Source organism: Cetorhinus maximus, chromosome 5, assembly GCF_964194155.1.
Source record: "Cetorhinus maximus chromosome 5, sCetMax3.hap1.1, whole genome shotgun sequence".
Lineage (NCBI taxonomy): Eukaryota > Metazoa > Chordata > Chondrichthyes > Lamniformes > Cetorhinidae > Cetorhinus > Cetorhinus maximus.
In genome coordinates this window covers 15,002,487-15,146,665 of record NC_135883.1, presented here as the reverse complement: position 1 = coordinate 15,146,665, position 144,179 = coordinate 15,002,487, and the positions used below count along the sequence as shown (strand labels likewise).

Genomic DNA, 144,179 nt, shown 5'->3' with positions numbered 1-144,179 from the left:
TAGCCGAGACAGGCAAAGCAACAGGAGCCGATGGGATTTGCCCAAAATTTCCGAAGAACATCAGGAAGAAAGTGGCTGGCAAAGCAGTTTTACCAGCATCCGCAGCATAGGCACCATTCCCAACACCATTCACCAATCCAAGATAGTGGTCATTGCCAAGCCAGGAAAACCACTTGAGGACAAACACAGCTACTGCCCCATCGCCCTGCACTCAATACGATATAAGGTCATGGAACACCTCCTGCTAAACAGATTGAGTCCTACCCTGGAAGCAGTGATACCACCCACAAACAGGCAGGTTTTTGTATAGGCTGCAACTGCTCTGAGCAGATCCTGATATTTTAAGGCCATTTTCCAGAAAGGCCTGAAGAAAGGAACCAGCTTTATTGGCTTATCCTGTGCCTGTGACAAAGTGTTGCAAAACTCCATGTTGTTGAAATTCTCCAAAATCATTTGCTATGTGAAAACCCTATAACTAATCAGCAACTGATAGCTCTGTGTGCACCTTGGAGATCAAATTAGCTGCCCAAACATTACCAACAACAGAGTCCCACAGGGATCAGCCCTCTACCAGCTCACTTCAACATTTATCCCAGAGGATGGAGACTTCAACCAAACACAGGCAATAATAATTTCAGCTTTCCACTTTGAACAACTCAAAAGCCGGGAAGAACTTCATGTCCTGTTCTGTGGTCAACCACTCACTCACAACCCAAGCCAAAATACCTTGGCATCACTCTTCACCGTACATTGACCTAATAGCAACACCTCCAGAATGCCTGAGCCAAGGTTAAGACAGGAGTGAATCTCATACAGGAACTGGAAGGTACCATCTTGGGCAGCAGAACCAACACACTATGCACTGCTTTGCTCACCCTGGTCTACCCAACAGCAGAATACTGCTGCTGAACCTGACTCAGGAACGCACACAAATGTAGTAGATATCTACCTCTGGGAAGTGAGGATTTTTTCTGGGACATTGAGACCAACACAGCCTCAGTGGATTCTGTGATGGCAGGTTATCAAACTTGCCGACAAGGGTGCTGCTGTTGTCTGGCGTGCTGACCTCTACCTCGCGGAGGCTGAGTGCCAACTCTCAGGCACTTCCTCCTACCATGACCGCACTACCAAACATCTAGCCATTGTTTCCAGGACTGTCACTGACCTCATGTCCTCTGGAGATCTTCCCTCCAAAGCTTCCAACCTCATAGTCTCCCAACCTCAGACGGCTTCTACCTCCTTCCCAAAATCCACAAACAGGACTGTTCCGGTAGGTCGATCATGTCAGCCTGTTCCTGCTGCATGGAACTCATCTCTTCCTATCTTGACTCCGTTCTCTCTCCCCTTGTCCAGTCTCTTCCCACGATTCCTCTGATGCTCTACTTCATATCAACAATTTCCACTTCCTTGGCCCTAACCACCTCCTCTTCATCATGGACGTCCAATCCCTCTACACCTCCATCCCCCACCAGGATGGTCTGAGGGCCCTTAGCTTCTTCCTTGCACAGAGGCCCAAACAATCCTCACCCACCGCCACTCTCCTCCGTCTGGCTGAACGTGTTCTCTCACTGAACAATTTCTCCTTAAACTTGTCTCATTTCCCCCAAATAAAAAGTGTGGCTATGGGCCCCAGTTATGCCTGTTCTTCATGGGGTATGTGGAACATTCCTTGTTCCAGTCCTACTCAGGCCCCCTCCCACAACTTTTTTTTAGTGTATCGATGACTGCTTCGGTGCTGCTTCATGCTCTCATCTGGACCTGGAAAAATTGATAAATTTTGTTTCCAATTTCCACCCCTCCATCACCTTCACATGGTCCATCCCGGACACATTCCCTTCCTTGACCTCTCTTTCTCAATTTCTGGTGATAGACTGTCCACCAATATTCATTTCGAGCCTGCTGACTCCCACAGCTACCTTGACTACAGCTCCTCACACCCCGCTTCCTGTAAGGACCCCATCCCATTCTCTCAGTTCCTTTGCCTCTGTCGCATCTGTTCCGATTATGCCATTTTCCAAAACAGCGCTACTGACATGTCTTCCTTCTTCCTTGACCGAGGTTTCCCACCCATGGTGGTTGACAGGGCCCTCTGTGTCCGACCCATCTCCCGCCCCTCTGTCCTCGCACCTTCCTCTCCCTCCCAGAACAATGGTAGGATCCCCCTTGTCCTCACTTTTCACCCCACCAGCCTCCACATTCAAAGGATCATCCTCCGCCATTTCTGCCAACTCCAGCATGATGCCACCACCAAACACATCTTCCCTTCACCCCCCCTGTCAGCATTCCACAGGGACTGTTCCCTCCCGGACACCCTGGTCCACTCCTCCATCAGCCCCAGCACCTCAACTCCCTCCCAGTGCACCTTCCCATGCAACTGCAGAAGGTGCAACACCTGCCCATTTACCTCCCTACCTTCACCGTCCAAGGGCCCAAACACTCCTTTCAAATGAAGCAGCATTTCACTTGCACTTCCCTCAATTTGGTTTACTGCATTCGTTGCTCCCAATGCAGTCTCCTCTACATTGGAGAGACCAAATGCAGACTGGGTGACCACTTTGCGGAACACCTTCGGTCTGTCTGCAAGCATGACCCAGACCTTCCTGTCGCTTGCCATTTCAACACACCACCCTGCTCTCATGCCCACATGTCCGCCCTTGGCCTGCTGCAATGTTCCAGTGAAGCTCAATGCAAACTCAAGGAACAGCACTTCATCTTCCGATTAGACGCTTTACAGCCTTCTGGACTTAACATTGAGTTCAACAACTTCAGACCATGAACTCTCTCCTCCATTCTCACCCCCTTTTTGATCCCCTTTTTCCAATATTCATTTTTATTTTTTTATTTTTATTTTTTTTCCACTTATTTTATTTTTTTTTAAATTCGTTTTCATTTTCATTCATTGTTTTATCCCCACCTTTTAGCCTATTTTCGATCTTTTTTCCCACCACTGTCCCCTCCTCCCACCCCACCCCCACTAGGGCCATCTGTCACTTGCTCATGTTGTTCTTTCCAGAGTGCTTACCCTTGTCCAGCTATTATCACATCCTGCTTTCTACCCTTGATGTCACCATTAGCACCTCCTTCAGCCAGTACCACCACCATCAAAACCCCTTTGACCTTTTGTTTATGACATCTTTGGCAATCTCTCCTGTGCCTCCGCCTATCACTGCCCTCTATTCAGCTTCACCTGCTCCACCCTCCTTAAACAGTATAAATTTCACCTCACTTTTACTTCTCTTAGCTGTGAAGAAGAGTCATACGGACTCGAAACGTTAACTCTGTCTTTCTCTCCACAGATGCTTTCAGACCTGCTGAGTTTTTCCAGCATTTTTTGTTCTGGCACGCATTAATCTCCTGATGTTCACAGGGAAAACATCCTCCTCAAAGAACATTGCCAGCTGACAGCAAACAAAGCATTCCCACTGACATAGGACTTAAAAAAAAACACCACACACTCATCTGAAATCCCCTACTGGAACACACTACACACTCTACAAGCTGATGACAGCTCCACATCTCAATGATGCACCTGCTGGTTGACTGCAAACATCACCAACCATAACCTGGTAACTGACCAGAGTGGTGAAGTCCCAGGTTTCAACCTTCCACATAAAATCTGGGCAACCCTCAACCACTTGGGGACGGGCCAGGGAAGATGTGGCCATTCACTCATAAGTGTAACATAAGGAACCACTTAAATTGTGACTATGGCCATCCAAGTCAGACCATCGCCCAATAACTGAACTTTTGCCCTGAGAGAACCATTCCTGCTGGCATCACAACCATTCACATTGTGTCAGCTGAAGCCATTGAATGGATTATAAAACTCGACATTAAACTATAACTGCTTTCCCAGCCATACAAATGAGCCCTGGTTCAATAAGGAGTGCTGGATAGCCAGGATTAGCACCCGGTATGCCTAAAAACAAGGTGCTGACCTGGTGAATCTACAACACGGAACGATATGCATGCTAAACAGCACAGCCAGAATGCAATAGACAGAGCTGAGAAATCTCACAACCAAAGGATCAGATCAAAACTCTGCAGACCTGCCACATCCTGTCATGAATTGTGGTGGGCAGTTAAACAACTAACCAGCAAATATTCCCATCCTCAATGATGGGAGGGCCAGCATGTCAATGCAAAAGTCAAGGCTAAAACATTTGTAACCATCTTCAGCCAGAAGCGCCGAATGGATGATCCGTCTCTGCATCCTCCTGAAGTACGCAACATAACATCACTAGAGGCTTACGCCAAAAATATAAGTTGGAAACCTTTTCCTTGTTTTATTTTAGAGCTGGGAGGAGCAGTCCTATTCCCTCCAGCTCCACATTAGATTTGTATGCTCTGCCAGCTACTGTTATTGCCCCACCCAATTGCTTCTTCCTCCATTCACCCTTAGACTCTACTCACAAGCTGTCTTGTTGCTTGCCTGGAAATGTCTCTCGATCTGCAACTGGAACCTACTACTCACTGGTAATAAATAAGGCTGGCAGACCAATTTCCTGTGACCCTGTCATGGGCCTCAATAGACACATGCAGGTTATGTTGCACCAGGCATGACCCAGTTTCTAGGTCACTACATCAACTGTTATCTAGTTCAATCTTTGTTAAAACTGACATAGAAACAAAGGAAGCTTACAAAATTAAGGAAACAGTAACCATGATGAAAGTCCAGTGAATTATAATGAAAAGTCCATGCGCACTTTTCATTCCTGAATTTATGTTCAATAACTATAATAATTCCGTCTATACTATTGTATAATTCATTGCACCATATATCTAATTCAAATAAAAATATGAAAGGTAATTGGGTACGATGAAACTCTATATATCCTCATTTAGTAAAAACCTGAAGCTATTTAGCTCAGTTATGCCAAAAAAACACATTTTTTTGGAAAATTTTTGGAAAACAAAATAGGGATTCAAAAAGATTGATTTTATTTAAAACAATGTAAAATAACGATTATTATTTTTATGCACAAATATGATATCAAATACTATTGCTGTATTAACCTGTACAAAACCACGATGATTTATTTTGATACAATTTACTTACCAGTGAACTGAATTAGAACTGACTTAAAGGAAAATTTGACCGCTAGTCTTCAATTCTTCAGATCATAATCAACAGTTGGCTACATCACACAGAGCAATGGAAATAAATTCTTCCAGCCATAAAGTAGTTAATCTACATCTGCACACTGAATGAGTCCTAGTCCTACATATTGATGGATCCTTTTTAAAAAAATAATAATTCATTTCAATATTCCTCTAGGTTACAGTCACTAGAACTGTGATTTTTTTTTGTATAACTGTGCAATCAGTTTCAGATCAGCCTCATGAGGAAGCAAAGAATGCAGCACCTTTGTTTGATTAGGGAAATTTTGAATCAATGGTTGAGCTAAATTTTAACCTTGGCACAATAACATAATTGTTTGCATCACCAAAGATATATTTTGGTCCCTAGTCTGAAGCATAAACAGAATGTTCACTGGGCACAACCAGCAAGGGCCTTAGACTTTTCCTGATTTTTCTCCTCTTGCTTTTGTTACAAATTTGTGTCTTCTGTCGGTAGCTTTTTGGATATCACTTGCTAAGTAGATCTCACACTACTTACGCACTAAACTAGACTCACAGTGGCCAATGTCTACTTACACAAATACGTAATGTAGGGGCTTAACAAGGGTACCGCCTTGTGATCATAGCATGATATCCATAAATTTTGATTCTGCTACCATTTGCCTCTTCAAAGGCAGACTCCAGCAAGTTTGTTAGACACGATTTTCCTTTAACAAATCCATGCTGACTCTTCCAAATCAATCCACTTTTTTCCATGTGACTATTAATTCTATCCTAAATAATTGTTTCTATAAATTTCCCCACCACCGAAGTTAAACTGACTGGCCTGTAATTGCAGGGCAGATTTTTACAACCTTTTTTGAACAAGGGTGTAATGTTTGCAATTCTCCAGTCCTCTGGCACCTCCCCCCAAATCCAGAGACCATTAAAAAATTATTGCCAGTGCCTCTGCAATTTCCACTCTCACTTCCTTCAACATTCTTGGATGCATCTCATCCGGTCCTGGTGCCTTATCAGCTTAAAGTACCAGCAGCTTATCCAACACCACCACCTCCTTATCAATTTTAAACCCTTCTAGTGCATGAGTTTCCTCCTCTGTCACCATGGCCTGGGCAGCACCTGCCTCTTAGGTAAAGACAGATGCAAAGTGTTCATTTAACACCTCAGCCATGCCGCTTGCCTCTAAATCCCCTTTTTGGTCCCTAACTGGCTCTACTCCACATGTTACCACCCTTTTACTATTGATGTGCTTATAGAATACATTGAGATTTCCTTTTATGTCAGCTGCCAGTATTTTTTCATAATCGCTCTTTGCTTCTCGTATTTGCTTTTTCACATCCCTTCTGAACCTTCTGTATTCAGCTTGTTTCTCAATTGTATTTGCTGCCTGTTACCTGTCGTAAGCACACTTTTTCTTCTTTAACTTAATTTCTATCTCCTTTGTCATCCAGGGAGCTCTGGATTTGTTTGTCCTACCCTTCCCTTTTGAGGGAACATACCCTGACTGTGCCCAAACCATCTCCTCTTTGAAGGTAGCCCATTGTTCAGCTACTGTTTTTCCAGCCAACCTTTGGTCCCAGTCTATCCGGCCCAGCTCTGTTCTTGCCCCATTGAAGTCAACTCTCTGCCAGTTGATTATTCTTACACGGATTGAGCAATGTCATTTTCCACTGTCATCCTAAACATTTTGATACAATGATCACTGTCTCCTAAATGTTCCCCCACTGTCACTTGATCTACTTGGCCCACCTCATTCCCAAGAACCAGGTCTAGCAGTGCCTCCTTTCCTGTTGGACTGGACACATACTGCTGTAGGAAATTCTCCTGGACACAATCTAGAAACGCTTGTCCCTCACTGCTCCTTACACTACTACTATCCCAGTCTATAAGGGTAATTAAAGTCCCCCATTATAATTACTCTATGATGTTTACACCTCTCTGTAATTTCCTTGCAGATTTGTTCATCTATATCCTTCCCACTAGCTGATGATCCATATATTACATCAAGCACCAAACTCCTAGCTATGGGCTCCACTGCCTTTTGGATACTTCAGGAGAGTTAAAACTAAGGGAATAAACCCTGACAAAAAACCTGGAGTGGAGCCCAAAGTGGATTGATGTCTAAGTATGCTATCTTTCTGGCAATTCTTGCAACCAAGCCATTGCCAAACACAATGCTTTGCATTTCTTTGGGGTCAACTGGTGAGGTAGGGACTCTGACATTTGGGGAGCACAAGTTCTCTATAAATTTTGACCAGGTTTTCACCCTGGAGAACACACTCCAGTTTTGCTGCAAAGAGTTAGCACAACACAGGAGACAGCAGTTATGAGTGATAAGCCCAACTCAATTGGAGTAGAGTGCTGTACAGGCTGTCACTGAAGCTGGGAGGGACCAACGTGCCCCACTGGTCAGTCACCCCCCACCCCCATCTCAATGCTGAAGATGCTGAACTGCCAAGATCTATCTGCTTCAATGGGTGTTTGGAGCTTAGAATCTTTGCTCAACAGTAGATGGAATCTATCGCAACAAGCAGACAAACAAACAAACAAAAAGAAAGAAGATGACAACTCTTCGATTGGCAAGCTGAATGTAAGGACCATGTGCCGGGCTTGACAGGCAACTTGCAGCTGGTCAATAACGCAGGCAAGACAGTTGTGATCAACATAGAGCTTGACAGGCTAACATTGACATAGCTCCCCAACAAGAATCCAGGCTTGCCGCGAGCAGATCACTGTAGGAGAAGCATTACACGTCCACCTGGCAGAGGAAGAGTTCAGAGGTAGCACATAAGCAAGGTGAAGGCTTCCATGTAAGGAACCCACTACTCTTGATGAGAGAGCACTCAATGAATGGTTCAGAACGTGTTCTCTCCAACTGCCTCTCAATTCAAATAGGGCCAGTTAACCTCATGAACATCTGTGCACCAACACTTTGCTCCTTTACAGAGGCAAAAGACCAGTTCTATGAGAAGCTTGACACTGTTATCAGCAGAACCCCAAAGTCAGAACATCTTTGCTTACTGGAGGATTTTAACTGAGGAGTGGGTGCACACCATGAGGCACGGTCCTCCTTCCTCAAGCACAATGGCCTTGGAGAGATAAACAAGAACAGAGACTACTTCAGCTTTGCTGCTAGCACAAGCTTTGTGTTACTGACACCTTCTTTCAAAACAAACCATGCTCAAGATGTCTTGGAGACATCCAAGATCAGGCATTGGCACCAGTTGGACTTGATCATCACCAGGCGTGACTCTCTGAACATCATTCTCAACACAAACAGCTACCACAGTTCTGACTGTGATACAGATCATTCCCTAGTGTGCACCAGGGTTAAGGTACAAACCTCAAAGCTTTTTCATTCAAAGCAGAAATGCCATCCTCCTATCAAGACCAGCCACACTGTCTACCCAGATAAAAACCAATAGTTCCTAAACTCAATTGAACAGGCACTTTCTGGCATTCCTGCACAGGGCACAGAAGTGAAATGGAGCCTTCTGCAAAACACCATCTACAAAACACAATCTCAACATATGGGAAGCAAGAGCGGAGAAATGCTAACTGGTTTGAGGCTAACATCACTGTGATGGAACCTGTTATTGAAGCCAAGTGGTCCGCTCTCATTAGTTGCAAGAGAGATCTGAATGAAAAGACTATGAAAGCTCTAAGAGCAGTTTGAAGTAAAGTCCAATAGACTGCTAGATGGTGCACCAATGTCTACTGGTTACAACTTTGCCAGAATATCTAGATGTCCTTTGACACATGGATTGCTACGGACATGTATAAAGGGATCGAAAGGCAACAGGTCCCTCAGCAAAGGAAACAGCTCCATTTAAACAAAGTCAGAGGAGGTCATCACCAATTGCAATAAACAGTTGGAAAGATGGGTGGAACACCAACTTGACTTGCACTCCAGGGAGAACACTGTCACCAAGGAAGGTGTTGACACCATAGAAATCCTGCCTGTCATGGCAGAACTGGATAGTGAACCCACAGTGGAGGAGCTTAGCAAAGTTATTGACTCACTTGCCCTGGGCAAAGCTCCAGGTGCTTTTGCTATACCACCAGAAGCAACATCTGTGTGAACTTCTCTGTCTCTGCTGGAGGGAGGGGACAGTGCCCCAAGATCTGAATGATGTACAGATTGTGACCCTGTACAAGAACAAGGGTGACTGCAGTAATTTCAATAATTATTGAGGCATCTAAGCATCATGGGAAAAGTAATTACCCATGTTGCCCTTGTCAGACTGCAGATCCTGACTGAACGCATCTACCCCGAATCCCATTATGGTTTCAGATCTGGAAGATTTACAATTGACATGATCTTTTCAGTCCGGCAGCTGCAGTAAAATGCGGAGTACAAAGGAGTCTACTACATTCATTGTTCTCACTAAGGCATTTGACCATGTGAGCAGCAGTGGTCTATTTAAGCCCCTGGCGGAAATTGGCTGTCCACCAAAGCTGCTCAAACTAACCTCTTCTTTCTATGACAATATGATGGGTAAGGTCAGCTATGATGGGGCAACATAGGAAGTCTTTGAAATAGCAGAGGGGTCAAACAGGGCTATGTTCTGGCACCTTCCTCTTTGGCATATTCTTCTTTTTGCTGTTCTCATATGCCTTCAGGTCATCTACAGAAGGTGTCTACTTACATATGAGAACTGATGGAATTGATGGAAAGACCATAAGGCCATAAGACGTAGGAGCAGAAGTAAGCCCATCAAGTCTGTTTGACCCATCAAGTCTGCTCCTCCATTTAATGAGATCATGGCTGATCTAATAATCCTCAACTCCACTTTCCTGCCTTTTCCCCATAAACCTTGATTCCCTTACTGATTAAAAATCTGTCTATCTCAGCCTTGAATATACTTAACAACCCAGCCTCTACAGCCCTCTGTGGTAAAGAATTTCACAGATTAACTACCCTCTGAGAGAAGAAATTCCTTCTCATCTCTGTTTTAAATAGGTGACCTCTTACTCTGAGATTATGCCCTCTGGTCCTAGACTCTCCCACAAGGGGAAACAATCTCTCAGCATCTATCCTGTTAAGCTCCAAAAGAATATTATATGTTTCAATAAGGTCGCCTCTCATTCTTCTAAACCCCAAGGAGTACAGGCCCAACCTCTCCTCATAAGAAAATTCCTCCATACCCGGCATCAACCTAGTGAACCTTCTCTGGGCTGCCTCCAATGCCAATATATCTTTCCTTAGATAAGGGGACCAAAACTGTTCACAGTGTTCTAGATGTGGTCTAGCTAGTGCCTTGTATAGTTTACAAAGACTTCCCTATTTTTATACTCCTTTCCCTTTGAAATAAAGGCCAACATTCCATTTGCCTTCTCTGTTACCTGCTTAACTTGTATGCTAGCTTTTTGGGATTCATGCACGTGGACCCCCAAATCCCTCAGTGCTACAGCTTTCTGCAGTCTTTCTCCATTTAAGTAATATTCAGCTCCTTTATTCTTCCTGCCAAAGTGCATAACCTCACATTTTCCCACATTATATTCCATCTGCCAAGTTTTTGCTCACTCATTTAATCGGTCTATATCCCTCTGTAGACTCTTTGTGTCATCCTCACCACTTGTCTTCCCACCCATTTTTGTGTCATCCGCAAACTTGGCGATAGTACATTTATTTCCCTCACCTAAGTCATTAATATGTATTATAAGTAATTATGGCCCCAGCACTGAACCCTGTGGCACTCCACTAGTTACAGGCTACTGTAACATCCTGAAAATGCCCCCCTTATACCAACTCTCTATTAGCTAGCCAACCCTCTCTCCATGCTAATAAACTACCCCCAACACCATGGGCTCTTATCTTATTAAGCTGTTTGCCTGACATCCAAGACAATGGTGTGCGAGGTCCCCATCAGAAGGCTACTCTACACTGAAGAGGCTGCCCTAACATTCCATACCAAGGAACACCTTCAGCTGCAAATGGACAGGCTCTCTCATGCCTGTGAAGAGCTGGGTTTGACCATCAGCATCAGGAAGACAAATGTCATCGTCCAGGAGGTTGCCATACCGCCATCCATCAGTATTGACAACATGACCCTAGAGGTTGTTGATAGCTTCACATATCTAGGCTCTACAATCACCAGTAATCTGTCACTTGATGCTAAAATCAACACACATCTTGCAAAAGCTGCACCTATTATGCCCAAACTGAGTAAGAGAGTGTGGAACAACAGAAACCTGACTGAAAACACTAAACTGCGAGTCTACCAAGCCTGCATCTTCAATGCACTCCTCTACAATGGTGAGACCTGCACAACATGTGCAGACAGGAGAAAAGGCTGAACAGTTTTCACTTTTGCTGTCTCAGATGTAGCCTTGGCATCTCTTGGAAGGACAAGTTCACAAACCCAGAGGCCCTGTGACATGCTAATTCCATCAGCATGCACTCATTGCTAAGCCAACAATGCCAGTGCTGACTTGGCCATGTTCATCGGAAGGATGCTGGCTGCATACCCGAAGACCTTCTGTGGTGAACTGGCCACAGAGTCACGATCTCTTGTGCATCCATCCCTCCGCTACAAGGACACCTGCAAGTGAGATATGAAGGTGGTGCACATTAATATTGAGGAGACAATTGCTGATGGGCGTAACCTCTGCAGGCTGATTGTCTGCAAGGGCACTAGAAGAAGCAGGCAGAAATGAAAAGCTCAGTGGACCAAGAAGAGAACCCAGAGAAAACAGAGGCCAGTGAATCGTGCACCTCCTCAGCCCACTGTCTTCCTCTGCTGTAAATGTGGCAGACGCTGCCGGACCAGAGTGAGGCTCCCGAGCCACACCAGGTGATGCTTAGTACAGAGTTGGCCACCACAGCGTAAAACAATGTTTTCATGGTCAACTTTAGACTAGCTTTTCAATTCTGGATTATTAATCGAATTTAAATTCCACCAAGGAAACCATTGTCGATTGTCGTAATAAACCTATCTGGTTCAGTAATGTCCTTTACGGAAGGAAATCTGCCATCCTTACCTGGTCTGGCCTAAATGTGACTCCAGGGCCACAACGTGGTTGACTCTTGACTGCCCGCTGAAATGGTGTGGCAAGCCACTCAGTTCAAGGGAAATTAGGGGTGGGCAACAAATGCTGGCCTTGCCAGCAACGCCGGCATTCCATGAAAGAATAGAGACTAATCCACAATGTACCTCCCTTTTAAGAGATGCCTTTAAGTAGCACTAGCCACTCATGAGTCAGATTTTCCGGTCCTGCCCACTGCAGGAACCGTCGCAGGTGGGAACGCAAAATTTAGAAAGGCTGCCAAAAGTCCGTTGACTTTCAGTGGAAGTGGAAAATCCTGGCCGTGGGTGGGACCAGACAATCCTGCCCATGGTTTTAGCCACCATGCTGATGAGTGCAGTCAAATAACAGCCTGGGTAGGCCAGGCAGCATGTAGCAAACATGTAAAACAGCTGGTATCACAAATTTAATGTTCCGCCTGCAACGCAATGAAGAGGTGCAGATTGCTGGTAGACCAGTGTGCTGGCTGATGCAATGTGCAGGGGTATATTGGTACCTGGGTTCACACAACATTGCCCAGTCACCTTCAATGCGGTGAAACATCCATTTCCATTGTACTCAGCTAACTCTTGAGTTTCTCTGAGAGAATCTTTCATGACTACCTATTGAGCCTTGATACATTGAAACGCTTCTGGACCTTCATGCCCCGGGTGTCTAGGGGTATAGATCTTGATGTTTAGTTTTGAAATGATAAGATGGCGGTCAGTCCAGTACGCCCATCCCACCTGTCCTTCTGCCCGATGATGACATGGTCGATTAGATGCCAATGCAATGAATGTGGGTGTGAAAAATGACCATTTGGCTTGAGCCACTTATGTGCAGGTTCATGGCTACAGCTCCCAATGAATCCACGCCTACTGCTACATCACTTTCCCATTGCAACAGGACTTGTGACAAATGAATGATGAATGACAGTTGATAGAAAGATGATGAACATGACTTGCGTGTGAATTGGATTATAGTGAGAGAGAGTTGCACAGCTTTACTCTCTCATCCTGGCTTATCTTAGCCCAGTGGCAAGGTGAGTCTAGATGGCTGGGGGTGGATCCAGAGGTAGTGGGTGACCAGAATGTCTTCTGTGTCCTGTCAAGATCTACACAATCCACAGCACATGCTGACCCACCTTAAAGACCATTGAATCTTAGATTGGACTTACTCACCCCATCAGCCAGACTCAGTCTTTGCATGCCAGGGTAGATAAATCTCTAAGTCACCAAGGGTAGGAGACCCAACGCTACACTCATCTGGTTTAGCCCACCCACTGAAGTGGTTTACCAGACTGTAGCTGTTGCCACATGCTAACAACCACTTGAAACCACAGGTGAGCGCTGGGTGAAGGTGAGGACCAATACAGGATAAGCCATTCCAAACATTGCAGCCCACCTATGAGAGGTGCTGTGGCTCCTTTACAGCCTTGGCACCATCACCTTCTCAGCAGCAATTAGGCATAAGTGACAAATGCTGCCCTTGCCAGCTCACATCACAGCAATGAATAAATTTTAGAAAATCTAGGGACCAAAAATAAAATTGGGTTGTCAGCATTAATTTCAAAAGGGAAGGCCATGTTTCCTCAACTTTACTGAATACGTTAAAGAAGTAACAGAGAAGACAAATGTAATACAATAGATGTAATATTTGCATTTTCAAATGACCTTTGATAAGGTACTTGTTATGAAAACTATACTTACCTTAACATTGAGAGAGAAGGTTGGGAACTTCAACTCCTGACGGACCTCGTAGCTTTTGCGTATGCTCAGACTGGGAGCGTGCTACACACGTGCAGTTCTATATTTTCACGTTCTTTGGGCCCAGCACGCCTGTACAGATAAGAAAAATGTTGTGAAAGTTCAAGTCAGGTGACTGGGAGCGGAGCGCCATCAGGAAGGCAAATGTCCCAGGCAAGGAACAGAGAGAGGGGACAGGGAAAGGTTCCAAAAGAAGAGCCCTGGGGAAGGGACAGGGGCAGGGAAAGGTTCCAGCTCAGTTAAAAAGAAAGGAGCAGACAAACAGGCTGTGATTAATTGAAGAGGGCTCAAGGAAAGCCCTGATAATCAAAGAGAGCTCAGAAGAAACCTGTAGGCCCAGAAAGGTGGCCAAAGGCTGGTGGCTCCGTGCTTTGGACCGTTGAGACAAAGGTACGCCTTTGGAGCAGTGATGTTCTGCTTGGCATAACTGAAGATCTGAAGTTATGCTTGTGAGTTGGTATTTGAGTGCACACTCAGGAAGGACCAGAGGAAAGGACTCTCAGGAGACAAGATTGAAACCCTTCAAGGTGGGCCGTCATTGAAGCCATCCGAGTTAGAACGACTTATGGAGAGAATTCCAAGGCGAGATCTTCAAAGGCGAAGATTGGAATCCCTCTTGAGAGAGACAGAGTTTGAGTGAGATTGGTTGACTCACAGTGTTTCCTGACACCTGGGTGAGTTGTTGAGAAATCCATGGACTCTGCCTTGGTTGCACCTACTATTTATTATGTAGTGTGGCATGTTTTACCACAGCTAGCTTGCGAATTCACATGTACATCATACTTACTCTGAAAGTTAAAGTGTAAAAAAAAATTGTAAATTATTTTATCTTTCTGATCTTGTATAAAAAAGTTTATTTTTGTTTGTTCAAAGCTTATGGAATCTTTCCTCACTGTGCAAGTATCTTAAATCTCAAACTTTGTCTACTTTAAACAAAACCTTATTAGTCTTAACCGAATTTTACCAAAAACTTGAGGGGTCTGGTCAAGGATCATAATGTACTGCATTGTTGACTCATGACTAAGGTCAGAGCATGTGAAATCAGGGGAAAGTAGAAGAATGCATTGTACATTGGCTTTTTTATATTCATTTACAGGGTGTGGGCTTCACTGGCTAGGCCAGCATTTAATTGCCCATCCCTAAATGCCCTTGAGAAGATGGTAGTCAGCTACCTTCTTGAACCACCACAGTCCCTGTGGTGTAGGTACACCCACAGTGCTGTTAGGGAGGGAGTTCCAGGGTTTTGACCCAATAACAGTGAAGGAAAGGTGATATATTTCTAAGTCAGGATGGTGAGTGGCTTGGAAGGGAACTTCCAGATGGTGGTGTTCCCATGTATCGACTGCCCTTGTCCTTCTAAATGGTTGTGGTCGTGGGTTTGGAAGGTGCTGCCTGAGGATCCTTTGTAGATGGTACACACTGCTGCCACTGTTCATCGGTGTTGTAGGGAGTGAATGTTTGGGGAAGGGGTGCCAATCAAGTGAGCTGCTTTGCCCTGGAATGTGTGAAGCTTCTTGAGTGCTGTTGGAGTTGTACTTATCCAGGCAAGTGAAGGGCATTCCATAACACTCCTGACTTGTGCCTTGTAGATGGTGGACAGGCTTTGGGGAGTCAGGAGGTGAGTTACTCACCTCAGGATTCCAAGTCTCTGACCTGCTCTTCTGGCCACATTATTTATATGACAAGTCCAGTTCATTTTATGGTCAATGGTAACTCCCAGGATGTTGATAGTGGGAGATTCAGTGATGGTAATGCCATTGATTGTCAATTGGTGATGGTTAGATTCTCTTTTGTTGGAGATGGTCATTGCCTGGCACTTGTGTGGCGTGAATGTTACTTGTCACTTGCCAGCCCAAGCCTGGATATTGTCCAGGTCTTGCTGCATTTGGACATGGAATGCTTCAGTATATGAGGAGTTGTGAATGCTGCTGAACATTGTACAATCATCAGTGAACATCCCCACTTCTGACCTTATGATGGAAGAAAGGTCATTGGTGAAGCAGCTGAAGACACTACCCTGAGGAATTCCTGCAGTGATGTCCTGAAACTGGGATGATTGACCTCCAATAACCACAACCATCTTCCTTTGTGCTAGGTATGGCTCCAACCAGTGGAGAGTTTCCCCCTGATTCCCATTGTCTCCATTTTTACTAGGGCTCCTTGAAGCCACATTCGGTCAAATGCGGCCTTGATGTCAAAAGCAGTCACTCTCACCTCACCTCGGGAGTTCAGCTCTTTTGTCCATGTTTGAACCAAGTATGTAATGAGGTCAGAAGCTGAGTGACCCTTGAGGAAACCAAACTGAGCGTCAGTGAGCAGGTTATTGCTAAACAAGTGCTGCTTGATAGTACTGTTGATGACTTCTTCCATCATTTTACTGATGATCAAGAGTAGACTGATAGGGTGGTAATTGGCTGGGTTGCATTTGTCCTGCTTTTTGTGTACAGGACACACCTGCACAATTTTCCACATTGCCAGTTAGATGCCTGTATTGTAGTGGTATTGGGAAAGCTTGGCTAGGGGCCCGGCTAGTTCTGCTGTCCAGGCCTTCAGTACTATTGCCAGAATATTGTCAGGGCCCATAGCATTTGCTGCATCCAGTGCCTTCAGCCATTTCTTGATATCACGTGGAGTGAATTGAATTGACTGATGACTGGCATATTTGATGCTGGGGGCCTCCAGAGGAGGCCGAGATAGATCATCCACTTGGCACTTCTGGATGAAGATAATTGCAAATGCTTCAGCCTTAACTTTTACACCGTGGTTCTGGGTTCCCACATCATTGAGGCTGGGGATATTTATGGACCCTCCTTCTCCTCCAGTGAGTTGTTTAATTGTCCACCACCATTCATGACTGGATGTGGCAAGACTGCAGAGGAACTGGAATTGCTTAGCTCTGTCTATCACTTGCTGTTTATGCTGTTTGGCATGCAAGTAGTCCTGTGTTGTAGCTTCACCAGGTTGACACCTCATTTTTAGGGGTACCTGGTGCTGCAGCAGGCATGTGATCCTGCTCTCTTCACTGAACCAAGGTTCATCTTCTGGCTTGGTGGTAATGGTAGAGTGGGGGATATGCCGGGCTATGAGGTTACAGATTGTTGTTGAGTACAATTCTGCTGCTGCTGAGGCCCACAGAACCTCATGGATGCCCAGTCTTGAGTTGCTATATCTGTTCGAAATCTATCCCATTTAGCGCCACACAACACGATGGATGGTATCCTCAATGTGAAGAAGGGACTTCACCTCCACAAGGACGACGTGGTGGTCAACCCTACCAATACTGATATTATTTGATGAACTGAATTTTAAATACTCATCTGCCATGGTGGGATTTTAACTCATTACCGCAGGCCTCTGGATTACCAACTAATTAACATAACCACTATGTTACCTTACCTGTGTCAATTAATGCTTTCATGAAAGGGAAACTTTATACCAGGGCAGTGGCATCATAGGACAAACACATATTTCCTTGCCAACAGCCCCTCTTATTCTCATGATTGAGGTCAGAGATTTTATATATGGAGGAGCAAACTGATGTCTCACTGTTCCAGAGCACAGCTCATTAAGGTTTCATTGAACTGCTCCACAGCACATGATAACCATGCAACCTTAAGTCGGCACTATCAACTTCTCATCTCACAGTTACGAAAACAAACCTGATAAATTGTGGCAGACTAACAGCAAGATTCAAAGGCCACATTTCAGGTCGTTGAATCACTGTGTTACCAAGGGAGGCCTACCTTTGTTTTAAATGTCAAAATACTGATTTGTTATTATCCAGGCAGAAAAACAATATCAACAAAGTCAAAAGAATCAGGCACAAAACCTATGTGTCATAGGTCAGAATTCTCTGGCTGATTTGTCTGCACTTTGCCCCAAGCCTTAAGTTAAAGGCAATTACTTGATAGCTCTGGCGTTTACTGGGACGCTGTGTAAAAGAGCCATAGAACTCTTGTGTGTACATTTCTTCAGAGCTGCAATGATTAAGGGTGGAATTGTTCCAGATTTGTACTAAATGCTGACCGCGATGGTGGGTTTTCACGCCATATCGTCCCAAACCCGCTGCATTGCTTCTGCATTCCTGGGAAACACACTGTTTCAATGACAGGCAGCCCCTCATTCTCCCACCATGCAACCACCTCGCCAATTCATCATGCTGGGCGCTATATTTAAAGTCCAGCCACGCACACACATCTCAGTGCTTCCAGCCCATGGCTACTGCAGAGAAGGCTTCCAAAAAGACAGCAGCCCCCAGCTTTAATGATGCGTCACTGAAATGCCATTTGTATGCCGTGGAGGCACACTGTGATGTCTTCTATCCCCGCTCTGGCTGCAGGACGGGCAGCAACATCACCAATCCAGCATGGCAGGCGGTGGCAGCAGTGGTCAGTGCCAATACTGCACAGAAGATGTTGGCCATCCAATGCAGATAGAGGATGAATGATCTCATCCATGCAGCCAGGGTAAGGCAACCATCTCATCACTCTAAACTCACACACTCAAGCCCATCACACAATCACTGGCATCTCACTCACTGCCAGCTCAAGGGACATCACCATCCATTCTCACACACACACCCTCACATCTCCATCTGGCCTCATCTCCTATGGAGACTGCCTCCTCAGCCCTCACCATCTTGAGGCCACTTGCACAGATCTACATGTCCCCCCACACACACCCTGGGACACCCTCCTTCCCCAGCACAGCCCTTGTCCCTTCCCTAAGGCCACTTTTCCCCCTTCCTTAATCAAGCCCTAGTCCTGCAGCCATTGAAAATCCACCCACGCCTTATGGCTGGTCTGGTAGGCAGAGACCTGCCCGTTAACCTCCTTAAAAAGTGATGCGGTGCTGTCTGTGAAGCTGGTGCTGATGACTGCGAGTGCTGCCCGAAGCAAGGTAGGCAAACAAACCATGAAGTCCCGAGTGAAGTGCAGCCTATCAGGTGCTGTTGTGAAACACGTTGGCATGTTTTCCCACTGACGTGTACAGATGATCCAGCGTGGGATAATGGCTCCGGCGGGCTGGCCTTATAATGATATGCAGATGTGTAACAATAAGGTTCCCAATGTTCAATGGTGGGAAACGTGGTCCGCCATTGATGGATGAGTGGAAGATCGCAAACTGGTTTCACAACGTCGTGAAACCGATTTTTGGCCTTCTCGCCATATTGTCTGCTCAAACCGCCGAACACACCCGATGCCAGCAGGCATGGAAAATTCCACCCTGAAACTCATGGGCTCATCGACATTTACAGCATAGAAGGAGGCCATTCGGCCCATCATGTCCGCACCGGTCAACAAAAATCTGACTACACTAATCCTATTTTCCAGCGCTTGGCCCATAGCCCTGGAGGCTATGGAAACACAAGTGAATATCTAAATACTTCTTAAGTGTTGTGAGAGTTTCTGACTCAGCCACTCTTTCAGGCAGTGAGTTCCCGTCTCCCACCACCCTCTGGGTGGAAACGTTTCTCCTCAATTCCCCTCTAAGCCTTCTACTTCTTAACTTAACTCTATGTCCCCTAGCTATTGGCCCCTCTACTATTGGAAAAAGTTCCTTCCTATCCACCCTATCTATGTCCCTCATAATCTTATACACATCTATCAGGTCCCCTCTCAACCTTCGCTACTCCAAGGAAAACAACCCCAGCCTATCCAATCTTTCCTCATAGCTCAGACTCTCCAGCCCAGGCAGGATTCTGGAAAATCTCCTCTGCACCCTCTCCAGTGCAATCACATCCTTCCTATAGTGTGGTGATCAGAACTACATCCAGTACTCCAGTTGTGACCTAACCAGCATTTTATACAGTTCCAGCATAACCTCCCTGCTCTTGTATTCTATCTGTTGGCTAATAAAGAAAGTTTCCCAAATGCCTTCTTAACCATCTGTAGATATGCACACCAAGGTCCTGCTGATCTTCAGTGCTTTCCAGGGTCCTACCATTCATAGTGTAATCCCTTGCCTTGTTAGCCCTCCCCAAGTGCATTACCGCACACTTTTCCGAGTTGAATTCCATTTGCCACTGCTCTGCCCACCTGACCAGTCCATTGATATCCTCCTGCAAGGGCCCCAGCACCGAGCCCTCTGGACCTCACTGGAAACAGACTTTCAGTCACAGAAACATCTCGCTACCATCACCCTCTGCTTCCTGCCTCTCAGCCAATTTTGGATCCAACATGCCACTTTGCCTTGGATCCCATGGGCTCTCACATTCTTGACCAGTATGCCATGAGGGATTTTATCAAAAGCTTTGCCAAAGTCCATGTAGACCACATTAAATACATTACCCTCATCAATATTCACAGAATCACAGAATCACACAGTGCAGAAGAGGCCCTTCGGCCCATCGAGTCTGCACCGACACGTGGGAAACACCTGACCTACCTACCTAACTCCATTTACCGGCACTTGGCCTATAGCCTTGAATGTTATGACGTGCCAAATGCTCATACAGGTACTTTTTAAAGGATGTGAGGCAACCCGCCTCCACCACCCTCCCAGGCAGCGCATTCCAGACCATCACCGTCCCCTGGGTAAAAAGGTTTTTCCTCACATCCCCCCTAAACTTCCTGCCCCTCACCTTGAACTTATGTCCCCTTGTGACTGACCCTTCAACTAAGGGGAACAGCTGCTCCCTATCCACCCTGTCCATGCCCCTCATAATCTTGTACACCTTGTATTCCTGGTTACCTCCTCAAAAAATTTGATCAAACTTGTCAAACACAACCTTCCCTTAACAAATCCATGCTGACTATCCCTGATTAATCCGTGTCTCTCCAAATGCAGATATATTCTGTCCCTCAGAATTCTTTCTAGTAACTTCCCCACCACCGAGGTTAAACTGACTGGCCTGTACTTTCCTGGTCTATTCCTTCCTCCCTTTTTTAATAATGGGACAACGTTAGGAGCCCTCCAGTCCTCATCTGTGGCCAGAGAGACTTTGATAATTACTGCCAGGGCCCTGATATCTTTTCCCTTGCCTCCCTCAACAGCCTGGGATATACCTCATCCAGTCCTGAGGATTTATCCTCTTTTAAGGCCACTAATCCCACTAGTACCTCTTCTTTCGCTATGTTAATTTCTTCTAATATTTTACAGTCCTCAACCCTGATATTTATGCCTGCGTTGTCCTTTTTCATTGAGAAGACTGACGCAAAGCACTCATTGAGGACTGAACCCGCTGTTGAGTCTGTATTGGGATTACATTGTTGAAAAATTGTCACCTGATAATAGGTGACATTTATCATTGCCTTCTGACCTTTGTTAAATTATCTATCATAGCTACAGTACAGCATGAATACATTATCTCCCTTTGATTGTTATGCACCCCTTCAGCTGCTTCTGTCACTTTGTGCAGGCAAGATACGAGGGCCTGATTTTAAGAAGACCTGTCTGGCCTAAATGGGGTGGTAGCTCAAAAATGGCATAGTATCACCTGCCAACATCCAGTTTACACTGATGTACCAACCATCACAAGTTAGAATGGGTCTTCTAATGGGTGGCCAGGATGCCCAGCAGTTTGCAGCAGTGGATCCAAATCAGGATCTTATGCCATAGATAGGGCCTTGGTTGCACTTTTGAGGCACATATCTTTTACTTTATTTTTGTAGGTTCCACAAAAATATTGTGGGCTACTAAAAACCCCATGGTTGCCTCCCTCTGCGATCGGTATCCCTCTCACCCCTTCCAGACCTCCCCCCTGCTTGTCAGCCAGAATGAAATTTTTACCAGACAGGATTTCTCCACTGTCCAAGTGGCCATCTGTAATGGGACATCCATTTTAGGGGTGCAGCAAGCCAGGACTATGCTAATGAGACTTGAGCCTCAAATTGGCTTAAATGTCCCTGTTGGCTCAACAGGCAGATGGCTGTAGTGGTCCAATACAGTTTTGTAATGATGGATAAATGACAGAGAATTTGCCTCCTTCCACCACTGCTGAGCTCGACTGTGGCCACCTCCACAGCTGTTACCGATGGTGCTTTGGACTGGCCTACAAGAGGCACATCGTCATGGGATAGTTCAGGCCATGTCTGTTCTGTTTCCCTGAGAAATGCTCTATCCTTGCATATTCTTCTAGCTTTCCCCTTTTGAAATTCATTTATATATCAATAAAAATATCAATATTCCCTTCTGTTATAGCAAAAAACACTTGAACCCTATATTTGAGATGTCATTAAAAAGCGAAGTTAAAAATGCTCTGTGCAAAGTGTAATATATGGATAGGACATGTGTAACCAGTGTTCCACTAAGGTTAAAATTCCATTAGGTTTCAACTGCTCTCCTGTCTTTGCCAGCAGCAGACAGCAGAGCTCTTATGGAATTTCAACCCCAATAGAATGTGAGGTCATTTAATTATGACATTTTTTTTTAACAACCTACTGTTTAGAGTTCATTATTATAAATAGTAAAATGCAGCTGTGCTTCATAATGATACACTGTTCTTCAAAAGATCAGCTCCTTCTTTACTCCATCAGAGGATGTTCTACTTAACTATAGCCCCTCCTGTTAGTCCAGGTAAATATCAAACATGCTTCCCAAGTTTGATTTTTCATGCCATAATTTGCATATCAGCACAAAATATTGAAAGCCAGCTGGATTCTCCAAGATAGCTCTCAGTTGATTATCCTGCTCTCATGCAAATGATGTAATTTCAATGCTTGTCGTGAACTATCACACACATTGAGAGATTGTGTGAAGGTACATGCAGGCCCTCTTGTTTAAGGGTTGTTTCAAAATGTCTTGGAGCCTCCATTTTTTATTTCAGGTGGATGGTGCTTTGCGGTTTGGTTGAAACCTTGTACTACTTTTCCTTTTAATTTCCACCTCTCCTGCCTGTTGTAATATGCCTTTAAGGGAGTGCAGCATGACATCACTAGAAGGGAAGTGTGTCACGTGAGCCGGTTTTTCGTTTCACTTTTGCATTTAGGCAGAGCAGAGCACACACGGCTTTGCTGATATCTCTTCAAGATTTCTGTTCTCATGTGCCTAGTCTTAATAAATGAACCCACAAAGTGTTTATCCAATCCCTTATGAGTGATTGATGCTTTTATATCGCTATAAAAATATTACAGGGGGCGGAATTTTCCCAGATTTGCATTAAGTGCAGTAGTGGGTGGGAAAAAGAATGTTTTTCCCACCAGCTGCAGTGGTGGGTTTTTGCGCTGTATTGTCCCAATCCTGCCTCAGTAATTATGCATTCCCGGGAAACACGCCATTTCAATGGCAGGTGGGCTCTGGTTCGCCTGCCACACTGTCACCTCACCGCTTCATCACACCAGGCACCATATTTAAAGTGTGGCCGCGTGCACACCTCTCAGTGCTACCAGCCCAGGACTGTTGCACAGAAGACATGGCCCTGAAAGGCCAAGAAGACTACAACCCCTTGATTCAGTGACACATCCCTGAAATGCCTTTTGGATGCCACGGAGGTCCTCTACCCCTGCTCTGGCTGCAAGAGGGGTTGCATGGGAGGCGGTGGCAGTGGTGGTCAGTCCCAACGCCCTGCAAAAGACAACAACCATGAATGGTCTCATCCGTTCCGCCAGGGTAACTCACTCTTCTCATCACTCTCAACTCACACACTCACAAACCCATCACACATCCACAGGGACCTCACACCTCAAGGGACAACACCACTAACTCTCACACACACCCTCACATCTCCATCAGGCTCATATCCTCTGGAGCTCATGTCCTCATCCCGTCCTTGTCTCTGCTTCCCACACAAACATTCCACACAGTGCCACGTGTCCTGCTCACACTCCCTCCATCTGTTTTCATGCAGGAGAAGCTGGCTCACCACAGCAGGGAGAGGTCCGAGACCCAGTGTGTAGTGACCCACATTAGGCCTCTCGCTCACTTTGAGGAGCATGCCATCACGCTGGCTGCTGAGGACGTGGAATGTGCCTACGGCGACGGTGAGGTCAGCGGCGAACACCCTCATGAGGATCCTGCACCACATCATCCCTCTCTCAACACAAATATGGGTGCTCTCTTCTCTCCTGCTTTTGACTTTGCTGCCATGAACTAATTATCTCTACTTTGGTTCACTGGGAGCTCTGCCAAGCGACTGACACCCTCAGCCAGCCAGTCCCTCAGCTCCATCCACGTCCTCACCTCCAGCCAAGAGGACAGCTCCTACATTGAAGAGCTGGAAATAAGCAGCCACGAAGACCAGTCACAGCGTTTACCCATTCTCTCCACCAGCGCAGAGACACACACCTCGGTGGGACGTATATCTAGAGCAGGCTCGGGTTCACAATCTGGTGGTCACCACATGGACACAGGTCTGCGGCAGGAGGAGGCAGGTTCAGCCGAACTCCCCAGCACTCAGAGGACTGCTGGGAAAGAGGCACCTGTGAGGTCCGATTCAGATGACGAGCCTCTGGATTTGGCCTTTCAGCTCATCTTGGAGAGTCAGCAGAAGGTGTGGGAACATCACACAGAGCTGTTGGAAGCCCCCAACAGAGTGGCATGCGTCTGCCTGCTCTCTGATGAGGTGGTGCCCACATGTGCGCATATAGAGGTCTCATAGGAAAGATGGCATATGCCACGGAGACCCTGGTGCAGCAGAATGTGGAGATGTGCGCAGACCTGAATTCCATTGTGGTAGCCATAGGTGAATTCCTACAGTGATGACGCAAGAGGGAAATGATGTCCCCCCAGGTGCTCCTTCCCCTCAAGGAGTCAAGCCAGGGCCTTCGGGCACCTGAAGGGAGGGGTAGCAGCAGCTGGACACCCCTGGGTCATCCACTGTGGAATCTCAGAGGTGTCCACACCCTCCAAGTCCCCTTTGCCTGTGGCCCCCTCAACCTCGTTCTCTGTCACTGCAGAGGGAGCAACTGGTCCACAGGAAGGCAGCCGAAGCAGGCTGGGGCACCCAAGGCCTCGGGTCTCCCGAGAACCCACACACAAGGCATTAAAGGCCACAGGGCCAACCATTGCACAGGCTGTCTCCACCCCTCCTGTGGATGTCAGGGCTGCAACTAGGAGTCTAAGGCATTCAAAAGTTAAGCAATTCTGATCACAGTTGGTTGCACGGCTGAACACATTTTCTCACCTAACAATCTGGAAATATATGCACTTTCACTGAATGATGTGCAATGGTGTCTTTCAGCTTCATTGACAGCCTTCATGAGTCCTCCCACTGCATCTCCTCTCACTAACAGTTCAGCTGTATGCAGCCAGCCCACAAGTGATTCTGAAGGGAGAAGTGTGTGTGTAGCAGTGCCTTTCGGAGCCTCGTGCAAACACTCTCCCACGCACACGGATCCTTCCCACTGAACACTCATCTCAATGTCCTGAGAATTTTCAATGCTGCCTGTTCGGGTTCTCTTTCAGTTGACCACCTGAGCTGACCTGCATTTCCATCCACCCACTAATCACACTCCTGATCTCACCCACCACGACTCTCGTTTCACTTTCGATTTGACAAGCATGGATCCTGCTACGTTTTCTCCTGCGCTCCCCCATCCTTTACCCTCTCCAAGTCACCCATTTCCTTTCCCCCATCACTGTTGACCCCCTGGCATCACCTTCCTCCTCCCCTCTGTGACCAATCAGCCGCAACCCTTTCCTTTCGGGTATGTCCAGGTAAACGTGCACATTCCCTTCCTTCCCATAAATCCCGCCTCCATCGACATTAACCTCCCTGACCTCCTCCTTCCCACCCACCAGGGTCCGTGCCTGCCTCTGAGTTCCCCACCAACCACCCTCGCTGTCCCTTTTATCAATACAGTCGCACCCTCACCCTCCCACCCTACCCTCACTCTGCCCTCAGTCATCCTCATCATTCCTTCATACCACACCCACCCTCAGTTCACTCCCCAGGAGGCAGTCATGGACTCATCAAAGCCTCCCTTGCATGTTCACCCTGACATCCCACCCTTGGACTCCTTCCCCCCTTGAAACTTCTTCCCCTCTTGGAAATTCTTCCCCCTCCTGAACTCCCCCATGAAGCTCCTTCCCCTCCCCTCTACCCCCCACTTAGTCCTTCCTCCTCTCTGACTCCTTCAGACACTTCTTGCTCCACCCTTAGTTCTTCCTCCACCCTTACTCTTTCCTCCCTCCAGACTCCTTCCCCCCTCCGTGCTCTTCCTCGCCCCGGAATCCTTCCTCCTCCTGGACTCCTTCCCCTCTCTGGACTACTTCCCACACCCGAACTTCCCTTACCCCTTCCTCCCCCTTTACACCTACCTCCCCAATTGCCATATTCTCCCCCGTTGCCCCCTCCTCCCCCCGTAGTCCTTACTCCCCCAACCTCACACCCTAAAACCTTCATTTTCCCCTTTCCAACCTCAATCCCCCTGTCATTTTCATTCCCCTCCACTCCCCCACAACACCTTTTCCTCCCTCAGTCAATCCTAGCCTTCCTCTCCCATCCCCGGTACACTTTCCTCTCCCAAACACAGCTGGACCCTCCTCTCCGCCCCTCGACCATCATTTGTTGTGAGCAGGCCCTCAACGGTGACTTTCCGAATTCCGTGATCTGCTTCATGGCGGAGCCATGTCCATGAGACTCATCCCAGCATCCCATGGACAATCCTTCAGGGTCCCATTGCTTTCGGGCTCTAGCGCCCTCTGCTCCTCGGATGTCCACAATGTGAGCAAGACCCTGGTGGTAAGTCCCAACTTCTGCACGTCACACGTGTCAAGATGTGTTCTGCACCGGCGTGTTTTCCCACTGATGTGGGTGGATGATCCAGTGTGGGGGAATGATTCCGGTATGCTGGGCTTATAATGGTGTGCAAAAAAATTACAATGAGGTTCCCAACGTCCGATGGTGTGAAACGCAGCCCACCATTGACAGGCAGAGTGGACGATTGCAAACTGGTATAATGACCTAGTGAAACCAATTTTTGGTCTTTTCACCATATTGCAAGCTCATGCTACCAAGCACGCCCGACACCAATGGGCACGGAAAACTCCACCCATGGGTGTTCAGCGGTGGTCAAATAGCGTGGCAGCAAGATCCAGTACATATATGACAGGGTGAACATCCTTAGATCATGCTACATGACATGAGATGACCCTCAACGTTCTGGTCAAACCACAACAAAGCCACAGAGTTAGGGAATGTTGAAACTGCAATGTGCTAACTGCACAGAAAGGCTTTGAAGATACAGTGCAGAAATAATGCTCAAAAAGAGAACTGGGAAGCAGATGGATCCCTCATGGTGAGATTGCAGCACATAGTCTGCCAGTTCAGTGAGTGGGACAATGCATCAAGAGCATCAGCACTGTGTTAGCTCAATCAGGATAGGAGATTGACCAGGTTGTGGGCTGGATCGATAGCGAGCAAGGGAGAGTCAAACAAAAAATAAAATATGAAAAGCTCATAAAAATTGGGACTGTGAAGGTTGCAATTATAACAGGCGGAGATTCGGAAAAGCACACGAAAGTGGTCACCGCAACACTCATCCCAGGTACTATAGGAGAAGGAATGTCGAAGGGATATTGCCAGAATGTCCACAAAATTCCCTAGTTTGAATTGAGATGCTGCTGACCTAGTTTCCTAATGCAAAGTGTTCAAACAGCGTACAGAACAATGGGTTCTTGATTCAGGTGTATCTGAACCAGACAAGCAAGCCATAAAAATTCACCTAGCAATTTGGAATGAAGGTCCACACAGGCTGAACACATCAGGTTTAACAGCAGAAGAGCTAAAGTATTCCCAAAAGATATGGACTACATGGGAAGGCCAGTTCAGAATCAGGTTAAACTTCCATATTCATTGACTAGAGTTCTTGTCTTTTTGGCAACAGCCCACAGAATCCACGCATCACTCCTTCAGCAGATGCAGGTGCTAGGGGGAAGGAAGTAAGTAAGAATTTATGGTAAGGGAGAATTTATTGAAAAGGAATGAATTACTTAAAATCTCCAGGCGACCAGGGCTACCAAGCACATTGGCAGTTAAAGGTTACCGGATGAAACTTGCACAGCCTTAGGGTCTGCAAACAACAGAAAGGCCTTGGGAGCCGGACTGCAGTCAGAGCATTGGCAATAACAACTAAGATTAAGTGTGCTCTTCAACAGATAGGGGAAGAACAGATGGTCCCAGCTTAGATAGCAGGCAAGGTCTCTGCCTGGCCTGGGTGAAAAATAGGGACATACGATTCATGTACCTGTTACCAGAGATGTCTGTTTAATGTAAACCTATATGTTGACGAGATTGGAATCTGGAAACTGTTCTTGTATGTGACCAATAATGTATAAATATGTTGAACATTTGTAATTTAGCAGAGTGCTATCTCAAGCTGCATTGAGATGGTTCTCCCCTTGCTATTGCTCGAATAAATGATCGTGACCTGTACCTGAGACTCCTGTGGTCCGTTTGTCAAAGTGACCACGACACAGGGAAAAGGGTACAGACTGTGATTTTTCAAATGCAGAGCTAGCAGAGAGAATTGTTGATTTGGTGATTGAATCCACTTCCATGGAAGCATTGCAGAAAGATTTGCTAGACAAGCGCAAGATGTATAGCATCACTCAAGGTGGACGTAGCTACAAATGGACCTTCGCAGGTCAACAAAGCTTGCAGGTCCTAAGCACAGCCCCAGTTGTATACGCACTTACTCACATGCCCAAAACTAGCAAGGCATGTGGAAGGTGTGGCCTTCTGTGTGCACCAAGGAAATGCCCAGCTTTCCAGCAATTCCCCAAGGCATGTGGCAGAAAAGGCCATTGGCAGAGGCAGTGCACTAGAGCAAAGGCTGACGCAGCTACAAAGAGCCGTGCACTGATCCAACCAGACCGTACACAACAGGTACCTTCAAGCAATAAGAATGACCATCCAGTATCCTGTCAGAAACATTTAAATGAAGTGATTGACAAACCAGAGAATGATGATGATGTGCACAACGAGACGAAGAGCAGTGAGCACAAGTTTCATGCCGTCAATCTGGTGGAAAAATTGGATATTGTCATGCTGTCTGAAGTGTTTGCCGAGATTCAAATTATCTGTCCTAAGAAACTATTCCTTATTGTCCAAGATTGACACAGGGGCAAGTACCAACATGCTGCCTCTACAAATTCAATAGACACGTATCCACAGGCATGGAGGGCCATGGCAAAGCCTACTACTGTGCAGCTTTCAGCGTACAATGGTTCATTAATTCCATGTGCAAGTTGTATACTCCTGGAGTGCAAGTAGATCAATCATCCTGGGTGTCAAAGATGTCCTACATCATGAATGCTAAAGGCCCAGTGATTATAGGTCTACCAGCACGCTGTGACTTTGCACTAGTGACAATCCATGGAATTGGTCAGACAGCATACAGCAGATCAACCTCAGAAACTACGCCGATCACATCAGTTCACAACCTAATATTGAAATATCCAGAATGTTTTGACAAAATTGTCCATTTCAAGGGCGCTGCAACATTACGCTTGCAGAAGAATGCAAGTCTGTCAATTGATCTGGTACATTTTGCGCAATGCAAATGCCATCAGCTACAAAAAGTTACGCGAAAGATTCTACATAACAGAAACTGTGGAAAACCATCATTGAAGGATGGCCTAATTTAATCCGGCATGTCCATGAACATGTAAGACCATTTTAGCCTTACCAGGACAAGCTAGGCATCTCCCGGGGGAATCACTTTTAAAGGCAGGCAGATCATCATACCAGAATCTTTGCGACCTGATATTGTTCAATAACTCCACCACTCACACATGGGCCTAGATTGGACAAAAAGGCTCGCAAGACAGACAGTCTATTGGTTGGGTATGAATAATGACGCTGAAGTTGTCGTCAAGGAGTGTGAGGCATATCAAGAGCATATGCTAAATCAGCACAAAGAACCATTGATTCCACATGAAGTTCCTATTCATCCTTGGTCCAAAATCGAATCTGATCTCCTTCATGTCCATGGTACTGACTTTATTGTCATCATCGACTACCTTATCAGGTACCCCATTATTCGACAATTGCAATATGTCAAGCACAACTATCAAGCACACTCTAAATGCTACTTTCAGTTTATTTGATGTGCCTAGCGAGGTCATTATAGATAACAGTCTGCAATTTATTGGTAAGCCATTTCAGGATATGTGTGAGAAGTGGAATATCGATCACACTACTTATTCTCCTCATCACCCTAGGTCCAACAGCCTAGCTGAACAAATGATTTGCACAGTGAAATCTTTAATTCTCAAATGTAGACAGGCCAAGCAAGATCTACACATTGCACTGTTACATATGAAAGCGACACCTTTAACTGCAACTATTCCATTACTGGCAGAGCTCATGTTTGGCAGACTAGTGTGAACCAATCTACTTACTCTTACCCAAACTACTCCCTCAGAAACTAAAGGGCAACTTTTAAAACTGCAGAGAAGATGACCAATGTGCATGAAAAAAATGCGGTAACAGAATTGCCAAGTTTACCATTGAGACAACAAGTTCGCATCCAGGATCCCACAGAAGACACATGGCAACCAGCTGAAATGACAAAGATTTGTTTGGAACCAAGATCCTATTAAGTTATTACACACAAAGGCACGACGGTGAAACGTAACCGAGGACAAGCCAGATCCATTCCAGCTCCTCAGCCTTCGTTCGGTCCTATTGCATCTAGAACAGGATCCCAAATGCAACCAGGAATAACATCCAAGAATGACAATCCCACAGATCACTGTGAACAATTAAAAACACGTCCAGACAAGGTTACCATTACAAAATCTGGGCATACCAGCAGATTACCTCTAAACTTTACGGACTCATAGATTTATCACTTATGTAATGGTAACTAAACAGGTATTGTAAATAGTTATACTCTTTGGAAGGGGGGAAAGTATCTTTAAAAAGAAAGGGGGATGTTGGAATATGCCTTTAAGGGATTGCAGCATTACATCACCAGAAGAGAAGTGTCATGTGATCCAGTTTTTAGTTTCACGTTTGCTTTTAAGCAGAGCACAGCACAGACAGCCCTGCTGATGCGTCTTCGAGCTTTCTATCCGTGTATATCTGTTCTCATGTGCCGTCTTAACAAATGAACCCACAATCTGTTTATCCAATCTGAGGGTCATCTCAGATTACCTTTCTTAGCAGGTCATTCTTCCTGTGTAAGGAAGGAATTGTAGTGCAGTGATTATGGTACTGAATTGGAGCCCAGCGGTCATGAGTTTGAAATCCCATCATAACAAATTGAGAAGATGCCTCGCAGAAATCTGGACTGACATTAGGAAAATAGCCGTGAAAGCTCCTGGTTTGTTTTAAAAGCCAAACCAGGGTGGTATTTAGTGGAGATGATGGTGGTCTTGTGAGCCAGCAATAGCCCCACAGCATCTCTTTTTGAAGCTCACCATGTCAAGTCCACTCAGGCACTTGACAGGCCAGTGGTAGGCTTTCCTCAGGGTCAAGGACACCTTGGGCAGAAGTCCCACCCACCGGGAGATGCTGGGGTGGCGGTGGCTGCTGCCGGTACAACACCCACCTGAGGCCTCGGATTGTGGAAGGGCCAAGGCCATTGTTGAGTGATGGTGAGGGCAGGGTCACAGGATGGTGGTTGTAGGGGAGGGGTGTAGGGGGGTGGGGGGCATCAGCATCAAGGGTGGAGGAGTGGCTTTCAGTGAGCCCCCCTTCCTGATGTCATGTTCCTTGATCAGGCACTGAGTGCCTTGGAACAAGGCCCCCACCTCCGCCCCCAGGGAGCCAGCAAAGCCGGCAGGCAACTACACACGGGTTTGCTTGTTGTGCATCCCACATGGCGAATGCCCCCACTCACTGCTGGGTTAACGCTAGCAGCAGCAGGCCGAGGTTCTTAAGTGGGTATTAATTGCCCACTCAAGAACCTCAATTGGTGGCAGGGCAGGAAGGCAGCGGGTCCCTACCTGCCACCCTCCTGCCTGATTAAATGCCCACCCCACCACTGAACCTGCCACAAGGGAGGGCAGTAAATTACACCCTAGGTCACTAATGCTTCTCTGGAAAGAAATTTGCATTCATGCCTAGTCTGATGTACCTTAGTCTTATACCAAATGGTTATCTTCTAATGCCCTCTCTGAAGTGATCCAGCAAGCCATTCAGTTATAAAAAAACATTCACTCAACAACACAACTTGTATTTATAAAGCACCTTTAACAGAGTGAAATCTTCCAAGCCTGAGTTTTATCTAACAAAATTTGAAACTAAGCCACATAAGGAGATACTTGGACAGATCATCAAAAGTTTAATCCCAGTGGTAAATTTAAGGAGTGTCATAAAAGAGGAAAGCCAGGTAGCAATGTGGAGATGTTTAGGGAGGAAATTCCAGAGTCTAGCATCTTGACAACGGAAGGCACGGGCGCCAATGGTGGAACGATTAAAATTGGAGATGCTCAAGAGGCCAGAATTGAAGGAGCACAGATATCAAGATAGGCCATAAGGCCTGGAAAAGAGATAGAGAGGGGTGAGGCTACAGAGGAATATGAAAGCAAGGATACAAATTTTAAAATCCAGATGTTATTTAAACGGAAGCCACTGTAAGCCAGCAAGCACAGGAAAAAGCCTGCCCCTATCTTTTTAGGGCAACTAGTGAGCACCAATGTGACATTGTCAGCTTCAGCATCATCAGAGAATAAATAAAATAGTGAATTTTAACATGCTATCTAAATGAAGGGAGATGGTGGCATCATGTGATATAGCATGAGTGTTGGAGTCAACAGTTTTCAGGTAAACTCCAAATTAATCTATTCCTGCTCTTTTGGGAGATCTTGATTCTCATTGACATTATCACAAATTCTACACACTTGGAAAATACTCTGTGAAAAGCAGACTACCCATGCTGGTGAAATTGCTTTGTGGAGTTGCACATCTGGAACATGTCTACGCTCCATCTCTAATTGTGGAAATTTCCTCATACAAAAGCACACACAACCCCTGTAATAAGATGGGGAAAGAGAATTTTTTTGGAGCAGGAAGGATCAGTAAGCGACAGATGCTTTAAGAGTCCTTCCGAATGATTCAGAGTGGCAATCACCAGTAAGGTTGCAAGTTTGGTCTTTGGTCTGTGCTGAGTTAGCTGATTTAACCCAATGCAGTTTTGGAATGAGCGGTTTGGCCAGTGCCATTACCCTCAGGACCCTGTCCTAAAGGGGAAAATCAATCGGATTTTTCTGTCTTCATTGTTACCCAGTACTTCATGCTGGAAATGCACCCATTTGAATATGATGTAAGGGCCTCAATTATGAGGCACCCTGTTCACACGACTGGCAACATTCCATAATCGTGCTCATATGTGATTTTTTGAAAAAGCTGACAATGTATCGATGGCTGCTGCTGCATAGCTGACATACCTCATCGTAGGGCCAAAAAGGTTTCTCAGAAGGATGTAGGTCTGGAAGAGGTAACAGGGATAGGAAGGAGCAAGGTCATGGTGGGACTTGAAACAAAGATGAACATTTTAATATGGAGTCCAATGTAGGTCAGCAAGCACAGAAGCGATGGGTGAACGGGATTGCAAGTTAGGATACAGGTAGTAGAGCTTTTGATGGAAGATGGGAGACCAGCCAGGCCCCCAACAGTGATGTAGACAAGGCCAGAGATATCCAAGAAACGGATGAGAATTTTACAAAAATAAGCTGAGCGAGCATGGGGTGCTAGGGCCTGGTGTGGGGATGGGGGTGCTGGGGATATGGAGTGAGCCAGGGTGCCAGAGAAGCCAGAGCCTACTCAATTTTCTGTTGGTTGAAATGGGATGTGAGCCTGAGCAGGCTGTATACCTTTTAAGAGCAGCTGTGAAACATCCACTGTAAAAAAAAAACAGTGTAAATGCTGAACAATCAGCCAAGGTTCCCAATTCATAGGTCCTGGCACAACCATCAGCGTGGGATCCTCCGCAGCCCATTCGGGCACACGGAACCTCCAGGCGTGAGCACGAGTGAGCTCCCCAGAAGTTGCGCTGCGGTTGGGGCCCTCGGTCCTGGCGAATTTCTCAGGGTTCACTATTGTTGGGCCCGCAAGATCCAGGCCAATATGTTTTTCGATGATGTTGCTGAGGTACAGCATTGAGATGAGATATGCAGGGGGGGGGGGAGGGTGGGGATTTTGCAAGAATAGATTTTATGGAGGACTCCAGAGCTAACTTTGAGGGGATGGGGAGAAGCCATTGTAGCCGATTCTTTGGCCGCTACTGAAATGGAGCCAGGAAAGGGCAGTCGCACCCAGCTGGGTGACAGAGAGCGTTGGAGGAGGATGGGGCATCAGCTCCATACAGTTAATATATACAGTACATCCCGTTTCATACAGTGTGATGAAACTCGAAAGGAAACTTACCTTAAGTTGGGTTCGTGCGTTGCAAGTCCGAGGTTGAGAGCTTGGAGGCCAGGCACTCCAGTTCCCAGGAGGCCTCAGGGCTTCGGCACACACGCAGTTCATTCATGTTCACACCTTCAGGCCGGGAACTGGTCCTGCGCAGAGCGAAAGGAAGGGAAAAGGAGCGAAACCGCAGGTCAGCTGACTTGAACCGGAGCACCATTCGAGAGAAGGCATCCCAGGGAGCAGGACACCAGGAGGGGGATGGGGAGAAGGTCCCAAACGAAAGAGTGGGGCAGGAAGAGGTCCCAGGAGTCAAGCTGAAAGAATGGAGCAGGGAAATGGGCTCCGAATTAAAGGCAGAGCTGCAGGGAGTGGACTTGGAGCAAGGCGGGCTCAAGAGAAGCCCTGGGGGGTGGGCCGGAGGAGGCAGCCAAATGTTACCGTGGGCCTATTGGAGCAGTGGTGTTCTGCTTGGAGCGGCCGAAGACCTGAACTTGCGCTTGGAAGGTAAAGCTTTGACTGTACTCGGACATCCAGGGGAAAGGAACCTTGGAAGGTCAGATTGAAATCCTGGCGATGGATCGGTGTTGAAGCCGTCCGAGCGGGAGTGACGTTCGGAGAGAATTCCAAGGCGAGATCTTCGAAAGTGGGGAGATTGGAAAGCCTCGGGCGGGGTTCCAGTGAGGCCGGTTGGTTCAAACGTGCCGACAATTATCCTCAATCAACTCCACAAAAACAGATTATCTGGTTGTCGCCGCAACGCTGCTTGTGGGAGCTTGCTGTGCAGAAATTGGCTCCCATTTCCCCCACATTGCAACAATGGCATCAAAAATGACTGGAAGGTGCTTTGGGATGTCCCGGTCTTTTGAAAGGCACTATATAAATGCACCTTGTTTTCTATTTTATTGCGTAGTATCACCATACAAGCTGATTTCTTGTCAAATCATCGCAGGTCGTGACTTGCTACCAGAGAGAGGTTAAAAAAAACTTCCCAAAAAACAATAACTCCTCCCCGCCCCTCTGCAAACTCCACCTTTATTCATTCGGGGTAAAGTATATTCACGCACGGGCACCATCAATCACATCTGGAGTTAAAATTATCTTGATGAACTGGCTTGGGTTTCGCTCTGAGTTTAATGATGTCATCTTAACTCATCTGTGTGAAACTAGTTTTAACCAATTTCAACTCGCGTGGGTCGTTTTTTTTTTCCAATCATATCAGCTTAGAATCGACCCTTGGTCATCAGTATTTTTTTCCCCCGTCGACAAGAATATTCGATGGCAAATATACCTACAAAGAAAAGCCATTTCTACCTCCAACTTATAAAGTTATTATAAGCAAAACCTCAGTTCCCTTTGTCTCAACTGCCTTAAAAAAAACTCCCCCCAGTACCCCACCCCCCAAGTTTTAACCTTTGGACTTTCTGATAACTTTTGCAACTGCAATGAACTTCATAAACAGATTGGCTCAGCTACAGTGACTATATAAGGTGCACCAGGGCACAATTTAGTCACTTCAGCAGGGAGATCGTAAACCAGTTCAACATGGGCTTCTATACGAAGCTCTTTTTCCTATTGGTTTTCGGCAGCTGTGTTATTGCACGTAAGTTTTCGTTAACTTTTATCCTGGCAAATCAGGGCCCATCAAATGCGATGTTTTACTTGCATTAATTTATACCCCATTTACATTGTAACCCACATGAATGCCTTTCTGGGGACAGGCAGTAAATTCGGATACAATTCTTTCGAACAGAATTAGTTCGAATTCGTTCAGACGGATTAAACAAAAATCACTTCACCTTCCAAGTCAGTGAGTGACTTCAGTGAGTTAATCTGTTAAATTCAAAAGATTTTAGTTTTAAAAGCAGTATTCCCAATTCTACTCACCTCTTAAAACTCCAAATTACTTGAAATATGTTTTTTTTTAAATCTAGGTTACATTAAGATTTTTTTTTTTAAATCCTTTGACTTGATAAATATTTGACTTGATTTTGCATCGGTAAGAGACAGAAAACTACCAGAGTGTCTCTGTGCTGTTTGGTTAGCGAAACGAAGAAACATTCAAAGAGGAATTTGTTGAATGCTTTGCGTCAAGAATAGTAGCAGAGATCTTTGAAAGGAAAGATGCACTGTTAAAAGCTGTTAACTTTAGTTGTATTTGTTTTAAAAATATATATATATGCACATATAAATGTTTTTTCACTTTTCAGAAGGCAAATCTGAAGAGAGAAACACGCGCTGTTCAAGTAAGTCGTGTTGTATTAAATAACTAGCTGACTATTTACTGTTGAAAATTGATCTGGTCTCAGTTATTAAATATTTGGGACCAGCTTCTGGAAACCAGAGGAGACCAAATCGCCCCTTGACTTACTTGGCATCAATTCATACAGACCAGGAAATTTCATGATCTGTACAGAACAGACTAAAATGTTTTTTAAAAATTGTCATTCTGAGGTGCAATCAGACCGACCAGGAGGGTGTGAGGGGAATTCTGGAATTTGGAGTTGGGGATTCGGAGAACAACAAAAAAAAAATGGGGAGATACAACCCTCCTGCCTACTTGGTGACTGCCGCCTATGAAGGTGTATATGATTTTGTTTGTGGAAACTTGTTGCCGTTTTACTTGGGAAGAGCGCCCGGCTGGTGGAATAGCGCCGCCCGCTGGGGCATCGGAATGCTGCAGCCCCTACAGACCCATCCTGACAAGACATTTATTTGTCAAGCAGCATCTGGATCTGTTGATCAGCGATTGTGATATAAATCTTGGAGTCGGGGGGGGGGGGGGGGGGGCGGTGTTGGTTTCTTCGGCCTAATAATTACAACATATGTTTATTTTTCCCAATGTAGGGCAAACAACTCGCTTCAAAAATCTTAAGAAGTATTTTTACAACTATGAAGCTGAGACCTCCACTGGAATGGCTGGGACTGCAAACTCTCGCACCGGTGTCCATATATCCTGCAAAGTAAGTCGATGTTTGCCTGCATGTAGAAATGCAACATCTAAATCCAAAGTTCACTAAAAGACGTTCACTGAAGAGCTCCCAGATCTTTACATATTTTCAAATGATTAGTAGGCTGGAAAGATTGCTGGAGCCCATTCTTGATAACTTAGTATCTGTATCTATAATTTAATTTTTCCTTTGCTCAAATATATCTAACACGGCGATATGCTTCAGCTTAAATAATGTAAAAGATACAATTTCTTTGTCAAATGAAATAAAAAATAATGTATTTTACAAGTTTCTGATCATTACCCAGTAAGTGACATAAGGTCTGTAAACATGGTAAACATGATTCATTGTTTCTTTAAAATTTATATAATGGTGCTGTTGCACCCAGATGTAGTTATTCATCTAAAGGTATTTCCAAACAAATGATACTCCGTATCTACTACTTCCAGAGTGGCAGGCTAATTGGTTGCCTATTCTGTCAGTGACAATGCTTAGAAACTCCCAGTAAAGTACCATTTATATTTCAATTTTGAAGAGGTATTGGTATCTTTCTTATGTGTCTACTTATGTGTTTTTAAGAGTATGCAGACTAGCAGTTCCTAACTCCCTGCCTCTACATGGTAAAATAATAATAAAATAACATTTAGGCAGTTTTACATATTTCTTAAAAAATAACGATAGCATCATTTTTAATGTATCAGCCAGTCACATGAGCCTCTAGTTTGCATTTCGATTAGGAACATAAATTGAAATTGAAAAGGAAGTTAAAACTATTTGTTTAACCTGGCTTCTTTTCGACAGGTGGAACTTGAAGTCCCTCAGTACTGCTCCTACTCCATGCAGATAAATGCATGCACCCTGAAGGAAATAAACAGCGTCAGTGCTGATGGCAAACCTAACTTCGAGCTTTCCAAGGACTCTGAAGAATTCCAGCAAGCTATGTCCAAGTGAGGAACATTGACATTTCTGAATCTTGTTGTGGGAATTTCAGTGGAGCTTCTCATGTCATCTGCGATAGCATTAGCAGAACAGTCCCAGACTGGTAAAATGGTCTAAACAGCATACCAGGGGCGGGCAATTGCAGCACGTCTCCTGAAATTATGCCAGATGAGCAGCGGAGCTCAGCAATACAATCTGCTTTCTTTGTCTGCGAAAAAAGAAATGGTGCTATAAATGACTGCTTGTGATACAGGCAGCTGAATACTTCATACATTCCTAAGACATTCCTCTGTTCTTGATTTTACCAAGGTTTTAACTTTTTTTTATTCATTCACGGGATGTGGGCTTCGCTGGCTGGGGCCAGCATTTATTGCCCATCCCTAGTTGCCCTTGAGAATGTGGTAGTGAGCTGCCTTCTTGAACCGCTGGAGTCCATGTGGTGTAGGTACATCCACAGTGCTGTTAGGGAGGGAGTTCCAGGATTTTGACCCAGCGACGGCGAAGGAACGGCGATATATTTCCAAGTCAGGTTGGTGAGCGACTTGGAGAGGAACTTCCAGGTGGTGTTGCTCCCATGTGTCTGCTGCCCTTGTCCTTCTAGGTGGTAGTGGTCGTGGGTTTGGAACGTGCTGTCTAAGGAGCCTTGGTGAATTCCTGCAGCGCATCTTTTAAAATAAATTAGTAAATACCACATTGAAAACAATTGACAAACCAGCTTTAAGTGCCCCTTCACAATATGCAGCTGGTGGACTATCTTTGTCCACTACTCCTTGTGACTTGTGGATGTCACTTAGCTTACAATATAATTAGTTTAGTGGGATTGTGGTATTAGGACATATTGGACCAGTCATTAGTTATGGCCCATGTAATATTTGAGGCCGACAGCTGCTTAGACTGTAACAGCCGCTGATGCATTGAGAGCAGAGCCTAACTCCTCCTCAACTTCGCAATGTCCAATTTCAAAGAGGCTCTCTTAAACAGGTCTTAATCTCTCACTTCTGTATGTAAGGACCTTTATCTAAAAAAAATGGTTCAACCCAATTTCGGATATCTTTTAGGCATCCTTTGGTTGCGGCATTTTGGTCTTCAATACTGGCCCTAGTTGCGCTCATTTTACACACAAAACAGGTGCAATAAGGTCCAATTTCTAGGCCATCATAACTAGACTTCCCAAAAGGAGTTTGGCAATCCTGGAATAACTTAAGAAATAGTTGAATGCTGAAGCGGGGGACTTTACAGTCTTTCTGTATAGACGAACTAAAATGCATCAAGTGATCCTCCTCCTCTGTAATAATCTTGAGATATGGGAAATGACAATGAAATGGGATTGGATTAAGCAACCGATTTGAAGAACCAACACTGGCTGGCTCACAATGGACCAAATAATTTACTTCTAACTTTTATGAAATGCTTTTCCTCATAGGTATGAACTGAAATTCACAATACAGGGACACACGGGTGTCAATCTATACCCAAACAGAAATGAACCAGTGAACATTCTCAACATCAAAAGAGGAATCATTTCTGCCCTTCTGGTGCCACTGGAGTCTAATGAAGATGTACAGACAGTTGACATAGTAAGATTTTTTTTAAAATTAGCTTATCGCAGTTCAAGTGGACTTAATAAAAATTTCAAACGGATGCTCAGCTTTCAAATGTCCTTTCTACAGTGAAGTTTCTACGATAAAATTACTTGCCCCCAAAGCTGAAACGTTATGTAACGTGGAAGAGCATTATTAGCTGCCTGTACAGCTTGATGTAGAGTGTTCAGCCTGGGACTGAAACTGGTCAATTCTTAATTTAAATTTAAGAAAATAAAGTATTTTTTTCTTATGAGTTAATTCCCTGAAAATGTGCAAAATTGAATCCGTTTTGTTAGGTTCATTTGAATGATAAGTTGAGAAAAAAAAAATTAGGACGTTTCCAAAACAGTATTATTTTCATTAAACTCGTGAAAAGTTTAATGAAAATAAATGATTACTTTTTAATCAAAATCTTTGAATGGTATTCATTGACTTTCCCCGAAGAAAAAACAAAGTAGCAGGCCAAAACATTGCTGGCTTCATTTTTATTTGGGATGTTAATCACAAGAGGGTTTGGCATTAGCATTATGTTTTTCTTTTGAAGAAATTATAAGCAAGTATACATTTATTTAAAAATGCAAATTTTTTTCTTTCCTTTGTGGCTCAGGCTACTGTGTATGGTAACTGCACAAGTGAGTTCACAGTGAACAAGAGATCAGGGAACGCAGCTACTCATATTACAATTGGAAGAGATCTTACTGCCTGTAATAGATTCACACCTATCACAGACTACAGAAGTCCTTTGGCTTTGCTTACAGGAATGGTAAGAAAATAAAAATACTTATTGAAGTGTGACTGTTGTTAAAATACTGTATTTTTTTTTGCAAATTCAAGTTTGATTATGTGACATTTCTTCCTTAAAAACATTTTATTTGTATCCACAGCATACACCCTTGGCATCTTTGCTAGGTAGCAGTCAATCTTGCAGTTATTCCCTTGATGCGAAGAAGCATGTAACAGAAGCCATTTGCAACGAAAAACATATTTTGCTGCCTCGTTCTCATAAGTAAGTCGTTTCACTAAAATACCAATTAATAGCTCTGCTTCACAGATCTACATCTTCACATGTTCCTGCAGTAGATTTTATATATATATATATATATATATTTCAGCACAGTATAGCAAGAAAATACAAGAATATCTGCTCTGACAATTTTTTAATGTATATTTAGGTTAATGAACTGTGTTTTAAAGGGTTTAGGTTTTTTTTTTAGTTTTACTCTCTGTAGATTTTGGGTTGTCTTGTGTGTCACTGTTATGTGTGTCACTATACACCACGTTTAACACTCCTAATGTGTTCCTAAAATTGGCATGCTAAAAAACAATGTGCTAAACGAAAATCACTTTCCTGTTAGGAAACATGTCATAAGGGTGGGTTGCGTTCCTGACCTGTATTTTTTACATTAAAAGCCTATTGGCTGCCTTGAACCTAAATGACCCAAAAATCCTTATTAACGCTTAATAACTTAAGAACTCTTAATAACTTACTAACTCTTGATAATTACTAAGTCTTTCAACTTACCTCCTGCTCACCACCTCTCTCGACTCGCCGCTTCCCTCCCATTTGCCCCCTCTCCTGCGCGCTGCTTCCCTCTCCTATTCTCCAGCGTCGCCGCCTCTCCCAGTCTCCAATCCCCTCCCTGACCTCCCTCTCGCCGCCTCCCACCCTGACCCTCCTGCTCACTGCTTTGCTCTGCCACTCCCTCTTGCTTGTCGCTTCCCCTCCCCCGAACCCTCGCTAAGAGTGAAGGCCTGGGAGAGGGGCAGCAAGAGGGAAGGAACAAGCGAGGGAGTGAGAGGAGTTACGAATGGGGAGGAGGAAGTGGGGAGGGTTGCTGAGGGAAGCAGTGAGTGGGAGGGTCAGGAAGTCAGGAGGGCCAGGGAGGGAAGTGGTGAGCAGAAGGCCTGGGGGAGGGAAGCGGTGAGTGGGAGGATCAGGGGAGGGATGCAGCAAATGAGTGAGGTGACGAGTGGAATGGTCGTCACATGGGAGGATCGGCGAGTGAACGAGGTGGGGAACAGAAGGATTAATGAGTCGGAAGAGGCGATGAGCAGGAGATGTGCTGAATTGGGAGAGGTAGCGAGCTGGAGAGGCAGCAAGTCAGGAGAGACAGTGAGAAGGAGAGGTGACAAGTTGGGAAAGGTGAAGAGCAAGTGAGGTGGTGAGTCGGGAGAGGTGACACGTTGGGAGAGGCAGTGAGCGAGTAAGGGGGCATGTCAGGGAAGGCAGTCAGCAGGAGGATCAGCGAGTCGGAAGAGGCAGGGAGTAGGAGATGTGATGATTTGGGGAAGGTGGTGAGCGGGTGAGGTGCGAGTTGGGAGTGGTAGCGAGTGGGAGAGGAGGTGAGCAGTGTCAAGATAATAGCTGATTGTGGCTGCAGGCTCAAATACTAGATGCTCTACTGCACTCTGTACTATATACGGGCTCACCTGACCAGGGGTTTGAAGGTCAGATAGCACATGTTGGAATCTGTCCTGATAGAGTTCAGACACTGTAGATATGTGTTCATGTTAGGAAAATGTGTTATCAATAAAGTCAGCCCAGCTACATTGTGGATGGCCTGTGTGCATCATTAAAACAAGGAACAAGATGCGGTGTCAGAAGTAAACTAAGTGCAACAATGGAGGTTCTGAAACCACTGACAGAGCTCAGTTTAGAGGACAGTCTCGCCAAAACCTGAAGTAGGTTCCAGCAGTGATTCGAGCTTTACCTCACAGCGATGGGCAGTGATAAAAAAGACCCTCAGGTACAGTCTTCCATATTTCTTCACATAGCAGGGGAAGAACTCCAGAAGTCTATAGCACATTCACGTTTGAATGCAGCCCTAAGAGAACATGACGTTGAAAGTTACCGATTTTTTTTACGTGCACGCAAGGCATTGACAACATTAGTCAGCATGTAACTGTGCTGAGGAAACAAGCTAAATCATGTGAATTTGGAGTACTTGAAAAATCTCATCTGAGATAGGATCATTCGTGGGATCGCAGATGACTCTCTGAGAGAACAGCTTTTGACAGAAGTTGATCTCACGCTGGAGAAAGCAGATCAGCAGAGACAACAAAACGCCAGATCAAACAGATGGCAGAAGATGATAAGCAGCAAATGAGCAAGCAGTCAGATGCAGCGAAACAGAAACAGCCCTGGGAAAGAACAAATAGACAACCTGAAGGTAAAAAGAACAAAACTGTGATTAAAACATTTAAATGCAGCCGATGTAGAACAGAGAATTTACCACCTCGTTTTCCAGCCTATGGAAAGCAGTGCAAGAACTGTGTTAAACTAAGTCACTTCGCTAAGATGTATAAATCGAAGAAAGTACACACGATTGACACAGGCACTGAAACTGAACTTTTCATAGGTGCAGTAACAACAAATTCCAAAGGAGATGAATGGAAGGTTGATTTTAAAATTGCCAACATTATGGTGAATTTCAAGCTTGGCACAGATGTACAAGAAAATGCCACTCCTATAAGCCTGTACTGTAAGATAAGCAAAGAAAAGCAGCTATCTAAAACAAAAGTGAAGCTGTCTACTCATACAGGTGATAAAAGTTGCTGCAGAAGACAACTGCACACTTAAAGTGAACTACAAAAAACAGTCTCAAGCACTTCCGTTCATAGCGGTGAAAACTGATGCAAAACCCATTCTTGGAATCAAAGCTCGTGAAAATCTGAAGCTAATCAAGAGAATAATGACTGTCACCACTGATGACATCCTGAGTGAGTATAAGGATGCGTTCCAGGGGATTGGCTGCCTAAAAGGAGGACACACCATCAAGATTAACAAAACTGTGACATCCAAAATACAGCCGCCCAGGGAAAGTGCTGAGAGATCGACTGAAGGCAGATTTGGGCAGAATGGAGACATTTCACATCATCAAGAAACTTGAAGAACTGACAAAATGGGTTAATTCAATTGGAATTATAGAAAAATCAGATGGGAATCTGCGAGTCTGTCTAGATCCCAGAAACCTAAACCTGGCAGTACAAAGGGAGCATTACCAGATGCCCACAGAGGAATAGATCACATGTAAACTAGCTGATGCTAAATACTATTCAGCCATGGATGCGGGTTCAAGCTTCTAGCAGGTCAAAGTGGATGAATACCACCACGTGGGCGATACAGGTTTTTATACTTACCTTTTGGTATTAATTCAGCTCTGGAGGTGTTCCACAGAACAGTGAAGCAGGCGTGGGAACCTATATCGACAATGTGCTGGTCTGGGGAGCCTCACGAGAAGAGCACAACCACGGACTGAGGCAGGTGCTGGCCAGAGCTAGAGAAGGGAGCCTCAAGTTGAAGAAGGAAAAGTGCAAAATAGGCCTTCATGAAATCAAGGACTTGGGACATGTGACTAATAAGTGAGGGACTGAAGCTGGACCAGAGTTAAATCGAAATAGTCATGAACATGCCAACCCCAGAATGTAGGAAAGATTAGGAGAGGTTTTTGGGAATAGTGACCTCTCCAGAGCAATTCATTCCAAACATGTCAGACCTGACAGCACCTCTCAGAGAACGTCTATAAAATGATGTGGAATGGCACTGGGAACAACGTCACCAGAAGCTTTGACCAGTCTGAAGAGAACACTGACCCAGGCACCAGTGTTACAGTATTACGATGTCAGTCAGCCAGTCAAGATCTCAGTTGGCACTTCAAAGTCTGGTCTGGGAGCTGTCCTCTTGCAAAATGAGGCACCAGTGGCGTACACTTCAAAGGCAATGCCTGAAACACAGCAGCGGTATGTCCAAATAGAGAAAGAAATGTTAGCAATTGTGTTTGGCCTAGAACACTTCCACCAGTTTGTCTATGGCAAAGATGTGGAGGTAGTCTGATCATAAGCCTTTGGAAGCTACACTTAAAAAAAGCCCTGAACTGTGCCCCAACAAGAATCCAAAGATCATTATTGTGTCTGCAGAAGTACCAGGTCAGAGTTAAATACAAACTGGGCAAGGAAATGTACATTGCAGACACTCTGTCACATGCATAGCTACCCATCACAGAGGAAGAGGATAAAAAAACAGAAGCATTGGTTCACATGCTGACAAAGAACTTACTTGTGGCTGTAGCCAAACTGGATGAGATCAGGGAAACAACAAGACTAACACCACCCTGAGAAAACTGCAGCAGATTGTGCAAACTGTCTGGCCCACACATCGGAGCGGAGCCCCTTCTGATGTACAAGAGCAATGGAACTTTCGAGAGGAACTTCATATAGCAGAAGGAATACTTTTCAAGGGATGAAAGATTATAATTCCTACAACACTGAGGAAAGAAATGCTGCATGTCACCTCAGCATGGAAACATGCAGGGGAAGAGCTCGAGATGTAATGTATTGGCCTGTAATAGGAGCACAGATCGGGGAAATGGTGAATGCGTGTGCAGTGTGCCAAATGTACAGTAAATTCCAACAAAGAAAACCACTTCAACCACACAGTGTTCCAGAGAGGCCCTGGCAGAAAATTAGAGTGGATTTGTTCACATTTGACAACAGTAAGTACCGACTAGCAATAGATTATTACTCAAAGTTTTTTCAGTCTGTGCTGCTGAGAAATGATAGTAAGAGCATCACAGTAAGAGCATCACTGTAATAACTCATTTAAAATCAATTTTTGCTCGCCAAGGCAAAGCTGAAGTGCTCATCTCAGATTACAGTCCACTATTCTCAGGCACTGAGTTTCACAATTTGCACAGGACTGGGAGTTTTGCCACACTACATCAAGTCCCAAATATCCACAATCCAATGGGAATGGTGGAACGTACCATGCAGACCTTAAAACACTTGTTGAAGAAGGCAAAGACAGAAAGAAGAGACCCCTACCTGGTTCTGCTGGATTTCAGGAATACTCCATTAGAGGGCATTGGATCATCTCCAGCACAGCTCCTGTGAAGAACTAAGCTTCCAACTATGCCCCAATTGTTATTTCCACAGCCAGTGAGATACAGGGCGCAGGACCTGCTCACACTGAGACAGCAGAAGCAGAAACAGTATTTTGATCGAGGCGCCCAACCTCTACCTGACCTGAACATGGGAGAGACAGTGAGGATTCAGCATGAAGGGATCTGGAATGCTGCTGTTGTCACAGGAATCACAGGAGAACCGAGATCTTACATAGTGCAGAGTCCAAATGGACAACAGTGCAGGAGAAAACGGAAATTCTTACGGAAAACAAATGAAACACAACCCTGCTCTGAACCAGAAAGTGTAGCTGAAGATCAAAAACCAGAATGTACCAGGGAAGCAACAGATAACCAGACAAAGCCTGAGAGTCCTGAAAACTATCCAAGGGGTGGTAGTGACACAGAGCTGGAGGAAGCCTCTTGTCCTTCAAAATCACCTCTGTCACTATTCAGAACACCCAGTGGAAGAATTGTGAAAAAAACCACAGAGATACAGAGTAAAAGACAAAACAGACTGATCAAAACAGAGTGAGAAAGAATAGATGAGAGACTTTGTATACTTGAGTTGCATAGCAGTTTTTGTTAAAAAAAAGGAACTGTCATGATAATAGCTGATTGTGGTCGTGGACTCCAATATTAGATACTATATGATACGTTGTACTATATATGGCATCACCTGACCTGGGGGTTGAAGGTCAAGATAGCACATGTTGGAGCTTGTCCTGATAGAATTCAGTTACTGCAGATATGTGTTCATGATAGGAAAATATGGTATCAATAAAGTTAGCTCAGCTACAATGTCGACGGCCTGTGTGCATCATTGAAACCAAGAAACAAGACAAGTGGGTGGGTCGGCAGTTTGGAATGGTCGGCAAGCAGGAGGACTGGCAAGTTAAGATGGTCAGCGAGTGGGAGAGGTGATGAGTTGGAGGGCTGGAAGAGGGAGGCAGAAAGCAGCAGGTTTTTTCTCAAAAAGAATGAGCATGAAACTAAAATGGCAGCATCGCTTTTCGGGGGATGTCCCTAATTTACCAACCGCACTAAAATGAAAACATGGCATTAGAATGCATTTTAAACTGGGATACCTGTACAACTTCATTGTATTTCTCAAACCGGTAACTATCAAAGAAAAACGTAAATATTCTTTTAAACTCCTTTTTCAGAATTTTTGGTTAATGTATTCGTTTTGTTGAATGCACATTCAAATGGCAATTTAAGTAAAATAAGCCATTTGTGCTTTGGCTATTGTAATGCTCTTTGGCACATTTTCTGTTAATCATTGCTCCCTGCATGTACCCTCCATATTAATCTATACCCCATAAACATTTTTGTACATCTAAGTTCACGGCTGAACTACCCAATTGGTTAAAGACAGGCTAACTTTTCAACCTTCCAATTTGATTAGCGTTTCCACTGTGAAAAACAATTAATCAGATGTCAGGAGAAAGCTTTAAGCTACTTTCAGCTGCCGCAGCAGTTGCTCAATTCAATCTCCACAACAAGTATGGCCAAAATAGAGCATATGTGAGGCCTTAGATTGCTTAAGCAAGGTGGCTTGTTCTGCCCACCTCCTTTCCAGTGAAAATTGTCACAAAAAACCCCACCCATTACTTTTATTGAATTCTTGAAAATAGGAACAATTGTTATTGCATTTATTCTTTCAGAAGTGCAGCAATGGGGCATGGAACCATTGTTCTCTGTATAGGTCAATGGCATTTCATGTACCAACATCAGAGTGCCAGTTACATCTTGATGTTACCAGAGAGCCCCCCTGCCTATCTGTTAAACATAAAAAAGTTTACAGCTAAAATGTTCTCAGGATACTGGGCAACAGAGGAACATTTCTAGGCATTAAAATCAAAAGTTGGAGGTGATCTCCCATCTCTAGTCCAAATGCACTTTAAATGTTTTTGCACCTAAGCTTTATGTAATTGGAAACCTAAAACTGCCTTTTGTCAATATAGTCATTATAAAGTGCTTGATGTATCTGTGACTTAAGCTTTTATTTCTTTGTTAGAGATCAATATGGAGCTATATCACATGTAAAGCAGACACTTAGACTTGAAAGTTTCAGTCAGACCAATATCAGATACTTTGCTAAAGGTAAGATACTATGTTTTATAGATCTTGTTTACAGTATTATTTTATCTTGGTTTTTACACTTTGAAATCTTTTCCAGTGAGAATGAAAAAAATCAGTCTCTAGCTTATCACTACTTTTCTTTAAAAGTCCATAAAATACTATATGATTTGGATTATGGTAAATTTAAATTATTGTATATTGAAATGAAGGGTAGAGGTAATTTTATGCCTTTACACTCTCAATTGGGACCCTTATCCACTGAAAACTCGTCTATGGAATTTTGGTGTGTTCTCCTCATTAATGATTGGAAGATCATGAGGAATAAGCAATCAGTATTGCACGATGTGCTCTAGGAAATAAATGTGAGAGGAGGATTTTAATATAGATTACACCATTCATGGTAAGATTAGATGGGGGGGATTCTCATTTCTTTCTCACCCCAGCTTTCAACATGAATGGGATGGTACCCGGATGAAAATTGAAAGAAAATGCTGAATTCCCACCAGAATCCTGCTCGCTGTGACTTTCGCTTGAGCCTCAGTTTTGGCGGTCAGCACACCCACTGGAAATGGATGGCAGCTTCATTATTATTTTCAAAAAAGGGGAAGGAATGTGGAAGGGAGCTACGCCATTTTCAGCCCAGGAGTGTGCTGGGTGTTGCGTTCCCAACATGCCAATGAAACCTGGTGGGGGACAAGACAGGGGGCAAACTTACAGTAAAATGCTTACCTGGCCGAATCAATGCTAATGTTGTGATAATAGCCTCAAAACCGGGTCAGCTAATTTACTCTCCCATTAAGGTCAGCATTTTAGTGATTGCCATTTTTAAATGGGCTTCCAGAGCACTAACCTGTTACAGGCAGTCAATCTCGTCATTCTGCGAATTAGTGACCTAAATTGTAGTTAGGACCTCAGTCATAAGTTGCAGAGGCTGATGGGCGGAGTGGTGTCATGCACATTCCACACTTATTTCCTGGCATTGAGAGGCCTGAATATTTCTCAAATAACGGCCTGGAAAAGTTTCTAGATAATATTTTAATGGAGCCAGGAGTGCTTTTCCTGGCCTCACAAAAGTGGCCTAGGTCCAGGCTTGGGCTGTAAAGCCATTCCATGTCCGCCTCCCCAGGCCCCTGCCCAGAGATAACTGCAGGCCAACGTCATCATCGTCATCAGCTGGCCCAGAAATGGCGAGCTGCTGCCACATGCCCATGTTGTGTGTGCAGCTCAGTGGTGAGATATAAATGAAGCCCAAACACAAAATAGCTCGCATGGCCGCCTTTTGGATGAAATGTTAAACCGAGGTCCCATTCGCCTGCTTGGGTGGATGTACAAGTTCCATGGTACCATTTCAAAGAAAAGCAGAGGAATTTCTCTGGAGTCCTGGCCAATATTTATCCCTCGATCAACATCATAAAAACAGATTATCATTATCACATTACAAGTTTGTGGGAATTTGCTGCATGCAAATTGGCTACTATGTTTCCTGCATTACAATAGTGACTACATTTTGGAAGTAGTTCATTGGCTGTAAAGTACTTTGAGATGTCCGGTGGTTATGAGAGGTGCTATTTAAACGCAAGCCTGGTTTTCTTTTTCATAATGCATTCCACCCAGCCTTCTCCCCTGTGACTTCACTTGAAAGGAATATCAAGGGGGCTGTGCCATGGGAAGCTAATCAATGTTGTCTGCTTTACCCCATCACCAGTAAAACCTGGGGAAGGGGAGGAAGCCCATTATGGGATGTCAGAAATTTTCCTTAATGTGTCCAGACCATGCAGGAGTATTTCTCCAGACCCACAAAAAAGTACGGTCTCTGCTGCCTTGGGATTCCCTGTTCCTCACTCACAGAATAGCCTGAAGTATCCTCCCACCACTTCCTTCATGCACCTCTCCACTCATGTATGGTTGAGTGGACCTGCAATTCACAATTGTGACCTTCCCAAAGCTGGACAATTGTCTTATTGTGCTATTTTGAGTGTGCAGCTGGCCTCAAGGTATTAAAAATAAAATAAGCTATGTTGATTTAAATATATAAACTTCAATTAATTCAATAAATAAAAAAAAGGTTACATATGGATGGCAGTAAAAAAATTGTGCACAACTGTAGCATGTGGGAATTTGAGGAGAGTATTATGGCCCTGGGTAACCATGTGCATATTAAGTGTCTGCATCTCGAGGAACTTTAGCTCAAAATTGTTAAGCTGGAGTCTGAAGTGTAGACATTGAGCGATATCAGGAAGGGGTGTGCTACCTAGACAGTTTGACTCAGGAAACAGCCAGACCCGTTAGCTTTTCTAAAGGCACTGGTCTGGTTAGTAGTTAAGGACTAGAGCGTATAACTGTGAGTCACTGTGTAGGAGGTGCCTCGGCCTTTGCTCTTACCAACGTGTTCGATGTTCCTGCTATCTGTGTGGATGAGTGCAAAGTCTGCAGGATGGATGAGTAATCTGACTTGGCACCATGGTACAGGAGGTTATTCAAGTGGGGAGAGTGAAAAGCAATGAGATGATGGTAGAAGGCAGTTTGGTCAGGGAAATAGATACTGTTCTCTGGAGCTGTGACCGGGAGTTCCGAAGGTTGTGTTGCCAGCCCAGTACGAAACTTAAGGATGTCTCCTCAAAGCTGGAGAAGAACTTGGAGCAGGAGAGGAGGATCCATTTGTCATGGTCCACATAAGAAGCAATGATATAGATAAAACTATGAATGAGATTCTATTGGGAGAGTTTGAAAAGCTAGTGTCAAAATTGAAATGAAGAGCTTCTCTGGAATGTTACTTGAGCCACATGGAAAATGGCAGAAAAAAAAGATTAGAGGGTTAAATATGTTAAATGGTGAAAGACTGTTGTGGGAGCCACAGGTTTTGATTCAGCAGAAATCTGGAAGTAGTACTGGTGAAAGAGGAAGCTGTTCTGTTACAGCGGACATCAAGGCAGCATTTGACCGAGTGTGGCATCAAGGAGCCCTAGCAAAGCTGGAGTCAATGGGAATCAGGGAGAAAACTTTCCACTAGTTGGAGTCATACCTAGCACAAAGGAAGATGGATGTGCTTGTTAGAAGTCAATAATCTCAGTTCCAGGACATCACTGCAGGAGTTCCTCAGGGTAGTGTCCTAGGGCCAACCATCTTCAGCTGCTTCAACAATGGCCTTCCTTCCATCATAAGGTCAAAACTGGGGATGTTCATTGATGATTGCACAATGTTAAGCACCATTCGTGACTCCTCAGATATTGAAGCAGTCCATGTCCAAATGCAGCAAGACCTGGACAATATCCAGGCTTGGTTCACAAGTGACAAGTAACATTTGCACCAAACAAGTCCCAGGCAATGACCACCTCCAACAAGAAAGAATCTAACCGTCACCCCTTGATGTTCAATGGCATTATCATCGCTGAATCCCCCACTATCAACATCCTGGGGTTTACCATTGACAGAAACTGAACTGGACTAGCCACATAAATACTGTGACTACAAGAGCAGGTCAGATGCTAGGAATCCTATGGTGAGTAACTCAGCTCCTGACTCTCCAAAGCCTGTCCACCATCTACAAAACACAAGTCAGGAGTGTGATGGAATACTCTCCACTTGCCTGGACGAGTACAGCTCCAACAACACTCAAGAAGCTTGACACCATCCAGAACAAGGCAGTCCACTTGATTGGCACCCCATCCACAAACATTCACTCCTTCCACCACTGACACACAGTCACAGCAGTGTGTACCATCTACAAGATGCACTGCAGCAACTCACCAGGGCTCCTTAGATTGCAACTTCCAAACCCACAACCACTACCATCTAGAAGGACAAGAACAGCACACATATGGGAACACCACCATCTGGAAGTTCCCCTCCAAACCACTCACCATCCTGACTTGGAAATATATCGCCGTTCCTTCACTGTCGCTGGGTCAAAATCCTGGAACTCCCTCCCTAACAGCACAGTGGGTGTACCTACACCACATGGACTGCAGTGGTTCAAGAAGGCAGCTCACCACCACCTTCTCAAGGGCAGTTAGGGATGGGCAATAAATGCTGGCCCAGCCATCCATGAATGATTAAAAAAAAAGTAGGCAACACTTGAACAAGGCTGGGGCCAATGTCCTGATGAATCAAAAAGCTAGAACAACAAACAAGGCTTTACATTAAAGGACAAGTGGGATTGGACGGATTCAGGAAAGTTTAAGTTCAAAAGCTGGCAGAGAAATGTTAAGCTCCAGAGAAGAGTGGCAATTTGGGTAAGAATAAGCAGAGTGATAAGTATAGCTTTGCTTTCTTTACATGAGAGAGGGGTATACTTGCTTTAGTTTAGGTCAGCGCTACCCAAACTTTTTCCCAGTGTGATCCCATTTTAATGCTTCAGACTTAGTGTGACTCCAGTGTGAAAATCTGTGGAGTTGGGGAGGCTCCCATTGTTGAGCTGGGGTGGAGGCTTCAGTTGTTGAGCAGGGGGCTTCAGTTCTTCAGAGGTGGGGGAACAGGGGCCTGAATTTTGCATTTTTGCACCGAGGTCAGGCGCGCTCCCCAACCCTAACGCATGTGAAATTGTGCAAAATGGCATTGAGCGTGCATCCCGACCTCATCGTGCACGCGAGCAATGCTGAGGTCGGTGGGCGTCCGCGGGTGTCAGAGCTGCGCCCAGCAACAACTAAAGGGCCAATTAAGGCATGAAGAGGCCAACAGTCCACAATTTCGTCGCATGGGCAAAATGGACAGACGGGCAGCTCATTTTTAACAAATTGTCATCCAGGGGCAGGATTAAAAGGGTCTGGAGCATTGCTTTGTGAGTAGTGAGGAGTTTAGGAGATAGTTTGCTGCTGGGTGCTTAGTGAAACTTGACAACTTTATCTCTGTTTTGAGCTTTTGTAGTTGTATTGCTAGCCTTCATTTCAGGAGTCATTGGTGCCTCTTCTAGTCACCAGACAGCCTTCCGTTTCTCTGGTAATGGGGATTGTCTACTGCACTGGTGGCACCTCCCCTGAGAAGGAAGAGAGGGGCAGGAGGGAGAAGAGGGCATGTGACCATAGGCAGAGTCCAAGAGAGTGACCTGGGAAAGAGAGGCGCAGGCCCAGGGGGCGCAGGGCCAGCAGGGAGTCCAAGGCAGAAGGGACCACAGAAGACGCCGCTATCCTGCTGCCAGAGTGTAGAGGCAGCGATGCAGCTACCTCAACATGTCAGAGGTGCAGTGTCAAAGGAAGCTCCGACTCTCCAGGGAGACTGTGACCTCCATTTGTCATATGATTAGGCCAGAGATCACCTCCAACTGTGTGGGTGGCTATCCCAGGCCAGTGGTTCTGAAGGTCACAGTGGCCCTCAACTTCAATGCCTCTGGCTCTTTCCAGGGGATAGTGGGAGATCTGTGTGGAGTCTCCCAATCAGCTGTCCACAGTTGTGTGCAGCTGGTGACTGATATTCTGTTCAGGAGGGTCATGACATTTATTCATTTCTGGACAGACAAGGCAGCAAGGCTGAGTGAACCAGAGGCTTCGCTGCAGTTGCTGAGTTCCCCCACACCCACGGTGACGGCACACATGTGGCCATCAAGGCGCTAGCGGGTCAGCCGGGTGCCTTCGTCAACAGCAGGGGCTTCCACTCCATGAATGTCCAGATAGTTTATGACCACAAGAGGCAGATTCTGCAAGTCTGTGCAAGGTACCCTGGCAGCTCCCATGATGCATACATCCTCAGACAGTCACAGGTGCCGGGGCTCTTCATGGCTCCAGCTCAAATGGATGGATGGCTGCCGGGTGACAAGGGCTATCCATTGAAAAGGTGGCTCATGACACCTCTCCAGCACCCAGAACAGAAGCAGAGCAGTGTTATAATAGGAGTCACACCTCCACAAGGGCGGTGATAGAGAGGACCATAGGTCTGTTAAAGGTAAGATTCAGATGCCTGGATTGTTCAGGTGGAGCATTACAATACCCTCCAGAGCATGTATCACTGATATTCATTGCATGCTGTGCCCTCCACAATTTGGCTCTAGCAAGGGGGGACCCACTGGAGGAAGAGGATCTTGAGTCAGCTCCACAGGCCCCAGATGATGACTCCATTGGTGGATCAGAAGAAGAGCCCGGGGAAGAGCACTGTGAGGATGTGGAGGCAGACCCCTGGAACCTTCAGAGAGGCAGGGACGCCAGGGATTGGCATTGATTCAATGTTCCTTCAGCTATGCTGCCAAGGCACTGCTTTCACCTCATGCCAGGGGTGCCACCTCCTTACCGAATGTTTGAAATGACCCATTTTAAAGACCACTCAGTGCCTGTGTAATAAAGTTTAGAGCCACTCATGTCCAGCATTAGATACAGGCGTGCCCTGCACCTACAAAACAAGTGAAGCATACTCAGGCCATTAACACAAAAGCAAAATTCACATGAAGTTCACACTCACAGAAAATGAACATAACAACATAAGGTGTTAATGGTCACACCAGTAAACATATTAACAAAATATGGTGGAACTGAGGATCACCTGTGAAAAGTCCCTCTTGTGCTCACGGTGACTTAAACTTACATTTGCGAGCGCTGTGTCTTGGCCACTGCGCCTCCCCCCACCCCGACCCTCGCTGGCAGCGACCTTGGAGACAGCCTGCTGACTGTGCTGTCCTGTTGGTCTTGATGACCTTGCTGGAGGTCGTCCTCTGGCCAGTGGAGTCTGTGCAAGCCTCACCTGGGAGTGAGCATCCAGCGCCATGGCCGGGCACTCCTCAGTCATCGCGGCCTCATCAGATGCCACGGTCACTGGCAGAGGTGGAGGAGGTGCTGCCGTCATTTAGGGTGCCCTGAGAGGAGCCCACAGGGATGACAAGCAGCTCATGCACCAATGTGATGTAGATCTGGACCTCTCTGTTCGCCATTGATGGATGGGCACCTAGCAGAAAAATTAGGCGTCTCATCCAACTCTCACACTGGCAGTGACCTCCTAAGGCCATTGCCTATGTGAGAGCTTTCAAGTCCGAGTGCAACCCCAGGAACCCCTGATTCTGTTGCTGGAGCTGCCTCTCCAAGTGAGTCACCACTCTTTCATTTGGAGGAGGCATTGCACTCGGTAATGAAGGTCAACGCAGTGCCCATGCTCCTCATGGACTCCTCCATGACAGAGACATGGCACGCAAACCCTCAGGAATCTCCACCAGATCCTCCTGCACATCCCGCTGGACATCCAGCATCTGCCGCCTAATGGACGACTCCAGAGGCTCGTGATCTGCCTTGGACTCAGCATGGTCCTGGTCTCCAGCAGTCCTCCGACTGCCGGCACCCTGGGCACTCTCTGCCTCCGCCTGCTCTTCATGCAACTGTGCCACGCCCTCACTGCTGTGCACTGACATTGTGGCTGACGATCTAGTGCCCTGGTGCCTGGTGCAGAGCGGGGGTGTGATACAGGTACATCTGATGGCCATTGGTTCTCCAGCGTCAAGGGTGGCTCATCGGGGTCCTGCAATTGTTTGCTGCATGGCGATTCTAAGGGAGAAAATGACATGTCATTAGTATTAGTCATCACACTGTCACTGTGCATGTTAAGTGGGCTGGTGAGACAATGGGGATCTGCATCATGGTGCCCTTGTCTTTCAATAAGTAATGGGGACTCCAGGTTTGAGGTTTCCATTACAGGTGAGACAGCACAACAATGTTTACACACTCCAACACTCTCACATCTGTGCACTACACTCTTACCTCTGTCAGAGACCCCTGCCTCTCCATGACTGGTGAAACGAGCTGGGCACCAGACTCCATCTCTGAAGCGTCCCATCTCGTTCCACGTCAATATGAGCAGGTTTGGGGGGCCTCCGCCTGTCCTTGACTTCTCAATGTTGTTCTGGTTTCTTTTCTCCTGAAAGGACAGAGGAGCATTGATTAGTCCGCTTTCTACCTGCAGCGCCATTGTAACCTGGCCAACCCCACCTGAGGAACCTTGCAGGGTACATTCAAGTCGTGGCCCTCAACCCACAGAACAATCAGGCCAAGCCAGGGCTCACCACCTTGGCTGGCACCGATGTCATTCACAGTTGGCACTCAGACTCTTGCACCTCTGGGCATCATGGAGGGGCAGCCAACCGTTAACACTTCTCCGCACAGATCCATGCCAACTCAATACTCACCTTTGCTGAGCGCAGCAGATCGTTGAACCTTTTGCGGCGCTGCGCCCGTGTGCGCTGCACAACATGATGGCCGCGGGGCTGGACTTCCACCTCTGCCCATGCTTTCTTGGCCAGGTGCGGTGGCCTCCTCTTGCCATCCCTGGGGATGAGGGATGTTATTGGCCTCCTCCACCAGGGTCTCGAGGCACTCATCCGAGAACCGGGAGGGGGAAGCGATTGCCCACAGGACTTGCCCACCTGCCTGGTGTGCCCAGCAGGTGCAGATCCCATTGCTGCTCAAAAAAGATGTTTTGTCAAACAACTGCAAAGCTACAAAGTGCCCCCCGGCAACCTTCAGGGAGCTGCCTCTGCTGCTTTTAAATTCTCCATCAGATCACCATTGGACCCGACGCCCGATAGGCTCCCTCCCCACCCAGCCCTTCCGATCATTGAGAAGACGTGTTTCATGGTGGGCGGCCCTTAATTGGCCACCCAACGTGAAATCGCATTGGAAACCCAATCCCGCCCGAGAGCGGATCATAATCCGCTTCCAGGCCTACCGATTTGCCAGGAGTTTAGCACAGGGGGAGATGATGTAAAAAGCAGGGCTTCTCCAATAAAGATGAGCACCTACCTATTCACAGTACTTTTTTTTTTACAGCAATTGGGACCTCTGAGAGCAGACCATTGGGCTATGCCCCTAAACAACAGAAAAGAAAGAACACAAGCATTTAAAGGGGGTTTGCAACTGTTAGAAATCAGTTTGAGCTCCATGGCAGCCAATGCTGCCTCAAAGCTTGCAACTCCAAAGTTTTATTTTGCGATCCCACAGTTAGCCTCAGAGGAAGTGCAGCCAAGGTTCACCGGACTGATTTCTGGGATGAGGGGATTGTCCTATGAGGCAAAATTGAGTCGACAAAGCCTATATTCTCTAGAATTTGGAAGGATGAGAGATGATCTAATTGAAACAGATAAAATTCTTAAGGGTTTTGACAAGGTAAATGTTGTGCAGATATTTCCTCTGGCCGGGAGTCTGGGACAAAGGGTCATAGTCTTAGGGTAAGGAAGTATGCCATTTAGAATTGATATCAGGAAAAGAATTGTTCACTCTAAGGGTCATGAACCTTTGGAATTCTCTACTGCAGATACTAGATGCTTAGTCATTGTGTGTATTCAAGACAGAGATTAATAGATTTTTGGGTACTCAAGGGATATGGGGATAATACGGGAAGGTCTAGCTGAGGGATCAGTTCAACCATGATCTTATTGAATGATGGAGCAGGCTCAAACAGCCGAATGGTCTAATCTTGCTTCTATTTATTATGTTCTTAGAGCCTGGTTCTCAAACAGGTGGGTGGACTTGACATCACCCCACTTCCCACCTCCCAAACCTACTTCCAGTTAAATTATCCTTATAATGTCCATCATAGAATGATTAACAAGGATATAAAATGTCAATCATTTTGAACAGTAAAATTATTATGGATAATAGATTTATTTCAGCGTGGACACTAAGAGCTCTTTTTAAATGATCTTTTATAGATGAATCAACAATCAGGAAAGAATTGACTTTGGAGCGTGCTGATGATAGAGCAAAGAATGCAGATTCTGCACTGTCATCCCTACAGGATCTGCTCAGACTATCTGAGAGCGGTCAGAACCAGCAAAGAGCTAATCTGTTCCAAAAGTTTGTTGGTGAATTGAGGAGGTTGGAGAAAGATACATTTGAAACTGCTTTACCTAAACTCATCAAAATGGAAGGATCCAGGTAATCAAGATAATTTGGTATTTGTTCCACAGTACCTATCCATAAAAGGAGCATAAAATAGTTGTTGCTAAAAGGACTAGCTGGTGACATTAGCACACTCAAAACTTTCTACGCTGTGAGAAAAGTATTTGTTAGCACCAACTTTGCATTTATAATTTAAAACATGCTCAAGTATTTATTAGTACCAAAATTTATAATTTAAAACATGCTTATAGCTGGCAAAGCAGCCAAAGTGGTCCTGTACTTTTTTTACTGTACTGTTATTTTGGGACTGGGATTCAAAGGAGTGCTCCTCTGGGTCCAACAAAATGAGGATCGGACCACTGCCAGTCCAGCTTTTCCCTCCAAAAATCAGATCCCCCCCCCATGGATCTACATTCTTCCAGCCCAGAGGGTTGGCTGGGCCACCAGTTATGGCATCAGCTAAGTGTCAGGAGGCTGAGGGGGTGTTTGTTTTTCACCTGCAGCCTGTTGGCTAGATGTCAATTTGACTTGGTCCTCGAAGCAGACCAGACCTATCGGGAAAGTCGGGCACTTGCAGGCAGTCTCCACTTGCTTGCTGCCCTAAATCCACACCAGGTGCTAACCTAGGTCATTGTATCTCCAGGATAAGCATGTTGTTGAGCTCTACAGATTCATTAGCCTGGATTTTGCAATCAGGGGCGAAGGAAGGAGGCTAGTCATTTACCTCGCTGATCAGCTGCCCACAAAGATTTGGAGCGCACACTTTCTGTCATTGGACATCTTTTCCAGCACATCATGCTCTAAAGGGGGATCTGTGGCACCTGTGAGCAGGATAAGAAACAGTCAAGCAATCAATCATATTGATGGATTCTCATTGAACCACACATAGCCCAAAGTAATAAGTGTAGAGCAGGAAATAATATTGGATTTAAATGATGTACTGAAAGTGAAATAAATACTGGGAACTGCAAATAGAATTAAAATAAGAGAGATGAAAGACATAATCATAAAATAGACAGGCAGGGAAATAAAAACAAATGTTATCGTAATTTTTTTATTTTAAAATCTCCAATGCTTTTTTTTCTGAGGGGATGAAATCACCACACTTGTAAAATTACTTTTTCAGGGTGAGAGAGATTTTTCAGCAGTGGTTATCATTTATCAGAACATTAAAAGCCCATTAACACCTGAATGCACTAACTTTTTCAGCCATCAGCAATTGGGAGCTGGTGAGCAAGTGTAGCAAGTCCACGCCATTTCAAGCATTTCAGTGCAAACACTATTGGTGAAGGCTGCAAGCAACCTGTGAAGTAGTAGGGTGCCCCTGACAGCAACTTCTGGATTTCTGTGCTTAACTGCAGATGTTAGAAGTTGCTGTCTGATTAACCCTGCAATAATGGTGAGCACTGATAACCTGACAGGGAAGATTAAAAGGACAAGGTGCTGTTTAGTTCAAAATTTAATAATGTATGCTCATTGTTATCATAAGCTGTTAACTTTGGTATATAATGCTCACCTGAGTAACTGTACTTAAACTTACTTTGTCATTTTAAAAGGAATGTTACTTTTCAAGCACTTCTCCAGTGTGGTACTCCAGAGTGTTTCGAAGCAATCCTGAATATTCTACAAAGTGAATCAGTCCCTCCAGTGGTGGCAGATGCAGTTACCTATACCATAGGACTTATGGCTTCACCATCTGCAAGTATGATTCAGGAAATCCTTAATCAAGCAAAGACTCGGCAAACACGGGGTGTCTTTTACGCCCTGAGTCATACAGTAAGAAAGTAAGTGCAGTAGTTAATAAAAGCATCTATCGTATATTTTTCCAGAAATAGAACTTGTATTGTTGACTTCAAATATTCTGAAGATTTTTATGGAACTATATCCAACATTCTTGAAACAGCTATTTTTGTACAATTTGCCCTTCCCTTTATTTCCTGACACAGTTTGATATATATGTAGAGTTGGTTCTGCTTGTGTTTCAAAGGACAGTTTGTATGGGATGCAGACCTTGCTAGCTACTCTCAATGCACTTCTGTGAATAATTAGCAGAAGATGAACTCATGGAGAGTGACACAGACCCTGCCAGGTTTCTGAGAGGAAGAACTGTGACTCTACAGTGCCCCATCTAGTGGAAAATCAAATAAATGGCTATGATTTTTCGATGCAGGCAGAGAAGTTTGAATATAATTTCCAACTGGGGTTAGCGTTTCAGACCTCAGTTGGGAAGCTATAACTGTAGCACTAGAGTTGCTCTACTTCTTGATACATTAAAGAAATAGAAAAAAAGTTACTGTTACTTTTTTGCATGAAAAGATTTCAACAGTTGTGCACCAACTAGCCTAACTGTTGAGGCTGTGAAACATTTGCTGTCCAGAAGAGTACTGATGTTTTAGTTCAATAAATGTTAATTACTTTCAAATTAATGGTGCCAAATTTTGGTTACAAGCTGTGACCAAGATGAGGTGCTTACAGAGATGTCTTCATATTCATGACAATGCATAAGTACAGCTCCCCTGTCTCTACAAGGCACAACGCAGTGACTTTAACAACATCGGAGTGCATCATCATTACACTTAAGCATGCCATGGGTGGAACTTAATATTAGTGATGGGGTCCCGTTCACCACCTCATTGCTGGAAAACTGGTGCGAATCCCGCGTCGCATTTCTCCGGGAACTCCAGTGCTATTCCAAAGCAATCAGGCACTTACCTGGGCAACCTTGGGCCCCCTGTTGAATTAAGCCCCAAACATATCCTGGATATCCCGCCCCTGAGAGCTGTTAGCCAATCAGAGGCTGGCAGTTTTCCAGTGCCAACAATACCACTGGGAAAGGTGGCCACTGCCAGTACTACACTTGTGCCTTCACCAGGGATTGTTGCTGGATCCCTGAAGAGAGATAAGTGTGGGTGGATTGGGGGTTGCACGCAGGGAGGGGGGCACTGACAAAGGTGGAGAAGGGCTTCACAAGCAGGGTCATGGGGGTGGGCTTCTACGGGCCCACCCCTCTTAATTAGGCACAGAGTGCCTGAGAATGAGAGACCGTCTCTCCTACTAGGTTGCAGACAAACTCAATAGGGTTTGCTGGGTGGTCTTCCAAGATGGCAAATTCCCCACCCGCCATTGGTTGAATACTAGTAGCTGCAGGATAAGCCCTTTAAGTGGCCCTTAATTGGCTACTTAAGGGCCTCAGTTGACCACCAGTCAGGAAGGCTGCCCTGCACCATTTTCTACCCAGAGCTTGAACAGGGGCAGTTGGGAAGGCAGTGGGGTCTCCACCCTGCCTCGCATTGAATTAAGCCCCAAGCAAGGCAAATATCACACCCTGAGAGCTGCTGGCCAATCAGAGGCTGGCAATCGGCCAGTACGTGAAACATCAGCAGGAGCAATGGCCACGGCCGGTACTATACTTGGGCCTTCACCAAGGATCATCGCTGATTATTTGGCTCCCCGCTTCCAAACGTGCCTCCGGGGGTGGGGTGGTGGGGGGGCATTAAATTCCGCCCATGGTCTTGCAAAATTGATAGTTCGCTCTTCTCAAGCAATTAAAGTTTAGCTAAACACAACTTCATGCATTTTGTATCTATTTAAATATTTTGACATTCATCTTTTACTGTATAAATTAGTCAATGCAAGTGATTAATTTAGTGGATTATCTTATACAATGTGCAGATTATAAAATAATTAGAGTGAGGTGTAAAATGAACTTTTGAATGAAAATTAAAATATCAGAAGTCTATAGTTTACTATTTATGAGGAGGATATTGTAAATTAATGAATTATCATGGTAGCATATATTTATAGCTGAAAACATAGACAAACCATTTCTGATCACTTGGGAAACACAAGAAACTTAACAAATAGAAGCTGGAATAGGCTATTTGGCCTTTTGAGCCCGCTCCACCGGTCAACAAGATCATGACTGATCTACCCAAACTCCACTTTCCAACACCATCCCCATATCCCCTAAATCCTTTAGTGCCCAAAAAATCTATTGACCTGTGCTTGAATATACTTATTTTATAATTCCGATAATTCCAAAAGTCATTTTAATGTTGAAACAGATGAATTCATGTTAAAAATTACATTAATAATAAAAGCATTATTAATGTAATATTCATTTCTAAATAGAAATATTTATATTATGCTGTAAACAATACTGAAAGATTTTGATGTCACGATATGTCTTTATAGATGGCACTAGTTTCATATTCTAACAGTTAATCGTTTAATAATCCTGTTAGATTTTACTATGAAACAAAGACCGTGGTTCCAGAAGTAAAAGCAGTTGCAGATTACTTGAGGTCCATAATTGGAAGTGACTGCTCTGGTGATGAAGACATCGTCTACCTGACTCTCAAGGTAACAGGATAGAATTTGCCAAATATGGATTTCTTAACATTTGGAAATGGATTGAATGTGGCTACATTTGTAATATGTGGTTTCATTCTGCAGGCACTAAGAAACATGGGACAGGCAATGGATAATGCAATGCCTGGAATTAATACAATTCTTATATCATGTATTAACAACGATAAAGTTTCCCCCTCTACTCAACAAGCTGCAATTCAAGCTCTGAGACAAATAACCTTGAACGATGAGGTAATGTCACTTTTGGAAACTTAGAGGTGTCTGTATTTGCTGTTTTTATTGAGAAACATATAGAACAGGGCACTACAAAGGAACAATCAATTAATAGTACTTTAGTCACATCAACCCTGAACTTTAAAAATCTGTTAGAGAAGGAATAAGAGACTTAGGGGAAAAAGCAGTTCTGCAGTTCTACAGACCATGGAAATGACTAAGTACTTAGAATGACTCTTGCTTCTCTCTAAATATGTCATCACAAGAACATTTTCAATTTGTAATCTATTATTTACAGTAATGATGGTGATTACCCTGCAACACTCTACTAGTTACAGGTTGTCATCCTGAAAATGCCCCCCTTATCCCAACTCTCTGTCTTCTATTAGTTAGCCAATCCTCTATCCTCTATCCATGCTAATATCTTACTCACAACACCATGGGCTCTTACCTTATTAAGTAGCCTTATATGTGGTACCTTATTGAATGCCTTTTGGAAATCCAAATATATTACATCTGCTGATTCCTCTTTATCTATCCTGCTTGTTACCTCCTCAAAGAATTTTAATAAATTTGTCAGGCATGATTTCCCCTTAATGAATCCATGCTGACTCTGCTTGATAATATTATGCATTTCTAAATGTTCTGCTATTTATATACATCCTTTATAATAGAGTAACATTTTCCCAATGACAGATGTTAAACTAACTGGCCTATAGTTACCTGTTTTTTTGTCTCCCTCCCTTTTTGAATAAGGGTGTTATATTGGCAGTTTTCCAATCCTCTGGGACTTTTCCAGAATCTAAGGATTCTTGGAAGATTACTACCAGTGCATCCACTATCTCTGTAGCTACTTCCTTTAATATCCTAGGACGCAACTCATCAGGTCCAGGGGACTTATCGGCCTTTAGTTCACTTGTACGTTACCTCTACTGATAGTTATTGTATCTATTTCCTCCCCCACTCCCCTTTTGCCCCTTGATTGTTTAGTATTCTTGGAATGCTATTAGTGTCTTCTTCCATGAAGACTGAAGCAAAGTATTTATTCAGCTCCTCTGCCATTTCCTAGTTTCCCATTATTATTTCCCCAGCCTCATTCTGTAAGGGGCTTATGTTCACTTTGGCCTCTCTCTTCCTTTTTATATATTTAAAAAAGCTCATACTGTCCATTTTTATATTACTTTCTAATTTACCCTCAAAGTTTATTTTCTCCCTCTTTTCTTTTTGGTCATCTTTTGTTGGTTTTTAAAGCTTTCCTAATCCTCTGGCTTACCATTAATCTTTGCCACATTGTAAATTTTTTCTTTCAATTTGAAACTATCCTTAACTTCCTTGGTTAACCATGGTTGGTTTATCCCCTTCCTAGAATCCTTCTTCCTCACTGGGATATATCTTTGTTGTGAGTCATGAACTATTTTCTTAAATGTCTGCCATTGTTCATCAACTGTCTTTTCTGCTAAACTCCTTTCCCAGTCCACCCCAGCCAACTCTGCCCTCATTCCTTTGTAATTACCCTTATTTAAGTTTAGCACAGATGTTTCTGACCCAAGTTTCTCACTCTCAAACTGAATGCTAAATTCTGCCATGTTATGGTCACCTTTCCCTCGGGGATCTTTTACTCTGAGATCATTTATTAAATCTGTCTCATTACACATTACCAGATCCAAAATACCCTGATCCCTGGTTGGATCCACAACATATTGTTCTAGGAAACTGTCCCGAATACACTCTATAAATTCTTACTCGTGGCTACTTCTGCCAATTTGATTTTCCCAATCTCCATGAAGTTAAAGTCACCCATGATTAACGTACTGCCTTTTTTACAGAAGTTGTAATCATGATGCCCTAAAACTGCATTCAGAGAAATAGAGAATACAGCATAGAACTCAGTGAGGATAGATTTTAAAATCCCTCAGAAAATTGCAGAACAATAGAAAAATGACTTTGTTTCCTGAGGCATCAAAACTTCTGGGTTTAAATTTACACCATTTTGCACCAGCATAATTTAAATGGCCCTTTAGCCTAGAGCAGTAGCCATAACATGAGTTGGGATATGTTCAGGGAAGGGATCAATAGACTGGTGCAAAAGAACGAGGAAATTTGGGCGTCTTTTCGATTGTTAAGGTCAGGTACTTCCTTTACACCCCAATTACAAGTGTCTCTGGATGCAAGTACACTGGCCTGAATTTTCGGCTCTGCGAGCGGGGGCAGGGCCCCCGATGTCACCACACGTCATTTAGATTTTCAGTTCGGCTGCATGTCCGCCGAACTGTAAAATGCCTGTTAAAGCCATTTAAGTATCAATTAAACTAATAAACTGAGCTGCCCGTCCAACCTTAAGGTTGGCGACGGGCAGGTAAAGAGCCCAGGGGGCCTTCGCATTTTTCATGGAACCTCATCCAAGGGCGGGATGAGGTTTCATGATGTGTTTATAAATTGAATAAACATTTTTATAAAAATTTATTGGCATGTCCCAGCTCATGTGACACTGTCACAGGAAGGGACATGTCTTAAAATTTTTTCTTTTCTTTGTTAAAATTTTGGGAACTTAAACTAATCTCCCTGAGGCAGCTCTGTGCCTCAGGGAGATTTCTGCGCTCCTCCATGTGCATGCGCGAAAGAGTGCAGGCATCGACTCAGGGAACCCCCCCACCCGTCCGCACAGGAAACACTCAGCACTTCCAGGCGCATGTCATGCTGGGTGGGCTTTCATTGGCCCACCCACGTAAAATGGGGGCGTGGACCCGATCGGGGGCGCCGATCGGGTCTGCGCCCGCCCCCACCCACCACCGCACAACTCCCCTGACTGGGGGAAAATTCTCCCCACTATTTTCTCCCTATATTGTCTTCCCCTCATCTGTGTCAATCTATGCAGGAATAACTCTAAAGGAATCTGAGCCATGGTTTGGTGGGTTTTGATTGTCCTTTTGTACCTTGCCTAAGTGACAAATTCTTATTTGTAAATCTATTTGGTGAGCATCTCTACAGTCGCCTTTGGATGAGCTACTGAGCAATATTTTTGTGTGCGGGTCAAATTATTGCCATATCAATAATTTTAATTTCAGCTTCGCAATGAGCTTCTTGAAGTACTCAAAGATTTGAATGGATCTGTGCTGAAGAGACTAGGAGCCTATTTAGTAGTGATGAAGAATCCATCATCAAGCCATCTAAAAAAAATCATAAACTATCTACCAAAGATTGAAAATATCCAAGTCAAAAGTTTTGTTTCCACACATCTTGCCAATATTCTCAAATCTCAGGATCCTAATGTCCAAGCGTAAGTGAACTACTATGGTACAAATTTTAGCATTAGTATCCACACCCATGTTTGACTGTAAAGATACTGGTGCGTCCATTGACTTGTGAATCAATAGCATTATCTATGTCATTTCAGCTTCCATATTCATCTAATATGGACTTAGCTTGCTGATCATAATGGATGATTTTTATCTTTCCCTTGGCCTAATTAATAATTAGGACATAGAATTGTATGTCTGTATATGTCTGTTACATGGGTATTGCTGGTATTTTTAAAGAAACCTGAATGTAACAATGTTAATCATGTGTGGCTCAGCTAAATTCTGTATTTTCTTTTGCACAGACTGAAAACAATGTTATCAGCTGCTCTACAACAAATTAATCTCCCAGAACCCATGGCTTTTAGAAAGTTTTCTAGGAACTATAATGTGTATGAAAAAATCAACCTTCCAGGAAAACAGGGTTCTCTGGCAGCTGGATTGCAAAGCAATGTCATTTTTGAGCCAAATGCATACTTGCCAAGATCAGTAATGCTGGAGACTACTTTAAATGTTTTTGGTAAATCCGTGGATCTTTTTGAGGTAGGTGTATATATGGTGCCACCCAAACATGATTGCCTCTAATTTATATCAAATTAGAATCCTCCCTAGATAAATGCCAGTGCATATCAGCTACTCAGTGAAGCCTTTGGGCATCCTCCTGCCAATCGCAGCCTCTCCTCATTGCTGTGGATCCTAACGTATTGTCCTCCCGCTGCCTACCATTCACTCAATTCAGTGGCAGTCTCTTCCTTGAAATTGCTGGGAGTTGACATTTGGCAAAAGCCTTGCATCTCATGCCTCTCCACCTCACTGCTCCCTCATGCCCAACACAACATCCAATTTGTATTTATATAGTGCTTTTAGCATACTAAAACATTCCAAGGCATTTCACAAGTGCATAATAAAGCAAAATCTGACATGGTGCCTTGCAAGACAATATTAGGGCAGACGGCCAACAATTAGTCAAAGAGGTGGGTTTTGAGGAGCGTCTTAAAGGATGAAAGAGAGGTGGAGAGATTAAGGGAAGGGATTCCAGTGCTTAACACCTAGACAGCTGAAGGCATGGCCACCACTGGTAGAACAATATAAATCGGAGATGCTCATGCAGCCACAATTGGATGAGTGCAGATGCCATGTAGGGTTGTGGGGCTGGAGGAGATTACAGAGATAGGGAGGAGTGAGACCATGGAGAGATTTGAAAACAAAAATGAGAATTTTAAAACTGAGGTTTTGCTTGATCAGGAGCCAATGTTAGTCAGCGAGCACAGTGGGAATGGGGGGACATGACTTGGTGTGAGACTCTCAGCCTCCCTGTAAGTATCGGGGTGGGTATCTCTGGAGAGAAAGATAGAAAATTTCAAGCAGGAAGGACAGAGAATGGAAAAATAGATAATGGACAATTAATACAAATAAAAATAATATAATTATATTAAAACTGGCAATTATTCATGCTAATTTATAATTTAGAAGCAATTCATACAAATTAAATAAGATTATCTTTTTAAACAGTTTGGCCTGGATGGTAATGGATTTGAGCCATCTCTGGAGGCAATTTTTGGACCAAAAGGATTTTTTCCAGACAGTGCAATGAAGACATTATACTGGGCGAATGGTAAAGTTCCAGACATGTTATCACAAATGCTATTCAATTGGTTTGGAATCAGGAGAGATGGTGAAGATTCAAAAGAAGTACGTATTTGAGATATACCCTTAATTTGTTCTGGAATTTATCTTTTAAATGATGCTGTCTCATGTTTTACCTATACTTTGCTTTTCTGCTGTTCACTAGGATCTAATGAAAACGCTCAAATTTAATTTCCAAAACATGTTGAAGAAAATGGAAGAGCAAACACCAGAAGCAGAGGCTTTCTTGAGAATATTTGGAAATGAACTAGGATATGTTAAAAGCAGTGATGTCAAACTGCTGGGAGAAATGTTGTCACAAGGCTTTCAACTATTCCGAAGCCTTCCATCAAAGGTACCACGCATCAAGTCACAAGGCACAACTGGATGTAAAGATGATCATTTGGTCAAAAATAAATGGCCAAATTTTAAAATTAATTGGCTTTGTGGTACTGTGATATATTTGGTTGAGAAAAAAAAATATCTGGCTACAATTGGCTAATTTGAATGTGCATTGTAGTCAGTAGACATTACCTGATGATCAATGTGATATGCCTTCTTGAAGATGCAAAGAATGATTCTTAATACTGTGAAACTTATATAGATGTAGTAAACTCACTTGCTATGTTGCTAAAAGAAAGAAGCTTGTCATGAAATACCAATAGGCACATGACTTTTTTAAAGTTTTACTTTTTTTAAAAACTAATCACTGTTTGAATATCTGATTTATGTTATAATACATATTATTCTTTGCATTTGCAGCTCATACCAGCTTTGCAAAAAGGATTAGGTGGTGACCTGTTTGCTCATTATATCTTCATGGACTCCCAGTTTAATCTCCCCACTGGAGCTGGTCTTCCTCTCAAGCTGTCTTTGTCTGGGACAATTGCACCTGGTGCCAAAGCAGGGATAAGATTTGAAGGAAAGAAGGTACTATTTGGCTCATTTGCTCAAGATTAGCATCTGATGTTTCATGCGGGAGATCACTGACAGATCATTCTTTCTCAGTCTTCTCTTGACATCTTCAAATATTTTGTTTTTTTAATGTAAGTATATTTAGGAACAAGGAGAGATATCATTCCTTTTTTCCTGAATTCACATACAACTGGTAAATACATCAGTCATGAAATCCAAATATATATATATTTATATATATATATTATATATATATATAATATATATATATATATAAATTAAATTATTACAAAATTGAGTAAAGTTAAAATGGATTTATTAAAACTCTTCATCAAAGTATATACTGGGGACAGCTTTTTTGATTTTGCATTTTGATATGCGTATCCATTTGGCATGGCTTTCCACTAGAAGCATGAAGTAACAATTACACCTCCTAAGCAATTTATTTATTGCTTGGTAGTACAAAACTTGAATATTGCTGAAAAGAGAGACATATTGCCAAAGCTTTTCATTTTGCACTCATCAGGACAAACACAAGCACGCCAAATTTGAAATGAGCACAACAATTTATACTACAAGTGAAAAGGGTGCTGATTGGTAGGCAAATCAACTCTGATTGGCCGAGGTGTTGCCAGTTAGTAAAGCAACAGGAACTATAGGGTCCCCAAGCTCCCAGGTAATTCAAAAAAGGCGCATATTTATATATATATATTGAACATATACATATATCAAACATATTTGCACATCTTCCTTTTATTTGCAGACAACAGGTTCCTGTGTATGGACGTATGTTGCTTCTAGAAGCGTAAATGAACTATGTTACAAGCTTATCTTAAATTGGTTGTGTAGTTATTTGCTAATATTGAATTTCAATATTGAATATATTTCTTTAAAAATAATAAATACTTTATCAATTTTAATATTTATTTTCAGTGCCGGTGTGATGCAAGGTACATAAGCCATAAACCCCAACTATTGGCTAATCGAATCAAACAGCATTCTCCTTCGCTTGTTCATAATAGGCAGAGCACAGACCATACTGAACCTGTGCGCACTTGCAAAACCCAAAACAAAATGTTTACTGTTAGATGTGATTCCATGATTGGACAGCATTTGTTGAACAACCCTGAGTGGTCGAATAGCTACACAAATAATCAATTTAAGACAATCAGTCAAGCTCATAACATGGCTCATTTCAGTTACTAGAAGCAACATTCATTCAGACACAGGGGCCCGTTCTCTGCAAACAAAAGGAATATGTTCAGGCAATGCACTTTTATTTGAATAACCCGGGAGTTTGGGAAGCCTATTGATTTCTCCATGGCAACGCCTTGGCCAATCAATCAACACCCTTTTCTACTGTAGTATAAATTGTTGTGAGCCTTTGAAATTTGTAATTCTTGCATTTGTCCTGATGAGTGAAAGATGAAAAGCTTCGGCAATAAGTCTCTCTTTTCAGCAATGTTAAAATTACTTATTGGTCACTGATTTGGAAAATTATTGTTAATGAAAGCAAATATTCCTTCTATTACAGATCGAAGGTCTGATCAAGCCAGCAGTTGCAATTGAGTTTGTGACTCAATTGGGGGTTAATGTGCCTAATTTTGCCAGAAATGGAATACAGATTAATCAGAATTTGTATCATGAATTTGGTTTTGAAGCCCGGATTAGGAGGAATAATAATCAGATAAAACTCAGCATTCCAGTGCCCAAAGAACCAACCAAACTCTTGAGTATTAGGTTAGTATAAAGTTATTCCTTAGCCTTTTAATTTTCATGTAAATCCAAGCATGGCCACACGTTTAACAAGACATTTCTCTGTACTTTTTACAGCAGTGCACAGTCTCTGATATATAGTACAAAAACTGAGGCGATCCCATCCATCATGGAGAACAGACAAGAATGGAAATCATGCACACCATTGTTTACAGGGCTTGAAATTTGCAGCAGTGCCACATATTCTGATGCCGGTTCAATTGACAATGCGCCCAGTTATCCACTGACTGGAGAAACAAGGTCAGTAACGTGTTCGGGAATTCACTGTTCATCGACGGTGGATATGATGGGCAAGTGTGACCTGGTTTGGGATAGTATTTGTTGATCATAGTTTTGGGTAAGCTTAGGTTTGTGGAAACATGGTTGGGAGAGTAATGGACTAATTGAGTCTCAAAATGAAACACGGAAATGATGGTTTCAGCAGCAGCTGGAGTACAGGAATGAGACGTTGTGACAGGAGGAAAGATGTAATTTTTTAACATCGACCCAAAATGGGCATAATGTTGGTGGTGCATCCATGGCACCAGGCAAGAAGCCACCATTTGAAGCCAGAACTATTTTTCATGGAGCCTGATTTGAATTTGCTTGTTGAGCTGCAGATGCTAAACTGGCACTCTGCTTCAGTTCACTGATTTTAGAGGTTTGAAAAATCATTGTGATTCTTGAAGAAACTGGCAGCCGGGTCAGGCCACTTGGTGAGGAATCGATCCCAAGTGGGAGGATGAAAATGTTATAGCAGCGTCCTCCAGCAGTACAAATTGTCCCCCCGAAAACTTCTCAAACTGTTATGTCACAGCAGTTGATAAAGGCTGAGTTATTTAAAATCCCAGAGGGAAACTTTAAACAACTGTCATAACCTATATTTTCAATTGGTATGTTTTGAGTTGCAGCTCTAAAATCAGGAATAAGACCACTAGTTCTCGAGAGGTTTTTAAGTCAAACTAAATGAGACATTTACTAATTTACAACAAATTAAACACAAACACATGGCTGCAAATTACTATTATCATAACTTTTAGCAAATTCCAAAATTAATCCCCACTAAGGCAACAATAACCAATAGACTTAAACAGACACCAAGCAAAGCATTTTTCAAGTTACAAATTCAAAATGAGGATCCTTTCAATTTTGTTCCTTTGCAGACAATTGTAGGCTCACAGGCTGGTTAGATCTTACATGCCTCTGACCTGCACACGCAAACTCCTTTCTGTTATATCCAGCCTTTCTCTTTGAATGTAAATTCTCATTGTATCACCAGGCCCTTTGAACCCCTTTCATACCACCAGTTTTATTAGTAATATAAACATTGCTTGGTGTCTCCTAGCTAGGTGCAAGATTTCACTCCCACTCTTGAATGCTCAATTCAACAAAATGCAAGTGTACCCTCTATCGACTGTTTACATTTCAAAACGACTATATATCAAAGCACCTAGACTAGCTGGCTTTAATCCAGTTAACACATCACACAGACTAAACCTCTATTTAAAAAAATAATTTCCATTAACATTATATACATTGATATCTCTCCCTGACGCAAACTGTTTTGGAGCATTCTCCAGTAATCCCACTTGATGCTTATTTGTACATGAAAATGACATATTTTCTGGAGCTCCCCCCTCTCTCCCTGCCCCTGTTTTGTGTGAGAGTGCTGGGAACCCCATTTAAAGACCTGCCTGAAAATTGAATTAGGCAGGCATTAGGTATCGAAGGAGTGTCTAAGGTGCCTCCACCCCCGATTTTCCTCGGATGGTCACCTAGTTTTCAGGCAAGAAACAAATGGGAAGATTTGAAACTTGGCCCATTGGTGGAGAGGTAAAGCTTAGTGTACATGCGGAAGCTGGCCCCATGTCTGTGGATGATCACAACAAGGAGCAGCATTTACCTTAGAAGAGGACGAGGCCTCCTCCTTAAAATTGGATAGATAAGAATACAAGCAAGCAAGGGTAGTCCCACAGGCTGGCCAGTTAACGGGAGGCATTAGAGGAGGATTTTGTATGGCTATTTTGAAGGCTGGAAAGAGATCAAGGAAGAATAACGCACCGTGTGTCAGTCATTTTTTTTACTCCAGTTAAAACCATCTTGGTAGAAGCAGTGGAAACTTGATTGTAAAAATTCAAATATGAGTTTGGAAGAGAAGGGCACAGATCTGGAAGGCGTCAACAGGTTTGCAGACCTTAGAGATGAATGGCATATTGGAGATGGGATGATAATTAGGCAAGTTTTAAGAGCAGGATTTCAATGAGACTGAATTCAGGGAACCGAAAGATGGGTTTCTTCGATTAAATGAATTTGGAGAGAGAAGAGAAATTGGAGGGAGGTGAGGGGCAGGATTTTGCCCTTGGCGGGGGGGCGGGGGGCTGGTGCTCGGCAGAGGCGGGCGGGGGCGATTGGGAAGCTGACTGCCGCCCGCGATTGACTCAGCACTGCAATTTCACGCTAGCGGGCCAATTAAGGCCTGCCCAGCGTGGAATGCGAGTGGCAGTGCTCAGTGCTGCCTGTGTGGGTGGGGGGAGGAGGGCTTGCGGGCCTAGCAAGCCTGGCGGAGGTGCCTCATGGAGATGAAGCGCTGTTTAAAAAAAAAGAAATAAAATTATCATAAAACATAACCCCTCATGTGACTCTATCACATGAGCTGGGACATGGTTTTAATTCAAAAATAAAAATTTTATTTGATGCTTATTTGCTTTAGGAAAACTCATCCCGCCCGTAGATGAGGTTTCCTAAAACATGTAAAGGCCACTTGACCTTTTCGCCCTCCTGCCAACCGTTAGGTTGGACGGGCATCATAAATTTGAATTTAATTAGCTTCTTAATGGCTTTAATAGGCCTTTTAATTGTCGGCGGCCAACTCCAGTGCGCACCCACCGAACAAAATATCGCGCGTCATTTTACGCTCGGGCGTGTTGGGCACAAGCCTGCACGCCGAGCGTAAAATTCTGCCCGAGATTTCAGTTTTAGGATGTGAATGGGATTAGAGGGAAGCTTTTGTTTAGTGGACAAGGGGAAGTGAGTGAAAGAAACAGAGGAAGTTCTCTAACTTGGAGTTAAATCAATGATCTTCTTGCATGGCCTGAGCATGAAAGGGTCAAGGAGAGAGACTCAAGGAGGCAGTTGCTAAGAGAGAAAAGGAGTATAGAGTCCGTATTAGGTGCAGTTACCAAGGATATTCAATTGTTGACTATGTCAGAGAAAGATGGAAAATTAGCTTAATTTAGGTGTCCTTGAACGACACAACCGTCTTATAAAGCTGGTGTGTCTTTAATACAAAATTTTGGGGAAAATTTGTTTCTTCACAATAACAAATTTCCATACACTTGCCCTGACATTATCGTGTGACCAATTAGCTACAACAATTTTTTGTAACGCTTTTATGCCTGAGTCATGAAGAAATATGTACCTACGCTGAATGGGCCAATAGAGTACTTGAGGGCAGAATCTTCATGCATGCTGACATGTAGAATGACATGCGGTGACGTTGGGTGCGCATCCCGATGTCACCACGTGTCATTCTGATCCTCCATTCGGTGGGCGTGCACTGGAGTCAGCTGCGCGCCCGCCCAACTGTCAAAGGCCTGTTAAGGCCATAATAAAACAATTAACCCAATTGAGAAAGCTGCCCATCCAACCTTAAGGTTGGCGGGCAGGCAAAGAGCCCAGGCGGCCTTCACGCCACCATGGGCGGGATGAGGTTTCATGAAGGATTCATTAATGAAATAAAATTTTTAATCAAAATTCTTAAACATGTCCCAGCTCATGTGACACTGTCACATGAGGGGACATGTCTGAATAATTTTACTTTTTCTCTTTTTTTTCACAACTTTACAACTGCACTTAATCTCCCTGAGGCACGGAGTTGGGAAATTCATCCCAATCTGCCTTAAAGTTAGTGCAAGGCACAAGAAAAAAACAACCATAGAATAAATGGAATGTTGGTCACTCTCTCAAGAAGTTTGGAATAGATAAGCAAGGAAGCATGTTTCATGGTTAGGCACCATCTAGAGTAATGCATTCAAAGAACAAAGAACAAAGAAAAGTACAGCACAAGAACAGGCCCTTCGGCCCTCCAAGCCTGCCCCGATCATATTGCCCGTCAACTAAAACATTTTGCAATTCTGGGGTCCGTATCCCTCTATTCCCATCCTATTCATGTATTTGTCAAGCTGCCTCTTAAAACACCACTATCGTACCTGCTTCCACCACCTCCTCTGGCAGCGAATTCCAGACACTCACTACCCTCTGCGTAAAAAACTTGCCCCGCACATCTCCTTTATAGTTTTCTCCTCTCACCTTAAATCTATGTCCCCTAGTAATTGACTCTTCCACCCTGGGAAAAAGCTTCTGACTATCTACTCTGTCCATGCCACTCATAATTTTGTAAACTTCTATCAAGTCGCCCCTCAATCTCCATCGTTCTAGTGAGAACAATCCGAGTTTCTCCAACCTCTCCTCATAGCTAATAACCTCCAGACCAAGCAGCAGCCTGGTAAACCTCCTCTGCACCCTCTCCAACGCCTCCACATCCTTCTGGTAATGTGGTGACCAGAATTGCACGCAATATTCCAAGTGTGGCCTAACCAAGGTTCTATACAGCTGCAGCATGACTTCCCAGCTTTTATACTCAATACCCCTGCCAATGAAGGCAAGCATGCCATATGCCTTCCTGACTACCTTATCCACCTGCGTTGCCACTTTCAGTGACCTGTGGACCTGTACACCCAGATCCCTCTGCCCGTCGATGTACTTAAGGGTTCTTAAGGGTTCAGTTTTGCATTGTGCGTAATGGCTTTAGAAGTGCAGAACACATATTCACCAGAATGATACTATGGCTTAAGGGATTTGATTATGAAGGCAGATTGCATAAACTTGGTTGTATTGCCTTGTGTTCACTAGGTTAAGGGGTGATCTAATCAAGATGCTAAAATGTGGAGGGGTTTCATTGGGCAGGAACAGAGAAACTATTGTCTCTTTTGGGAGAGTCCTGAATAAGGGACCATAATCTTAGAATTGGAGCTAGAACAGCTGAGAGTGAAATCAGGAAGCATTTTTCTACATTATTGGTAGTGAAAATCTGGAACTCTCTTCCAAATGCTGCGGATGCTGAGTGAATTGAAATTTTCAAGACTGAGATTTAAAGTTTTCTGTTAGCTAAGAGTATCAAGGGATATGGAGCACTGATAGGTAAATAGAGTTGAGGTATAGGTAGCCAATAGAATTGTGGAACAGACTCAAAGAATTGAATGGCCTACTCTGTTCCTATCTTCCTGTAAAACCTAAGGGGATTATGCCAACTAAGAACTGAGGAGACTTTACCAATGACCGGTAACTGATCTCCTCCAGGATCGATTGTCTTGCTCCAAGAAGATTTTCTGATCCAATGTGAACAGAAGATTGAAAAAAAAATGAAGATTTTGACTGGACACTTGCTGGGCCGCTTCTCTGCACTGTTGGAGTATCATGGTGCATTTCAACATTCTTTACATTCAACAGTTCAACTCATGGTTCAAGATTGGCATTTTTGCAGGAACCACTGAGGTGCCTTTGCAAGTGTGATTCACCTACCCTGACCAAGTAAATTATCCCACTGCAGCAATTTTTGATGGGGTTCCAAACTTTCAGCATGTATGGACAGAGGGTTCTGCATTACCACCTTGAACAAATTTGCCATGTCAATTCTATAAACCCAGGGCAATTTGAACAAGCAATTAAACAATTCTCAAAAACTTGAAAGCAGGACCCCCAGGCATTTCAAAGCCCCTATATCCAATGCCGTGCTCTTCTTAGCTAACTTAGTTGCACGTTAAAAGAATTCCAGCAAATTTGTGAGGCACAGATTATTGCTTTTAAGTTTCTTGTTCCAATTCCTTATCATGTCTGCACTCGAATGCATCATTTCTGGCTTTCTATAGAATTGTATAATGCAGAAGAAGGCCATTCAACCCACCATGTTTGTGCCTATTCTTTAAAAGAGCTATCCAATTGTCCCACTCTCCTTTTTCCCCCGAGTCCTGCAAATTTCATCTTTACAAATCTATATTTGCATATTTATTCAATTTCCTTTTGAAAGTTACTATTGAATGTGCTTGAATTATTCTGGTATCACTTTCCCACTATGCATTCACAGATTATTTCTGAAGGGTTGTTGTGCTGTGTGATTGTAGTATGCAAACACATTTGTGTACACTGTCTGGTATTTTAGCAAAGACATTAATCCATTTCTTTTAATTAAGTTACCATCTATGTCTAAGTACCAGAGGAAACATAAAGATATTACTATGTTATTGAGCATCACAATCTCACCTCAATAGAACAAATTATTCTGAGACCGGAATCTAATTATCAATTTGTTTGAAATTTTTGAGATACCTGTACTTTTAATAGCTTGCTCAGATATCCTAGGGTTCATACAAATGACTAGGCAAATTTAGGGTCGGATGGTATATATTTCCATTCACACGAGCAGAGGTTATCATTATAAAACTGATAGCCAGTGTTTTTCACGTCATTGTTGCACAATAGACATTGATGTTTGTGATATAATCACTAAACGTTATAAAGAAATAACCTGAATTTTACTACTACCAGTGTAATAAATAAGAGCAATTTATTTCATGCATTGATTCAATTAGGATTCTTGATTGTCACCAATAATTAGAATAAAGTTTAAGTGTTATTAAGAAGTATCTTGTGATGATGTAACATGGCTTTTTGCATAATTACTTACTCTCTATAGTTGGTACAGCTTATGATTGTGTTGGTTCATTCATTTTTCTTATTAATTTTTTGTATCCTAGGTTTGTGGTTGAAATTCAGCCTACAGGCACTGTAAGAAACTATGCTGCGTTAGTAGGTTATCAATCACAGGTAGATGAAGAGGATCTCGAACACTCTCTAAAGTTTGCTGTTCAGGTAGAAGGTACGTTGATTTACATTTTCTTTGTAGAATGTCATAGATCTACAACATTCTCTTAGCTAACATAGAGTCATAGAGTTATATAGTACAGAAACGGGCCCTTCGGCCCAATGTGTCCATGCTGGCCATTAATCACCTATCTATTCTAATCCCATTTCCCAGCACTTGGCCCATAGCCCTGTATGCTATGGCATTTCAAGTGCTCATCTAAAAACTTCTTAAGCGTTGTGAGGGTTCCTGCCTCAGGCAGTGTGTTCCAGATTCCAACCACCCTCTGGGTGAAAAAATGTTCCCTCAACTCCCTGCTTAACCTCCTGACCCTTACCTTAAATTTATGCCCCCGGTTATTGACATCTCCACTAAAGAGAAAGGTTTCTTCCTATCTACCCTATCTATGCCCTTCATAATTTTGTATTCCACTATCAGGTCCCCCCTCAGCCTTCTCTGATCTAAGGAAAACAACCCTAGCCTATTCAGTCTCTCTTCATAGCTGAAACAGTCCAGCCCAGGCAACATCCTGGTGAATCTCCTCTGCACCCTCTCCAGTGCAATCACACCCTTCCTATAGTGTGGCGACCAGAACTGCACACAGTACTCCAGCTGTGGCCTAACTAGCATTTTATACAGCTCCAACATAACCTCCCTACTCCTATATTCCATACCTCAGCTAATAAAGGCAAGTATCCCATATGCCTTCTTAACCACCCTATCTACCTGTGCTGCTGCCTTCAGGGATCTATGGACATGTACACCAAGGTCCCTCTGATTCTCTGTATTTCCTAGAGCCCTACCATTCATTGTGTATTCGCTTGCTGTGTTAGTCCTCCCAAAATGCATCACTTCACACTTCTCAGGATTAAATTCCATTTGACACTGCTCTGCGCATCTTACCAGCCTATTTATAACATCCTGTAATCTAAGGCTTTCCTCCTCACTATTTATAACACCACCAATTTTTGCAGCATCTGTGAATTTACTAATCATACCTCCTATATTCATGTCTAAATCATTAATGTACACTGCAAACAGCAAGGGTCCCAGCACCGATCACTGCGGTACACCACTCATCACAGGCTTCCAATTGCAAAAAACACCTTCGACCATCACCCTCTGCCTCCTGCCACTAAGCCAATTTTGGATCCAATTTGTCAAATTGCCCTCGATCCCATGGGCTCTTTCCTTCTTGACCATTCTCCCATGTGGAACCTTGTCAAAAGCCTTACTGGAGTCCATGTAGACTACATCAACTGCACTACCCTCATCTACACAACTAGTCACTTCCTCAAAAAATTCAATCAGATTTGTTAAATATGGTCTCCCCCTGACAAAGCCATGCTGACTATCCCTGATTAATCCTTGCCTCTCCAAGTGGAGAATTTTTTCCAATTGTTTCCCTACCATTGATGTTAGACTCACTGGCCTGTAATTACCTGGTTTATCCTTACTGCCCTTCTTGAATAATGATACCACATTAGTTGTTGTCTAGTCCTCTGGCATCTCTCCTGTGGCTAGGGAGGATTTGAAAATTAGGGTCAGAGCCACTGCAATCTCCTCCCTTGCCTCACATAGTAGCCTGGGATACATCTCATCTGGGCCTGGGGATTTATCCACTTTTAAGCCTGTTAAAACCACCAATACCTTCTCCTTTCAATGCTAATTTGTTCAAGTATATCACAGTGCCCCTCTCTGATTTCTAAACCAACATCGTCCTTCTCCAGAGTGAACACAGATGAAAAATAATCATTTAAAACCTCACTTACATCTTCCGGCTCCACACACAGATTGCCACTTTGGTTCCTAATTGGCCCTACACTTTCCCTGGTTATCCTCTTGTCCTTAATATATTCATAAAATGCCTTGGGGTTTTTCTTTATCTTGCCCACCAGCATTTTTTTCATGCCCCATCCATCCATTCGTGTCCATTTGCTTCATCCGTTCAAGTCAAAAGTTCATGGGACCTATTAACACACTCCCAGCAAAACTTCCCTGGGCGTGCAGCAGAGGAAGCAGGGTATTGGCTGTGACCTGGATAAGTTGGGCCAGGCTATGAGTTTCTGATGAGACTTGTTTGGACAAAACCCGAATCCATCCCAAATATGCCCCATGACACTGAAGGGGCAAGATCAAGGGCGGAATTCTGACATTGGGAATTTCCCTAGACTTTGCCTCCTTTCCACTGAGTATTTTGTATGCCGTGATATAAACAGACCAGCACAAATGGGGGTGAGAGGCCAAACTGGGGCCCAGGCCTGGGTCCTGGCCTAGAGGCGCCCTGAGATCGTCCTTAAACTTCACTAAGATTGGCGCCCAATTGGTCAGTTGGGATGGAGAAGTTACAGAAAGTCAACAGGGATCAGCAGCTGCACTCTTTTCTGCTTAGTGCTATTCTCACACTTCTCTGATGGTCACCTTTTTGTCATAACTGACCCTAATCCTGGAGCTCACTGGCAGCCATTACCTGGCAAATACGCCAATGGAACAGTTTCGCAAATTTTCTGAGTGATCTTGCTCAGTTCTGGGCCAAGGTAGTCTATGAATTAAAGACAGCATTCCTGACCTAAGAAAAAATTGATAATGTCATCCACTGTCTTGGAAAAGAATGAAAAGCAACTTAGATGACTTACTCAGGAGGGTTAAAGTGCCTCCTGATATTTATGGATCTTATTAAAGATAAAGAAAGCTATTGCTCATTTTAATGTATGACAGAATATGTAGTGAGAGACTACAGAATAAGTTCCACTCAAATCGAAATAATAACTTATGTCACCTTATCACTGATGAAATACATTGTATTTTGGGAATTTTGCCCACTAGCAGCCAATGTCAATAATTCAAGTATATTTTACCAAGTTTTTCAATATATTAAAACCAAAGTACAGAACATGCCTGCAATCCAGATAAAATGAGCCTTCATGTTGTCAATGTCTTATCTGAGTGTCTCCCGTGTATCTCGCATTGGTTAAAAACTTTTAATCTATATACGTGGCCTATAGAAGTTCCTTTATTGTGAAAGTAGAAGTGTTTTGTGGTAATGATAATTTATTTTGACTAAATAGGCACCGAAAATACAGAGGCTACAGCTGAAATTAAGTACAACGTCAACAAGCAAATATTTACAGGCAATGTCCAGATTCCAAAATTTGACGTGGAATTAGGAGTGAAGGTGGGAGTTGAAGATAAATCTGCACCGCAACGGACCGCATATGTTGTTAAAGTTGATATCACAAACAAAAATGAGCCTGAGGTGACCCTCATAGGCCGTGCAAGGTATGTATAAAAGGTTGCATTAGCCCAGTCATTTTTAAATAACAAAAAAGTAATACCAATGCCAAAAGAGCAAACAATCCTTATCAGGCAAAATATAGAATCATCTGGGAAGTCAAATAGCAAATTGTGAAAGAACAGCTTCTCAGAATATATGAAGGTTGAAAACATATAAGGCAATGTTTTTCTTACCCAATGAAAGATGGGAGGAATTCGTTGGTAACATTTGATTAAGATTTTTAGCTTCATTTTTAAACTTTAAGGAGAAACCAAATACTTGAAATGCATAGCATTCTTATCAACATCTGAAAAGATAAAGGGAGATTAATGTTTCAAACATGGACCTTTCACTTCTTTTCAGTCCAGCCCAGGTGACTGGAGGCCTCCTTCTAGTTTTCAGCTGCAAGATCCTATGTGAAATGATTTTGTGACGTCTCAACCAAGCTCTTAATGAACTTAGAGCCACAACACAAAACTACCCACAGGCCAGGATTTCCCGGTCGGCGAGCAGGGGGGCGGGGCCCGCTCGCCGACGCGTAAAATGACACGGGATGACGTTGGGCGGAACTCCTGACCTCACCCCGCCCCATTTAAATTTTCAGGTAGGCGGGGGCGCAGCAGAATCAGCTGTGCGCCCGCCAACCTGTCAATGGCCAATTGAGGCAATTAATGGGCCTGCCAATAACCTTAAGGTTGGCGGGCAGGCCGGGAGCCCTGGCGGGCATTAGAGAAAGCATGAAACCTCATCCACGGGCGGGATGAGGTTTCATGTAGGTTTTTAAAAATGTAATTAAAGTGTATTTAAAAGTGATGGACATGTCCCAACTCTTGTGACAGTGTCACATGACGGGACATGTCAGGAAATTTATTTTTCTATTTTTAATATTTTTTACTGTAGAGCCGATCTCCCTGAGGCAGCACTTAGCCTCAAGGAGATGAGTGTGCTCTTTCGTGCGCATGCGCGGAAGAGCGCACTTTCGGCTCAGGCATTCCCCCCCAGCCCATAATTGGCCCACCCACGTAAAATGGCGACTCGCCCCTAAACGGGGGCGCCGATCGGAGGTGCGTCTCCACACACCCTGTCTTAAACTCCTGGGTGGGGGGAAAATTCTGCCCACAATTTAACAGAACTTGGCTATAAGGTGTCAATTTCACTCATAAAAATCCACAAGCAAAAAGGCGTTCAGAGAAATTCACAGCATGCTGTAAGTCCCAGGCATGTTTTTGGCCAGAGCTAAAGGATCTTCAACTTTTGTTCAGTCCCTGTTACATAAGGCTGGAAAGTTCTTAATGCTGGCATTCAGTGCAAAAAACTGATAAATATTTAATTCTACAATACTGCCATCTCACACTTTGATGAACAGTAAAATATATATTCAAACATAAAAAAAAAAGTAGAATTAACAATGCAGATACAACACTGATCTTTTGGCTGAAGTCATAGCGCCCAAGCCTCTGAGTCAGAATGCTCCAGGCTTGAGGCCCACTCCTGGACCTGCTTTCCACAAAAGCCAGGCAATGGTGCAGGCAGCCGGGGCATATCAGGACCAGTCCCCAATCTGGATAAATGGGGAAGGTTAGTGGCAGGAAGAGCATCCGTCCATAACACCACCCACCAAATCCAGAAAATAATGGTTGACATGAGTGCAGGTGGAAAAGGGTGACCCATTTAACATGGGAAAGCTGAAAGAAAAAGCGAGCAATGCAGATTTAATGGCAATGAAAATATCAATTCTGACCTGTGCTGTTTTCCTTTTAAAGGTATGACAATGAACAGAAAGATCTCTTGCTGCAGGGTCTCTTTTCCATTCCCCAACTAGATATAAAGACAAATGTTGCAACTCAGATTCGGCATTCATCTGATGAATCATTTACTGAATTCAATATAGAAGCTCTGATCCCACATTTTAAGGCTTCGTACCAAACTAATTTCAAATATGGTATGTTACTCATGATGTTTATTTTATATCTGCTATTTTATGAAAGAAGCTTTCTGAAGGTTAAGCAAGTAGTGACTTTTTGTGTTTCCTTTTCTCTTGTCCCATGGGAATGTTCTTAATCTTCCTACAGTATGGTTGAGGAACCATCAGCATGAATCTACAACCTAACACTATCAATCCCACCATATTTTCCCTCAAAATGTTGGTAGTATAATATTTCATGGAAATCTTTCCCCATCTTGTAAGAAATTGGGCTCCGGGCAAAATTTCCAATTATCACGTTAACTGAAAGAGTAGAATTCATATCCTTAATAAATGTATACTTTAATAGTATTTAGGGTTATATAGCATATAGTCAAGAAGTAAATAAACCTGTTGTTTCAGTGTAGAGTACCACAACCCTAATCATTGGAAAATCATTCTGTATCACACTGCAACCCAGAGTGATGGAACATTTAAGAGTGCCTACAATTCCCCACACAATAAGGTCCTGGTTTCAATCATTCCATTGTGGGCAGTTGCAAAGTAGAGATCAGGCAGGGGAAGGGAAAGCAAAAGGCAGGACTATATAACTGATTTTTCAAATTGAAAAATTAGATGGATACTCACGTCTTGCATCCTTTTGCTGAAGCAAGATGACACGCTAAGGGATAAGTTTGTAACGGTTGTTACAAACTGTGAAGAGCAATTGAAAATCAGAGGGCGGTGGTGAGGGAGTGTGTGTGATCACCTTGATCAGCTCACTAAAGCTCAAGGTCCACCTGATTTAGTTTCCAGGTCTGTAAATGGGCCTGAAACAAGTGGATGACTTTTAAATGTAAAACTTGGAGCTCCTATGTCAGTTGTAGAATCCAACGTGCAGCTTGTAAGTAAAAAAGTGTGGGGCATGTGCCACGCACACTCTACCCAACTGAGCAGTTGAACCTGCAGGGCTTAGCGGGACCACTGAAGGCCAATCAAAGATGACCCAGGAAACATGTAATTTTGTTTTGGTGTGCGCATGAAGAAAACTTCTCCTCCTGGACCCCCCAAAAAAACTCCATGCCCCTTTTGGCTGCCCCTTTTGAGACTTTATTCAGGATCACTTATCCACTTTCCCTAGCCTGATCTGTTGCCTACCTCAATATAGGGTGGGCTAATTACCAACCTCCTAGTGTTGCTTAGCTGTAGCAATATTCCTGCTTGGTGCCTGCAGCTTGCTGGCTGTTTGTTAATGAGGTTTGGGCTTCAAAATGGCTCAAGCCAGCAAAAATGGATTGGATAACTTACTGACTTTGCACCCATTTAGGCGCTACTATAAAAGCATCCCACATGGCTTACCAGTACCACTGACTTCGGCCCAGATTTTCGTCCCTGAGTCAGGTTCGCTGTGTCGGGAGATTTTGGTTGAATTTTTGGCGTGCGGTCTGAAACAGGAGTCGGAGTGGGTGACCCTGAAATGAATGTGCAGGCTGCCAGGTGCGGAGGCAGGCTGGGTGAAAGGCCTGCCTCTGTGCCCCAGTACTGTGTTTAACTAAATAAAGAATAATAATAAAACAAAACAAATCCCCCAGCCCTCACCCCTTTGAGCCCCAACATATTCTCTATGCCCCGTCCATGCCAACCTATGCCAGCCCATGCCCCTCTCCCACCCCCATGGTCCCCAAATCACCAATGCCGACCTAATGCCTCTCTACCCACCTCCCATGGTTCCCATATGCCCTATGCCAACTCAATGCCCCCATATCCGCCCCATTGCCTGCATACCCCATGCCAACTTAGTGCCAGCTCATTCCAACCCATGGCCCCACACACCACTGTTTGCCCTTACCCCCTCCATGCCAACTCACCTGGTATCCTTGGACAGTTTCTTGACAGCTTTGACAAATCCTGGGTAGCTTTGATAGGTTTGACAGTTCCTGGACAGCTTTGACAGGTCTGACACTTCCTGAATAGCTTTGACAGATTTTACAGCTAGACAGCTCCTTAACATTTCTTTGACAGCTGGACAGTTCCTTGACAGCTGGATAGTTCTTTGACAGTTCCTTGACAGCTGGGAAGTTCATGGACAACGGGACAGTTCTTTAACAGTTCCTTGATAGCTGGACAGCTCTTTGACAGCTTGACAGTTCCATTGAGTTTGTGCGTAAAAATGCATAATCATGTTCACTTTTAACATCCCGAAGGGTGCCTTACCTCTCCCAAAGGGTGCTTTACATCTCCAAAAGGTATCCCAGGACCCTATCCAATGGTGTACCTTACCTCTTTAAAAGGGTATCCCGTGTTATCCAAACACATCCACAAAGCTTGGATCCCCTCCTACCCGTTCTAATCTGCACACTCTGGATTCCACACTTCTGTTCTTCCAAATTCCCACTTCAGTTGAGGAAGCTAGTGATTTAATTGGCCAACTGCCTCTGCAAATAGCGCATGCACGAAGCCTGGCCCAGTCCCACCCCTGTAAAGATGGGAAAGGCCAGGTTTGCGGGCGTGCCTCACCGTCATGGCAAAAATCCAGGCCTTAGCATACAGTGATATTGAAATGATCATTCGATGAATTTCATCCATAATTAAACTGAATTTATGGAATAGCTTAAGAGTCATAAAATGCGAATCTTTTTTGTGTTCAGATCTGGGACATTACCTTTTTGAATTTATTCCACTCTGTTACACTTTTAGATAACAAGGTGATTCAAGTTGCTTGGAACTCAGATGTAACATCTGATCTCAAACCAATTAATGAGAAAATCACAAACCTGGAAATACCTGACATGTCTGAATACCAAAGGAATGTGAATAAATATCTTAGCAACATCTTAGATCGAAAAGTTCCCCAGACTGATATGACACTAAGGCACATTATTTCCAAATCATTGGAGGTAAGGCAGTGTATTTTAACATGGGAAATGTGTGGTATTGTACTCAGTAGCACTCAAAATTGCAATGGTCTTGAAAATGATGTTTAAGTACATTCCACTAACAGAAATAATGTAAATGCTGGAAATCTGACACATAAACGAAAGATGTAAAAAATGCAGTGGCCTGGATTTTCATGCTCAAGGTGGGTAGTGGGAGCTGGGAAAATTCCTGGTTTAGCCTGCCCGCCTAGGGAGCAAGTACCCGCAAAGATGGGAACTTCATTGCCGAGAGGTGGGTGCAGGCTGAAGTTGGATCAGCCAACCTTGAAGAAGTTTGGAGGCAGCCTCTTTCCACTAATTATGCCTTAGGCCTGCTGACTGTGTATTTACTCTCCATAAACACCAAAAAGACACCTGGGGCAGAACTTTGCGCGTTGGCAAGCGGGGGCGGGGCCCGCTCGCCGACACGTAAAATGACGCGCGGTGACATCGGGGGGAGCTTCCGATGTCACCGTGCCCCATTGAAATTTTCAGGAAAGCGGGGGCTCAGCAAAATCAGTTGCTTGCCCGCCGACCTGTCAATGGCCAAATGAGGCCATTGACAGGGTCAATTAAGTAATTAAAGGACCTGCCCGTCCAACCTTAAGGTTGGCGGGCAGGCCAGGAGCCCTGGCGGCAATTAGGAAAAACATGAAACCTCGTCCACGGGTGGGATGAGGTTTCATGTAGGGTTTTTAAAATTTTAATAAAGATTTTGTAAAAATTATGGACATGCCCCAACTCATGTGACATCGTCACATGAGGGGATATGTAAGGGAAATTTTATTTTTCTATTTATATCTTTCTTACATGTACAGCCAATCTCCCTGAGGCTGCACTTAGCCTCAGGGAAATGAGTGCGCCCTGTCATGCGCACGCGCAAAAAAGATCACTCTCGACTTTGGGATTCCACCCCCCCCGCCCGCACAGGGAGTGCATAGCGCTTCTGTGCGGACATCACGCTGGGCGGGCCTTAATTGGCCCACCCACGTAAAATGGGGGTGCCGATCGGAAGTGCACCCGCATGCACCCACCCATCAATTTCCCCCCCCCCACCAACGGGCGGAAAATTCAGCCCTTGGTATAACTATAACAACACAGAAGACCCACTTAAATAAATAAAAACAGAACATTGTGTCAATTTACAGCAAGTGGGTTGGCATCTGGTACGGGAAATGACATGTTATGATGTACCCTTTGTAACTTCAAAACTTGCCTTTTCACTTTAAGGGTTTTACCCAACACGCTGGCTTGGATTTTCACTGAGTCAGAAGACTCAGGAACCCTTTAAAAATGGGGATTCCGGATTTCCAATCTGGTTAGTGCGCTGTCTGATTTTCAGGAGTACTCTCAGACAAGCCTCATTAACTGAGAGCCCAGACATTCATTAAGCTTGTTGAAATAGCTGTATCCCAGGGAAAACATTGCTTGTATGACAGCTCAGGCCTCTGATCTCTGCTGCCAATTTCATAATGTTTGTTTACACAAGTCAAGCCATTTTGAGGCTTATGGTTTTTGTTATTGATACTTTAAAGGGTTTGGATGATTGACACTTTTATTAGCTTGTAGTAAAATGACTTTTTTTTAAACATAGGAAGAAGTTATGAATGAGTTACTTTTTTAAATGCTTTTTTTTTAATATGTCCATCTCTCACTGTAGGTTTCTTTGGTTCTATACATTGTATAGTGGTCAATGGACATGGAGGTGCCATAGCTTGGAATGGGGTGCATATAGTTATAGTTATACCGGGTGTCTTTTTGATATTTATGGAGAGTAGTCAGCAGGCCTAAGGTATAATTAGTGGAAGGGGTGAGGAGTTCAGGGCAGGAGAGAAGCCCAGCAGGTCACTCCGCTTAGACCTCAGGCAGGAATGGTGTGTGTTGGGGGTGGGGGTGGATGGGGTGCCTCCCTCAATGGCCTCCTTTCCACATCGGTTACCAATCCTGCCACCCCACCACCACACAAGGTCTCCATGAAGACCTCCAGCTCCCCAACTCCTCTTTCCCCACCTCCCTGGGCTTCACCTCTCCACCCTGCCCTGAGACTGCCCGCACGTACCTGCCCCTGGACTCTTGGGCTTTGAATCTGGGGACTGCTTGCAGCCGCAGTCCTGGCCACTGCTGGGATTACCGAGATGCTGGCGAATCAGCTTGGCTGGCAGCTCTCTGAGGCAAGGTAACGCGAGTAAGGGGCAGGAGTCCCACCTCCAGCCAATTAACACTCATGGCTGAGGGGCAGCCAATATCGGTGGGGGTGCATTCAAAGCTGACTCCCTGGGTGGTGGGATGAGAAACCCCACCATCCAAAAAATCCTGCCCCACTTTACAGAAGTTGGATTATAACTTTGCCCTCGGTGAACAACTCCCTCCCACACATGGACATCTTCAGGCTTTTAATTCCAGATTTTTATTGAATTCAAATTTCACCATCTGCTGTGGTAGGATTTGAACCCAGGCCCCCAGAGTATTACCCTGGGTTTCTAAAATGCTAGGCAGTGACAATATCACTACACTACACCACCACCCCATCCCTCAGTCAGCCAGAAGCCCTGCCTCAGGGAGTTCCCAGCCAATCTGATTGTCTGGCAGCTCTGTAAGTCCCAGCACAGCCACCTGGAACTGTGGTCACTGCCGGGGCTACAAGCAGGCCTCAGAGTCTTAGGCCCGACCTTGTCAGGCGAGCTCAGCAGGAGCGGGCAGGAGTGGTCAGGACACGACCACCATTTCACACAATTAAGGCCCACTCAGTGCTGCCTGTATTGCGGGGGCGAGTGCGCAAGTTTATGCAGGAAAAGCTCCCTGAGGCACACAACTGCCTCAGAGAGATGAAGATCTAAAAAAAAACAAAAGCATTTTAAGACATTAAAAAACATGTTGAGCAGGGGCATGATAGAAATTAGCTTGAACATTATTTTTTAATGACGGATCAAAACCTCATCCCACCCATGGATGAAGTTTCGCAAAAAATGCAAAGGCTGCTTGGCCTTTTCGCCTGCCTGCCAACTGCAAGGTTGGATGGGCAGCGAGAAATGTACTTCAATTAAGACCTTGCGGGAGGGCATCCGATGCGGAAAGGGGGTCTTTGAGGGATGCCCCCCCACCTCCCTGACCTGTGGCCAACCAGGGTAACCCTGTCAGGCTTGCCCCCTGCCCCTGACCACCTCTCACCTCTCAAAATTGACAGAACCGACGAGCCATATAATAAGATAAAAGCAAAGTACCGCGGATGCTGGAAATCTGAAACAAAAACAGAAGATGCTGGAAAAGCTCAGCAGGTCTGACAGCGTCTGTGGAGAGAGAAACAGGGTTGACGTTTCTAGTCCATAGGACAACTGAAGAAGAGTCATACAGACTCGAAACATCAACTCTGTTTCTCCCTCCACAGATGCTGTCAGACCTGCTGAGCTTTTCCAGCATTTTCTCTTTTTGTGTGAGCCATAGAATAACACTGGCAAGCCTTTGACATGTCCCTGAGACTGACAAAATAAGCAAACAGGATTTAAAAAATGCCCCCTTGCAACCTCACAAAATTGTCGGTCAGTCACACCCGACTTCAGCTTGATCCCAACTCCTAGAGACCAAAGTCCCATGGGACCTCCCTGACTTTTAGAAGTCAGGAACGTGTCGAGAACTGACCTGACTTGGGGGTTCCTAACTCTTAAGAGGAAAATCTGACCCATTGAATACCAAAGCAGGGAAGTTATGCTGAATCTTTATAAAACTCTCGTTAGGCCACAACCAGAGTCTTGCATCCAGTTCTGGTTGCCACATGGAAAATACATGAGGATCTTTGAGAGGGTGCAGAGATTTACCAAAATGGTTCCGGGGATGAGGAGATTTAGCTACAAGGTTAGAGAAGCTTAGATTGTTCTCCCTGGAGAGTGAAGAGAGATCTGATAGGGTTGCACTAATTATGGCAGGTTTATATAAGGTAGATAAAGAAAAACTTTTCCCATTAGCTGATGGCACAAGGACCAGGGGACACAGATTTAAGGTTTTGGGCAAGAGGTGCAGGGGAAATGTGAGGAAGAACGTTTTTAAACAGTGAGTGTTAATGATCTGAAACTTGTTGCCTACGAGGGTGGTAGAATCAGAGACAATCAATAATTTCAAGAGGCATTTGGATAGGCATTTGAGGGAAATAAACTTGCGTGGCTACAGAGTTAGAGTGGGAGAATAAGACTAACTGGGTTGCTCTACAGGGGGCAGGGGGCTGGATGGGCCAAATGACCTTCTTCTGCGATTACGTGACCCTGGGAACGGGCAGCACAAAGTTTGCATGCCTCAGCAGGACCAGGTGTGGGGTAATCAGGCCTTGTCCAATTTTTCTGCTTTTGTATTTTTCACAGATAGGGCACAATTAAAAAAATACTGATGTTTTTGTTTTTGGCAGGCTAGCAATAGCTGGTTACAACAGGCTGCTGTAAATGTTCCACTTGCTGACACCTTTCAAAGCAAATTGCAGGCTGTGCGAGACATGGATCGTGAGCAAATAAAATCATATCTTACTCTTCCGGAAAGCCTATTTCTCAACAGGTAAGTTGTGTTTTCTTTTTTTCAAGGGGCAAGAAGTTGCCTTTAAAACTTTTCAAAGCAATTTCTATCAATGTTAGAAAAAGTCTTCTTTTCTCAGCACAATGTTGAATTACAAGAATCCTGTGGACACTCATTTTTAAAACAACGTTGTCAGAGAAAGGGCTTCTATAGGCCACATTTCCTGTGCCCTCCAAATGAGCAGGGATTCGGCACTGGGCTCTTCCTCTTCACTTGCAGTTACTTGGACAATTACTTGGTAATATGCTAGAATTCAGCGTGTTCTTGTCCTTCCACCAATGGGAACAGTTTCTCCCTACCTACCCTGTCCAGACCCCTCCTGATTTTTAGTACCTCTTTCAAATCTCCTTTAAATCTTCTCTTTTCCAAGGAGTACGGTCCCGACTTCTCCAATCTATCTACATAACCGAGGTTCCTCATTCCTGGAACCGTTCTTGTGAATCTTTTCTTCACCCTCTCTAAAGCTTTCAGATCTTTCCTAAAGTGTGGTGTCCAGAACAGGCTTCAATACCCTAGTTGAGGCCGAACCAGTGTTTTACACAGGTGCAATATAAATTTGTAGGTGATAACATGCGATAGCACAATAATAACTGGTTTTACACACTGACTTATTTTCCTTTTCAAGAATGCAAATTTTATTCCTCGTATTTCTGTGGAGAGTTGGGGTTACGGAATTTAGCATTTCTTAATTTGTAGAAATTAATTGAAGATTACACCAAACTCATTGATGTTATACTTTAAGGATAGTGGGGGGGATGGCGTGACAGAAATAGCATGGCGGAAGGAAGTGATTAAGTGTTTCTTAATCACTTAAGTGAGTGAATTCACCTGTCCAAAATGTGTCTGTTAACTAAAGATTAGAGGCACATTAAAGTGGTAGAAAAAGACATTTTATTAATGCATTTGTTCTTAATGTGCAATAATTTTAGAAAGTAGACTTTAAATTAAGTAATAATGTTAATATTATTAAATCCAGACATTTATTTTGCAAAATTAAAGGTTGTTACAGCAGCTTTTTAAAATAAATACAATTCTAAAAATGCTTCAAGTTGCTCTTTTTTTTCATAATTAAATTTCTTATTTAAAGAGGGGGGATTAAGACTTCAGCATTTTAGTGGGCAGTGTTTGGTTATCACGAGGTGGGGGAGCAGCAGGAAGTCAAGGTCAGTGTGGCCGAGTCTATAGTCACAAAGGAGAGCTGGCGGTGACAAATGGGAGGCATGCAAGGGGCAAGCAGGTAGCACTGGGAAGCTGTTTTCCATTCCCAATGCTATTCTTTCTGTGTCACTGCCCTCCCCCAATGATTGGTGTTCACCATAGCCTGAATTTTCAGCTTGGCAAGCGGGCGCGATCGACAGGCCTGGGAGTGGTCGGGAAACAGACCGCCGATCACGATCGCCACCCCCCACCCCCGACCACAATTTCAGGGTGAAATGCACGTTGAAAAGCTCAGCGCTGTCGGGGTTGGGGGGGTGGTGGGGAGGAGGGCAGGCAATGACGTTTCCGCGGGCAAGGGCTAAGAGAAAGCTCCCTGAAGGCAAAGAGCTGCCTCGGGGAGCTGCAGACCCGAAAACCATGAAACAAAGTTTTGAAGATCAGGGAAAAAAATGTCCAAGCGTCACAATCAGGCACCTGAACATATAGATGATTAAAAATGCTGCCCGTTGATTTTTATTTTTATTTTACTTAATAACGGAAACCTCATCCCACCCTTAGATGAGGTTTCATGAAAAATACAAAGTCCGCCTGGTCCAACTGTACGGTTAGACGGACCATGAAAAATCGGTGTCAACTGCACCGTTAATGGGCTTAATTGCCCTCTTAATTGTCCATGGGCGCGCCTCTGACTTTTGCGATGATGTTGGGGCACTCACCCGATGTCTTCCCGCGCGATTTTACACCCAATCGGGTCGGGCGCGCACCCGCCTACTGAATGTAAAATTCTGCCCATATCTCTTTATTCCTCACTGCAAAGTGCACATGACGAATGCATTTTCTTTTGTTGTGCTTTGATACATTCATGAAAATTCTATGCTTTTCTTGCATTTTATTTATATTTTTTTTTGCTTGTTTTTCTCTTACAGTCATGGTTCCATCGCAGGCACATTAAGCAGCAATAAGCTGACTATTAAAATTCCAATTCCTTTCGGTGGAATAGTGAACGAAAGAAGTCCTTTGTTTTCAAAAATAATGAGTGTGCAGCCAATGGTTATGAAAGTACTTGGAATAAATTCACCATCTGATGAGCACACCAAGCCACCAGTATTCATTCCACCTATTGAAGGAAGAACTTCCACACCAACTACTGCTACTCTCCACCTTCCTCTAATTGACAAGCTGGAATTCTCCACGCGGATGAACAGTAATTACTACAATTATTCCTCTAACTTCGTGACGGAATACAGTAAAAAGAAAAGCAAAAAACAATTCTCTGCTGACGTAGATATCCAAGCAGTCTCAGCACTGGACTACCTGTCCTACCATCTGAAAGGTAAGAGATTTCTTCATGAACTCTTTTGAAATAATTGAATCTTTGTCTTTAAATTCTGTGGATTTCTGAAAATGTACTTGCCCTTTAAGAGCATTACTTTTCCACAGTATGATATATTTCACTAGAGCACATCTGAAGTTATAAATTTGATAGTAAGACCGGGAAAAGATTTACGCTTAAAATTCAAAATTGACGTCGCAAAGCTCATACTATGGCAAATGAAAAGAACAAAATCACAGATGATGCTGGTTAACAGTTCAGTTAAATTTGCTTATTTTTGAATGTTATTTTGTACAAATTGCACCTGGTATGGAACCTAATTAGAACTATTAAATATTAAAACCTCCATAGCTATAAATATTAAGCTTTGAATACATTACATTATTGCACTCACAATTTAAAATTATGTACCATAGGTTCTGTACTTTCAAAACACCAAAAAGAGGACATGTTTATTCGCAGTATCTCTTCATCCTTTCAACATAAACTACTACAGTCTTCCTTGAAGCTATCTCAGAAGTTTAATTCTTCGGATGAGATAATAGCTGAGGCGAACTATGAATGGGTTGCACTCAGTGACTTAGGAGCAAAAGCCTCTTTGGTTTCATCATATGAGGTTCTGAATAAATCTTTAAACATGGAAATGCAAGGACATGCAAGAGGAACTTTAAATGTAGCTTCATATGACTCTAACTGGAATTACAGGATCTCTCAAACAATTGATCCCATTAACAGTGAAGGCAGTGGAAGTTCTATTTTAAACTTTAATTCAGCACCGCTCCAAGTTACCAACAGAATGAATGGTGATTACAAAAAGGGTGTTTTCACGTTCTCATCAAACACTGAAGGATCATGGTCAAATTTGAAAAATCTCATAAAACTAAAAGTAAGAACAGAGAAATTTGAATTGAAATGTGATACTTCAGGCGAGTTCAGGAATGGTAACTTCAGCAGTAACATAAAATTGACTAAAAGCCCTGAAATGCTGAAGGTGGTGAATAAACTGCGTGGTGAACTGTTTGGTGCTACCTTAGAAACCAAAGATGAACTGAACTATAATGAAGACCAACTCAGTCTCTCCTCGAACACAACTGGAAAGTACAACAAGATGGCTGCAACAAATGGTCTGAGTCTTATAGTATCAGCAGGACATATTAAAGTTGAACAGAAATGGGTTGCAGATTATTATGACAAGAAGTTCAACAGCATCTTGTCCGGCACACTTAATGCTGATGCTCTAGAGGTAAAGTCTGTTATTGATTTTGCTGGTGTAACAAACCAAGGTATTCTGAAAATCGGCAACAGTGGTCTGTCAACTGAAATGACCTCAAGTGTAAATATACACCCTTTCAATCTGAAACATGCATTCACAACTGTCATTAATCAACATGGAATCATCATGAGCCTTGGTATCAACGATCAAAAAAATGATTTCATTAATTTGAATATGGATGGGAAAGCAAACAGCAGTGGAATATATACCACCAGTTCATATTCAAGTGCTTCTCTTCAAACTAAAGCAACCAATATCATTGAACTTCAATTTACTAAAGAGAAAGAGCTGATGTTTTATGCGATGACCGATGCATTGTTCAAAGAAACTACATTTAACAATATAAATCACCTTACTGTTGGCTTTTGGACATTAACTGCATCAAATACAATCAAGACTGGCAGTCAATTAGATTCTAATATCAAATACCAGCAAAAATTTGAGATGCATATGCAACCTTTCGTAGCTTCAATCAATTTTGACAACCGATTGAAATATCACCAGCTAGATGTTTCCCACATTGTTCAACTTTCACTTGAACCTCTCAAGATTGAATTTAAGGGTGAATTGACGGGATCGCAGCAGGACAATCACTTGGTTCATGGTTATATCTTGAAATATGCTGATTGGAAAACTTTGATACAGGCAAACACAACTGGAAAATTAAAAAGTATGAATATTAACCACAAGCTGAACCTGGAAACTAACGGACTTTCTGCAAAATTCTCCAGTGACACATTGTGCAATTCAAGAGCAGTGAAGTTTCAAAATAATGTACACACTACAGCTATACCATTTGTGTTCACATTTGAAGCTGATACCTCTGCCAAGGGATATATTGATGGTTGGGGCTTGCACAGTGGAGAGCTTAACAATAAGCTCCAAATGAAGGCAGAGCCACTAGCCATTGCGCTTCATCATGATTTCAAAGGAACTTCTGAACATAAACTGGCAGATAGAAGATTGATACAGACACTTCTGGAAAACAGTTTAAATGTTATGCTAATTCCAACTGAGCAGACAAGCAAATGGACATTAAAGAGTCAGTTAAACAATAATAATTACATGCAAACTGTTAATGCCTACAACATTCCAGAAAAAATTGGCATAGATATTGCAAGTGATGCAGAGGTTGATTTTAGTTGTCTAAAGGAAGTTAATTTCCTCCCCTCCAAGGTGCTAAATTCTGTTGATCAAGCTGAGCTTCAGAAGTTTCAGATTTCAGGTAGCCTGAAATATGATAAAAACGGGAATGTTCATGTTATTAACATGCCATTCTTGGAACAGCTACCCATTTACTTTGAGTCATTTAAAGTTGTCATTTTAAATACTTTGGAGGGCATTCAAAATTACTTGAAGGACATTAAAGTTAATCAGTTTGTCCAGAGATGCAAGAAGGCTTTAGGCCAGGTGAATGATTCCATTAAGGACATGAATTTAGACAGCAAGGTTAATGAGGCAAAGGATAAAGTGTTAATGTTTCTAAAAGAGTATCAATTAATACCCGAACACCTTAAGTTTGTTTTAATGCAGGTCCACAACAGTACATTGACCAGACTGCAAGAAGTTACTTTCTATCTGAAAGAAATTGACAAAACTAAATTAAAGGAAGCCATTGAAAATTTCATTAACCGAATTGTGAATACACTAATAGAAATTGATCAACAATATAAAATAACTGAAAAATCTGCCAGGATCCTCATTCAAATGCAGGAAATGCTCAATAAGTTTTACGAGAATGTTGATTGGATTCAAAGTCTCGAGGAAGAATATCAAATTAAAGCTCGGCTTCAAGTTAAGTTAAAAGAACTACAGATGCAACTCCAGAATATCAGTCTGAAGGAATTTGCTAATGGATTAATGCAACAAAGTAATTTAAATGCACTTATTGAAAAATTGGAACAATGTCTAAATACATATAATCAAGAGATAAAGAAAATAATTGAGACAATGTATAATGGACTTTTATGGCTGTTGGAGCACTATGAAATTGATGATAAAATTAACAACATTAATGCCAAGATACAGCAGGTTATCATTATATACAAAATTGACGTATTGGCTCAGAAACTTGTGGCTGAAGCAGTGAAACTCATTCAAACATTCAAGGTAGAGGATACAATACAAGGAGCCATAACTACTCTCAAAAAAATACTTGGGAAATCATATAGTGGAGCAATTGAGTACATTGATAGCGCAACTGAACAGATAAAATCATATGATTACCAAAAATTGATTGACAAAATTAATGATTTCCTCAGCACTATTATTATAGAGTTAAGACAGTTTGATTATAATGCTTTCGTTGATCAAACAAATGCTCAGATCCTAAACATAATCAATGCAGTCAAGGATAAAATGGAAGATTTAGAACTATCAGAGAAAGTTAAGGCTGTGAAAAAGTGTGTACAGGAAGTTCAGTCAATAATAGTGCATTGCGTTACACAACTGAAACACAAAAATCTCAATGAATTGATCAACCCGTTGGCAGATGTACTCAGAACTATAGGTACATCGTTTCGCAATTTCCTGGAAACTTTATTTGGAGAGACACTCAAGGATCTACAAGTTAGGATCAGTAAAATGGATATCCATGAGGAACTGCAAAGACATTGGCAGGATGCTGTGAACGTTTACAAAATAATTGTTGGTCACCTCTCAACAGGATATGAATACGCAGAAAAGGGAATTATTATTTTGGCAGAAAAGTACAACTTCAAAGAAATATTCAATGAAATCCAAATGTACCTGGAAGAAGGTTTTATTGTTCCAGAACTGCACATAGGCCCAATATCTGTGCCTGAGTTTGAGATAAGCATTCGTGCTATCAGAAAAGGAGAGTTCAACACTCCATCATTTACAGTGCCTCTGACGAATCTAACAATTCCATCCTACCATGTCAACTTAAACAACCTGAAAGACATCAGAATTCCTTCCAGATTTGATATTCCATCATTTATTGTCTTGAATTTATTTGTTGTCCCTGCTATCACAATTGATTTGGAAAAGCTTAAGACTTTTACTATCACAACTATAGACAATATACGCAATTTTGACATTTCCATAGGAGAGTTCAATACATTTTCAGATTTAAATTTCCAGGTTATGTCATTGCCAGATGTAAAATTTCCTGAAATAGATTTCAGTGCATTCCACATGCCTGATTTAAAAATTCCAAAGGTGAATTTAGACAACTTCCTGTTAGATGACATTAAGATTCCAGAATTTCAACTTCCTCGTATACCTCACAAAGTGTCAATTCCTGCATTCGGAAAACTCACTGGCATGTTCACTTTTAAATGTCCAATCTATGGACTCCATACTAGTGTTGGTATTCATAACATTGACGTTGTTCAAGACAGAACTGAACTTCTAGCTTTTATCACAGCAAATGGCGAGTCAATTATAAGCACCCTATCCTTCAACTTAGAAGCAAATGCCCGTCTGTCAGCTCCTGACCAAACTCATTTGGAACTCAGTGAAAGCATGAAGTTTGACCACACAGCTCTAACGGTTGATCACATGGGTAATCTTACTTTTGCAAGGCCCTTTGTGAATGGAAAAGCAGAGACTAAGATTACAATTACCACTGAAGCCTATAATTCAGAAACAATAAATGTAATAACAATGAAACTACAGGAAGCACTTTCCACAAAAATACGGACCATCTATCAACACAACCTCAATGTTCCACAAAAACAGTTATCGAGCCAAGTTTCACTTACTAACATTGTTCAAATCTCTTCTAATGAAAAGAGTGCAGCACTATCTATCACAACTACTGGGAATGGAAAATGGTCTTTTAAAGACTTTTCTGATGAAGGAGCACACAAAAGTGAGCTGAAGTTAAACCTAGATGCACCAGCTCTTATAGTTGCATTTTCAGGTGATACCAACACCAAGTATGTAAAGATGAAACAAAATTTCAAGACTGAGATCTTCCCTTCATTTTCTGCCAGATTAACTTTTAATGCAGAAGCAAACATCACTGACTCTGCAGTTTGTGTCATGAATGCAAATGGAAAAGCAGATCTAGCACCATTAAAAGTCGAATTGACAGGATCTCACAATGCTAAACTTAATGGTGCGGCAACGGGTACAGTGGCAAATTCATTTCACTTTACAGCAGAACCATTTGCAATTGGCTTTGTAGGAAAGAATGGTGCTGATGTAAAGGTTTCTTTCCCTTTGACACTCATTGGAAAAACAGAATTCCTAAATAACTATGAGTTGACACTAAATCCAAATGAACAACGATTCTCATGGCAAGTAAATTCTACATTCAACCAGTACAAATATATGCATGATATTTATGTAAGTAACAGTGAAGAAAATATCAATATGCATCTTAGACTGAATGGTGATGCAAACCTTGATTTCCTAACTATACCCGTTTCCATCCCTGAAACTTTGATTCCTTATTCATCATTCAGAATTCCCGCTGTTCATAATTATTCTTTGTGGGAACATGCAGGACTTAAATCCCTTTTGAGAACAACCCGACAATCACTTGGCTTAAGTATAAAGACTGAATACAAAAAGAATAAAGATTTTCATAGCTTCAAAATAGATACGGAGCCAATTTACAATAGGGTCAATGATTTCCTCTCGGCATCTGCTTATAGATTTCAACAGGCAAGAAACAACATGTTGGACTCAATAAGAAAAACACAATATGATATACTGGAAGCAAATCCTGCAACAAGAATGCTTAATGTACCAGGATATACTATACCAGGACTAAAGGCTGAAGTCTCCCCTTATAGGCTAGAAATCCCAGTTTTCAGTTTTGTTACTACTAGAAATATTACTACTCCTACATTTACGTTACCCGTTATTAATTTCATTATGCCTTCGTACACATTTGCTATACCATTTCCTGGGTTAAAATTAGTACATATACCTGACAGTTTTTATACCTTGTCATTTCCAAAGATCAAAATGCCACGTATACCAGATACCATCAACGTTCCTGCTATCGGTAACTTGACCTATGATTTCTCACTCAAATCAAGTTTAGTGGTTCTGACCTCTCATTTTGAACTCTTCAACCAGTCAGACATAATTGCCCGTTATAGTGCTTCATCTTCATCTATCTTTACATCAGACTTCAAAGCAAAAGGAACAACGAGTCTGGCAAGGCGGCGAGGACTGAAATTAGCAACAGCCATTTCTGTTAAGCATGATATCATTCAAGGAAAACATGAGAGCACCATAAGTTTAACAAGGAGGAACATGGAGGCTTCAGTTTCTACTGGAGTAATAATTCAACTTTTCAACCTTGCTCTTAATTTCGAACATGACCTGAATGGAAAAACAAAGCCCAAGCCTAATGTGCAATCAAAGATGTCCCTTAACTTTGGATTGCCTTCAACTGACAACTTGCATTCAGTTCAAGGAAGTGTCACCCATTCTCTTACCTTGGGAGACTTTGCATCCTACTTAAATGTGGAAACTTCAACCAATGCTCACATTGAAGGAAATATACAATACAAATTTTCTGGCAGTATGAACAATGAAGCAAGTATTTATCTGAGTTCAAATAATACGCGTTCCAATGTAAAACTTGAGTTAAGTTCATCAGTTGATTCAGCTTCTGGCAATGTTTGGAAGATCACAACGAGTGAAAACCTTGCTGTAGCGCTATCCACAGAGCGTTTTTTTGCCGTCTGGGATCATTCTGCTGATAACATTCTTACACTTCCATCAACATTTGAAACACTTCCATCAACATTTGAAACAAAAGGTCATCAAAAATCTAAAGCAACTTTAGATTTAGCATTCTGGAGTTTGACTGCAAAGTTAGAATCTGAGATTGATCAACCCAGTAGCTTATGGCATGAGGCAGATTTACAACATTATGTGACTGTAGCCATCAAACCAAAGGTCCAAGAAGTGAAATGGAATAATAATGGTCACCTCCTGTCAGCAGTTTTCAGTGATGAGATGGAGCTAGCAAACAATGTATCAGGAATATATCTTGACATGGCTGGTTCCCTGCAGGGATATGTGCATTTTCTGAAAACTATTTCATTATATGAAAGAAGTTTATGGGACATATTGAAATTTGACTTGACTACTAGTGAAGAGAAGCAACAATACTTAAATATATCTACATCAATAGTGCTCACAAAGAATGGAAACAGTTTATTTAATACTTTATCAGTGCCGCTATTAGGCAATGGTCTGAAGATAAATATTCCTGAGATTACCCTTCATGTTCCTGAATGGGTCAAAAATGTACCGGAAATGATTCCTAATGACCTGTCTTCACAGATTGGAAAAGTTCACATTCCTGATGAAATTGAGTTTCCAACGACCGTAATACCTCTGATAAACATTGTTGTGCCATCATATAAATTCAAGTTTTCAGAAATAAAGCTACCCAGGATAATCATCACTCCTGAATTTAGAGTTCCATATACTACCCTTCAGGTACCATCATACACCATTAATTTAACAGATATTGCTATACCATCAAACATAAATACTCTTCCATTTGATGTATCTTTGCCAAATTTTCCTACAGTTAGCTTTCCTAAAGTGAACATTAATTCTACTTACTTTGAGGATTACAAGATCCCTTACCTTGAAATTGCAATACCAAAATTCAAAATCATGATTTCTCAGTTTGCTCTGCCAAAATCCTTCGGAATAGCTGGAAATTATTTGCAGCTGGACAACATTGCAAAGCAAATTGCAGACTTTGAGCTACCAACGATAACAATCCCAGCAAAGACAGTGGTGATCCCACCACTGAAAGCAAGCTTACCTCTAGCACTTGTTCTGCCAGCATTTAACTCTTTTACTGGAAATGTCAAAGTTTCGTCACCGATATACAATACTACATGGAGTACAAGTGTGAAATCGGACCAAAATGGAGCAGATACCTTCACTGCAGCAGTGGAGGCATCATCCAGTTCTACACTGCGGTTTCTGGAATATGATTTAGATGGTAAGTTGAAAATACAGCAATTTGTTTCTTTAAAAACTGCCACTTTTACTTATTGACCTATTAAACTATACTTTTGCCTTTGTGCCTTTTTCTGTCTAGTCTATTCCTTTTAACAGTCACTTCATGGGTTATTCCAAGACAATCTAATTCAGCAATTTTTTTTACAATTATTTAAATGTCTTATATTTAAAACCATACGCTATTGTATCAGATGTGGAAGATGTCTGAAATATTTTTTGCAATAGTGTCTAGATAATTTATTTTGTTTATTTAACATAATTAATATAATTATGATTAAAGCATCTTGGAGGGTTCAATATATTTCTTGTAGACGAATTCAACATAGAAATTAATAGATTTTTATGTGTATTTTTGAAAGGTGATTTATTTTCTCCCTTTTTTAAAGCAAGCACAACTTTAAGCACCACCACTGATACCTACAATCTTAATGGAAAATATACTTTTGCCCATATTGATTTAAGTGTCGACTGGCAGCAGAATTGCACTTTTCAGCATTCAGGGTAAGTTGTACATTTTCATTAACTTTTTAGATGATAAGTTATCTGATGGAGTTTTTAAGTTTGCGTCGTTACCAAAAAGCATCCTCAATTGCTTAATAAACAAGTCTTCTGGTAGAGCTTAAAAGTTAAGCCTTATATATAGATGCTGGTTTGAATGGCAACCAATAATAGATTAAAGTGTCAGTCACATATATGGGACCCAGCTGTGTAGAAAAGGGTTGCACCTGACTAATTAATATAAAATAAGAGGAGTTTTTTCATGTTTAGAGCAGAACTATCAGCTGTTGCAGGAGCATAAATGGATAGTTAATTAATTAGTTGCCGATTATACAGCCTTTCCTGGTTGACTGCTTTATAAAGGAAAATCAAAGGGCTACATTACAAGGGTGTTTCCTACAGAAGCAGGAATTTCTGCTGATTTACATCAAATGCCAACTTAGATTGAACCAATATAGTAAGATTTTCTTTAGATGGAATTGGATAGTTTTGTATCAGAGACAGAAGTTTAGGGTATGAGAAATAGAATAGTGTACATTTTTCTTAGTTTAGGATGGGTTATATAGGCTATAAATCCTTCTTAAATTCTGTATTTCCTATATTTATTCCCATCCTCTATTTAGGGTTTTTTTTTTGGTTCTGATAAGGCATTTGTCCCCCAATAAATTTAGTTGTGATTTATCCTCTGAATTTTGCCTGCACTTCATGGACAAGTTTTGATCTTCACCACTCAGGTGATAAGTTGGTGCAGTAGATCACACACCCTTTACAGAATCCAGGTTCTGCAAGTGGTGATCTGCTCATAAATAAACAAACAATAGTAATGGTTTTTCATTGCTGTAAATATGAATTATGATATTGTACTAATAGAAAATGTCATTTTCTTATTATAGTAAATAACTATTCCTTTTTAAAATTTTCTCTGTTAGAGTAACAAGTCATCTGGGAATAGATGTCATCAGTCCAACTTTCACAGACCTTAGTATTCGTTGGCAGCAGAATAATGGTAGAATTTCTTCATCAGTCTCCTCTCCAGCTGCTGGATTCCTAGGAATGGTAATCAAAAAGAAGAGGCCAAATGTTCTGTATGCAAAACTATATATCCATGAGCCAGTAAGTAACTTTATTCTTGTGTATGAGAAATATGAACTGAATGCAACAAAACAAAAAATGTTTATGTAATTTATTGAACTAGAAATAATGATGTTTCCATCCACAGCCCTTGCATGTATAATGTAAAACAGCAAATATTAAGGATGAACTGCCAAATTTTCTGGATCTGTCACTTCTAAGCTATTTCAGTGATTCATATCTCATTCGTTGCATGAAATATAAATGGACATAATTTTTATTTCCACAGACATCCTCTGAAATAATTATTTGGGGTGGTAAAATTTCATTGGAGAACCCTGAAAGCATTCAAGCGCAGTTCAACTGGACAAATGGCGTTATTACAGACATGGCAAATGGCCTGAAGGAGAGAATACCCAAGATGATTCAAGCCATCTATAATTGTGTAAACAAGTATCACACCGAACATCTTGGAATAGAGTTGAGCGTTGTACCCTCGAAACTCAAAGACTCGATGAAACATATTGTTGATAAAGCACACAGAAAAGCAATCAATGGCCTTAAGGAAGTTGAAACTCGTCTCCAGTCCGCAGTTGATGATATCGCTTCAAACTATCAACAGGTGAAAGAAACAACAAAGAAATTGTATAAGAGAGCAGCAGCTGAAGTAGAAAATGTAGACTTTGAGAAAAAGATCACCACATTATTAAATGTCATTTCAAATTTGGCAGAAGAATATCAGAGTAAGTTGAAGGACTTAATTGATGCGGCAATCAGATTTTTAAAAGACACCAAATTTCAGCTACCTGGACTTGACGACCAGTATACAGGGCAAGAGCTATACATGATGTCCATAAATCAGGCAACACAATTTACCGTGAATCTCGATAATATTGTAGAAAGAAATCTTAGAGATGCAGTGGAATACTTTAATGCGTTGGAGTTTAAGATGATTCCTGGTGATAACACAATCATTAAAGGCTCAGAAATACTTCCTCTATTAACAGAGTCTCTGAAGCAAGTTCTAACAAAGGTACTTGAAGTTTTAAGGAGCATGCATAGTCTTGATGCTGAACAATATCTAAATTCCCTCAAAATAAATATACAGGCCGGGTCTGAAGAATTTATTAAAGCCAGTGTTGCAAGTGTCAATAATCTGAAGGATGGAGTAAATAAATTCATTACAAATTCTGCAGAACTTTTCAATAAACATTTTGAAGGCTTACGCACTCGCTTTCAAGAAATTGGAGAAGAAACAATTCCTGAATATCTTGAAATGGCCAAAGAAAAATTGAATGTTGCAATTTCAGACATTAAGAAGCACACAACTACATATAAACGGACAATTAAAACTAAGTTGGATGAAGCTATTTCTCACCTAAATGAACTCTATGAAAATTTAATTGCTCAAGGAGAATATTCAGTTGATCGATTTGTTGAAAACTTAAGGAAATTTACTGAACAACTATTTAGATTCTTGGAACAGATTGTAAACAAAATAACTGAAGGAATGGGACTATATGTGGAAAGACGACCTGGACAGCTTATAATTAATGTTCCTCACCCCCTTGAGTGGAAATCATTTGATGATGTACCTCAATTGAAAGAAGGAACTTTGAGCCAGTTAAACATCAAGGGACAGCAGATCCTTCAAAGGGGCACAGCTCTAGCATGGGACAGGATTGTGGAGAGCTATCAAAAAGATAAAAAGTTCCTGAATGAGAAAAGAACAAAGAACGTCAAATCAAAATTTTGAAATTCATCTGAATATTTAAAATTGTTATGAATCAAACTATGTAGTGTGCATAATATACTATGCTTGTGAATGAAAAAGAAACAATCACATGTTATTTCAGCATTTGTAATGAGATTAAATATAAACTTGTTAATAACTTGGCAAGCTCTTCATGTATCATTTCATTTTCATATTTGCTAATATAAAACAAATGAATGTTTACAAATATTCTGGTTATGGTAGATAAATAGAGGGATTCAATCAGAATATGAGGCCCTTTTGGCTAATTTTAGCTGAGTAGCATTCTCTTTAACTTAGACAAGTACACAAGAGAGACAAATTTCCTCAGCTTTTCTGCAATGCAGCATCATGTACGTGGCAGATGGGTGGGACTTGATTACACTGGGTTCTGTTCTTTTTCTCCCCAACCATCTAAATCTTAAATCCTTTGTAGGTAAGTGCATGTTAAACCTGCTTGTTAGTCAGCAAATGCAACCCAACGTAAAAATAATGTTACAAAGCGTCAGTGCTGGACTAATGCCCTCAGCAGCAGTAGGCGCAAGGAACATGATCATGCTCAGCATTGCGAAAGCAATAAGAGACTGCGAAACTGTTGAAGGCCGTGGTTTCCCAGTAGGCTTGATTGCAGAGGGAAAAAAAAAAAATACCCTAATAAAGGGCCTTCCCGGTAATACAGCAACCAACCCTGCTCCTGAGGCTGGTTGTGCCACAAAGACTGCAGGCTCCCACCCGCTTCACGTACATACCCTGACCCGGGGAATTCTAACAGGGTCTGGAACAGCTGCCAGAAATCCTGCTCCATCACAAGTATTATGGCCCCCAAAACCCGAAAGAAATTTGGGGCCAAGAGTTTCAACCATTGGCTGCAGTGCAATCTGAATCATGTTCCCGTGTAACTTGTTACAAACCCACGTCTGCAAAGTGTGCTTGAGGGTCAGCCCAGACGCTTCAATCATAAGGAAACAAGTTTGTGGTTGAGTTTATATTCTAGCAGCTCCTTCTGAATTGCACTTGCAAGTTACTTAAATTCAACTAGTCCCAGCAACTGTTTGATGTGTATTCAGTTAGGTTGAACTGTCCAAATTACTGAATTATTTTCCGTTGGCTTTTTACTGCATTGACTGGGAGCCCAGTGGCCTTCTTGACAGCATTAGTTCACACATGTTCAAGTTGGTAAACCTACTTTAACAGGGGCATCTTGTGAAGATTGCTGTCTCCCTCCCAAAAGAATAAACAGACTGAGTCCTACCCTGGAAGCAGCGATGCCCCCCGCCCCTGTCCCCAACAGGCAGCTCTTCCTACAGGCCACAGGCCACAACTGCTCTGAGCAGGTCCTGACATGGACCTCACCTGCTGGTTGACAAAAAGGCCTGAAGACAGGAAGCACCTTTGTTGACTTATCCTGTGCACATAGCACAATGTGGAGCACAAATATACTGCTGAAACACTCCAAAATCAACCACTGTGTGAAAACCGTACTACTAATTAACTCCATGATCAGCCTCTGACAATTCCGTGTACACCTTGGAGATCAAGTCAGCCGCTCACACGTAACCAGCAACGGGCTCCCACAGGGATCAATCCTTGTACCAGCTCTCTTCAACATACACCAGTGATCTCCCTCTCACAAAGTCATGGCTCTTAGATATGCTGACAAATCGGCCCCGGCTTTCCAGACTCAAGAGCTTCAGGACATTGAGAAAACATTAACTGAAGATCTATGTTCTCTGGAAGCTTACTTTAGAAAAGGGGGCTGATGACTTGGACAAAGTGAAAGAGAAAGAGGGCTCAAATCCCCGATCCCTTCCGAAGGAGAAGAGACCTGTTCTGGTCGATTTGTGAAACTGCCACAGCGGTTGTCCCTAAAAAAGGTTGGAAGGAAAAAGAGGACCTTAAGAAAAGGAAACCAGACTAAGGACTGCAAAACACCAGGGTTAAAGCTGTGGTTCGTTTGATCTTCATAAGAGTAGCTAAATAATAAAGCTAGTGAACGTAATTAAGGTAATCTAAAACTCAGAAGACAATGTTCATAGAATAGGCTTAGAATTTTCCCGTCGGTGATTTGGGGGCGGGGCCCGCTCACTGACGGGAAAATGTCGCGGGATGACGTCATCCCGGTCCCTTTAAATTTTCATGAAGGCGGGCGGGCAGCGAAATTAGCTGTCCGCCCACCGACCTGTCAATGGCCAATTGAGGCCATTGACAGGATAATTAAAGTAATTAAAGGCCCTGCCCGTCCTACCTTAAGGTTTGGCGGGCAGGCCAGGAGCCCCGGCGGGCTTCTGATAATACATGAAACCTCATCCACTGGCGGGATGAGGTTTCGTGTTCCTTTTTAAAAACTTTAATAAATGTAATGTGATATTTATCAACGTGTCCCATCTCGTGTGACATTGTCACATGAGGGGGACATGTTAATAATATTTTTATTTCTCTATTTTTTACGTTTTTGACAGTGTCACTAATCTCCCTGAGACAGCACTTTGTCTCAGGGAGCAGTGCGCACTTTGATAGCTGGGGATTCCCTCACCCCTCCACCCCCCCCCCTTAATTGGCCCGCCCACTCAAAATGGCGGCAGGCCCCATTTCGGCGGCGGGGGTTGGCTGTCCACCTGCTGCCCAGCCGATGGGGCCCGCATGCCCACCAAGGGCAAAATTCTGCCCAGATGCTTTCCAACATCTAGTGGTACACGAGGCAGACAAAACATTAGCTTATGCCTGTTTCCATAGCTCGTTTTTCCTCAAACAGGTCAGTGGCCTGTCACCAGAGGCTGCAGTTTGAGGGGTACCACTCCACATTGACATGGCTGACCAGGAGACTCTGCCACTCTTACCACCTGCCATAGGTGTATTGGAAGAATTAAGGTTGATGTGATGGACAGGAGAGGGTTTAACTTAGACAGCCCTAATTTTTCCCCTCACTACCTTTCCGCAAACAGAAAGGCGTTTTGATTTTGATTTCTCCCTTCTATAATCGGTGGCGTATTTCCCAACTCTTCAGTTTTGCTGTGGTCCAATTTTTACTAATAATCCCAAGACAGGATAAACCCAGAGGGTTAGTTTACACACGCTCAAAATGCGGGAAGAGGGTTCACAACGTCGTCCACCCTTTTTGCATTCATACAGGAAAAGAGAGATAAAGAAAAGAAAGAGGTACAGAGCAAAGACCACAGGGAAAATAAGAATTATTGTTTCACGAGCGTCCAGAATCTAGGATAAAAAGTCCAATGGTGTATTCCTTCACAGAGGACAGCAGGCTGAAACTGATGCAGGATTATCCGCTTTTCCAGTGGAGATGACTTCCACGGTGAAATGGGCACGCAGAGGTGAGTTAGTCTTGTAGCTGGTGGTACAGAAGTTCCAGTAGAAACAGCATAGATGGGGCCAGGCAGGCATTCAATTGTGGGCAGAGCCCTTTTTCTGAGCTGCTGCTTGGTTGATGAAAGATGGCAGACTCAGCTTTCCAGCTCCAAAGGCAATAATATAGATTCCACCAGCTTCAGGGGGCTCATGTGACTCCCACCTCTCTACTTTGGCTTTGACAAAGGACGTATATTCCTTACTCAGGATTCTTGAAACTGTTAATATTTTAACCATTAAGAATTTCAAAAGAGGTTTCAGGGTCTTTGTCCTAGCAGGCAGGCCATTTTTGCTGGCCAGGTCTGGCTTTAAGAAATGTAAATGGCCTTTGTATAAATCCCTTGGAAGTTGGTTTTCTGCAGCCCACAGGGCCATTAGCTTCTGTTCAGAGATCGTGGGTCTCAGCTCCTCTGAATACCAGAAAGTTCCTTTAGTTTGAGTCATAGCCAGCCATGGCTTCAGTTATTTTAAAGTCTTTATCCAGTTTCTAAAATTTTATAAATTAGCCATGATGATATATATATTTTTTTTATAAAACTATAGAGTGACATCTTAGCCCCCTGACATCCCTCGCTGTCTCACAGAAAAAAAATGAATTCCATTTCATTTTTCTCATGTAGTCTTAAGAAGGAAGAATAGGGAGTGGAGGAGTACACATGCATTCTCTCATTCATGCTGGCACACAGCTAGCAGGGGCAGTGACAGCTCTCTGTTGCATTCTCATTTTGAGATTTAAACCTGGGTCTGTGCATCAGCAAGGACATTGTCCGACCATGGAACGTGGAAGGCTTAGGTGACTTGCAAATGTTCAAAACCTGAATTTTGAGGAAGTATAATCAGGTGTAGAGTTCCGAATTACCTCTGTTGGGGATCAGGCATAAGCAAAGCCATTGGTTTTCGAACTCTGCCTGTCCAATTCCTGATTAAGTATCCTCCAAAGTGTCTGGGGGTTTTCCAGGGTGGATAGCACTCGGGGGCAAGTCATGGTCAAGCTGCTCAGGGCTATTTTCAGGAGAATGCAGGACATCTCATTCTGTGAGTGCCAGGTTTTTTTGATCATAGGGGGCTGATTGCTCTTGTCCACCTTGGTAACCTGTGGGTTCAGCTGTTCAAAACCAGGGACTGTGGTTAGCCTGGTGGTCAGGAAGTCAGGGTGTTTTAAAGGGACTTCGGCCTCTTTAGGAGATTCCGGTTCTGGGTCTGGCTCGAGCACTAGGACAACTATAGATTTCCAGCTTCTGGTGCTAGGTGCTTTGAGTTGGCATGCCAACAGGCGGACAGAGGGTCAGCTTGGGCCCAGATGATAGGAAAATGGCCTTCTGAAATGGGCCTCTCTCACATCCATACCAGGGAGGGTTACAGTGCTATAGCCTGGCGGGTTGCTATGGATCATTTTAAATATGGTGGTTAACCCCGTCCAGTCACCTTGCAATTCTGCATTAAGGTGGGTGAGCATGGGGTCCAATCTAATTGGGGCCCCTCCACTGGTCAGTTGCGTAGGTAGGTTCTGTATCTTTTGGGACACTACTGCCCTGTTGTGGAAGGTGAGCTCTTGCTGTACCTCCTGGTGGCTTTTCAACTAAGTGAGTCATCACCCTCACTGTTTCTGGGCCAATTTGAGAACTTTCCTAGTCCACATTTAAATATTCCAGAAAGTTACCAACCAGGCCAATCAATGACTTCCTAGCTGTGGCCTTTGGCTTTGGACGGGGTGCTCTCTCAACTTGTTCCACATCCCCTGGAACACTTCTGCCCTCAAGTGGAGGTGTGCGGCTCCAGTTACATCACCTAGTGGCTTTTCAAATAGGGGAGGCATCTCACTCCCTATCTGCTCATCTGTGTGGGGATTCCAGTTGTCTCTATTTAATGTCGGAAATAAAGTTTCTGCAGGCCATAATTCAGGCAAATCCTTAACCTTTTCCTTTCCTGGTTTAAAAGCTTGCCTTCCTTTAGGCTCTTTGACTATGTGGGGCATCTCCCTTACTATTTCTTTCCCTGCTTTAGGACTTCTCTGGTCCCTATTTCATTCTGGGATACTTGGTGAGTCTATTTTAGATGTTAGGGGCCTTTCCAGGGCTTCTTTTAATTTTACTGGCTTGGCTTCAACTTTGCTACGTTCAAACAACACTCATTCAATGTTTATGGGGGTTATTTCGCCTTTGTGGGCCTCTTTTCTTTCTCTGGCTAACTCCTTGCTGCTAGCCAAACCATTCCAAAAGAGGAAATTGATTCCTGCTACTGGTAGTTCAGGGACAATTCCCACTGTAACAGGGCCTGAAACATGATCACGCTCTAGGTGGACCTGATGGAGGGCTACAAACACACATCCTCCACCCACTCCACAGATCAGTGCTTTGGCCTTCAGGGGCAACTTGGAAGGGGGTGGGGGAGGAGTTAGGTTTAGGTTTTCCTCTAACATTAAGGATTGAGTGGCCCCTGTGTCCCAGAGCAGTACAATGGACTTGTTCACATTTTGGGATGGGTAGGGGGACACTGCTCCTGGCAGGACAAAACTCGGGAAGCTCTCTGGGATTTTGTCTGGCTCAGACACATAGGGCCATGTCCTCCGGGGGTAAGTTTCTGTCACGAACGTCTCTGCCTGCTCTGCTGCACAATCCATTGGGGCGTCCTTCAGAGGGCTACTCAAGTGAAGCTCCATTAGGCCAATGGGCTTGCCTTGTAATCCCCAGTACTCATACCTGGAATGGCCTACTTTACTGCAATGAGAACACACTGGCCAACAGTGAGGGATTCTCCTTTCCAACTGCAGCTGGGCCTCTCACACCCCCTTTTATGTTTTCTGGGTGGGAAGCCTTCCCTATCCAGATTGCCCTGCTTATCTTTTCAATGCTCATGGCAACGGTTTGGAAAGGGTCTGCCTGAGTTTCCAGGCCTATGGCCAGAATTTTCCATCCCCTTTGGCATCGGGAATTCATGGCGGGCGGGAGCGAACAATATGGCGAGAAGGCTGAAAATCGGTTTCACCATGTCATGAAGCCAGTTTGCAACCGTTCGCTCCGCCCATCAATGGTGAGTCATGTCCCCCCCCCCCACCCCCCCCCCACCCCCCCCCCACCCCCCTCCCTCCGCACATCGGGAACATCATCTTAATACATTTGCATCTAAGCCCTGCTCGCGGAAATCATCCCCCCCCCCTGTCAAATTTACAGCCCACGTCAGCAGGGAAACACGCTGACCCAGCATATGTCTTGACAAGTGTTCCAGGTAGCAATCGGGAGTTACCATTAGGGCCTTGCTCAGATCGCGGACATCTGAGGAGCAGAAGATGCTGGACCCCTACAGCTACTGGAGCCTGGGGGTACACGTGCATCGTAGGCCGGGTGGGTTCCGCCGCGAGGCTGCTCACTCAAGGTGGGAGGTGTCGGCCGATGTTTCAGGTCTGCTTCGGGACATCACGGTCTTGGCCGTGGGCTGCTATAGGTGACCTTCGAGGTGGAGGACGGGATAGTCCAGCTGTGAGTGGGAGAGGAAGGTGTACCGGTGGAGTGGGAGAGGAAGCTCTAAGTTTGACTGGGAGTGGGGGGGGTGGTGAGGTAGGGAAGCAGGGAGGGAGTACAGGGCAGGGGCGGAGAGTGTAATGGAGGAGAATATGGCAACTAGAGAGGTAGGTGTAAGTGGGGAGGAAGGTGTAAAGGATGGAGTTCGGAGCGGGAAGGACTTTGGGGAGAGAAAGGAGTTCATGAGGAGGAAGGAGTTCGGAGGGAGGAAGGAGTCCAGGAGAAGAAGGAATCCAGAGGGGAGGAGGGAGTAAGGATGGAGGAGGGTTTTTGGAGGGGATGAGGGTGTAAGGATGGAGGAGGGAATAAGGGTGGAGAAGGGAGTAATGGGGGTGGTGGATGTCCAAGTGAAGGTGCAAGGGGCCTGTGAAGTCAGTGACTGCCTCCTGGGGCACTGTAGGCCTGAGGTCAGCAGCCATTAATTTTTGCAATTTGGTATTTGTGCTGCTTTGTTCTCAATTTCAAGCCTATAGCAAATGTGTAAGGTCATTTTATATTAAATCTTACTTGGTAGATGTGGATCTTAACCTGCTATGATTGTGCTTTGATTAGTTAATCAATAATAACCAGTAGTGACATGTTTCCCCAGACCTTGTTTTTTCTTGCTGACTAGGCACAGCTGGTATTTAGACTACATCTTTGATATCCGATTTTCAAGCTAGCACACTAAAATAAGCTGTCTCTTGTTTATCAGAAGTCCTTCTTCATACTGCATTCAGGGGTCACGTGATAGGGTTCATTCGTCATTACAAAGGCCGGGTAATCTTAGGGGTGGAGCTTTCTTGTCATGGACCTGGTTCAAGCATGTAGCTTCTACATGAGCTCTGTAATAAAGTTAGCTGTTTCAAGTAAGAAACCTGCCCAGTACATCAAGTTTATTACAATTGGCGACGAGGATAAATAGGTCCGACGCTGCACCTCGCCCTTGTGAATGTTAATTCTTAAGGAAAGAAAGAAAAGTATACTCACCAGTCATGCCGTTTTTCAGCAGAATCGACCCTTATAATTCGTCCCTGAAAGGCTGGAGTCAGTGCTTAGAGCCCCTAGGTTTTTATTTATTTCGTGGCAAATGAAATAACAGTGGAGGTGAGGCAGAAAGCAATTCTTTTAAGTGTCTGTGGGAGCAAGACATATAACCTCATTCATAGTTTGATGGCCCGGAGCGCGTCCAATTCTAAACCTTTTAACAAGCTGGTAGACCTCGTGAAGAAACATTTTCAGCTGAAGCCATCAGTAATTATGCAGAGATTTAAGTTCAACTCCAGAGTAAGGGCCCCGGGTGAGTCAATCACAACTTATATTGCAAAGTTAAAGCAGTTGACTTCAGAGATACACTCAATGACATGTTGCTGGACCGTTTGGTTTGTGGCGTTCATGATGACGCCATTCAGCGCCGTTTACTTACACGAGTTAATATTGATTTGAAGTGCACCATAGAAATAGCACTAGCAATGGAGAGAGCTGAGAGAGACTCACAGGCTTTGCAGAGTGTGCAACATTGTGCCGCTCATCAGTAGGGGCAGAAACCTTACTGCTGGGCATGCTGCGAAAACCAGAGAGACATCCGTGAAGCGGGAAACAGTGTCTACTGCTCGAAAAATGAAAAGCCCTACTGGAAGCATCTCACCAGCCATTCAAAAATTAATTTGTTACTGATGTGGGGGTAACCAAGTACCGGAAACCTGCAGGTTTAAAGAGGCACAATGCCACTACTGCCACAATAAAGGGCATGTAATAAAGCAATGCAGGGGGAAATTGAGGCAGCCAATCAGACAGCAGATCAAGATAATTGAAGTGCACAATATAATTGACCCAGAAGCTGCCGATACTGAAATCTATTCCCTATACAATGTCAAAGCAGCAAAAACTGAACCAATAACCATCACCCTTCAAGTGAATGGGAAGCCTCTAGTCATGGAGGTAGACACAGGAGCATCGACCACAGTAGTGGGGGAACATTTAAATACCTAAATGAAGTTGCCCAGCTACTGAATCTGGGACAAACCATGGCTCAGCTGAAGGCATACACTGGAAAGTCAATTGCCACTGCACCTGTGTCCTACAGGTAATAGACACCTCAGCTTCCAGTGATCATTGTAACAGGCGAAGGACCTAGTCTTCCGGGCTGTGATTGGTTAAAAGAAATTAAGCTCAACTGGTTAAAAATATTTCAAGTGAGGACAGGTGGAATTCCTGAACTGTTAAGGAAAGATAACAGCATATTTCATGACAAATTGGGAAAGATAAAAGGCCTAGAAGCAAAAATATACATCGATTTGGAGGCAACACCCCAGTTCTTTAAGTCCAGATTTTTGCCTTATGCCCTCAAGGAGAAGGCGGGTGCAGAATTGTGCTGCTTAGAGATGCTAGGCATCATCCAGCCAGTTCAATTTTCAGAATGGGTAGTGGCCATAGTCCCGGGGCTGAAACCAGATCAAACTATTCGCATTTGCGGATACCACAAATTAACTGTGAGCAAGGCTGCTAAATTAGATAAAGAACCATGGAATGCCTACTGCAAGGACTTCCCCGAGTTGTAGTGTACCTGGATGATGTGCTGTTCACAGGATCAATGGAAGACGAACATTTGGCCAACCTAGGAAAGGGTTTAAGAGGATTTTTGAAAGCTAGTGTACGATTGAAGAAAAAGTGTACTTTCTAAGCGACTGAAGTCACTTACTTGGATCATCAAGTGGATGCCCAGGGAGGGGTTGCATCCAGTAGAGGAGAAGGTCATGAGGTCACGCAATCAAGGAGGCACCCTCTCCTGCCAGTGTCACTGAACTCAAGTCTTTTTTGGGCATAATAAACTATTATAGTTACTTCTTGCCAAATTTGTCAACAGTGTTAGCCCCTTTACACTTATTATTGAAAAAGGACCATCGTTGGTTATGGAAGGCACAACAACAAGAAGCCTTCATAGCAGTCAAGAAGCTATTACACTCATCATGTCTACTAGTACATTATGACCCATCAAAAGAATTAATATTAACCTGTGATGCATCCCCCTACAGTGTGGGAGCGGTGTTGCCAAACAGAGTGGAAGATGGTTCCGAAAAGCCAATAGGCTATGTCTCCAGAACCCTCTCAGCAGCCGAGAAGAGTTATTCACAACTTGAAAGGGAAGGTTTATCCATAATGTTTAGAGTAAAGAAATTCCATCAATATCTGCATGGTCGGCATTTTACCACAGTGTCAGGTTATAAGCCACTAATGGGTTTATTTAGTGAAGATAAAGCAATTCCACCAATAACCTCAACCAGAATTCAACGTTGGGCTTTGATATTATCAGTGTATCAGTACACCTTTATGCACCGTCCGGGTGTGCATATTGCAAATGCAGATGCGCTCAGTTGAAACTAGGGTCCTAAATCTTAACAAAGGAAACTACGAAGATATGAGGTGTAGTTGGCTAAGATAGATTGGGAAACATCATTAAAAGGCATGGCTGTGGATAAACAATGGCTAATATTTAAGAATGAATGTACACATTGCAACAGTTATACAATCCTTCTGGTGTAAAAACACAACAGGAAAAGCGTCCCATCCATGGCTAACTTAAGAAATTAAAGATAGTATTAGAGTCCAGGATTGGAGTCCTCTTTGGGACTCCAAAGAGGAGTCATATAAAGTTTCTAGAAAAAGTAGTAAGCCTGAAGATTAGGAGCAGTTTAGAATTTGGCAAAGGAGGGCCAAGAGATTGATTAAGAGGGGGAAAATAGAATATGAGAGTAAACTTGCAAGGAACATAAAAGCGGACAGTAAAAGCTTCTATAACTATATAAAAAGAAAAAATTACGGAAGACTACTGAAATGTAGGTCCCTTACAGTCTGAATGGGAGAATTTATAATAGAAAACAAGGAAACAGCAGAGCAATTAAACAACTATTTTAGTTCTGTCTTCATGGAGGAAGACACAAATAACTTCTCAGGAATACTAGGGAACCAAGAGTCTAGTGAGAAGGAGGAAATGAAGGAAATTAGTATTACTAAAACAATAGTGCTGGAGAAATTAATGGGACTGAAAGCTAATAAATCCCCAGGGCCTGATAATCTACACCCAGGATACTAAAGGAGGTGGCCATGGAAATAGTGGGTACTTTGGTTGTCATCTTCCAAAATTCTGCAGATTCTGGAACAGTCCCGGCAGATTGGAAAGTGGCAAATATAACCCCACTATTTAAAAAGGAGGGAGGGGAGAAACAGCAAATTACAGACCAGTTAGCCTAACCTTGGTAGTAGGGAAAATGCTAGAGTCTATTATAAAGGATGTGATAACAGGACAGTAAGAAAATATCAATGGGGTTAGACAAAGTGAACATGGGTTTATGAAAGGGAAATCATGCTTGACAAACCGACTGGAGTTCTTTGAGAACGTAACTAGCAGAAAAGATAAGGGAGAACCAGTGGATGTGGTGTATTTGGATTTTTAGAAAGCTTTTGATGAGGTCCCATATAAGAGGTTAGTGTGCAAAATTAAACTACATGAGATTGGGGGTAATATATTGGCATGGAGTGAGAATTATTTAGCAGTCAGGAAACAGAGAGTAGGAAGAAATGGGACTTTTTCAGAGTGGCAGACAGTGATTAGTGGGGTACTGCAGGGATAAGTACTTGGGCCCCAGCTATTCACAATATATATCAATGATTTGGATGAGGGAACCAAATGTAATATTTCCAAGTTTGCTGATGACATGAAACTTGGTGGGAATGTGAGCGATGAGAAGGGTGTTAAGAGGCTTCAAGGCAATTTAGACAGGTTGAGTGAGTGGGCAGACACATGGCAGATGCAATATAATGTGGATAAGTGTGAAATTATCCATTCCAGTAGGAAAATCGGAATGGCAGAGTATTATTTAAATGGTGATAGATTGGGGAATGTTGATGTACAAAGGAATCTGGTTGTCCTTGTACACCAATCACTGAAAGCAAGCATGCAGTTGCAGTAAGCAGTTAAGAAGGTAAATGGCCTTCATTTCAAGATGACTTGAATACAGGAGCAAGGATGTCTTACTGCAGCTGTACAGGGCCTCGGTGGGACCACACCTGGAGTATTGTGTGCAGTTTTGGTCTCCTTACCTAAGAAAGTATATACTTGCCATAGAAGAAGTGCAGCAAAGGTTCACCAGACTGATTCCTGGGGTGGCAAGATTGTCATATGAGGAGAGATTGGGCCGGCTAGGCCTATATTTACTGGAGTTTAGAAGAATGAGAGGAGATCTCATTGAAACTTATAAAATTCTGATAGGGATGGACAGACTGGATGCAGGGAGGATATTTCCTCTGGCTAGGGGGTCTAGAACAAGGGATCAAATTCTCTAGGATACAGGGCAGACCATTTAGGACTGAGATGAGGAGAAACTTCTTCACGCAAGGGTGGTGAACCTATGGAATTCTCTACCATAAGAGGCCGTGGAGGCCAAGTCATATTTAAGAAGGAAGCAGTTATATTTCTGGATTCTAAAGGCATCAAGGGGTATGGGAAGAGCACAGGAGTGTGGCATTGAGATAGAGAATCAACCATGATCATATTGAATGGCGGAGCAGGCTCAAAGGGCCAAATAACCTACTCTTGCTCCTATTTTTTATGTTTCTATGCCTTTTGTTACCAGATAGCATTGTACATGATCCACTGCCACAAGAAGTTGCGCTTGTGTTGAATTTCTTGGACTCTTCGCCACTCTGTGCGAAGCAAATAAGGAACTGGACAAACTGATATCCAATTTTGTCAAAAGTCAAAGACCAGCTATTGCAAGGATGGTCGAATGCACCAGTCTCTGAAGAGATAAGACCATTCCATGCCCGTAAAACTGAGTTAAGCTGTCAAGATAGAGTCTTGTAGTGGGGGGTCAATAGTCATCATCCCTTCGCAAGGAAGAGAACCACTACTGACAGAGCTTCATAGTGCGCATCCTCAAAAATGAAGATGCTCGCACGAAGTAATATCTGGTGGCCAGGTATAGACAGTGATATAGAAAAAATGGTTAAACACTATCTCCAGTGTCAGCAACAAAAGAAGTTGCCCTTTTCAGCTCCACTGCATCCATGGCCTGGTTGACCCTGGGTTAGGCTATGTAAAAACTATGTCGGTCCATTTTTAGGTACCATGTTTTTATTGATCATCAATGCGCATTCCAAGTGGATGGATGTGTATGAGGTTAGAGCACCGACATCTTGTGTAACTATTGTGAAGCTGTGCCAATGTGTTAGTATACATGACCTACCAGAAGTCATTGAGCAGAATTTTGCTCTTGGTGGGCGGGCTCGGCGGAGGCGGGCGGGAAGCTGCCTGTGATCGGGATCGGACCATGATTTCTCGCTGGCGGGCCTATTAAGGCCCACCCAGCATGAAACGCGAGCGGCAGTGCTGAGCATTGCCTCTGCAGGGGTGGTGGGGGGGTGGAGGGGGAGGAGGAGGGTGAGCAGGCCAAGCGTGAACTTCGCGCATACGAGCGAGTGAGCGCTTCATAATCTCCCTAGGGCACGGAGCTGCCACAGGGAGATGAAGAGGTACATAAAAAAATAAAGAAAATAATAATGTAACAAAACATGTCCCCTCATGTGACTCTGTCATATGAGCAGGGACATGTTATTAATTTAATTGTAAAGCTTTTATTTTGGATGAGGTTGCCAAAAAAATGCAAAGGTCGTTTGGCCTTGTCGCCTGGCCTGCCAACTGTTAGGTTGGTCGGGCAGCAAAAAATTTAGCTTAATTGATTATTTAATGGCCTTTTAATTGTCAGTGGGCGCGCTGCCAACTCCGGCGTACGCCCGCCAACTGAACTATCGCGCGACTGTGCATTGACATCGGCACGCTCAGCCAACTTCAACGCATGTAATTTCACGCTTGAGTGGCTTGGGCATTAGAAATGCAAGTTACACGCTTTCTTCTCAATTATCATATGACTCCTCATGCAACTATGGATTCAACTCCATCTGAATTACCGAAGAAATGCTGCCTTCGTACAAGGTTAAGTCTGGTATTTCCAAACTTAGAGAGTAAGGTAGAGAAGAACCAGAGTAGTCAGAAATTGTATCACGATATTCATAATAAAGCTCGAAGATTTACTATAGGAGAGGCCGTTTTCCTGCGAAATTTTGGAAATGGACCTAGTTGGGTTGCTGGTTTAATTGTCTCTGAAACTGGACGCTTGTCATATGAAGTGGAGGTGAAAGACCAGATTGTTTGAAAACATGTGGATCATCTAAGGAGTAGAGAAACGTTCCAACAGACAATTATTCCAACTGTAATTGAGGGTGAACCTTTAATCGCTGAAGTGACAGATCGACCTAGGATAGACATACCTGATGTCTCTGTTGAATGAAATAATTCTGAACTACCATTGTCTAAGGATGTCCCTGATGCTGCAGTCCCTGGTCATGCTGACTCAATGGGAGAATCTCAAGTCATAGAGCTACATCGCTCTAACTGAATTAGAAAAACACCTCAGAGACTTAATCTATAATCACATGACCTGTGTATATATGTATATGTTGTGCATTAATATGTTCTTGTAAATAAGAAATGTAAAAATGTAAAGGGGGAGTAATGTAGTGATTGCAGGTATAACCTTTCCTACTGCTTTTAGGCGGGGTCACTTGATTGTACTGACAAATCAGCCCTAATCACGGGTAATCTTAGGGGTGAAGCTTTATAGTCATGGACCTGGTTCAAGCTTGTAGCTTCTACATGAGCTCTGTAAATAAAGTCATCTGTTTCAAGTAAGAAACCTGTCCGGTACATCAAGTTTGTTACAGGAACACACTTTCAAAAGATGCGTAAACAATTTGGATATTGCGACGTCTGCATGGCCTTACAGTGCCTGTGAGGAGAATTGATAAGAACTAAGATTTGTTTGAAAGGGCTCTACCAGACCTCAGAAGGCTGAAATAGAGACAGAAATTTGGCTTAAAGGGACACTGCTTCGTGGACTCACTGCTGTAGCCATAGTGAAATAGTCACCACTGAAGACTGGAGGAAGGGCCAGGAATGGAGTGACTGACTGTAATGCTCACCCATAAGGTTACTCAGCAACTTGGTAATGTATGTACCAAGGAGATGGTAATGCATGTACCAATTTAAGGTGCTTTCATGGAACAAAGTAAGGTGGGGTTATACACTTTGGGGAGCTGTCATGGAACAGACCAAATTGGGGTTATTGTTTGTGCGTTAAAAAAATCTGTCTTTCTTCTTTTCTTCTGATATATATATAAAATGCTTTCAACTTTCAATAAAGTTATCTTTTTTCTTTTTACTCTTTTTTATATATTATCATTTATAATTGTTTTATCATTATGATTGTTATTGTTATTATTATTATTATCATAATTTAATATTCAATAATATTGTTGTTTCAACACATTACTTGTCATAGTCGTTCATTCCTGTCACGTCCAGAGTATGGCTCCAAGCCAAAGTGAGGCTCCAAAAGGGACTCTCAAGCCCAACTCCCCACAGAGCGAACTGAGGTGGGGGGCATGGGAGGTGGGAATGGTGAGTATGAGAGGGGGTAGAGTGAGCCAGAAGGGTGGGAGAGTGAGGAAGCAATGGGAACAGTTGAAGGGATGGCGAGGGTGGTTGATGGGGACTTGGAGGCAGACACGGACCCTGGGGGTGGGAAGGAGGAGGTCGGGAGGTCAATGTGGAGGGGGTGAGATTCTCAGGTAGGTAGGGAACGTGCACGCTCACCTGGACACCTCGGAAAGAAAAGGTGTCAGGTTGGTAGGTGACCATGGGAGGTAGAAGGCGATGCCAGGGGGGTCAACAGTGATAGGGGCAAGGACATGGGTGACTGGTGGGGGGAGGGAGTGGATGGGGGAGCTGAGAAGGAGCCTTATTGCAAACACGTTCTTGAAATCAAAAATGAAAGGAGCCTCGTGTTGGGCGGGAACAGGTGTTGCATGGGAGTGCGATCAGTGGGTGGGTGGAGATGCAGGTCAGCTCAGATGGACAACAGAAAGAGAGCCTCAGCAGGCAGCATTGAAAATGCTCAGGACATTGAGATGAGTGTGATGTAGGAAGGATCTGGTTGCGTGGGAGAGCGCTTGCACGAGGCTCCGAAAGGCCCTACCACATACACACTTCTCCCTCCAGAATCACTCGTGGTCCAGCTGTGTGCAGCTGAACTGCTAGTGAGGAGGATGCAGGGGGAGGACTCGGGAAGCCTGTAAATGAAGCTGAAAGACAACATTACACATTACTCAGCAAAAGTGAATGTATTTGCGGATTAAAAAGTCACAAAATTGTTCACCCATGCAACTACTTGTAATCAGGAATTCTCATCTTTTCCAGGCCTACCTCAGTTTCTAAGAGCTGCCCTGACATCCACAGGAGGGATGGAGACAGCCTGTGCCATGGTTGACCCTGTTGCCTCTGATGACTTTGGCTTGGTTCCTCTGGAGAGCTGAAGTCTTGAGGGCCCTGGCTTGCTTTGGCTGTCCTGTGGGCCAGCTGCTCCCTCTACAATGACGGAGGACAAGGTTGAGGGCGGTCACAGGCAAAGAGGACTCAGAAGGAGAGGACAGACTCTGAGATTCCTGAGTGGAAGACCCTGAGGTGTCCAGCTGCCACTGCTCCTCCCTGTAGGGGCCTGAGGGCCCTGGCCTGACTCCTTGAGGGGAAGGAACATCTGGAGGGGCATAGAAGTGCCCCGTTTCCCTTTTGCGTTGCCACGTCAGGAACTCACCCATGGCTCCCGCGATGGAGTGCAGGTCTGCGCACATCTCCGCATTCTGCTGGACCGGGGTCTCCATGGCGTCCGCCATCCTCCCCATAGAGACCTCAATGAGTGCATATGTGGGCACCACTTCATCAGGGAGCAGGTGGACGTGCTCTTCCGACTCATGTGCCACTCTGTTAAGGGCTTCCAACAGCTCTGCCTGACATTCCCCCACCTTCTGCTGACTTTTCATGATGAGTTGGAAGGCTGAATCCAGAGGGTCATCATCTGACTCTGACCTCACAGATGCCTTTTCTCAGCAGTCCCCTGAGTGCCGGGGAGTTTGGCTGAACCCGCCTCTTGCTGCTGCAGACACTTGTCCATACGGTGACCAACAGATTGTGAACCCGAGCCTGCTCTAGATCTAGGTCCCACCGAGATGTGCGTCTCTGTCCTGGTGGAGGCTGTGGGTAAGCGCTGTGATGGGTCTTCCAGGCTGCCTATTTCCAACTCTTCAATGGAGGAGGAGTCCTCTTGGCTGGAGGTGAGGACGTGGATGGAGCTGAGGGACTGGCTGGCTGAGGGTTTCGGTCGCTTGGCAGAGCTCCCGGTGAACCAAAGTAGAGATGATTAGTGCATGGCAGCACAGTCAAAAGCAGGAGAGAGAGCACCCACATTTGTGTTGAGAGAGGGATGGTGTGGTGCAGGATCCTCACATAGGTGTTCGCCGCCGACCTTACTGTTGCCACAGGCACGATCCATGTCCTCACCAGTCAGCGCGATAGCATAGTCCTCAAAGTGGGTGAGGGGCCTAATGTGGGCCACTGGAACCTCTCCCTGCTGTTATCAGCCAGCTTCTCCTGCATGAAAACAGGTGGAAAGAGTGTGAGGAGCGCACATGGCTCTGCATGGAATGTTTGTGTGGTGAGCGGAGCCATGGACAGGGGGATGAGGACATTAGCTCCGGAAGGTATGAGCCTAATGGAGATATGAGGGTCTGTGTGAGAGTTAGTGGTGTTGTCCCTTGAGGTATGAGATCCCTATGGTTGTGTGACGGATTTATGAGTATGAGAGTTGATCGTGATGCCTGAACGGGTGAGAACATTTATCCACTTCCTGCACTGAATGAAAGTCCTCTTTTGCAAAGGGTTGGCACTGACCAGCGCTGACATGGCTTCCCATAACACACATTGGTGACCTTGCTTGCTGGTCTTCGGCCAGAATGGGCGTAGAGCACATTGCGGCGAGACTCCATTGCATCCAGTAGGCGCTCAAGGGAGGCATCGCTAAATTTGGGACCAGCATGGTTCCTCCCTTTGGCAGCTATCAGTTCCCAGCAGCTTCATATCCCCCGAAGAGTCCTACTCTGTGCAGGGGCAACCTTTAAATATGGCACCTGGCTTACTGAAGGCCTGAGGTGATGGTGGGATGGGCAAATCAGAGGTCACCTCAACAGCGACCTGGCATGTTTCCCATGAATGCATAATTAATGAGGCCGGATGCACCAGGAATGGAATGATATGCCGTGAAAAGCTACCCTTGTGGCCGGCAGTTAAAACATTCTTTTTCCCACCCGCTCCCGTAGTTAATGCAAATCCGGGACAATTCTTCCCTATGGGTGAGATCGTAGTTGTCTGCTTTGATGGCTGCATCCCTGGCTGTGAGGATTCTCCGCTCCTCTAACTGCATTCGCAGGTTGGAGGCTAGGCAATTTTTGAATTCCTCCAAAAGTACCAACTCATGCCATCTCTCATAGGTGCGTGGGATTCTTAGGGATCTTATCTATCGGTTGAACTTGATTGGCCTTAGCCTTTCAGATTCACTGTAGGTATGGGTTGGCTTCTTTTAACCATTCTGGAATTGCTGCCGGTCTGCCTCCAGGGCTAATTCAGAGGCAGTTAGGGTGACAGCCTTGGTCTGCTCATAATTCAGGGACACATCAGGAGTCAGCATGGAGTAGACCTCTTGGGCTCTCCCTGACAGCTGCCCTTAAATTTAAAAAGTTCAGATATCTGATGGCCATTTGAGCTGTCCTGTTGTTTTCTTAAAACTGGGGTAAAATGACTCCACACTACTCTCTTCAAATTTGGAAATAAATCTACCATACGTGAGGGCCTCAGAGAGTGGTTCTAGGGGAGAGGGATAGGGGGTGCTACTGGGTAGAGGCAGATGTTCCCTGGTAGCCTCCAGCTGTTTGGTTTCTCCATCTCTTTGAACTGCCAGCTCCATTCCCAATTATCAGAGCTGGAATTCTCTTTCTCTTTCTCCTTCTTATTCCCTTTCCCGAGCCTCTCTTTCCCTGTCCTGAAATTACAGTTGCAACCTGAGCTTTTCTAGCTCAAAATTGCCTCGGGAGGAGATTCAGAGTCATGGTTGGGCTCCACATCTAGCTGCTCTACAAGTAACGTGAGATTCAAATGTTCCACCAACAACTGGATCAGTTCACTTTTTTTTCATTTTACTGGGCAATTTTGACTCTATGTCCCTAGCTACACCTTTCAGTTGCTCTGTGCCAAGGGCCACTAGAGTTCCACTGTTCAAATTCCTTTGCTGAACAAACATCTGGGCATCAAACTTTGCCATTTTATTAGCGTTAGGGAAAAGGAGTTTGCTGTGGTAACTTACTTGTGTTTCAAAAGGGGGAAATCAAAATCAAAAACCTTTCTGTTTATCGATGGATGGTGAGAGGAGAAATCAGGACTGTCCGTAGTAGAAATTGGGAGCTCAAGCCTGGGATACCTGTTTGAATTTTACCAGAGTCCAAGTTAAGAGACGAGCCAAATCTGATAGAAAACAGTCAGCTGGAAGCCAAAAGTGGAAAACTCGGTGCCGACTCTCTGGGTGGGATTTTTCGGCTCCGTTGCTGTTGGAATTGTCCGGTCCCTCTGAAAGTCAACGGGCTTTTGCCTGGGTTGCTGAATATCCTGCGGCAGGGTCAGCCACAACGGGGCTGGAAAATCCCGGCCGGTTTCCTGTTAGCCGACCAATCCTCTGTCCGTGCTAATATGTTACTTCCTACACCGTAAGCTGTTATTTTGTATAGTAACCTTTGATGTGGCATCCTGTCAAACGCCTTCTGGAAATCCAAGTGCACCACATCCACGGGTTCCTCTATATTCTCGTTGCTTGCTGCTTCCTCAAAAGGCACTAATAATTTAGTCAAACATGACAAAACCTTGGGCAGAATTTTCTGTGCCCAAGTCATGCGCCAGGTCATGGCGGGCTTGAGCGGACAATATGGGGGAAGGCCAAAGGTTTCATGACGTCGTGAAACCAGCTTGCAATCGTCCACTCCACCGGTCAATGGCGGGCCGTGTTTCCCACCATCACACGTCGGGAACTTCATTGTAATACATCTGCATATCGTTCTAAGTCCAGCTTGCTGGAGTCATTCCCTCCATGCTGGATCATCCAGGCACATTGCACACCGACATGTTTCACAGCTGTACATAAGCGGCATGCACCTTCGCTCAGGGCTTCGAGGTTTGTTTGCCTACCTTGCTTCGGGCAGCACTCATAGTCATCAGCTCCAGGCTTCACAGGCAGTACTATGTTACGTTTGGGGGTTCACGGGCACATCTCTATCAGGCCAGCCGTAAGGCGAGTGTTGCTTGTCAATGGCTGCAGGCCTAGGGCTTGCTTGGGAAAGGGGGAGAAGTGGCCTCAGGCAAGGGAAGAGGCTGCAGGGCGAGAGCTATACTGGGGAAGGGGGATATCCTTGGTGTGTGTGGGAGCACATGTTGATCTGTGCAAGTGACCTCAAGATGGAAAGGGCTGAGGAGGCAGTCTCCAGAGGAGATGAGGCCAGATGGAGATGTGAGGGTGTGTGTGAGAGAGTGAGTGGTGATGTCCCTTGAGCTAGCAGCGAGTGAGATGCCAGTGAATGTGTGGTGGGCTTGTGAGTGTGTGAGTTTAGAGTGATGAGATGGTTGCCCTACCCTGGCGGCATGGTTGAGATCATTCACCCTCTTTCTGCACTTGATGGCCAACCTCTTCTGTGCGGCATTGGCACTGGCCACCACTACCATCGCCTCTCAAGCTGGAGTGGTGAGATTGTTGGACCTCCTGCAGCCAGAGTGGGGATGGAGGACATTTTGTCAGGCCTCCAAAAGGCATTGCATGATATGTTACTGAACTCTTCTTGGCTTTCAGGGCCAGGTCTTCACTGAAGCAGTCCTGGGTTGCAAGCATTGCGAACTGTGTAGGCGGCTGCAGTTTAGATATGGCACCCAGAATGAGGAAATGGAGAGGTAACGGTGTGGCGGGCAATTCAGAGGCTGCCTGCCAGTGAGAAGACGTGTTTCCTGTGGCTGCACAATTAATGAGGCGGGATTGGGACGATACAACGTGAAAAGGCGCCATTGCGTCTGACGGCTAAACCGTCTTTTTCCTCACCCGCTCCCACACATAGTCCAAATCTGGGACGATTGTGCCCCATGTTGACTCTGCCTGATTGCATTGAGATTTTCTAAGTGCCCCGCTATAACCTCCTTAAGAATAGATTCCGGCATTTTCCCTATGACAGGTGTTAAGCTAACTGTCCTGTAGTTTCCTCCTTTCTGTCTAACTCTTATCTTGAATAGGGGAGTTACATTTGCTATTTTCCCAATCTGATGGGACCTTCCCTGAATCTAGGGAATTTGGGGAAATTAAAACCAATGCATCTACCATCTCAGCAGCTACTTCTTTTAATAGTCTAGGTGAAGTACATGAGGACCTGGAGGCTTGTCTTTAGTTTTAATAATTTTCTCAGTGCTTTTTCCCTGGTGATTGTAATTGTTTAAAGTTCCTCCCACCCTTTCACATCTTGGTGCACACCTATTTCTGGGATGTTATTTGTATTCTCTACAGTGAAGACTGATGCAAAATATCTGTTAAATTCATCCACCATTTTCTTATGTTCCATTATTAATTCCCCAGACTCACTCTTTAGAGGACCAATGCTCACTTTACTTACTCTTTTCCTTTCTTAATGCCTGTAAAAACTCTTACTATCTGATTTTATGTTTCTAGCTAGTTTTCTCTCATACTCTCATTTTTTAGCCATCCTTTTCTGTTTTTTTATATTCTGTCCAATCTTCTAACCTGCCACTAATCTTTGCGGAATTATATGTTTCTTCTTTCAATTTGATACTATCTTTAACGTTTTTAGTTAGCCGCGGATGGTACATCTTTTCCCTATAGTCTTCCTTTCTCACTGAACTGTATCTTTGCTGAGTATTACAAAATACCTCCTGAAATGTCTGCCACTGCATCTTTGCTGACTTACCCCTTCTAATTTCCCAGTTTACTTTAAGCCAGCTCCATCTTCATATCCTCATAATTGCCCTTATTTAAGTTCAAGACTCTTGTCTTATACCCACCCTTCTCTCCCTTGAACAGAATGCAAAATTCAATCATGTTATGATCACTGCAACCACAGGATGCCTTTACCATGAGATCATCAATTAACTCTGTCTCATTGCATATTACCAGATCTGGAATAGTTGCCCTCTTGCTGGCTCTAGCACATGCGGCTCTTAGAAATTGTCCTGAAAATATTCTATGAACTCATCTCCCAGGCTACCTTTACCGATCTGATTCACCCAATCTATATATAGATTAAAATCACCCATGATTATTGCCATACCTTTCTCACAAACCTCCATTATTTCTTTCCGTATACCCATTCTACAATGCGGTTACTGTTAGGGAGCCTATAAACTACTCCCACAAGTGACTTCCTAACTTAATTATTTCTTAACTCTATCCAAACTGATTTTACATCTTGATCTTTAGAACTAAGTGCATCTCTCTCTTTTTTACTAATGGTATCCTTAATTAACAAAGCTACCCCTCCACCTTTTCCTAGCTTCCTGTCCTTCCAAAGTGTCATGTACCCCTGAATATTCAGGTCCCAATCTTTGTCATCTTGCGGCCATTTCTCTGTAATAGCTATCAGATCATATATATTTATTTCTATTTGAGCAGACAATTCATCTTGTTTTGTTATAAATGTTACATGTATTCAGCTATACAGCCTTTCGCTCTGACTTTTTTTTAACCATTTTTGCAAACTCTAGCCTTATCTGCTGGCTTACCCTCAAGTTTATACAATCTGCCACTTCCTGCCATGCTCTGATAGTCACTTCTCTTATTGCTACCTTGCTCTCTTGCCTTGTCTTCTTTCTTTAATTGATCACTTCTTCCCATACTTGATGCTTTGCCCCCACTATTTAGTTTCTCGCCTTCTCTACTGCCCTAGTTATACGAATCACCTGAACACTGGTCCCTGCACAGTTCAGGTGAAAACCAACCCAACGATACAGCTGCCACTTACCCTAGTAACGCTGCCAGTGTCCATGAATCAAAATCCATTTCTCCCACGCTAATCTTTCAGCCATGCACTTAACTGCCTAATTTTACTTACCCTATGCCAATTTGCTCATGGCTCAGTTAATAATCCAGAAATTATTACCTTTGAGGCCCTGCTTTCTAATTTACCTCCTAGCTACTCATACTCCCTAAGCAGAACCTCTTCCCTGGTCCTACCTATGTCATTGGTACCTACGTGGAATTTGAGATGCACTCACACTTGCCTTTTGCCTGAGCAACACTCACCTCCTGGTGTGGCTGCTGGCCGGACGATATCATTGGGCCTACAGCTTCAGGAACACACCGCACACCTTTCTTAATTTGATGATGAACATGAACGCAGCCAGTTAGGAACCTACTTCACATAAAGTTGCACCAGCGGGCATCTTGACAATAAATGTAGGCTTGGGACCTGCATATGGGTTCCTGACGCCCAGGGGAAATTTCAACTAATTAACTTAGCTTCTCATTTCCTCAATGTTTCCAGCCCTGCTAAGCAGTTACAATAATTTCAATTCTATTATAAAAAATTCTCTGTTGCTTTCTGGCTGATGGGTGATTCGGGCACCCAGGCCCTGGATAAACCCACTTCAGGCCATAGGTTCAGATACTGAGCTGATTCTTCAACAATTTCCACCTTCTTAGCACCTACTTGTAAACCTACTTCCAACTTTTCTGCTAAAATCTTACGTCTGAGACATGCTGAAGAAGCTTTTCATCTTGCATTCATCAGGACAAATTCGCAAGAGTACCAGACCTCAAAGGGAATAACTCTCAAAGTTCACTTGCCAACCAATTAGCATCCTCTTCTCATGCAATATAAACTATTGTTCCCTTTGAGGTATTCAGGGATATCTTAAGAAAATCCTATAAGCCAATACTACAATGGCTTTCTATGACCTCTTCTCCTCTCAAAGCTCATCTCAATGGCAATGTGAATCACATGGGCCATGTATCCAGATAGAAATGCTGTTTGAGTATCTTCTAAACTTCCAACTCCATTCTATCTTGGAATTAAATATATAGTTTTAAGTCTAAACACATACGAGACCTGACATTCCTAATGCCTCCCTAGACTAGCAGTCTATCCATCATCAGCACAGCTATCCTGGTCATTGTTTACAGATATGAATAGCTCACACCCTCTTCACAGTAAGCAAACCTGGGCCGCCCTTTAATCTTTGACAACCAAACCACCCAAGATTGTTGTCCAGCAGAATTCAAAACAGGCCACATGACCTGCTTCAATACCCCATTTTACCTGAAATTAAAGAGACAGTTCCAAAATATAACAACCTTATAAACTTCATAATTATAGCACAATTCCATTTTAATGTCATAGCAACTGCATTGTCATTACTCCCTTCCTAACATTTTATTGCCCTTAAATTACAACTTGGAATGCTAGCATCCAAATGCTTAGTGCGAATGACATTCATCTTGGGTAGTAGAGGAAAACAGGTTTCGGCATATCGGTAGTGTGTTTTACAGTCAGCCCAATTATCTTTTTCATTGGCTCCAGTTGAAAGGTAAATCAAGCAGAGTGTAAGACAGGTATTGATTTTGTATCACCCATTTTGCATTGAGTTTGACCACCAATGTGTTTGTCTCACGTTCCCCTCTCTGATACTTTTGCAAAAGCATTTGCACATTTACTTTGAAGATGTTAATCCCATTTTCATTACTTTACATGTGCAGTGAGCTCCAGCCTGGATTGCACCTGTCTATTCAGAACTAATAATCAATGAGGCATGTGAAATTGATATTTATGGGGCAGGTTAGTAATTGGGAGAGACAGAGAAATGATCACAGGAAAGGAGCAGTTTTAGTCTATTTTCAGATACACATTGGAAAGTGCCCTTAAGAACAAGTACAGGAAAGTTGGGTCCTCCATTGAGGTCTCAAGACATCCTACTCTCAGGAGATATATAAAGGCTGTTTGTAGAAAGTTGACCATTAGGGAAATGGAATCCCCATTATTCAGTGGACCAGGAGGCAGAAAGGCCAAAAGACTTCGGAGGTCTCATTCTCCCGCCGGCCATCACCCTGCTGCCAAATCCCACCAGGCGCATGTTTAAAGTCCAGCTGCAAGCACAGCATCAGTGCCTCCAGCTCACCATTACCGCATGGAAGGCATGGCCAGCAAAGGAAAAAAGAACACAGCCCCCCCGCTTCAATGACGGGTCCCTCGAGCGACAGCTGGATGCTGTGGAGGCCCACCGGGATGTCCTGTACCCCCAATCTGGCCGCAGGATGGGCAGCAACGTGACCAATCCACCTTGGGTGGCGGTGGCAGTGGTGATCAGCAACAACGCCCTTCAGAAGAGGGCAGCCACCCAGTGCCGCAAGAAGATGAATGATCTCCTCCGTCCCACCAGGGTAAGTCACTCTTCTCATCACTCTCAACTCACACACTCACAAACCCATCACACATCCACAGGGCCATCACTCACTGCCAGTTCAAGGGACATCACCATTCACTCTCTCACACTCACCTTCATTGTTCTCAACCCGTCCATGGGACCATTCACCACCCACACATGCCAGGCATACTTATCATCTAACCTGGCAGGCGTCCTGCTTACACTTTCTCCATTTTTATCCATGCAGGACAAGCTGGCACACAACAAGAGACAGAGGTCGTAGACTTGTGGTGGATTGGCCAATAATCAAGATCCTCATGCACTTTGAAAACAGAGCCATCCAGCTGGCTGGCAATGACCGGGAGCGGTCCTGTGCTGACAGTGAGGTCGGCGCTGCTCTACCAAGTGAGGACCCAGCAGTGCAACATCCATCAGGCAACCATGCTGTGAGTGATGTGTTCTATTTCACAGGCCACTGCCTTGCACTAATTATCTCTCTTTGCTTTCACAGGCACATCTGCCAAACAGCCGACAGAGTCCATGACCCAGGGCCTCCAATCAAACCCTGAAGAAACCTCTGGAGAGGAACCTGGAGGCACCCTCCCTGAAGTCCCGTCACAGCGCCCACCCACACCCTCCACCAGCGCAGAGACACACGCTCGGTGGGACTTGGCTTTAGAGTAGACCCGGGATCACGATCTGGTGAGCACATCGCACTGTCTGATCCACAGCAGGTGGCGGCAGGGACTTCCCAGGTCCCCAGTACTCGTGAGGACTGCTGGAGGCCAGAACTTTGCTGAGTCTGAGTCAGATGATGAGCCTCTGGTCTCGGTCATGTCACAGTTGCTGGAGTTGCAAAGGCAAACTCGGGAATATCAGGAAGGGATGTCTGCGGCACTCTTCAGATTGTAAGGCATGATGGAGGAGTCCGTCCGCCTTCAGGCTGAAGTGGTAGCGCCGACATGCCAACACACGAGGTCAACACTGGTAGAGTGGCAGCTGCGATGGAGACCTTGGTCCAGGACTTCGCTCCTGCACTGCTACGTGGGCTCAACTCCATCGCTGATGCCAATTTTGGCCTCCAACAGTGTGCACACGAGATGGGTGCTGGGCAGCTCGACTCACTCCAGCTACCCCTGCTCCTCAAGGAGTCAGCCTGGGGCCTCTGGACACCCATAGGGAGGATTATCAGCAGGTGCACGTTCCGGGACCATCCATCCAGGTGACTCCGAGATTGTCCGGCCAATCCGACTCCCCTCTTCCTGTGACCTCAGCAGCTCCAGCTCCAGAGGCCAAGGAGAGTGCCACTGCCACACAGCAGGACCCTGAAAGCAGGCCGGGGCCCTCCAAGTCTCAGCCATCCAGAGGACGCCCACCAAAGTCATCACAGACAGGGTGTTGCAGTCAGCGGGCTGCCTCTACCTCTGCTGTGGATGTCCAGGGAGCACCAAGATATAGCAGCAGGGTTAGGAAAGTTAAGGAGAATTAGTTGCACAGCCTGGGCCCGGGTATTTATCACTTGTACATACTGTTCACTATTGTCAATAAACTCTCAAGAATGTCTCCCTGCCTATGGCTCCTTGTTCTGATGAGCAGTGTTCTTGTCACTCAGATGTGAAATCTTTCTGCACAAGATAAAGGCAGGCGTCTCAGTCCAGGGCCTCTTCCCTGTGCCCTGCAGCCTTCAGACCAAAGTGATGGTCCAGCCTTACACTCCCTGGAAAGATTACTGATGGCTGCACCTTGGCAGTGCTTGTCATTGCTGCCAGAATGTAATGGGCAGGCACCATAGAGCTCTTCATACTCTCGATGTGCTTTCAGCAACTTTAAGGAAGATCTGGCCCCCATCTCCTCAGCATCTCTGACCAGTGATGCTGTGCTCCTGAAGGGCTCAGGTGCTGAAGGCAGACAAAGCGTCAGAATTTTTAAAGTTTCTTGGCTGTGTCTCTATGATATGACCCTGATCATGGAGCACAAGTGAGCTGCCCTCGGCCAAACAGGAGTCAGACATTCTCAGAGGCTATGTGAAGCTTTATGGAGTGTCCTCACTGCATTTTGTCACCATCCTTCTGCAATCGAATGACTATTAAGGCCTCCACTGCATCTCCATGACAGGGGCATTCTAACAGAGGGTATTTGTGCTACCATAAGCCAGACTGGAGTCAAACATTCACAAATTTGATGTGAGGATCTATGGGGTAACTCAATGCATGTCGTCATCATTCTCCACAAATGTGGCAGCAATGAGGGCCTCCCGAGTGTGTCTGCCTCATCTGGCCAGTGCAAGGGCCTCATCTCCATCATTGTCGCATCATTACAGGAGATGTGTAGCTCCTCTATCTCCTCCTCAGCCAGCTCCTCTCCCCGTTGCAGCGCCAGGTTGTAAAGGGCACAGCAGACAACGACGATGAGTGACATCCTCTGTGGACTGTATTGCAGGGCTCCACCAGACCGGTCCAGGCACTAGAACCTTGTCTTCAGCATCCCGATGGTCTGCTCCACCAAGTTGCGAGTTGCACCATGAGCCTCATTATACCGCCGCTCTGCTGCAGTCTGAGGCCGCGGCATGGGTGTCATCAGCCACGTCCTCTAGCCCTTGTCCCTGAGGATCCATCCCTACAGCTTCTGTGGGCCCTGGAAGAATCCAGGGATCTGTGACCAACTGAGGATGTAGGCATCGTGCACCCTCCCTGGAAACTATGTGCACACCTGCAGGATGCATTTCTGCTGGTCGCACACCAGCTGCACATTCAGTAAGTGGAATCCCTTGCAGTTGATGTAGTCCACCGTGTGTAGCGATAGCAACAGAGACCTAAGCACCACCTGAGTGTAGTCAATTACACCCTGCACCTGTGGGAATCCCGAGATCCAGGAGAATCCAATGGCCCTTGCATCCTGACTGTCCCGGTCCCGGGTGAAATGCACAAAGTTGTGTGCCACGGAGAAGATGGCTTCCATGACCTCATGGATGAATTTGTCAATGACGGCTTGTGATATCCCACAGAGGTCATCTGTGGAGCACTGATGGGAGCCAATGGTGTAGAAATTGAGCGCCGCTGTCACTTTCACAGCCACTGGCACTGGATGCACTCCATGTCCCCTTGACACCAAGTCCTGCAGTAAGTGGAAGATGTGAGCGACCAGGTCCCCAGTCATGCACAGTCGTCGGTGACACTGGTTCTCGGTCATCTGCAGGAATGACATCTATAGTATTATATATAATGACAATCTATAGACCCTGGGTGTCACTAGGCGCTGACCAGACAAGGTTCGCTGTCACTGCTGGGCAGCATGTGTGGGAGCACCAGGAGCCCTGTCTTCCTGAGGTTGCTGCTCCTGCCTTTGCGCGACGAGGAGCCTAAGTCACTCTCTCCTCCGTCTTCTCAACTCTCTGTAGGCCATCAGGCACACAGCTAGGTCACCAAGCTCCATCCTCCTGATGTGGTCCTCCTGCAGCATGAAAGAGAGAGAGATGTGGTTAGCATGTGTATACTTAGCTCCTTTCCTGGCCCTGTGTGCTGGCCCTGTGTAAATTAACAGCGCAAATAGATATAAGTGGTTATGATATAGCTGCAATTATGGAGACATGGCTGCAGGGTGACCAAGGATTGGAACTGAACATCCAGGGGTATTCAATATTTAGAAAGGATGGATAAATAGGGAAAGGAGGTGGGTTAGCACTGTTAGTAAAGGAGGAAATCAATGCAATAGTGAGGAAGGATATTGGCTTGGAAAATCATGATGTGGAATCTGTTTGGGTGGAGATAAGAAACACCAAGGGGCATAAAACATTGGTGGGGATTGTCTATAGGCCCACAAACAGTAACAGAGATGTAAGGGAAGGCATTAAACAGGAGGTTAGAGACACATGCAATAAGGGTACAACTGTAATCATGGGTGACTTTAATCTACATATAGATTGGACAAACCAAACTAGCAATAATACTGTGGAGGAGGATTTCCTGGAATGTGTATATGATGGTTTTTTAGACCAATACATTGAGAAGCCAACTAGAGAGCAGGCTATCCTGGACCGGGTATTTGCAGTGAGAAAGGATTAATTAACAACTTTGTTGTGGGAAAGAGTGACCATAAAATGTTGAATTATCCATTGAGATGGAGAGTGAAGAAATTGAATCCAAAACTAGGGCCCTGAATCTAAATAAAGGGAACTACGAGAGTATGAGTTGTGAGTTGGCAATGATGGATTGGGGAACCTTAGTAAAAGGGTTGATGGTGGATAGGCAATGGCTAACATTTAAGGAACGTATGCATGAATTACAACAATTATTAATTCCTGTCTGGTGCAAAAATAAAACCAGGAAGGTGGCTCAACTATGGATTACAAAAGAAATTAGGAATAGTATTAGATCCAAAGAGGAGACATATAAACTTGCCAAAATAAAGCAGCAAGCCTGAGGATTGGGAGCAGTTTAGAATTTAGCAAAAATGAACAATAGATTGATCATGAAGGGGAAAATGGAGTGTAGGAGTAAACTTACAGGGAACATAAAAACTGACTGTAAAAGCTTCCTTAAATATGTGAAGAAAAAAAGATTAGCAAAGATAAATGTAGGTCCCTTACAGTCAGAAACCGGGCAAAATATAATGGGCAACAAAGAAATGGTAGAAGAATTGAACACATACTTTGGTTCTGTCTTCACAAAAGAGGACACAAATAATTTCCCAGAAATGCTAGGGAACCAAGGGTCTAGTGAGAGAGGAATTGAAGAAAATCAGTATGAGTAAAAAAATGGTGCTTGAGAAATTAATGGGGTTAAAGGCTGAAAAATCCCAAAGGCCTGAAAATCTACATCCCAGAGTCCTAAAGGAAGAGGCTCTGGAAATATTGGATGCATTGGTGGTCATTTTCCAAAATTCTACAGACTCTGGAGCAGTTCTTACAGATTGGAGGGTGGCAAATGTAACCCCGCTATTCAAAAAAGGGAGAGAAAAAACAGAGAATCACAGGCCAGTTAGCCTAACATCAGTAGCGGGGAAAATGCTAGAGTCTATTGTAAAAGACGTGGTAACAGAACACTTGGAAAGCATTAGCGGGATTAGGCAAAGTCAGCATTGGATTTATGAAAGGGAAATCATGTTTAACTAATCTACTGCAGTTTTTTGAGGATGTAACTAGTAGAATAGATAAGGGGGAACCAGTGGATGTGGTGTATTTGGATTTCAAGAAGGCTTTTGATAAGGTACCACATAAGAGGCTAGTGTGCAAAATTAAAGCACATGGGATCGGGGGTAATATACTGGCATGGATTGAGAATTGGTTGACAAACCGGAAACAGAGAGTGGGAATAAATGGGTCTTTTTCCGGATGGCAGGTGGTGGCTAAAGGTGTACCGCAGGGATGAGTGCTTGGGCTCCAGCTATTCACGATATATATAAATGACTTGGATGAGGAAAACAAATTCAATATTTCCATGTTTGCTGATGACACAAAACTGGGTGGGGTTGTGAGTTGTGAGGAGGATGCAAGGAGGCTTCGGGGTGATTTAAACAAGTTATGTGTGTGGGCAAACACATGGCAGATGCAGTATAACGTGGATAGATGTATGTGAAAAATAGAAAGGCAGAGTATTATTTAAATGGTGATGTATTGGGAAATGTGGATGTACAAAGGGATCTGAGTGTCCTTGTACACCAGTCAATGAAAGTAAACAGGCAGGTGCAGCAAACAATTAGGAAGGCAAATCATATGTTGGCCTTCATTGCAAGAGGATTTGAGTTCAGAAGTAGGGATGTCTTACTGCAATTATACAAGGCATTGGTGAGACCACACCTGGAGTACTGCGTGCAGTTTGGTCTCCCTACCTAAGAAAGGATATACTTCCCACAGAGGGAGTGCGATGAATGTTCACAAGGCTGATACCAGGGATGGCAGGACTGTCATATGAGGAGAGATTGGTTCAACTGGGCCTGTGTTCACTAGAGTTTAGAAGAATGAGAGGGGATCAGATTGAAACGTATAAAATTCTAACAGGGCTAGACAAACTAGATGCAGGGAGGATGTTCCCCATGGTTGGGGAGTCTTGAACCGTCTCAGGATACGGGGCAGGCCATTGAGGGCTGAGATGAGCAAAGATTTCTTCACTCAGAGGGTGGTCAACCTGTGGAATTCTCTACCACAGAAGGCTGTGGAGGCTGGGTCACTGAGTATATTCAAGAAAGAAAATGATAAATTTTTGGATATCAGGTGCATCAAGGAGTATGGAGAGGAAGCGGGAATATGGCGTTGAGATAGACGATCAACTATAATCATAGTGAATCGCAGATCAGGCTCGAAGGGCCGAATGACCTCCTCTTGCTCCTAGTTTCTATGTTTTAACGCTTCCCGGAGAGTGCTGGCCACCCCTCGGATGGCCACAGATGAGTGCACTGCATGGCTGCCCTGTCAGCCTGGGACATGGGAGAAACTCCTTCTAACTGGGATGCTGAGATAGCAAGGGACTGTGAGAGCTTCCAGCAGTGACTGCTACATGGCCAACTTTGGCGACGAGATTGTACTATGTGTGCAGTCCAACGGCTCTGCGGTCCAGTAAGGTAGTCGTGGACTCGCAGTCTGTGCTGGGCGAGGGGGAGAGGTGGGGGGGGCAGTGGGGTGTTAAGGGCTGGAGCACTTGGCGGCCCTTTGATGCCTCTGCATTGCTTGCCTGGGCAGCAGTCTAGGAGCCCGACCCTAATCACATCACTGTGGCTGCGCCTGAACCATCTCAGTTGCAGAGGAATGGTCAGTTTGGAATGGAAAAATGGAAGTGTCCCGACTGCGTGTCCACTTCCCTCATCTATCCTGCCCCCCACCTCGATTTCTTGTGCGTGGGATCCAATGCCAGTGCTGCAGTTGCGCCCCCCCATCCACCCCACCCCCGCACCAACAACAGTCGCCTCCGAGGCTGGACAACAGTTGCCCCCAGACACAACCACCAACCCCCCCTACCCCCCCCACCCCCCACCCGACAACAGTCGCCTCTGTGGCAGGGCAGCACTTCACCCCGGCCCCATGGCGCCCCTGAAGCCTGAAAAACAACGGGCGATCCTGGCAAGCTTTGCAGAACACTGCTGTTCCCTCACCTCCAGTTCCCCAGAAGTGAAGGCCGCTCAGCGCACATTGCCTGTGTGCTGTTGTGAAACACGTCCACATGCTTTCCCGCCAGCCGCCAGCATGGACAGATGATCCAGCGGGGGTCCAAGACCCTGGCGGGATGGCCTTCTAATGTTTGCTCTGAGTCTGAGGAGCATTGAGTTGGCGGCTACTTCCAGGAGCTCATCATCAGACTTGGACTGAGCGGGTGGCTGGTCTCCGGCAGCCTTCCAAGTTCCTGAGACTCTGACTGCTATGGGGAGGTGTCAGTGAGGTGTTCTCCAGAAAGTGAACTCGAGCCCAATCTACACTTGTGCCCCACTGACATGTGTGTCTCTGAGCTGGTGGAGGGTGTGTGTGAGCGCCATGACGGTTCTTCCAGTGCTTCCTCTTCAGACGTGGTCCGGGGGCTCGCGCTGGTGCTGGACTGGCTTGGGGGGCGCTTGATCTGCTGGTGCCTAGAAAATAGAAAATAGAGTTTCAGTTCATGAGCCTGGCTCATACAAGGCTGCCTGGGAGTCACTGCGATTGTCAGGATTTGATGTAGTGATGGAGCTGTGATCCGCACTAGGTTGCTGAGAGAGCAACCCGATCTCCTCTCTCCTCTGGAGCGATCCCAGTCCTCCCCAGCCAGCTCAGCTGCAGCCTCCTCAAACTCAGTGAGGCCAATGATATCAGCCGTCCCTCCCCCACTCTGCGATCTCTTGCGCCTGTTGCATGTCAGCTTAGCCTGTATGAAAAAGAAAGAAAGGCATGTGATGAGAAGGGACGGGGAAGAGGCTGGGTGAGATCTCAGCCATCTCAGCCTCCTCTGGAGGTCCCCAGCATCACAGATGCCAGTCTTCATCCAATTCGATTCACTTCATGTGATGTCAAGAAATGGCTGAAGGCACTGGATACTGCAAAGGCTATTGGCCCTGACAATATTCCAGCAATAGTGCTGAAAACTTGTGTTCCAGAACTTGCCATGCCCCTAGCCAAGCTGCTCCAGTACAGCTACAACATTGGTATCTACCCGGCTATGTAGAAGAATACCCAGGTATGTCCTGCACACAAAAAGCAGGACAAATTCAAGCCGGCCAATTGCCGTCCATCAGTCTACTCTCCATCATCAGTAAAGTAATGGAAGGGGTCATCAGCAGTGCTATCAAGCGGCAATTGCTTAGCAATAACCTGCTCACTGACGTCATCTCCTGACCTCATTACGGCCTTGGTTCAAACATGGACAAAAGAGCTGAACTCCTGAGGTGAGGTGAGAGTGACTGTCCTTGACATCAAGATCGCATTTGACCGAGTGTGGCATCAAGGAGCCCGAGCAAAACTGGAGTCAATGGGAATCAGGGGGAAACCTGTCCGCTGGTTGGAGCCATATCTAGCACAAAGGAAGATGGTTGTGGCTGTTGGATGTCAGTCATCTCAGCTCCAGGACATCACTGCAGGAATTCCCCAGGGTGCTGTCCTCAGCCCAACTTCAGAACTCCATCTTCAGTTGCTCCATCAATGACCTTCCTTCCATCATAAGGTCAGAAGTGGGGATGTTCACTGATGATTGCTCAATGTTCAGCACCATTCGTGATTCCTCAGATACTGAATCAGTCCATGCCCAAATGCAGCAAGATCTGGACAATATCCAGGCTTGTGCTGACAAGTGGCAAGTAATATTCGGCCACACAAGTGTCAGGCAATGATCATCTCCAACATAAGAGAATCTAACCATCATCCCTTAAGGTTCAATGGCATTAGCATCACTGAATCCCCCCACTATCAACATCCTGGGAGTTACCATTGACCAGAAACTGAACTGGAATAGCCATATAAATACTGTGGCTACAAGAGCAGGTCAGAGGCTAGGAATCGAATAACTCAATTCCTGACTCCCCAAAGCCTGTCCACAAGGCACAAGTCAGGAGTGTGATGGAATGCTCCTCAGTTGCCTGGATGAGTGCAGCTCTTACGACATTCAAGAAGCTGGAAACTGTCCAGGACAAAGCAGCCTGCTTGATTGGCACCACATCCACAAACATTCACTCCCTCCACTGCCGACACAGAGTAGCAGCAGTATGCACCATCTACAAGATGCACTGCAGGAATTCACCAAGGCTCCTTTGGCAGCGCCTTCCAAACTCAAGGCTACTACCACTTAGAAGGACAAGGGCAGCAGATAGATGGGAACACCCACCGCCTGGAAGTTCCCCTCCAAGTCACTCACCATCCTGACTTGGAAATGCATCGCCGTTCCTTCACTGCTGCTGGGTGAAAACCGTGGAACTCCCTTCCTAACAGCACTGTGGGTGTACCTACACTACATGGACTGCAGCAATTCAAGAAGGCAGCTCACCACCACCTTCTCAAGGGCAACTAGGGATGGGCAGTAAATGCTGGCCCAGCCAGCAAAGCCCACATCCCGTGAATGAATAAAAAAAAAAGATCCATGCCCCTGTGTGTAGTGAGCCCTCCCCAGAAGGGCCAGAGGATGGAGTGTGAGCAACATGATAGATGGGCTGGTGGTGATGTGAAAATCTCAGTGAGAGAATGAGTGATTGATATGTGTCTGCAGCTAATGGTTGCATGAGATCCCTGAAGAGAGTAGCCATTTGAATGCATGGTGCCATGATGAGAGTTTGATATTGGAGGGAGTTGAAGGATGACTTACCCTGGGGGAGTGGATGAGATCATTCATCCTCTTCTTGTACTGGGCGGTATTTCAGGCACAGTTACCCGCCATGCTGACCTACTCTGCGATGGGCCCCCAGGCCAGAGAGGTGAGGCTGCTGCATTTCCTGCAGCCATCCCTGGGATACAGGACTTGCCTGTGCGCTTCAATCCTCTGATCAAGGCCTGGAGGGCCTGATGGGTGAGGCAGGGGCTGCCTTCTTCTTGAGGCTCTCGGCCTTCGTCTTCTGGCTGCAAGACATCTCTACGTGTCCAGAAGACAGGTTGGCTGGAGAGAGGGAGATTATTTGTTGGACTGGACTTTAAATATGGCGCGTGGACCTTCGACTGCGCCAGCTGACGGCGGGCTGGAGCGAGTGAGGTTATGGGTGGAATTTAACCGCAGCGGGATTTTACCTGCCCTCCGAAGTCATTGTAGTTTAGAATAGCTAGCCACATTTTACGGACCCGTCCCCACTGCGATGGGGCGGTAAAATTCTGGCCTATGTGATTGGGCTGGCCTTTAAATGTGGCACCCGGACCTTCGATCCCACCAGCTGACAGTGGGCTGACAAATCAACTCCCAACCCGTCAGGCAATTCAGCCCGATACTCGCCTGGGCCTAATTACTGACCCTCCAAGCGCAGAATTGGCCGTGAGTTCCCGCCATTCTGGCCAGTGGGTTGGGCATCGTCGAAACTGCCCACCACTGCACTTAGTCTCATAAATGGAAAATTCCACCCACAGTGTGGAAGAGTCACTATCTTCAACAGTATAAACTGGGAATGACGACAGGGTGTTCTGGAGAATATAGCAAATCTTGAGGATCAGATACAGTGGAGCTAGCTCTCAACGATAAAGGTCCTCAACCCAATCACAGTATTTCTTTTGAATTCTCAGATATTTGGTAGAAAAATATTAGGGTTCCAACTTTGGAGCAACTACCTTGTCCAATTTCAACATTACTGCATGATTAGATAACAACAGCAATAGGGAGGGCTTCATAGCACCCTCGCCTTTGAATCAGAGGGTTGTGGATTCACGTCCCACTCCCGGAAACCAAGAACTGTGATTGTACTCGAAAGAGTTGCAATCTGTGACTGTTGATAACTCGAAAGAGTTTCACTGCTCTCATTGCTGTATGATGGTCTTTTCCCACTGACCCTGGCTAGGCAGAAGCCCAGCAGCTGTCATGAGTGTGACTACAACCAAGCTTCTCAGATAAGAATCAAAAAGAACCTGTGGAAGGCAGCCACTGCAGCAGTGGGGGCCCATTGCAGGGTTATTTCATGATCCAACCCAAGAAGTCAGAGGGCCACTGCAGTCTCAGGACCACCTTATTAACACCCAATAGCTAGCCACCTCACTTACTCCTATCACTGGAAATTACCTAGATGGAGCACTAGAGTACACAATATAAACATTATTACAAGGGAAAGCACTGGGTCAAGAAATACTAAGCACCCATACAATAATCACTTATGTATTGCTGAAAAAAACAGACATTTTTTTGTTGAAGCTTTTCCTCCTGCACTCATCAGGATAATTTGCAAGAAATGTCTCTTTTTTTCAGCAATACTCAAGTTCTGTACTACCAAAACTACCAAACGGCTAATCTATTATGTGCTAGTAAATCTTGTTGTACTTTATTTCAATGGTGCTGCAGAGAGTTTTGTTGGGAAGGTGCAGCATAAGTCATACATCATGTCAAAAGAATGGGCTGATAATGTAGAGATAAAAACAAAAAGCTAAAAGCTACTGCGGATGCTGGAAATCCAAAACAAAATAAAAACAGAATTACCTGGAAAAACTCAGCAAGTCTGGCAGCATCGGCGGAGAAGAAATCAGTCAACGTTTCGAGCCCTCATGGCCCTTCAGCAGAACTGAAGCATAGTTTCAACAAGGGAGAAATATAAATTGGTTTAAGGTGGGTGGGGGGGAAGAGACACATTGAGGGTGTGGTGTGAGCAGATAATCAAAAGATGTCAGAGACAAAAGGGTCAAAGAGGTGTTGAAGGTGGTGGTCTTTGTCTGAGAAAAGTGCTAATTAAGAATGCAAGACAGGATATTCAAAGTACAGCTCTAGTGGGGGTGGGGTGGAAAGACTAAAGGTTTTAGTTTTAGATTTAAAAATAATGGAAATAGGTGGGGAAAGAAGAATCTATATAAATTATTGAAAAAAAAGGCAGGTGGGGGGGGGGAAAGAAACGGGGTGGGGATGGGGGGAGGGGGAGTTTAAGATCTAAAGTTGTTGAATTCAATATTCAGCCCAGAAGGCTGTAAAGTGCCTAGTCGGAAGATGAGGTGCTGTTCCTCCAGTTTGCGTTGGAGACCAATGTAGAGACCAATCCTGGTGAAAGCGGACTTGGCCACTGCATTGCACACATGTGGAGAGGGCTGTATTCAGCAGATAAGGCACGTCCATGACAACTTCATCAATCGTTATTTGCTACATGGTGCTTATTGTCAAATGATAGTTTAGCAGGGACCTCTTCTGGCTTCATCCATCCTCTTTCTCTAGCTGTTCCAGGCTTATGTCTTTTTGGATGGTATAATTGTGAGACACACAAGAGGAGATCATGGGAAGGTTGTGTTGTAGATGCTCCATATCAGGCCAGGCATACGGTATGTGTGTAGTGTGTTTGACAATGATCCATTTGGCTACGAGGCTTGATATATCTATGCTTATTTGGTGCTTGCAGCTTATCTCAATGGTATCATGAGCTAGAATTAAAGTGACAAATTTAATCTCCTGGAAGCTATCATGGGTTCCTGCCTTCTCTTTCATATATGCCTGACAATGTATTTCCCTAAAATGAAAGTGTAATAACAACTACCGTCATGATTCCCATTCTGATGGTCAGAGAAGAGAGGGATGCTGATTGAATGGCTTATGGAATTATGTGCAGGGCGCATGGGTGACAACAATTTTATCCTGGATATTTTGTGTCCAAATATTATTCATGATTAATACAAAGACTTGTGCTGTATGAAAAAAATATTTAATATCTAATATTTTGCTGTTAGTTGTCCATGAGGAAAGCAGTAAAACTGTTTTCTCTGGGCAATAATGCATCTTGCTTAATGCATCCATGACCTGTGGATTGGCTGATGTTGCTGATGTCCTCTGTGACATCATAGAATGAAGCAGAAGCATAGGTTCAGGGATGTGGTGGCCTCGATGCCTGTTGTGGGATCGGTTGTAACTCAAATTTCAAGTGAATGTGCAACTCTCTCACTGGCTCCCTAATGAAGCAGAGTCTACAAGACCATTTGTTCACCAATATTTGTATGTCTCTGCCTATAGATATATCTTTGTTGGTAAGGATGGGTTCAGGCAGCCTGCTTCTAATGCAGTTTGACCTTCCTCACATCCCTTATTTCATCTGCTCCATGACCCTCCAAATACACTGAAGGCAGAGGAATCCCCATTCTCCGTATTATAATTGAGGCAACTCAAAATATTGTAGACAAAACTTTTAAGAAAAATTTTTCCAAAATAACTTGCCAGAAAAAAAACATTAAAATAACACAGCATAGATCAAAAGATTAATTCCACTTTGTGAATTAGTTACAATTCCAGTAGAGTATTATTACAAACCTTTCAGATAAACTAAGGTTATAATTGAAGCAAAATACAATTATTACCTTCTTTCTTAAAATTTTATAAAAGCATCTCATTTAAATTGATCTATTTTTGCTGTTTGTTTTCGGGCTTGTAAGTTTACTGATTCAGATATGTACATGGGCTCAGATTTAAAGTTTTAGCCTAAAGGGATCCATTTTTACTGTAATCAATTAACCTCCAGCGCATAACTGTTTAATTTAGGAACTAGAATTTAATTTTCTCAACCCTAATATAACCACGGTATTAGAATTAGTAATTTAAAAACAAAGCTGTGGCAGATAAAAATATCCAACATGTTTTCCATTAAAATATGTGTATATTTTATGACCCTACAGAGTGAGCATTTAGTCTTGGGGAGATTGGATTCTTCAGGGAAAGCTATGCATACCGCAGGATTTTGTTTTATTGCTAAGAGCAGATTAAAATAGTCTCCTCAATGCTGGAATTACTGTTGGAATTTCCCATAATTGGCCTGTAAGAGGTCCCGAGCATTTTCTTTTGGGCTAATTTTTCTAAACGCATTTTAGGATAGGAGCAAGGCCCAGATATACGATTAACAATTAACACTTTCCACCAACTTTATCCTCGTTAACCCACGTTTACTTTAAATTAAGTTTAATATCCGGAGAAAATTATGGTCTGACGACCATAAACAATAGCAGAAACAATTTTTACATTCCTGAATGTGTTCTTCCTAAGTCTTTATTCAGCTGCTTTATTTTATGAAGGTCATAAGGTGGCGCTGCAGATAGCAACAAATCATTTTAAACCTGGTATCCTCTGAGCTGTAGATCTCTCCAAGTTCATAAACTGACAGCAGCTGCATGTATTTATGTTGATTATGCCTTCTTACATTCTCTTTACTTATTTCCCCTGGATACCTGGTAGGAAACTGTGCCCCCTGATATTTCCAATATACTCAACATTGGGATTCTGTAACAAATGTTGCTAAGTGAAAGACTGCCACCTGTTAGGAATCTATGACTTGGGTCTGCAGTGAAGTGTTCTGCTTTCCCACAGTAGTATTTTAAAGGGTTATAGATCATGTGCACATAATAGGCAGAACATTAGGTCGCTGTAGAAACAGTTGTCTCACTTGCAACAATAATCTAATTAGATATGGGTCAAATTGACAAAAAGCCCACCAATATCAAGCTATTGATAAAATGTCTCCTTTTATTTCTTTCTAACTAATGAAATTTTTTAACTGCTGGGTACTTTCAGTTATTAAAGCGTGTTTGACATCTGCTGAAGGAATGGTTACGAAAGAAAGAACTGAAGTTTCACTTTGGGATCATCGGAGAAACTTTGAGCTAACCATGCTGTGTCACAGTGTGGAGTCACATTAAGTAAAGCTACACAAAGAGTGGGTAAGGATGGACATTAATAAACAGCAAGTGAGAACCACACTTTCTTTGTATGTTTACAGTTTCACATTAGCCCTGTAGACAGAGTGAATTGCTTTTAAAGGAAATTAGCAGTGACAGTTAATATAAAAGCTATTACTTCTCAATCATTCTTGGAACATAAGATTTATAAGTGTTAATGATGGGGCTCAATAAAGAATTTCTTTAGCTCTGTATAATTATTCAAAGTTTAACACTCTACTAAATCATGCTATTAAAAGCTAAACCATGTGCCAAAACATGTCTCAAGTGAATGAAATAGAGAAGCAAAGTGTAGCTGACAACATCTGAAAGAGAAATGTAGGTTAATGCTTTTGGTAGATCCTTTGGTTTTGGAGACAATTGATAAACAGCCATCACAAGCATTGCTTGCCAGGCTTTAAAACGAAGGCGATCATTAGCAATGATACATATGGTACACACAAGTGCGCACTTAAGGTGGAATTTTCCGTTTTTGAAACTAAGTGCAGTGGTGGGTGGGTTCCACGGCATGTTTCCGTTGGTCGGAGTGACGGGAAATTGTACCCGATTCTGCGCCCAGAAGCTTATTAATTATGTACAGGCGAGTATCTCCGAATCGCATGGCGGGTCGGGATCCGATTTTCCCGCCCCACCGTTTACCTAATGGGGTCGACGGTCTAGGTGTCATATTTAAGCGCCACCCGAGCACACACACATTTCACTGGCTCCAGCCCAGCTGTCTTCAGCAGACATATCGAGATGGCTGCACACAAGAAGAAGAAGGCTGAAGCCAGGTTTAGCCATGATTCCCTCGCGATTTTAACAGAGGAGTGCGCAAACACCGGGAAGTCCTCTAACTCAGGGATGGCTCTAGGGAGCACACCAGCTTCACCTCTCTAGCCTGAGAGGTGATAGCAGAGTGGGTCAGCTTGGCTGGCAGCTGGCCCCCCACCTATGCAACCCAGGGTAGGAAGAGCATGAATGAATCTACTCCACCAGTGTAAGTTAATCTTCAGCTCTCTCCAAT

General features: G+C 44.0%; 1 protein-coding gene across 1 annotated transcript; it reads left to right on the top strand.

Moving 5' to 3' along the window:
• Positions 1-35,172: 35,172 nt before the first annotated feature.
• On the top strand, positions 35,173-103,298 carry apoba (apolipoprotein Ba). The gene is made up of 29 exons (XM_078541550.1): positions 35,173-35,698; positions 36,306-36,341; positions 36,943-37,058; positions 37,848-37,993; positions 39,409-39,562; positions 40,176-40,331; positions 40,453-40,574; positions 47,486-47,571; positions 57,164-57,389; positions 58,910-59,137; positions 61,598-61,715; positions 61,809-61,955; positions 65,003-65,214; positions 65,539-65,776; positions 66,746-66,925; positions 67,026-67,214; positions 67,622-67,789; positions 69,309-69,514; positions 69,608-69,790; positions 76,342-76,463; positions 79,517-79,727; positions 81,486-81,664; positions 84,323-84,522; positions 88,934-89,076; positions 91,179-91,585; positions 92,002-99,813; positions 100,220-100,334; positions 101,261-101,444; positions 101,692-103,298. The coding sequence occupies exons 1-29, from the start codon at positions 35,641-35,643 to the stop codon at positions 103,156-103,158; spliced, it is 13,809 nt and encodes a 4,602-aa protein (XP_078397676.1). The 5' UTR covers positions 35,173-35,640; the 3' UTR covers positions 103,159-103,298.
• The last annotated feature ends 40,881 nt before the right edge of the window (positions 103,299-144,179 follow it).

What these genes read in the sequence shown, in the direction of transcription:
- apoba (XM_078541550.1), top strand. Translation starts at nt 35,641, where the DNA reads ATGGGCTTCTATACGAAGCTCTTTTTCCTATTGGTTTTCGGCAGCTGT. An exon ending in CGGCAGCTGTGTTATTGCAC is followed by an intron (nt 35,699 to 36,305) that starts GTAAGTTTTCGT and finishes TTCACTTTTCAG; the next exon opens with AAGGCAAATCTGAAGAGAGA. An exon ending in CCACTGACTGGAGAAACAAG is followed by an intron (nt 69,791 to 76,341) that starts GTCAGTAACGTG and finishes TTTGTATCCTAG; the next exon opens with GTTTGTGGTTGAAATTCAGC.